At 40.3% G+C, this 144,179-nt stretch overlaps 2 protein-coding genes across 4 annotated transcripts; both read left to right on the top strand.

Moving 5' to 3' along the window:
• The first annotated feature begins 34,440 nt into the window (after window positions 1-34,440).
• Window positions 34,441-108,208, top strand: ACSL4 (acyl-CoA synthetase long chain family member 4). 3 transcript variants are annotated; one of them, XM_052663046.1, is made up of 16 exons: window positions 34,441-34,541; window positions 62,831-62,883; window positions 75,796-76,032; window positions 76,270-76,447; window positions 76,836-76,945; window positions 77,063-77,201; window positions 79,900-80,050; window positions 80,191-80,314; window positions 81,060-81,131; window positions 89,013-89,152; window positions 90,418-90,590; window positions 92,294-92,368; window positions 94,808-94,999; window positions 96,432-96,546; window positions 98,834-98,991; window positions 105,223-108,208. In XM_052663046.1, exons 3-16 carry the CDS (start codon window positions 75,805-75,807, stop codon window positions 105,378-105,380), a joined length of 2,013 nt encoding a protein of 670 aa, XP_052519006.1. In that variant the 5' UTR covers window positions 34,441-34,541; window positions 62,831-62,883; window positions 75,796-75,804; the 3' UTR covers window positions 105,381-108,208. The 3 variants fall into 3 exon arrangements, with proteins under 3 accessions (XP_052519006.1, XP_052519005.1, XP_052519004.1); XM_052663045.1 differs by having other exon boundaries at window positions 75,793-76,032; XM_052663044.1 differs by having other exon boundaries at window positions 75,616-76,032.
• A 17,107-nt stretch (window positions 108,209-125,315) lies between these two features.
• On the top strand, window positions 125,316-125,753 carry KCNE5 (potassium voltage-gated channel subfamily E regulatory subunit 5). Its single transcript, XM_052663872.1, has one exon. The coding sequence runs from the start codon at window positions 125,316-125,318 to the stop codon at window positions 125,751-125,753; it is 438 nt and encodes a 145-aa protein (XP_052519832.1).
• The last annotated feature ends 18,426 nt before the right edge of the window (window positions 125,754-144,179 follow it).

Genomic DNA, 144,179 nt, shown 5'->3' with positions numbered 1-144,179 from the left:
GAATGCCATGTCATTCTCATGCTTAAAAGCCTTATGGCTTCCCATCACTTTTACTTTTTTTTTTGTTTTATTTATTTATTTATTCAGATTTTATTTTATTTATTTATTTACTTTACAATATTGTATTTGTTTTGCCATACCATCAACATGAATCCGCCACGGGTATATAGGTGTTCCAAATCCTGAACCCCCCCTCTCACCTCCCTCTCCCTACCATCCCTCTGGGTTATCCCAGTGCACCAGCCCCAAGCATCCTGTATCCTGCATCAAACCTCCCATCACTTTTAAAACAAACACAAACAAGACTCCTCAATGTAGCCTACCAGGCCCTGCATGACCTGGCATGTGTTCTTATTTCTCCAGCCTCATCATAGACCCCTTCGCTCTCTTCACTTACTATCACATTTGTCTTAAGTTCTTCAAGTCACCAAGTTCCCTCCTGCTATGGGGCCTTTGCATATTTGGATTTGTTTGTTTTCTTTGTTGCTCCTTCCTTTCTTATCTCTTATTCATCCTTTAGATGTCATTTTGAGTGACTCCCTTAGCGTTATCTTCTTTGGTCACCCCCCCACCCTGGCCATCCTCCTCCCTGTAGGTCAATTAGTGTCTTGGTATTGTGTACTAGCATTTGTAGTACTTACTATAGTTCCTTTTTGACACTTGTTAGTATGATTACTTGATTATTATCTGTCTCCCCAGTATATTGTTAGCTCCTGGAGAGCAAGAAATTAACACAGTATTCCTAGGGCCTAGTAGTAGTAGTCCTAGGGCCTAGCACACACTATATGCCTGGCACATAGTAGTAGTAGTAGTGTTAGTTGCTCAGACATGTCTGACTCTTTGTGACCCCACGGACTGTGGCCCACCAGGCTCCTCTGTCCATGGGATTCTCCAGGCAAAAATACTGGAGTAGATTGCTATTCCCTTCTCCAGAGGATCTTCCTGATCCAGGGATTGAACATGGGTCTCCTGCATTGCAGGCAGATTCTTTATAGTCTGAGCTACAGGGAAGATTTTGGCACTTAGTAGACACCTAATAGATACTTGTTGAATGAATAAGTATGTTTAAGTACATTAGGTCAGTACTTTTCCCCTGGAGAACAAACACTGGGCCTTTTTAATTTTTACATTCCTTAGAGCTACTGACTGGATTCCATAGCCATGCCCAATGGTTACCTATGTTTTTAACAGTAGATTCAAGGATGAGAAAAAATAGACCTAGTTAGGGCTCCCACAAATTTAAATACCAGGGAAATAAAAGAGTTTTGCAACTGGAATTTCTGATGTAAACCATTAAAAAAATACCACCTTATTAATGCTGTTAGAATAATTTAATTTTTAATATTTTGTCCATTGTGGTTTTCCCCCCTTTAAGTAGACTTTATTTTTCAGAGCACATTCTTTTAGGTTCATAGCACAATTGAGCTGAAAGGACAGAGAGTTCCCATATACTCTCTGCCTTCAGACACATACTGCCTCCTCTACCATCAACATTCTGAACCAGACTGGTACATTTGTTACAGTCAATGAACCTACAGTGACACGTTATAATCATCCAAAGTGCAGAGTTGTCTTAGGGTTCACTCATGGTATTATATGTTCTATGGGTTTGGTTTAGTCTCTCAGTTGTGTCTGAATCTTTGTGACCCCATGGACTGTAGTCTGCCAGGTTCCTCTGTCCATGCAATTCTTCAGCCAAGAATACTGGAGTGAGTTGCCATTTTCTTCTCCAGGGGAACTTCCCAACCCGGGGATTGAACCCTGGTCTCCTGCATAGCAGGCAGATTCTTTCCTGACTGAGCCACCAGGGATGCCTAATTTTTTCAAAAGGGCTGAGAGGCTGTAAATGATTCCTTCCCTTCAAGTAGTGTCCATGGGAAAATCATCAAAAAAGAATTCAAAGCATGGTCCAAGTCCAAAAGCACTTGGAAACATATTCCACATTGTAAGGCGAGTGCAGAGGAAAAGAGAGCAAGCTGGGCAGTCAGGCAAGAAAAGGGAAATTTATTAGAGGGGAAAGAGAGGGTGACTGGCCCTTAAAGAGAACCAGCGTCCTCTCTTTCTGATGGATTCCTTCTTATACCCCATCAATGAAAAATTCTCTGGGTTTGGACAAGTGTATAATGATATTGTAGTATCACACAGAATATTTTCACTGTCTCGAAAATCCTGTGTTCTGCTTATTCATCCCTCTCTTTCCTGCTTATTCTCTGGTAACCATTGACCTTTAAAAATTTTTTTTAATTAATTTATTATTTATTTTTATTTTTGCCTGTGTTGTGTCTTTGTTGCTGCATGGGCCTTTTCTCTAGTTTCAGTGAGTGGGTACTACTCTTGGTTGCAGTGTGTGGGCTTCTCATTGCAATGGCTTCTCTTGTTGCTGAGTACAGGCACTAGAGCGCTCACGCTTCAGTAGCTGCCGCATGTGCGCTCAGTAAATGCGAGTGCTGTGCTCTAGAGAACAGGCTCCATAGTTGTGGCGCATGGGCTTAGTTGCTCTGCAGCATGTGGGATCTTCCTGAATCAAAGATTGAACCTGTATCTCCTGTATTGGCAGGCAGATTCTTTACCACTGAGCAACCAGAGAAACTCACCACTGACATTTTTATAGTGACTATAGTTTTGTGTTTTCTAGAATGTCATATAGTTAGAATCAAATAGTATATAGCCTTTACAGATTAGCTTCTTTCATATCTTTTCATGACTTGACTTCTTTTTAGCTTTGGGTAATATTTGACTGTCTGGATGTATTACTGCTGCTGCTGCTGCTGCTAAGTCACTTCAGTCGTGTCCGACTCTGTGTGACCCCATAGACGGCAGCCCACCAGGCTCCCCCGTCCCTGGGACTCTCCAGGCAAGAACACTGGAGTGGGTTGCCATTTCCTTCTCCAATGCATGAAACTGAAAAGTGAAAGTGAAGTCCCTCAGTCATGTCTGACTCTTAGCGACCCCATGGACTGCAGCCTACCAAGCTCCTCCATCCATGGGATTTTCCAGGCAAGAGTACTGGAGTGGGGTGCCATTGCCTTCTGTATTACAGTTTATTTATCCATTCTGCTATTGAAGGACATCTTGGTTGCATCCAGGTTTGGGGAATTATAGAATAAAGCTTCTATAAACATTCATGTGCAGGTTTTTTCGTAGACGTAAGTTTTCAGCTCATTTGGATAAATACGAAACAGTGTGAATCCTCAATCATATATTAAGAGCTTATTTCATTTTGTGAGAAACTGCCAAACTAGCTTCCAAAATGACTGTATCATTTTGCATTCCCACCAGCAATAAATGAAAGTTCCTATTGCTCTGAATCCTCACCAGCATTTGTTGTTGTCAGCATTCTGATTTTTGGCCATTCTAATAGATGGGTACTGGTATCTTATTGTTGTTTTAACTTACAGTCACCTAGGCAATGGCATTCTATTCCAGTACTCTTGCCTGGAAAATCCCATGGGCGGAGGAACCTGGTAGGCTGCAGTCCATGGGGTTGCTAAGAGTGACTTCGCTTTCACATTTCACTTTCATGCATTGGAGAAGGAAATGGCAACCCACTCCCGTGTTCTTGCCTGGAGAATCCCAGGGATGGAGGAGCCTGGTAGGCTGCCATCTATGGGATCGCACAGAGTCGGACACGACTGAAGCGACTTAGAAGCAGCAATAATACATGATAGGGACTTCTGCAGTGGCTCAGTGGTAAGGAATCCACCTGCAAGGCAAGAGATGTGGGTTCTATCCCTGGCTCGGGAAGATCCCCTGGAGGAGGAAATGGCAACCCACTTCAATATTCTTGCCTGGGAAATCCCATAGACAGAGGAGCCTAGTGGACCACAGTACGTGGTGTCACAAAGAGTCGGACACGACTGAATGACTAAATAACAACAAATAATATACAATTTGGATAATTTTTTTCATATGCTTATTTGACATCTGTATATCTTTTTTTTTTTTTTGGTGAGGTGTATGTTCAGGTCGGGTGTTAGAAAAGGCAGAGGAACCAGAGATCAGATAGCCAACATCTGCTGGATCATTGAAAGAGAAAGAGAGTTCCAAAAAAACATCTATTTCTGCTTTATTGACTAAGCCAAAGCCTTTGACTGTGTGGATCACAATAAACTGTGGAAAGTTCTGAAAGAGATGGGAATACCAGACCACCTGACCTGCTTCTTGAGAAATCTGTATGCAGGTCAGGAAGCAACCGTTAGACATGACATGGAACAACAGACTGATTCCAAATAGGAAAAGGAGTACATCAAGGCTGTATATTGTCACCCTGCTTATTTAACTTATATGCAGAGTACATCATGAGAAACACTGGGCTGGGAGAAGCACAAGCTGGAATGAAGATTGCGGGGAGAAATATCAATAACCTGAGATATGCAGATGACACCACCCTTATGGCAGAGTGTGAAGAGGAACTAAAGAGCCTCTTGATGAAAGTGAAAGAGGAGAGTGAAAAAGTTGGCTTAAAGCTCAACATTCAAAAAACTAAGATCATGGCATCTGGTCCTATCATTTCATGGGAAATAGATGGGGAAAAAGTGGAAACAGTGGCTGACTTTATTTTTGGGGGTTCCAAAATCATTGCAGATGGTGATTGCAGCCATGAAATTAAAAGACACTTACTCCTTGGAAAGTTATGACCAACCTAATTAGCATATTCAAAAGCAGAGGCATTACTTTGCCAACAAAGGTCCATCTAGTCAAGGCTATGGTTTTTCCAGTAATCATGTATGGATGTGAGAGTTAGACTATAAGAAAAGCTGAGCGCCAAAGAGCTGATGCTTTGAACTGTGGTGTTGGAGAAGACTCTTGAGAGTCCTTTGGACTGCAAGGAGATCCAACCAGTCCATCCTAAAGGAGACCAGTCCTGGGAGTTCATTGGAAGGACTGATGCTGAAGCTGAAACTCCAATACTTTGGCCACCTCATGAGAAGAGTTGACTCATTGAAAAAAACTCTGATGCTGGGAGGGATTCGGGGCAGGAGGAGAAGGGGACCACAGAGGACGAGATGGTTGGATGGCATCACCAACTTACTGGACATGAGTTTGGGTGGACTCCAGAAATTGGTGATGAACAGGGAGGCCTGGCATGCTGCAGTTCATAGGGTCACAAACAGTCAGACATGATTGAGCCACTGTACTGAACTGAACTGATGTTCCTGTCTTTTGTCCATTTTAAAAATTAAATTGTTCATTTTCATATTGTTGAATTTTAGACTTTGTACATTTTGAATGATAGTCCTTTATCAGATATGTTTTTTGCAAATATTTTTTCCCAATCTGTGGCTTGTGTTTACATTATCTTAATGTTGGGAGTTGTGGTGTTCTCCAACACCACAGTTCAAAACCATCAATTCTTCAATGCTCAGCTTTCCTTATAGTCTAACTCTCAACTCTCAATAATGCTTCAGAAATGAAGCATATATTTTTAATGAAGTCTAGCTAATCAATTATTTCTTTCCTGATTTTTGCTTTGGTGTTGTATCTAAGGGGCTTCCCAGTTGGCACTAGTGGTAAAGAACCCACTTGCCAATGCAGGAGACATTAGAGACACAGGTTCATTCCTTGGGTTGGGAAGATATACTGGAGTAGGAAATGGCAGCCCACTCCTGTATTCTTGCCTGGAGAATCCCATGAGCAGAGAAGCCTGATGGGCTTCACTCTATAGGGTCACACAGAGTTGGACATAACTGAAGACACTTAGCATGTACACACACTGTAACTGAAAAATTCATTGCCATACTCAAGGCAATGATATTCTCATATGTTATTTCGTAGGAGGTTTATAGTTTTGCATTTTATATTTAGGTCTGTGATCCATTTTCAGTTAGTTTTTGTGGAGAGTATACCTAGATTTTTTTCTTTTTTTACATATAGATGTCCAATTGTTTGAGCACCGTTTGTTGACAGGATTATCTTTGCTCCATTGTATTGCCTTTGCTCCTTTGTCAAAGAACAGTTGACTATATTTTTGTGGGTCTAATTCGAGGCTCTCTATTCAGTTCCTTTGACCTGTCCATTCTTTCACTAATCCCATTTGGTTATGGTATAGAATTCTTTTTATACATTGCTGGATTTGATTTGCTAATATTTTGTTGATGAATTTTGCTTAAATGTTTCTAAGAGATATTCGGTCTGCAGTTTCCTTTTCTTGTCATGTCTTTGTCCAGTTTTGGTATTAAGGTAATGCTGGCCTCATAGAATGAGTTTGAAAACATTCCCTCTCTATTTTCTGAAAGACATTGCAGAGACATGGCATAATTTCTTTCACAAATGTTTGATTGAACCCACCGGTGAATCTATCTGGCACTAGTGCTTTCTCTTTTAGAAGGTTATTAATCATTGACTCAATTTCTTTAATAGATATTGGCATATTCAGATTGCCTATTTCCTTTTGAGTTTTGGCAGAGTGTGTTTTTGAGGAATTCCATTTCATTCAGGAGGACCATTTCATTCAGGTTAAGAAATATGTGGGTGTGGCAATATTCATAGTATTTCTTTATTATCCTTTTAATGTCTACAGGGTCTTCAGTGATGTTACCTATTTCATTTCTAATATTAACAATCTGTGTCATCTCTCTTTTTTTCCTAATTGCCCTAGCAAGAGGTTTACTGATTTTATTCATCTTTTTAGAAAACAAATTCTTGGTTTCATTGATTTTCTGCATTGATTTCCTGTTTTCAATTTTATGGAATTCCTCTCAAATTTTTATTATTTTCTTTCCTGTGATTGCTTTGGGTTTATTTCGCTTTTTAATTTTAGAGGTTTCTACTGACATATCCTCAAGCTCAGAGGTTCTTCTATCCTCAGTTGTGTCCTAGGATGGACCGCATAGAAGCATGGCTGAGAGGAGCTACCCCGCATCCACGGTCAGGGGCAGCGGCCAGGAGGAGCTACCCCCTGCCCCAGGCCAGGGGCGGTGGCCGGGAGGAGTTACTCCACATTCAAGGTCAGGAGGGGTGGCCCTGAGGAGATACCCCTCGTCCAAGGTAAGGAGCAGTGGCTACACTTTGCTGGACCAGCCATGAAGAGATACCCCATGTCCAAGGTAACAGAGACCCAAGTAAGATGGTAGGTGCTGTGAGAGGGCATCAGAGGGCAGACACACTGAAACTACAATCACAGAAAACTAGCCAATCTGATCACATGGACCACAGCTTTGTCTAACTCAATGAAACTAAGCCATGCCCTGTGGGGCCACTCAAGACGAGCGGGTCATGGTGGAGAGGTCTGACAGAATGTGGTCCACTGGAGAAGAGGAAAGGCAAGCCACTTCAGTATTCTTGCCTTGAGAATCCCATAAACAGTATGAAAAGGCAAAATGGTAGGATACTGAAAAAGGTACTCCCCAAGTCGGTAGGTGCCCAATATGCTACTGGAGATGAGTGGGAAAATAACTCCAGAAAGAATGAAGGGATGGAGTCAAAGCAAAAATACCCAGCTGTGGACGGGACTGGTGATAGAAGCAAGGTCCGATGCTGTAAAGAGCAATATTGCATAGGAACCTGGAATGTCAGGTCCATGAATCAAGGCAAATTGGAAGTGGTCAAACAAGAGATGGCAAGACATTCTAGGAATCAACAAACTAAAATGGACTGGAATGGGTGAATTTAACTCAGATGACCATTATATCTACTACTGTGGGCAGGAATCCCTTAGAAGAAATGGAGTAGCCATCATGGTCAATAAAAGAGTCCAAAATGCAGTACTTGGATGCAGTCTCAAAAACGACAGAATGATCTCTGTTCCTTTCCAAGGCAAACCATTCAATATCACAGTAATCCAAGCCTATGCCCCAACCAGGAACACTGAAGAAGCTGAAGTTGAACGGTTCTATGAAGACCTACAAGACCTTTTAGAACTATCACCCAAAATAGATGTCCTTTTCATTATAGGGGACTGGAATGCAAAAGTAGGACGTCAAGAAACACTTGGAGTAACAGGCAAATTTGGCCTTGGAATGTGGAATGAAGCAGGGCAAAGACCAATAGAGTTTTGCAAAGAGAATGCACTGGTCACAGCAAACACCCTCTTCCAACAACACAAGAGAAGACTCTACACATGGACATCACCAGATGGTCAATACCAAAATCAGACAGATTATATTCTTTGCAACTAAAGATGGAGAAACTCTATACAGTCAACAAAAACAAGACCAGGAGCTGACTGTGGCTCAGATCATGAACTCCTTATTGCCAAATTCAGACTTAAATTGAAGAAAGTGGGGAAAACTGCTAGACCATTCAGGTATGACCTAAATCAAATCCCTTATGATTATACAGTGGAAGTGAGAAATAGATTTAAGGGACTAGGTCTGATAGATAGAGTGCCTGATGAACTATGGAATGAGGTTCATGACATTGTACAGGAGACAGGGATCAAGACCATCCCCATGGAAAAGAAATGCAAGAAAGCAAAATGACTGTCTGGGGAGGCCTTACAAATAGCTGTGAAAAAAAGAGAAGCAAAAAGCAAAGGAGAAAAGGAAAGATATAAGCATCTGAATGCAGAGTTCCAAAGAACAGCAATAAGAGATAAGAAAGCCTTCTTCAGCGATCAATGCAAAGAAATAGAGGAAAAGAACAGAATGGGAAAGAGGAGATCTCTTCAAGAAAATTAGAGATACCAAGGGAACATTTCATGCAAAGATGGGCTCAATAAAGGACAGAAATGGTATGGACCTAACAGAAGCAGAAGATATTAAGAAGAGGTGGCAAGAACACAGAGAACTATACAAAAAAGATCTTCATGACCTGGATAATCACGATAGTGTGATCACTCATCTAGAGCCAGATATCCTGGAATGTGAAGTCAAGTGGGCCTTAGGAAGCATCACTACGAACAAAGCTAGTGGAGGTGATGGAATTCCAGTTGAGCTATTTCAAATCCTGAAAGATGATGCTGTGAAAGTGCTGCACTCAATATGCCAGCACATTTGGAAAACTCAGCAGTGGCCACAGGGCTGGAAAAGGTCAGTTTTCATTCCAATCCCAAAGAAAGGCAATGCCAAAGAATGCTCAAACTACCACACAATTGCACTCATCTCGCATACTAGTAAAGTAATGCTCAAAATTCTCCAAGCCAGGCTTCAGCAATACGTGAACCGTGAACTTCCTGATATTCAAGCTGGTTTTAGAAAAGGCAGAGGAACCAGAGATTAAATTGCCAACATCCGCTGGATCATGGAAAAAGCAAGAGAGTTCCAGAAAAACATCTATTTCTGCTTATTGACTATGTCAAAGCCTTTGACTGGGTGGATCACAATAAACTGTGGAAAATTCTGAGAGAGATGGGAATATCAGACCACCTGACCTGCCTCTTGAGAAACCTATATGCAGGTCAGGAAGCAACAGTTAGAACTGGACATGGAACAACAGACTGGTTCCAAATAGGAAAAGGAGTACATCAAGGCTGTATATTGTCACCCTACTTATTTAACTTATATGCAGAGTGCATCATGAGAAACGCTGGACTGGAAGAAACACAAGCTGGAATGAAGGTTGCTGGGAGAAATATCAATAACCTCAGGTATGCAGATGACACCACCCTTATGGCAGAAAGTGAAGAGGAACTAAAAAGCCTCTTGATGAAAGTGCAAGAGGAGAGTGAAAAAGTTGGCTTAAAGCTCAACATTCAGAAAACAAAGATCATGGCATCTGGTCCCATCACTTCATGGGAAATAGATGGGGAAACAGTGGAAACAGTGTCAGACTTTATTTTTGGGGGTTCCAAAATCACTGCAGATGGTGACTGCTCCTTGGAAGAAAAGTTATGACCAACCTAGATAGTATATTCAAAAGCAGAGACATTACTTTGCCAACTAAGGTCTGTCTAGTCAAGGCTATGGTTTTTCCTGTGGTCATGTATGGATGTGAGAGTTGGACTGTGAAGAAGGCTCAGCGCCAAAGAATTGATGCTTTTGAACTGTGGTGTTGGAGAAGACTCTTGAGAGTCCCTTGGATTGCAAGGAGATCCAACCAGTCCATTCTAAGGGACATCAGTCCTGGGTGTTCAATGGAAGGACTGATGCTGAAGCTGAAACTCCAGTACTTTGGCCACCTCATGTGAAGAGTTGACTCATTGGAAAAGACTGATGCTGGGAGGGATTGGGGGCAGGAGGAGAAGCGGATGACAGAGGATGAGATGGCTACATGGCATCACCCACTCGATTGTCATGAGTTTGAGTAAACTCCAGGAGTTGGTGATATACAGGGAGGCCTGGCTTGCTGCAATTCATGGGGTCACAAAGAGTTGGACTCGACTGAGTGACTGAACTGAACTGAGCTGAATGAGCCTACCAAAGGAATTCATTTAGTATGAATGATGTTAGTATGTTTGATTTCTAGTGTTGCTGTTGTAATCTTTTCTAGAATTTCTGTCTCTCTGCTTATATTATGCATTTGTTCTTGCATATTGCTTGCTTTTTCTTTAGAATCCTTAGCATATCAGTGACAGTTGTTTTAAATTCATGGTCAGAATTCCATATTCCTGACATACCTAGTCTGGTTCTTTTTCTCTTCAAATTGTATTATTTTTACTATTTAGTATAATTTATTTTTTTTTTACTGAAAGAAGACATGATGTACTGAATGAAAAGATCGTCAATAGATAGGCATTTAGTGATATGCTGGTAATGTGTAGGAATAAGGGAAAGTTTTCTGTAGTCCTATGATTAGGTCTCAGTCTTCTATGAAACTGTACTTTTGGGATATAAAATTCACCAGTATTTCTCAGTCCTCCCTCCTCACCTTAAGTCAGACAGGATGGCCAGAGGGACTTGGAGTTGGGTATTTCCCTTCTCCCAAAATCAGGTATTTCTTTTTCATCAGGTGGAAGGCTAGAATATAAGCTGAAACTGAGTATTTCATTTCCTCCAAGTCAGGCTCCAATATAAACCCAAAAGTTTAGGCTCTAGTAAAATAGATTCCCTTGAGGGTAAGTCTTGTTAAGAAGAACAGAATGCTCTGGTCTACTTGAAAGTGGTCACTTTTCCCTTCTTCCTGCCAAAAGCCTGAGGGGATTTTCTTTTTCTCCTCCCTGTAAGAACCTGGTAGGAATTGAGCTGCATGAGTTGCTTGTATATTTTTGAGATTACTTGTTTGTCAGTTGCTTCTCTTGCTATTATTTTCTCCTATTCCGAAGGCTGCCTTTTCACCTTCCTTATAGTTTCCTTTGCTGTGCAGAAGCTTTTAATTTTAATTAGATCCCATTTGTTTCTTTTTGCTTTTATTTCCAGTATTCTGGGAGGTGGTCATAGGAGATCCTGCTGTGATTTGTGTCAGAGAGTGTTTTGCCTATGTTCTCCTCTAGGAGTTTTATAGTTTCTGGTCTTACATTTAGATCGTTAATCCATTTTGAGTTTATTTTTGTGTATGGTGTTAGAAAGTGTTCTAGTTTCATTCTTTTACAGGTGGTTGACCAGTTTTCCCAGCACCATTTGTTAAAGAGATTGTCTTTTCTCCATTGTATATTCTTGCCTCCTTTGTCGAAGATAAGGTGTCCATAGGTGTGTGGATTTATCTCTGGGCTTTCTATTTTGTTCCATTGATCTATATTTCTGTCTTTGTGCCAGTACCATACTGTCTTGATGACTGTGGCTTTGTAGTAGAGCCTGAAATCAGGCAGGTTGATTCCTCCAGTTCCATTCTTCTTTCTCAAGATTGCTTTGGCTATTTGAGGTTTTTTGTATTTCCATATACAAGCAACTCATGCAGCTCAATTCCAGAAAAATAAATGACCCAATCAAAAAATGGGCCAAAGAACTAAACAGACATTTCTCCAAAGAAGACATACAGATGGCTAACAAACACATGAAAAGATGCTCAACATCACTCATTATCAGAGAAATGCAAATCAAAACCACAATGAGGTACCATCCAAACATCTACAAGCAGTAAATGCTGGAGAGAGTGGGAGAAAAGGGAACCCTCTTACACTGTTGGTGGGAATGCAAACTAGTACAGCCACTATGGAGAACAGTGTGGAGATTCCTTAAAAAATTGCAAATAGAACTGCCTTATGACCCAGCAATCCCACTGCTGGGCATACACACCGAGGAAACCAGAACTGAAAGAGACACGTGGACCCCAATGTTCATTGCAGCACTGTTTATAATATCCAGGACATGGAATCAACCTAGATGTCCATCAGCAGATGAATGGATAAGAAAGCAGTGGTACATATACACAATGGAGTATTACTCAGACATTAAAAAGAATACATTTGAATCAGTTCTAATGAGGTGGATGAAACTGGAGCCTATTATACAGAGTGAAGTAAGCCAGAAAGAAAAACACCAATACAGTATACTAACACATATATATGGAGTCTAGAAAAATGGTAATGATGACCCTGTGTGTGAGACAGCAAAAGAGACACAGATGTGTAGAGCGAACTTTTGGACTCTGAGGGAGAGAGAGAGGGTGGGATGATTTGGGAGAATGGCATTGAAACATGTATAATATCATATAAGAAATGAATCACTGGTCTAGGTTCAATGCAGGATACAGGATGCTTGGGGCTGGTGCACTGGGATGACCCAGAGAGATGGTATGGGGAGGGAGGTGGGAGGGGGGTTCAGGATTGGGAACTCATGTACACCTGTGGTGGATTCATGTGAATGTATGGCAAAACCAATACAGTATTGTAAATTAAAATAAAATAAAATAAAATAATAAAATAAATAAATAAAACATATAAAGCAGTTTGAAAAAAAAAAAAAAAGAACCTGGTAGGGCTCCAGGAGATAAAACTCACAAAAGTGTTGGGTCTGCCCTGGAGTTTTTAACTCACGGAATTTTCCACACTAAGCCTCCAGCAGTTCATCATTTACATCTCAGATTTTCCCAGCCCAGTACCCAGTACAGGTTCCACTGGAGGTTTCTGCTTTGATAAACTGTGATTCTCTACATCCGCCTGTCTGTTTCTGCAATTTTCAGAGCAACATTTTACCCTGTGACCTCACTTCTTTTGTGGATCTAAGAAAAACTGTTGATTTTTCAGTTTGTTCAGCTTTTTACTTTTTGTCAGGATGGAATGCTGACTCCCAAGCTCTTTACATGTTAGACAGGAAACCAGAAGTTCCTGTTATGTTTTTAATGCCACCTTTTAGTGTAGATGTTATCTTTGCAATCCTTAGATAAAAACTTTAAAAACAAAAAGTAATTTGATCTGTGTTAAAGAGTGAATTACTTATTGAAATCTTGGTAGGCTAGAATAATATGCACTTTGTTGTACATTAACTGTACAACTGATCAAACAGCTATCATTGCCCCCAGGCAAGAGTTAAGTTTTTTGTAAGAAAAGGACTTCAACTATAGCCCTAAGATTAGGTCTCATTCTTTTTTGAACCTGTACCACTGGGATATATAAAATTCACTGATGGTTAACTCTCAGATGACAGGGACTACACCCTAAGCCACTCTTACCTATGATTACTTGACTCCATCTCTGCATCATCATTACCTTCTCTTGTATTATTTAAAGATGCCACTGTTGGCAGAGTCCCCCATATGTGGAAAAGTAATTGAAGAGGCTCAAAAGTGAGGCAGTTTTCTCTACACTCGTGTGTGTAAGGAGATGGACTGCAAATGAGAATAGACCTTTAGAGCTGTCAAAGGCCACAGAAATAACTATTTTTAGTTGTCTATTTCCATGATAATCTCAGGATGTTATGTAATGTTTCCATTGATATATCTAATATATGACCTCAGTAGTATTTATATTTATTTCCTTGATCATTGGCATATCATCTTGTGAATATTTTCATGGCACACATTCGACTACAGGAGCACTTGGATCTTGTATGAATTATATGCTTATTGAGAAGAAGAGTGAAAGTTTACCCCAAAGACAAGTTTCTAAACCCCTTGCTGGGTTATGTCTTGGCTTAGCTTCCCTGGTGGCTCAGATAGTAAAGAATCTCCCTGCAATGCAGGAGACCCAGGTCCAATCCCTGGGTCAGGAACATCTCTTGGAGAAGGGAATGGCTACCCACTCCAGAATTCTTGCCTGGAGAGTCCCATAGTCAGAGGAGCCTAGCAGGCTAGAGTCCATGGGGTTGCAAAGTGTTGGACATGATTGAGCAAGTAATACTTTCACTATGAAAGATAAAAATGGATTTATGACACAATCTTTTTTTTATAGCCTTAGTGACTGAGGGGAATGTTCAGGATTGTTGTTCATTGCTCAGTCACCTACTTGTGTCTGACTCTTCACCCCATGCACTGCAGCATGCCAGACCTTCTTGTCCCTCAGCATCTCCCGGAGTTTGCCCAAGTTCATGCTCATTGCATCAGTGATGCTATCCAGCCATCTCATCCTCTGACACTCTCTTCTCCTTCTGCCCTCAATATTTCCCAGCATCAGGGATTTTTCCAATGAGTTGTCTGTTCGCATTAGATGACCAAAATACTGGCGCTTCAGCTTCAGCTTCAGTCCTTCCAGTTAATACTCAGGGTTGATCTCCCTTAAGATTAACTGGTTTGATCTCCTTGCTGTCCAAGGGACTTTCAGGAGTCTTCTCCAGCACCACAGTTTGAAGTCATCAATTCTTTGGCATTCTGCCTTCTTTATGGTCCAGCTCTCACAATTGTATGTGACCACTGGGAATACCATAGCCTTGACTATACAGACCTTTGTCGGCAGAGTAATGTCTCTGCTTTTTAACACACTGTCTAGGTTTGTCACTGCTTTCCTGCCAAGAAGCAATCATCTTCTGATTTTATGGCTGCAGTCACTGTCCACAGTGATTTTTGGAGCCCAAGAAGAGAAAACTATCACTACTTCCACATTTTCCCCTTCTATTTGCCATGAAGTAATGGGGCTGGATGCGATGATCTTAGTTTTTTAATATTTGGTCTTAAGCCGGCTCTTTCACTCTCCTCCTTCACCCTCATCAAGAGGCTCTTTAGTTCCTCTCTGCTTTCTGTGATTAGAGTGGTATCATCTCATATCTGAGGTTGTTGATGCTTCTCCCTCCTATCTTGATTCTGGCTTATAACTCATCCCCTTCATGGATCACTGCCTTGCCCTGGCAAAGGAGCCTGCCTACCTCAATGAAGCTATGAGCTATGCCATGCAGGGCCACCCAAGATGGACAGGTCACAGCAGAGAGTTCTGACAAAATGTGATCCACTGGAAGAGGGAATGGCAAACCATCTCAGTATACTTGCCATGAGAACCTCATGAACCATGGTCGTGGTGGTTTAGTTGCTAAGTCGTGTCCGACTCTCTGTAACCCCATGACTGTAGCCTGCCAGGCTCCTCTGCCCAAGGGATTTTCCAGGTAAGAATACTGGAGGGGGTTGGGTAGCCATTTCCTTTTCCAGGGTATCTTCCCCACACAGGGATCAAACCTGGGTCTCCTGCATTGCTGGTGAATTGTTTACCAACTGAGCTACCAGGAAAGCTAAAAAAGACATGTTCAGGATACCAATATCTATAATATAATTGACCATATTATTATGGGATATTAAATGGATATCACCTGAATCTTAGCTGTAAGACAAGGGATTAGGCTTTAGAAATTTGTGCTAAATCTTTTGTCAGTGGATAATATGGTCTAGAAATCTTAGTGTTCATTGAAATTTTTTTCTGTATCTGTTGCAATGCAAAGAAAGTGAATGCTTGTTATTCCACAGTAAGTAAACAGTTCAAAGAAAATGAGGGAAGGAACAAAATAATGTTATATTTATCCAAGAGTTGCAAAAGTCTGGGTTTTCAGCAAAGTAATGGTTTGAAGATGTCTGTTTTTGTGAAAAGAAATACTGGTCATTGAGAGAAGCAAGTGGCTCCCTGTGTGAAGTGTTTATAAAAGGATATGTTTAGAGCTTACCACAGGAGATAAAAAGAATCCTTGTTGACTTAAGAGACTATCTGAGGAAGAGTAACTCTTGGGAATTTACAGAGGATAAGAACTATAGCCCATTAATATGACATTAGATAAGATAGCTCAAAGGACTCTCAGTGAAAACTGTAGTGGAATTCCTTTAACTGTGGGATGGGAATGATGGCTTAGGCCTGGAGAAGTAGCAGTCTTCTATGATGGAGGTAAGCTTAAGAAGCGCGAGTTTTTATTAGAAGTGAGGGCTAGATAACAAGAATTATGTAACACAAATATGCCAGAGTTTTCCATTTGGTGAAATGAGATCACATGAATGCTACTATCCAAATTTCATCAGCTGCAAAGCCCCACCTGCTCTCAGAGGAATTTAATCCCCTTCCAAAGACTCTCCAGTTATTTCTAGCCATCCTCTGCAGAAAGCTTTACCACATGTGCTTGTAACAATACCATTGATATTCTTATAGTCCAGCCTACCAGACAAGGCACCTCATCACTATCTCTGTTGCTGATACCCTTTGGGTAAATAACACTGAGCTTTCAGTCCTTGAGGTATTGAGATTGGGACCCTCACCTAACCTTATATTAACTTTATCAATTTGGCCCTAAACAGCAACATTTGAGCTCAGAATCACAGAAGGTCCTTCATGAAAATGTTTTTTTTTTTTTTCCAGTTTTTGGCTCCATCTTCCATATTGAGCCTTGAATCCAAAGGGCTAGCAGGAGCACCAACACTCCACCTTTCCCTCTGTTCATTGAAACTTTCTCTCCTCTTCTGTGTGCCCCAGCAAAAACCCAACAAACAAAAACCCAACTTATCACTCCTTTGGGCAAAACCAGAAAGCCTCGATGTGCACAGAATTATGCTATTAGATAAAGGAAGTAATAGGGGTAGGTGTCATCTGATTTGTTTCAGAAAAAGTTCTATCACTAGCACCAGCCTAGTCAAGATAATATGTAACACATACGATAAAAACACAGGCTATGTTTCTGTTACATCCTGAGTGGGAATAGGAAGAGCATATCAAGGAAAACAGTGGTATAAAGGAACCACCACTTCAGAAAGAGAATTAAACCTTTAAAGAGTGACTGACTGTCTTTGTCATTCTTTCTTACTGCTCTCTTTCATTTTCTCAGCTTTAATTTCAATATTGAGTCAAACTCTTTTGTTCCTTCGTCTCCTTCATCTTTAGATACAGGAGAGGACAGAGATTAATTAGTATTTATAACTGAACAACCAGGAGTTAAGATGAATTTTCATTATGAAAGCTATGGAAAATGATTGATGACATTAAGTTTGATAGACCTCTTTGCTTTAAGTTAATTCTACTTTATAGCCAAAGCAGAAGGCTTCTGTTCCATAATTCAGTGGAATATCTTTTTAGACAAAGCAGCCTTATAACGAGGACAAGATCACACTTAAACTATGATTATTGAAACAGTAAGGACATGCAAGTACTCCCCCATCCTGTTTTTTGGAGCAGAGGAAGGATTATTGCATGGCCATTCAAGGAGAACCAATGGCTCATATTCAAATGACCCAAACTCCAACAGTAGCCCTGTTAAATTAGTCACATCACTGAAGATTTCCATACCATAAAAAAGAACAAATAGTTGAATAATGATCTCATGTCTTGAAATGGAAGAATTTATAGACTTGATTTGTGAGATATTATTACCCATGAGGGAGATGACGATGAACCTCACTTCAATAGTTATGTTGTGGATTGCCAGACAAAAGTGGAAAGGAAGAAAGTTCTGGAAGCTGTAGGTGAAGACTCAGAAGATTTTAAAGTTTTAAGAAAAATTCTTGAACATCAAGAGTTGCTGACAACATAGAGAAGAATCTCGAACTTGGTAAAATACTATAAGATGTTGTTGTGCTGTTTAGACATTAAGTTGTGTCTGACTCTTTTGCGACCCCATGGGCTGTAGCCCACCAGGCTCCTCTGTCCTTGGGATTTCCCAGGCAAGAATACTGGAGTGAGTTGCCATTTCCTTCTCCAGGGGATCTTGCCTACTCAGGGATCGAACCCACTTCTCCTGCATTGGCAGGCAGATGCTTTACCGCTGAGCCACCAGGGAAGCCCAGTACAGAGGGTGGAAGTGCTATAATGAAAAAGCAAATGATTAGATTGAGTTAGAGCTGTGGTTCTCAACTGGGGAAGGTTTTGCCCGCTAGGGGACATTTGGCCATGTCTGTAGACATATAAAAAATAACCTTTCAAATATTAGTATATCTTTAGAGTTACAAAAAAGTTACAGAGGACAGAGACTTCCTGAATACCTCTAGTTTCTCCTATTAACCACCTGGTGGCATGGATGGTAAAGAATTCACCCGCAATGCAGGAGACCTGGGTTCCATCCCTGGGTTGGGAAGATCCCCTGGAGAAGGGAATGGCTAGCCAAGTCTAATATTCTTGCCTGGAGAATTCCATGGGCAGAGGAGGCCAGCAGGCTACAGTCTATGGGGCAGCAGAGTCAGACACAACTAAGGGACTGTCACGTACTAGTATGATATATTGGTGCTAGATAGCATATTGAAAAGCAGAGACATTACTTTGCCAACAAAGGTCCGTCTAGTCAAGGCTATGATTTTTCCAGTGGTCACGTATGGATGTGAGAGTTGGACTATAAAGAAAGCTGAGCATTGAAGAATTGATGCTTTTGAACTGTGGTGTTGGAGAAGACTGAGGGACTGAACTGAACTGATGATATATTATTACAACCAAAGAAACAATATTGTCATTAACTAAAGTGGATTCTTTATTCAGAAGTCCTTAGTTGTTATCTAACACTTCCTTTCTGTTTCAAGAAGCTACATTGTATTGATTGTCATGTCTCCTTAGCTTTCTCTAAGTGAAGGTTTCTCAGATTTTCCTCCCTTTTGATGATCTTGACAGTTTTGAGGGGTACAGGTCAGGTATTTTATAGAATGTTCCTTAACTGTGATTTGTCTGAAATTATTCTCAAGATTAGACTGCGGTTGTGGCTTTCTAAGGGGAAGAACAATAGAGGTGAAGTGCCATTCTTATCACATCATATCTAAGGTTATCAACATGACTTACCAGAAATGATATAGACCTAACAGAAGCAGAAGATATTAAGAGGAGGTGGCAAGAATACACAGAAGAAGTATACAAAAAAGATCTTCATGACCCAGATAACCATGTGGTGTGATCACTCACCTAGAGCCAGACATCCTGGAATGTGAAATCAAGAGGGCCTTAGGGTATCACCAGGAACAAAGCTAGTGGAGGTGATGGAATTCCAGTTGAGCTATTTCAAATCCTAAAAGATGATGCTGTGAAAGTGCTGCACTTGATATGCCAGCAAATTTCGAAAACTCAGCAGTGGCCACAGGACTGGAAAAGGTCAGTTTTCATTCCAATCCCAAAGAAAGCCAATGCCGAAGAATGCTCAAACTACCGCACAGTTGCATTCATCTCACACACTAGTAAAGTAATGCTCAAAATTCTCCAAGCCAGGCTTCAGCAATACATGAACCGTGAACTTCCTGATGTTTAAGCTCGATTTAGAAAAGGCAGAGGAATCAGAGATCAAATTGCCAACATCTGCTGGATTATCAAAAAAGCAAGAGAGTTCCAGAAAAACATCTACTTCTGCTTTATTGACTATGCCAAAGCCTTTGACTGTGTGGATCATAACAAACTGTGGAAAATTCTGAAAGAGATGGGAACACCAGACCACCTGACCTGCTTGCTGAGAAACCTGTATGCAGGTCAAGAAGCAACAGTTAGAAGTGGACATGGAACAACAGACTGGTTCCAAATATGGAAAGGAGTAATGTCAAGGCTGTGTACTGTCACCCTGCTTATTTAACTTAAATATGCAGAGTACATCATGAGAAATGCTGGACTGGATGAAGCACAAGCTGAAATCAAGATTGCTTGGAGAAATATCAATGACCTCAGATATGCAGTTGACATCACCCTTATGGCAGAAAGTGAAGAAGAACTTGTGAGCCTCTTGATGAAAGTGAAAGAGGAGAGTTAAAAAGTTGGCTTAAATCTCAACTTTCAGAAAACTTGGATCATGGCATCTGGTCCCATCACTTCATGTCAAATAGATGGGGAAACAATAGAAACATGACAGACTTAATTTGGGGGGCTCTGAAATCACTGCAGATGGTGATTGCAGCCATGAAATTAAAAGATGCTTGCTCCTTGGAAGAAAAGCTATGACCAACCTAGACAGCATTTTAAAAAGCAGAGACATTACTTTGCCAACAAAGGTCCGTCTAGTCAAGGCTATGGTTTTCCCATTAGTCATGTATGGATGTGAGAGTTGGACTATAAAGAAAGCTGAGCACCAAAGAATTGATGCTTTTCAACTATGGTATTGGGAGAAGACTCTTGCAAGTCCCTTGGACTGCAAGGAGATCCAACCAGTCCATCCTAAAGGAAATCAGTCCTGAATATTCATTGGCAGGACTGATGCTGAAGCTGAAACTCCAATACTTTGGCCACGTGATGTGAAGAACTGACTCATTGTAAAAGACCCTGATGCTGGGAAAGATTGAAGGTGGGAGGAGAAGGGGATGACAGAGGATGAGATGGTTGGATGGTATCACTGACTGTATGGACATGAGTTTGAGCAAGCTCTGGGAGTTGGTGATGGACAGGGAGACCTGGTGTGCTGCAGTCCATGGGGTCGCAAAGAGTCAGACATGACTGAGCGACTGAACAGAACTGAACTGATCAACATGACTTACCACTAGTGGTGTTAATCTTGACCACCTGTTCAAGACAGTATTTGTGAGGTTTCTCCACTGTAACATTATCTCCCCTCATCCCACCCATCTCATACTCTATCCTGTGGAAGCAAGTCACTCCCTTTTTGTAGCCCTCACTTGCAAGGTGTGTAGTTACACTGCGTTGAATCAAAGGGGCAGTATCTATGTAAATGAGTTAGAATTTTGCACAGGAGATTTGTCTCTTCTCTCATATTGACTTATTCATTGTTCAGTTACATCAGTATGGACTCCTGTATATTTATTACAAACATTTAGATTTTTATAATAATCTGGGTAGAGTGCTTATGGCATCTAGTGGGCAGAGACCAGGGATGCTGGTCCTGTATTACACAAGACAGACCTCCACAACAAAGAGTTGTCTGATCCCAAATATCAATAGCACCATGGTTAAGAAACCCCACTTTTGATTCCTGGATGTTCTATCCTGCTAGAGATTGCATATGGAAATACAGGTCTAAAATCATAATTGAAGTCAATGAATAAAAGTTGTATTTTCAGAGAACTTCATTGGAATACATAAAATGAATGATTCTTTTGGTGTTATAAAGATGTAAATAAAAGGCTTAGTCTCTCTAGGTTGTGCTCAAAATGAGCTGGAAACTTGAAGCAGCTACCCAGACTATTTAAATCCAGAGGTATAGTGACTCAATAGTCCACATAGATAGTGTGCATTGAATGAATTTACCGAATATTTACTTAGCACCGATGTATGAGTTCTGGGAATCAAGAGATGCTTTGCAATGAGCCTGGAGATGGGAAGGTTAAACATGGTATAATGCACAGGACAGGCTCCTCTGTCCATGGAATTCTCTAGGCCAGAATACTGGAGTGGGTAGCCTTTCCCTTCTCCGGGGATCTTCCCAACCCAGGGATCAAACCCAGGTCTCCCACATTGCAGGTGGATTCTTCACCATCTGAGCCACCAGAGAAGCCCAAATAAAGAATTATCCAGCTTCAAATGCCAATAGTGCCAAGGTTGAGAAACTCTGGACTAGAAGGGAAAACAACAATCTTTCAACTTGATCAAATTGATTTCTCACAGAGGGTGGTGTAATTATCTTGGATATCTCTTTTAAAATTGTGTATGTTTCACCAGCCTCTTTGTCCAGATGACTGCTGGTGCTGAAAGCCATTTCAGAGCATAGGTGCGTCTGAATAAAATCAAACTTCTTATGCTGGCCTATAAAACTGAAAAAACCAGGCCCTCCCCACCTTTCTGTCTTCTTTCCATGCTCTTATGCCCTTGGTTCTCTTGATCCATCCAACTGTAGAAGGTGCAAGCCGCATCTGACTTTAAAACCTTTGTACTTCATAATGCTTCTGCCTGGACCACTACTGTCTGAGACTTAAGCATGGCTTGCTTTCTTCATCATTCCCATCTCAACTCAAACATCACCTTCTCAGTAAAGTTTTCTTTTTCTTTCTTTCTTTCTTTTTTTTAATATGGACCATTTTTAAAGTTTGTATTGAATTTGTTACAATATTGCTTCTGTATTATGTTTTGGTATTTTGGCCATGAGGCATGTAGGATCTCAGTTAGCTCCCTGACCATAGATTGAACCCACACCCTCTGCATTGGAAGGCAAAGTCTTAAACCAGCGGACCACCAGGGAAGTCCTTAGGACTCAACACTTCCACTGCCATGGGCCAGGATTTGATTGCAGGTCAGGGAACTAAGATCCCACAACCCGAACAATGTGGCTGAAAAAAAATGAAATTATACATTATGTGACCTTTTATGTCTGGCCTCTTTCACTTGGCATGCTATTTTTAAGGTTCATCCATTATGTATCACATGTCAGTGTTTCACTCATTTTTATGACCAAATAACATTCCATTGTATGGTTATACCATATTTGTTTATCCATTCATAAGATGACGGATCTCTGGGGTGTTTCCACTTTTTGGACTATAATGAATAGTGTTACTTGAACGTAAGTTGTTCCTATATTGTTTGATTACCTGTTTCCAATTATTTGGGGTAAATGCCTAGTGGTGGGATTGCTGGATTACATGGTAATTCTATACTTATCTTTTTGAGGAACTGCTGAATTGTTTTCTACAGCTATACCATTTTGCATTCCCACTAACAGTATGGGAGGGTTTCAATTTCTCCTTTTTTGTTTTCCTTTTTTAAAAAATAGCCTCCTTAGTGAATGTGAAGTGGTACCTCAATGTAGTTTCAATTTACATTCCCTAATGACTAATGAGGCTGAGCATCTTGTCCTGTTTATTGTACGTTTTCCATGCAGATTATTTCTGACTGTGGAGTATTTCTGAACTTTTATAGTTTCTTTTATATAGTGTGATGGACTTCCCTGGTGGCTCAGACAGTAAAGCGTCTGTCTACAATGCGGGAGACCCAGGTTCGATCCCTGGGTTGGGAAGATCCCCTGGAGAAGGAAATGTCAATCCACTCCAGGACTATTGCCTGGAAAATCCCATGGACAGAGGAGCCTGGTAGGTTACAGTCCATGGGGTTGCAAAGAGTCGGACACGACTGAGCGACTTCACTTATATAGTGTAGAAGACAGAAAGATCAGAAGCAAACAAGAACAAGAGAACTAGTGTTATAAAATTATATTTGGCAAATACCCCAAAAGTCTTTCTTGCGTCAACTCCTGAGAATTTCACATTTTCCGTAACACTGGAAAGTTCCCTTCTGATATCAGGTATTACCAGCCTTGAATATTTGCTGATACAGTTAAATGACATTGCAGGAATGTCATAAAAATGACAGACAGGAAATATGGAAGGCATCTATAGATGGGGCAAGCCATCAACTCCATGCCTCCATTGGGTAAGGAAGAGGTTGCAATCTGAAGTGGACCTTTGTAAAGTATATTGACCACATTCAGATAAGCAGGAGAAGGCAATAGCACCCCACTCTAGTACTCTTACCTGGAAAATCCCATGGACGGAGGAGCCTGATGGGCAGCAGTCCATGGGGTCGCTAAGAGTCGGACACGACTGAAGCGGCTTAACAGCAGCAGCAGATAATCAACAAACACATTGGAAGAGTTTGTTTCTTTCCCTTAACGAATTAGATTAGGGAGCAGAAATGATCTTTTCCCTCAAAATTTCCACTTGCTTTCTCAGACACGTTCCACATAAATTGAACAGACCACATTTTCTTGCTATTTAAAAAAAATGTATTCATGATTTAAAAAAAGAAAACTGGGCAAATCAGGGCACTTTAATAAATGTGGTTATGGAAACATAACCTTTCCAATTTGCTTCAAATATCAAATGACCACAGAATGGTCAAATATACATACATACATGAGAGAGAGAGAGAGAGAGAGAGAGAGGAGAGAGAGAGAGACAGAGAGAGAATGAGAGAGTGAGCGAGCGAGCTTATTGTTAGATCATCAAACCTCTGGCAAATTGATATGAGGTAGGCAATGTAGCAAAATAGGAAGGGCTTTGAGCCCAGTCAGGAGATCCATGTTCTGGTCTCTAGTTCTGAAACAACTAGTTTTATAACCTTGGATAAATTAAACTCGTGAAGCCCCAGCTTCCTCATTTGTAAAGAAACGAGTGATTGTACTCTAGATTAGCCTTCAAGTCCATTAGAGCTCTAAAATCCTGCTTGAAAAGTTCATGTGTTATGCTAAATTTCAGAAGCAATACATACTCTTCTTATGTTTGCATGTGTAAAAATTAAAACCGTTGCCTCAGTTCAAACCTGTATCAACAGAAAAAGTTAAAAAGGAAAATAAATAAGGCCTAGGGACACAGGCTTTCAGGTTCCAGAGCCACACTCTTCTTTGTGTACTGGCTAAATGCCTGGGTGCTTTCTACGTGTGATGATCTGTCCTCTACCCTGAGGTTTCTTAATCTACGTTTTGCAATGTGTGTCATAGATGTTTGTTTATCAAACATAACTGACTCACACAGGACATAGTACTCTTTCCTAATCAGTGGCTCAAATATTTCTCATCTCCTGAACTTTTCCAGTCTTAAATTCTGGTCTGAAATGAGGATACTTTGACTTTCACTTCATCTGATGATGCATTTTATTGTTGCAGGAAGATACTGGGTTTCAAAATGTTTTTCCCCACCCCCTTCATTTGTAGGAAAACATTACATGAAATGGTAAGGTGATTCTGTTCTGTCACCCATAGAGTCTCTTTCCAGGCACAAAACCTGGGGAGCTCTGGGTCATTTCATTGCCATTGCCAGGAGAGTACAACTAGCAACTTTAGTCCCTGATGAAGAATCCAGAGCTTATGATCTCTCTGGGAAGGGTTGTGTTACATTTAGGTACAGTATAGCATGAAGTTGTTTGTAATCTTGGGATTAACATAAAGCCAGTGGAAGGGAAAGGGTGAAGCTAGTCATCTCAGATAAGAGAAGCTGACGTGGTCTTTGCATTAGCATTTATTTCCAATTCGGAAGATGTTCTCACATGAAAAACTGTCCTAGATAAGATAAAGGCTCTATCAAAATTTATGATCAGAGAACTCTATCAGAAAACTGATCTGTTCTGCACTATCTTAAGACTCATTTTTCATATATTTATTACCTCTTGGCTATTTCTTTTATGTTCATTTACAGGTGTACATTGCATCAGTGCTTTTCTTGGTTTTCTGTATTTGGTCTTTTAGCCCTAGGTCAGCTTGTGTATTTCCCAAAAAGCAGCAGCTTCTGCAAAATGCTGGCAAACAGGGTGGAGTATGGGGTTGAAGGAGGGAAATGTGATTGAAGCTGAAAGGAACTTTTACAGTTAGTGTGTTCTGTTCAACTAAGCTATCTCTCCCTTGACTTTTTTTCTCCAGTAGAATGTTAAAATATTGTACTCGTGCCTGACTTTTTTCCTCCAGTAGAATGTTAAAATATTGTACTCCTACCAAAAAATTTCCTAAACTCAAATCCTACACAAAAGAAAAGACCTCTCTGTCCTGAACTAAGCTGTATTTATTTTGTTTGTGTCTTATTTCAAGAATCATTATATTTTATTTAATTTAAAATTACCTTTGTGATTTTACAGCAGAAAAGTACATATATTTGTTTTCCTATTGGGGTCTATTGATAAATGGGGCTATCATTACAAATCATTGTTTTCAATTTCTTTTTAAATTCAGAGGAAAATTGTTATGGTGATGTGAGTCAATTACCTTGAAATGCATCATTTGATTCAATAAGTCTATATCTAGGAGTTATTCTAACAAAATAATTAGGAAGACAAATGTATGTCCAAGAATGTTCACAACAACATCATTTATAGTACTGGAAAAATTTAAAAACCAACATAAATGTCTGGCAAAGAATAGGTTATTAGTTAAATAAATTATGACTCTCATATGCTAGAACAGTATGCAATCCTAAACATTATTTTTAAATAATTTTAGCAAATGGGGGAGAGCTCGTGTTATATGTCAAGTGAAAAAAGCACACAGTATTCAATTTTGGAAGAAATATGCATAAGACAAAACTGATAAATATATATCAAAATATTAACAGTGGTTCTCCCAGGGCAGTAGAATTGTGGAATGAAACAGCATTCTTCATACATTTTTGGTGTTTCCTGTATTTTCTATGATGAATAGTCATTACATTCATAGAAAAATACAAATAGTTACCAAACATTTTAATGAAAGCCAATTAAACAACAATGAGATGGCATTGCCTATCAGATTGGCAAGATTTTTAAAGATTGATAATATTCAATGTTTTCAAGAATATAAGAAAAATGTTACTCTTATACACTGTAAATAGGAGTATTAATTCATCTGGCCCTTTTGAAAGACAATTTGACAGTATCTTTTAAAATTTAGAATGCACATACTCTTTGACCCAGAATCATTTCCACTTATAGGGATCTACTGTAGAGATACTTAGACAAATACCCAAAGCTATATGCATTGGGATATTAATTGGCATATTGTGAAAATTAGAGAAAAATCCTGACTGTACATCAGTAGCCCTTTGGCTAACCCATTATGGTATATCCATACTATGGAATACTGTGTAACAGTGAAAAAAGGATGAGGTGTAATTCTTTAGATATCTATCTACACACAAATATAAAGACATGGGATAATGTTTGTGATGTATGATTAAATGCATAAAGGCAATCTGTAGAGCAATATGCATAATCTCATTTTGAAAAAATAAGTATATGAATGTACCTGTGCCCAACAAACATTTGGAATGATATATACCAGATTATTCATAGTTATCTCAGAGATTCTGTTACTTCATACACTTGAACCAAAGAAGTGAACATGCACTTCGTTTGTAAAAATAATAATAATAATAAAGAGACAATCAGTGGAAAATGAGGCTTGCTGTGTGAAAATCTGATTTATTAATAGCCTTTCAGGAATGTATTACAGTGGTATACAGCTACTAAGAGTTTGGCCACCGTAACCTAGGGCCTAATCTGTACCATGGCTCAATAAAGAGACAGAATAGTCTTAGGGAAAGAATTGATTCATAAACTGATCTAGACTTCCATACCTGAATTTTTCCCAGTGGCTACGAAATCAGATTTGTTGAATTCTTTCATAAATACCATTGAAGTGAGCTTCCAGAGAGTTGAGGTTAGCCAGTGATGTTGAAATTTGCCTGCAGAGGTGGATTAGATACATATCATAGCTAAAAATGACTCTTCTAACCTATGAGTTAAATATTAAAAAAAAAATTCTATGTGTTCACCTTCAAGGTATTTGCTTTAAATTTCCTTTCATAAGAGGGATTTTCCCTGGGTCTGATATAGAAGTAGGATGTTCCCAAATGAGACTTTGCTTCTCTTCTAGATAGGTTTATGTGATAATGAGATGGACATTGGAAGTTTTACTTATTCGATCATATGTATATTTCCTCTGGAATAAAAATAGTATCCACCTCATAGGCTCATTGGGAAGGTAAAATGAAATAACACATGCAGTGTTTGTGGCAGTGCCTGGTACATATTAGGTCCATACTAGGTACTCAATAGCTGGTGGCCATCATTATCCAACCACTTTTCTATTTGAATAATAATAACTTGGCCTGAACCAGGTGCTATATATAGTCCGAGTGAAGGAGACAGTTTTCTTATAGTATTTTAGTTTGAAGAAGAATTGCTTTGAATGGAAGTTTGCCAGTTTAAGCAGAGTGAATATCCAGGTATAAAGATGGGGCTTGTCCATTTCATAGAAAGCATTAGCAAAGGCACATTTAGAGGACTGAAAAGAATGGAAGCTGGCTTGTAGGTCAGAGAGTGATTTAGTGAATGAAAGTGAAGATGGTGGTTGTAGACCACCTCAAAAGGGATTTAGCCCTTGGCTTTAAAGAAAGTCACTCAATAAGTAGGATAATCTGGAGAAAGACTGGTGGAGTATAATGGAAGGATATGAGTTTTGGTACTAGCTTTTTTTTCAAATCTGTAAAATGAGGTCTAAGTTGGTAATGAATAGCCCCATTTTCTATATGTTTGTCATCAGTTCAGTTCAGTAGCTCAGTCCTGTCCAACTCTGCAACCCCATGGACTGCAGCACACCAGGTCTCCCTGTCCATCACTAACTCCCGGAGTTTATTCAAACTCCTCTCCATTGAGTTAATGATGCCATCCAACCATCTCATCCTCTGTCATCCCCTTCTCCTCCCACCTTCAATCTTTCCCAGCATCAGGGTCTTTTACAATGAGTCAGTTCTTCACATCACGTGGCCAAAGTACTGGAGTTTCAGCTTCAGCATCAGTCCTGCCAGTGAATATTCAGGACTGATTTCCTTCAGGATGGACTGGTTGGATCTCCTTGCAGTCCGAGGGACTCTCAAGAGTCTTCTCCAACACCACAGTTGAAAAGCATCAGTTCTTTGGTACTCAGCTTTCTTTATAGTCCAACTCTCACATCCATACATGACTAATGGATGGACTTTTGTTGGCAAAGTAATGTCTCTGCTTTTTAAAATGCTGTCTAGGTTGGTCATAGCTTTTCTTCCAAGGAGCAAGCATCTTTTAATTTCACGGCTGCAGTCACCATCTGCAGTGATTTTGGAACCCCCCAAAATAAACTCTGTCACTGTTTCCATTGTTTCCCCATCTATTTCCCATGAAGTGATGGGACCAGATGCCATGATCCAAGTTTTCTGAAAGTTGAGTTTTAAGCCAACTTTTTCACTCTCCTCTTTCACTTTCATCAAGAGGCTCACAAGTTCTTCTTCACTTTCTGCCATAAAGGCGGTGTCATCTGCATATCTGAGGTTACTGATATTTCTCCTGGCAATCTTGATTCCAGTTTGTGTTTCATCCAGTCCAGCATTTCTCATGATGTACTCTGCATATAAATTAAATAAGCAGGGTGACAGTGTACAGCCTTGACATACTCCTTTCCCGATTTGGAACCAGTCTGTTGTTCCATGTCCACTTCTAACTGTTGCTTCTTGACCTGCATACAGATTTCTCAGGAGGCAGGTCAGGTGGTCTGGTATTCCCATCTCTCTCAGAATTTTCCACAGCTTATTGTGATCCACAGAGTCAAAGGCTTTGGCATAGTCAATAAAGCAGAAATAGATGTTTTTCTGGAACTCTCTTGCTTTTTCAACGATCCAGCAGATGTTGGCAATTTGATTTCTGGTTCCTCTGCCTTTTCTAAATCCAGCTTGAACATCTAGAAGTTCATGGTTCACATACTGTTGAAGCCTGGCTTGGAGAATTTTGAGCATTGCTTTACTAGTATGTGAGATGAGTACAGTTGTGCAGTAGTTTGAATATTCTTTAGCATTGCCTTTCTTTGGGAATGGAATGAAAACTGACCTTTTCCCGTTCTGTGGCCACTGCTGAGTTTTCCAAATGTGCTGGCATATTGAGCGCAGCACTTTCACAGCATCATCTTTTAGGATTTGAAATAGCTCAACTGGAATTCCATCACCTCCACTAGCTTTGTTCGTAGTGATGCTTCCTAAGGCCCACTTGACTTCGCATTCCAGGATATCTGGCTCTAGGTGAGTGATCACACCATCATGATTATCTAAGTCATGAAGATCTTTTTTTGTATAGTTCTTCTGTGTATTCTTGTCACCTCTTCTTAATATCTTCTGCTTCTGTTAGGTCCATACCATTTCTGTCCTTTATCGAGCCCATCTTTGCGTGAAATTTTCCCTTGGTATCTCTAATTTTCTTGCTTGCCATGGTTTCTTGCTTCTTGGTTTATGCTTGTCATAAACCAGACATTTTATGATCATCCTTTCATTTAGCCCTCCCTCAGAAAAGCCTGTGGTACCATAATGAATGTGGTATCATTATTATCCTTGACTTACAGATGAGCAGGCTGTTGCTCAGAAGAGGTTATGCAACTTGTCTAGGGGGGTCTAAGTCCAAAGCCCATAGTTTCTCTCCTGCTCCTCTATGTGACCTCCTGACTCCAGTAGTCAATGATTCCCAGTAAAGGACAGTAAAGAGAAAACATTTGTTTAGTTATGTTTGCCCGTGCTGGCCTTCATTGCTGTATGGGTTTTTCTCTAGTTGCAGTGAGTTGGGGTGGGGGGTGGCTATTCTTCTTTGTGGTGCACAGGCTTCTCATTGCAGTGGCTTCTCTTGTGGCAGAGCATGGGCTCTAGGGCTTCAGTAGTTGTGGCTCCTGGGCTCTAGAGCACAGACTATAGTTGTGGTGCATGGGGTTTAGCTGCTGTGTGGCATGTGAGATCCTGCAGGACCAGAGATCAAAACTGTGCCTCCTGCATTGGCAGGCAGATTATTTACCACTGAGCCACCAGGGAAACCCCAAGTAAAGGAAAACCTGGACTCGTGTTTTAAGAATGGGTAAAGAAATCAAATCTTCTGGCATGTGCAAAGGAAAGGAAAATAAAGATTTAAAGCGAGTTAAGATATTGATGACCTTTTGTACACACTGCTATATTCAAAATGGATAACCAACAAGGACCTACTGTATAGCACAGAACTCTACTCAATGTTATGTGGCAACCTGGCTGGGAGGAGGGCTTAGGGGAGAATGGATATATGTATATGTATGGCTGAGTCCCTACACTGTTTACCTGAAATGACCACAATATTCTTAATTGGCTATACCCCAATACAAAATGAAAAGTTTAAACTTTGAAGAAGTAAATAAAATAAAAAGGAAAATTCTAAAAAAAGAAAGAGATATTGATGACCTTTCCCTCTAACATTACTAGGCTAGAATCACTACAGAAAATGGGCAAACTATGAAAAAGGTAACTTTTTGCAGATTTGAGGACTACCACTGCACATTCAATTTGCCTCTGGACTTATGGATAAACATAAATATTTTGTTCCTTTTTTCTTTCTTTTTGGGAAGGTTGAAAAAGCAATTTGCTAGGATACTGCAGAGGATTTTATCTAGAGGGGATAGAATTCATTTTTAAGAAGACAGAGTTAATGAGAGACATAGAAGTCAAATTTCATTAAAACCTTGCTGGGATTTGGTTTGGACTGGATGATCTATACAGATGAATTTGGGAAGAACTGGGTCTTTACTGAGTTTTCCCATCCAGATGAGTTCAATATCTTTCCATTTGTTTTGTCTTTTCAATTAGTTTAAAAGCCAGTGGAATGTACTAAAGTAACAAGAAATTGTGGTCTGATAGATAAAAGAGTTGTTTCTCAAAAAATGATATTAAATCTAGCTACGATGGCAATGGTCATTTTTGAAAGGATTAGCTTAGGTTATTATTTATGTTCACAGTTAGATCAGCTTCTGTCTAGGTTTCTGATTTCACCAGTTGTTTCAGACACGCCACTGAAGACAATATTTGGCTTGGTTATTGGGTCTAAAAAAAATAAGGTCTCATGAATGACAAAGCATAACATCACTTGGCTATGCAAATATTATTATAAAGTCCTGCTGCTTGTAGTGAGACCCAAAAGGAAATTATTATTTTACAAACATGTGAAGTATGTTTAACATGCAAAGGCTTGTTACACAGTCAACGAAGAACAGTTGTTTTCTGCCCCTTCCATAAATAACTAATGCCAAGAGCAGCCTGGCTATCTGTTTCAGCTTCTTGTTACAGGAGAGTAAAATGGGCAAGGTCTAAATATCAGTACCTGCTAACAGAGCTATCCTGTAAGTTGTTTGCCTTCAGTTTAATTTCCATGCTTTCAGTGCTTTTTTATGTTGTATGTTGAATCTGTCAATTGCACTGTACATTTTCCTAACTTTTCTCCATGTTCTTATGTTTCTCTCTTCTGTTTCTAATTGGACTGGTTGTCCTGGGTAAAACTTATTACCTAGGAAGCCTGATGTAGTGCAAGCACCCTGGTCTAGGAATCATAATTGTGATGGGAAATCCAGGCTCTGCTACTGGTTAGTTGTATGTCTAGACAAGTCGTTTAACCTGCATCTGTTTCTCTGTCTGTAAAATAGGGATAATAATCCCATGTCTTCCAAACTAGTAAACAGTGATGCAAATGTTCTCTCTAAAATGTCAGACAGGTGGCTTGGGGGATGTTTTGCTTCTGGCTAGTACACTTCTAGAGGGTTTCTGATGACAAGAAATTAAGCAAAGTTTATTTTGACCTTGAAAAAGTGAAAAAAAGAGCAGCTAGAAACTGTGTGGATATACTTGGTTTCCTTTTTGGAGATCTTCTATCCTCTTCGTCCTGAGTGTGGTTAACTAGAAAGGAAAAGGTGAGAAAAGGCAGATGATAAAGGTAGCCAGAACTGTTAGCATGGATGACTAGCACGTGATAAAGATCTTGAAAACACAACTAGTTTCTTGGTCTGATAAATATCTCTATATCTGTATTTATAGACATGCTTATACATAGGTATGTACATGCACAGATTCATACATACAAACAAAAATTGATAGCTTCAGGCTCTTTCCTTTACACCTTCTAAAGCTGGAGGAACATTAGCAACCTGTGCTGACTCAGTGTTCAGAGAAAATTACCCAATTGAAAAATTCTAGGCTAAATGCCTGCTAGAATCCCATGGACGGAGGAGCCTGGTAGGCTGCAGTCCATGGGGTCTCGAAGAGTCGGACACGACTGACCGACTTCACTTTCACTTTTCACTTTCACGCATTGGAGAAGGAAATGGCAACCCACTCCAGTGTTCTTGCCTGGAGAGTCCCAGGGACAGGGAAGCCTGGTGGGCTGCCATCTCTGGGATCACACAGAGTCGGACACGACTGAAGCGACTTAGCAGCAGTAGCAGCAAAGGAAACTGACAAAAGTGTATACTTTCATTACGAGTTTTTTTTGTTTGTTTGTTTGTTTCATTTTGGTCTGATTTATGTGGTCTACTGGCTCTGTTCTCTGTGTTTTCATTCCATCACTAGACCCTAAGTGTGTTGAAGGCAGGGATGATCATTTGTTTGATTTCGTTTGTGTTTACTATACTTGACAGTCCTCTGTACGCTGTTGGTGCCCAGTGAATTTTATAGATGACAAATGATTACTTATTTCTGGTATTACAACAAGATCTCATAAATAAACATGACAATTAAACTTGTTGTTTGAAGTCCTGAACTTTCTAGGTCAGTCTTGAAAAAAGAAGTTAGATGACTGCCATAGCAATATTCATAGGCGTATTATATATAAGTGGGTGGGCCTGTTGAAAATTGGATGAGTAATCCCACTTCAAAGAAGTAACATATACAGGCTGCAGCTCTCAGCTCTCCAATTGCAGGCTTCCAGCCACCTAGAGTGTCACCATCTGCTTATTAAAGATTCAAATTTCTCAGTCCCACTCAGATCCAGGTATCCATACTTTAACAAGCACCCCGGATGATTCAGATGCACACTAAAGTCTAAGAACAACTCTAGCCTGTAATCTGAGTTGGCCACACACACACACACACACGCAAACACACATGCGTTGTTACCTTCCATAATTATATGGGAAAATGAAAAACAGTGAAATGACATGTCCATGCCTAGCAAGAAAAGGAAGCTAGTTCTCCATATAACATCAGGGAACTGGAAGAATACTGGCATTTTCTTTCTTTGGGTGATAAATTCTTGGCAGTTTGTCGTGGCTTATTTACAATTACGGTCTCTTTTGAAGCCCCGAGACAGTTCGCCAGCATTTTATTTTTAACAGCAATTTCTTGAATCTCTTGGGAAGATTATTTGTAGGACTGGCTCAGAAGCAACGATTAGGGCCAGTTCAGTGCTGCGGTGACATTTCCTTATCGGTTGTGAGCTCTTTTTGCCATGACACCATCGTAGAAACACAAGGCATAAAGTGAAACCCTGTATTCTTGTGATATTTCGTAAGTGGGGATGGCTGTATGGGGTCTTAATGCGGAGAGGCGCGATAGAGAGGCGTTAGGTGGGGCTTGGAGGGGCAGGATGTCTTAGGCAAAGAACGTTAAGATTCCTCTCTAAAGAGTACTGGTCCGAAGATGAGTATCTTGAAAGGGCAGCTGGAATATGACCCGAGGGCAACTTTCATTCTTGGGTGGAGTCCTGGGAAAGCGAGCCGCAGGTACGGGCGTGGGCCCGTGGGGTAGCTCGCGGAAATCAGATAAGCTCCGGAACCTCTCCCAAACAAGCTCCATCACCAGGCGGCGGGTGCGGGAGCTGGACCCTAAGGCAAGCCCGCGAGGAGCCGTTAGCCAACTCGGTTCCCCCGCACCTCCCCCCGCCCCCCGCGTTCTAACGGCCCTCGCCGCCCCTCCTTTCGGCTGACGTCGGGGTGAGCGGAGGCGGGAGCGTGGGTGGGCTGAGCGGGCCGTCGCCCGCGATTCGGCCGGCTGTGCCACACCACCGCGCGCCCCCGCTCCGCCCGCCCCTCCGGGCGCGTCTTTTCCGGGCCCGCGCGGCGCTGCGCCTCGCCCCGCCTCCGTCGGCCCTCCGGGTGCGCGCGCGCTGCTGCGGCTTTTTCTCCGGCGTCCGCGGCGCGCCCCTCCTCGTCCCGGCGCTAGCGGGCACGCGGCTCCTTTCCGCCGGCTTCTGGAGTGCTGAGCCCCCGCCGGCTGCGAACACGCCACAGGCAGCGCCTCGGGTAAGTAGCCGTAACCGGAGAGGCTCCGGCCCCGGCACCCGTACCCCGTTGCTGTGTCCCGGGCCCCCCGCTCTGGCCGCGCCACCATCCCACACCTGAGCCCAGAGGACGTGGGCGGGGGGGGGGGGGGGGGGGCGTTCCTGTTCCCGAAATCCGTTCGCTTTCTTCCAGAGCCTGGGCAATTTACCCGCCCGCCTCCTCCCGGGCTGGCAGGATTTCCCGAGATGCCGGCATCATCTCCTTTGCTGAGGTGTGGGGTCTTCGAGACCCTGGTCTGCTTCTTCATGCCACTAACCGCCTCCTCGAGGGCCAAAAGCTCTTCCTGATCGGGGTGCTAGGCTTTGCCATGACCTTTCCCCAGGGAGCACACCAGGGACTCGCCAGACCTCCAAACGACCTTTAGGACGCCCCCGGACCTCAACTCCATTTTGTCCGTTTCGAGTCGCTCTATGTCTGAGAGCTTGGGACTCTTTCTGGCTCTAGAAGCATCCGCCCTTCGAATTTGAAGGATGCCCTAGGTTCCGATATCCTCTTAGTTTCCTATCTTTAGGTGGGTTAGAAAACGACTGGTTTCTAGCAGAAGCGTGCTCTTATTTTTTCCTGCCCTACCTACCTACATCCCTGCCCTCCGTGGGTGCTGTATATTTAGCATCAGCTTTATTCACTTCCTCTTCCTCTCATTCGAGTGCCCTACAGAAAGAACTGTGGTCGATGTCTATAGCACAGAGAAAAATCGAGGAGAATATGATTCACTGCCTAAGCCCCATTAAGGGGTTACATATTTTAAATAAGACGTCATTTCTCCTCTTCACTCCAGCATCTCCTCTTTCAAAGGCATTTTTTTTTCCACTCTCTTGAAATGACTTTGCTCTAATCGCTCTTTTCACGTTAGAAGAATCAATCATCGCCCTAAGAAACAACGGCGAAATGGCATTTAAATGAGTCCCTCTGAAAAAGTAAGCAGTCTGCTCTATTGGTTAATGGTCTAATCAACGCCTCAGTTAGCTTATTTACAAAATTGAGGGTGTTGAACGAAGGTTCCTTCTAGTATTTTGATTTTAAGACCTGTGAATTCATGCTTAGTATTGTAACGTGTTGCAGCGTAAGGGAGATTTAACCTGATGAAATCCATGTTTCCCAGTAGTTGCTTGTCACATTAGGTTTTCTTTTATATTACTTATAACAAATCCTTTTAATTGCTCTTGATGCATACATTTGTAGGCAGATATCCAAAGACTGTACTGTCAATGAGCCTATCAGTTAAGATTTGCATAGTGTGAGGCCTCTTCCTTGAATTCTAAAATAGCTCATCTTTTAGATTGAAAAGAAGTGTGAAACACCTAAAACTCCTGTAAGAATTAATACCCTCTCTGCCATTTTGGCAGAGGATGAAACACTGAACTGTAACTCTTCTCCCAACGTAGAATAAAATACCTTATTGTTCTGCTAGAAGTAATTTGACACCTAAAAATCCACAGAAGGTGTAATGCAACGATAAACATCTTGAATAAATTCAATTTTTTCCCCTAAGCACCGATTTTAAAAATAAGTGATTCAGAAGAACATTTTTGAGTGTTTTGGGTAGGGGCAGGATGGGTGGAGAAAGGAGAGGCTTGCCCAGTTCCGTGGGAAGAGAAATGACTTGGGACTCTGGAGAGGCTGATGTGCAGTTCCAGTGGTAGCTAAATGTATAACCTTGAACAAGTCACTTTACCTCACTTCATTTTTGCATCTGTAAAAGGGTCTTGATGTTGTCAGAATACTCTGCATAAGTCCCCTAATTTGACAATACATATCTATCACAGTTTGCATTAAGGCTGTGCCGTAAATCATTAGTTAAGTCCTAAGTTATTTAGAACATTTTTCTCAAAGATCTGCTTATGCCAGTTCCAGTCTATATATGCATAATTCTTAATTCATCCATATCAAATGAATTACTCTGTGTGAAAGTCTGTATATTGGGAAGCATTCTACAAAAGTCAGGTATTGTTCTTCTGCTCGCAAGTGATGGGTGTGCATACCGCACTTTATTTTTCTTTAAAGGTTCAAGGCTCTTAAGAAATTTGTATGGGAATGTATACAGACTGCCTTGTAACTGTAATTGGCTAGGCAACTTGAAAAGAATGTGCAAGCACCTCATTCATTCATTTGTTTGTTCCTTCATTCAACTTATCTCATTCCTCCATCTGTCATTTATTCTGTGCCAGACCTCTAGGGTATGATGGTAGAGAAGACAATCCTCTGCCTCCAAGGTTTACTTTTATAGTCCAGGATGCAGACGATGGTGGTGAGGGTTGTGGAGAGATAGTTTCGTGTGTCAGTTTATTTTTATTAACAGTCAAATCAGGGACATAAAATCCTGGGGAAGTTAAGGCTCCACAGGGGAGGAAGAGATAATTGTGTTAACTGTAGCCTGTAGACTCTCTTCTTGGTGTTCCTTTTCTTTTTTTCTTTCCATTCCTTGACTTTCAATTACTGAGACTTTAGCAAAAATGAAAGATTTGGTTTTTTTTCACTCCTGCTGTTGACTGGTTTTATATATTCCTTTCATTTGTTTCTCTTTTAGCTGTTTAAGATAGTTGTACATTCTTATACAATTGTAAAAAACAATACCCTTTAATTTTCTTAGTGGTAACGTCTGGCATCACTGTAGCGTAATATCACAAGGAGATTGAAGCAGGTACAATCCATCCACCTGATTCAGAGTCTCCAGTTTTACATGCACTCACCTGTGTGTGTATACTTAGTTCTGTGGGCTTCTCTATAGGCAATATATATAAGCAATATATAGTGGTAAAGAATCTGCCTGCCAGTGAAGGAGACATGGGTTTGATCCTTGGGTCAGGAAGATCCTCTGGAGAAGAAGATAGCAACCCACTCCAGTATTCTTGCCTGGAAAATCCCATGGACAGAGGAGCCTGGCCAGCTACAGTCCATGGGGTTGCAAAAGAGTTGGGTACAACTTAGCTACTAAAAACAACAGTTTGTCTCTATGCAGTGTTAGCACATGTAACCACCACCACAGTGAAGATACAGAATAGTTCCATCACCCCAAAGGTCTCTGATGTCCTTTTATAGCCATCTATCTCACTCCCTTCCTGACCCCCTGGCAAACCCTAATGTGTTTCCTTTGTCTGATTGGTGTTTTTTCACCCAGTGTGATTGTGTGGAGATTCTTGCAGGGAATATATCTTGTATCAATAGTTCTTTTCATTCTTGAGTCGTATTCCATGCTGTGGATGTATTATAGTTTAATCATTCACCCATTGAAGGATATCTGGTTCTTCCTTGTACTTTGTAACCCGTTATGAATAAAGCTCCTATGAACAGTTATGTACTGGTTTTTGTATGAACATAAAATTTCATTTCTCTAGGATAATTGCCCAAGAGTGCAATTGATGCTTGTATGGATGTTTAGTCTCATAAGGAACTGCCGAACTGCTTTCCAGAGTGACTGTGCTATATATTCCCTCAGCAATGTATGAATGGTTCTCATCTTTGCCAGCACTTGGAGTTGTTACTATTTTTTATTTTTAGCCGTTCCAATAGATATATATACGGTGATATCTTGTCATAGTTTTAATTTGCATTTCCCTAATGGCTATGATGTTGGACATATTTTCATGTGCTTATCTGCTATCTCTGTATTTTCATCAGTGAAATGTATGTTCATGTCTTTTCTCCATTCTCTAGTTGGATTTTTTTTTTTTTTACTGTTCTGAGAGTTCTTTATATAATTCTCAATACTAGTGCTTTGTTGGCCACGTGGTTTGCAAATATCTTCTCCCAGCCTGCAGTTTGCATTTTTGTCCTCTTCATAGGCAAGTTTCACAGAATAAAAGTCTTTAATTTTGATGAGGTCCAGTTTGTCAATTTTCCCTCTTATGGATAGTGTGAAGGAATCTTATGTACTTTTGTTATTTAATTTTATTCCTTGCTGTTCTATATAACATCCAGTATTTCTGTAAGCAGTGTGAACATGTTTTTTTCTTTGAGCATTCCTGGAGCTCAGATGTATTCTTCAAACAAGTGACCTTGATGGCTTAGAGTGTGAATCCATACTTATACATGTTCTCACTGGATTAAAATGGCTGCCATCCTTTTGTGCCTTATAAATATAATTTCTCTCTTACCAGGCAGTCACCGTAACATTAAAATTAATATTTTAAAATTAAGTATATGCGTCATATGCCAAGGAGATTTTTGGTTTCACTTTCTAATTTTAAAGTATTTTGGCAAAACTGTGTAGTTTCTAATCAACATTTCTGGTAAGTACTCCAAAGAAAAAAATTTGAGTTCTCATTTAAATATACTTTGAAAGTCTGCTTCTGCATTTTGAGTAGTGAAGTTGTGAATAGGATAGATTTAGTAGGCTTGTTTTGCTCAGAATAATGAATAGAATGTTGAATTTGTCTGTCTAGACTGTATGTTTTTCTTTTATAGTAGCTACTTAATGTTCATTTTAATTATCTTTGAAAATAAGCATTAGTTTTAAGGTAGCTTACAAGTACCTTATTCTGAAGTACCTGTATTCTTACAAGGTGGCTTATTCTGAAAAATATATGTGCTCATGTTTGAGAACTTACAGGAAAAGCTTAGTGATTGATTTTTAAGAGTATTCATTTCTGTAAGGGGGCACTGAAATTATTAATTGTCCCTTCAGTGTCACAATATTTGCTCAATAAATTTATAGCCAAGATAGTGGATTCCTAGTTGGAAGAGATCAATCATTGGTGTGAGACAATGGTGGGTAAAGTACTACCTGTGACGAAATCCTGCCCACCACCTGTTTTTGTAAATACGTTCCTGTTGGAATACAGGCACATCCATTCATTTATGTGTTGTTTGGCTGCATTCAAAATACAGTGTCAGAGTTGCAACAGAGAACTTAACGGCCCTGAAAGTCAATTTACTCTCTGGTCCTTTACACAAAAAGTTTGCCCAGAGATAAAGCAACCTTATAATAAATTATTGAGTCTTTATGCTTTAAAGGAAATTTAACAAATGTTACCTTGACTTTTAGTACCTTTTAGGTCTATTTCCATGTGGAAATTGTGGTTTGGAAGAGCGTATTCATTTTCTTTATTGTGTCCAAAGGCACTGATCTAGGGGCAGCGTTAAGGAATGGATGGAGAGTTGGAAAAGTTGATTTTTGTCAAGTGTGGGCTATTTCAGTGTGAATGTCAGTTTGCAGGTTTGCTAACTGGTGAGATTCAGAAGGAGGCCTATCTAGTCGCGATATCCTTTGGAGATTGTGTTGTGTGCCAGAGTGGGAATGACAGAGCCAGGTATGGCAGTTCTGTTGCTCCTCCTCCCAAAGTTACTGTGCTCTTTAAATACATAGCAGTTTGAGCCTGTCAAGCTGAACTTAAGACTGTTGGTTTATTATTTTGTGTGCACAGCTTCCTTTTGTAAGTTAGAAGTTCATACTTTAGTTCTTTTAAATGCCCCACCTACAAGTAAGGTTGAAAATGGAAACTGAGTTTGCACTGTTTCACTGTATATTTGGAAAGAGATGGGTCCCTGCCTCACATCATACTCCAAAATAAGTTAAAGATGTATTTTTTTCAATCTATGTATATATTTTAAAAACTTCTGGAAAGCACAACACACCAAACAAAGTTGAAAAGTCATATGACAGGCTGGAGGGAGGAAAATAATTTCTATATATGCCATGGAAGCTTTTATTGACTTCCACTTAACTGACCCACCATATTAAATGATATTCGTTTGTTTTGTAAAACACACTATGAACTGAACACTTGCTATTAGTAGATTGGTATCTGGTACGCCAGGCTTGTGAACCCACCAGTACAACAGATGCTTTTGTTACTCAATTATTATGAATTAAAATAATTAAATTAAAAATATGAAATATTATTTTATTATAATTACTGTGCTTATTGTTTTTGTAAATATAAAATTTATTTTCATATAACTTGATACAATCTGAGTAGTGAGGAATTGAAGTTCTTACTGAAAATTTACATATGAAATGATATGATGTCTGGGATTTTCTTCAAATTATACAGAAGTTGAGGTTCAGAGTGCATAGAGATGTGAAAGAAATAAAATTCAGCAAATACAGATGATAGTTGAAGTTGAGGGATAGGTTTATTGTAACAAAACAAATGGTGTATTTTGAAATGAGTTGATGAAAGCAAGTTGTAAGTTAGGTGTGTGTAAGACAATGATAAAAGATTTGTATAAAAAATATATATAAATCTGAAGGGTGCTCCACTAATAGTTCCTTGCAAGTATCTTTTAAGTTCTTTGAAGTTCTGCATTATCTAAGAATTCAGTTTAAATTTCTTTACAGTCAGTAGGCCTGGAGTTAAAGAAAGGTTTTGGCCTTGTGGCCCTTTATCAAAAACTTGTTGAATGAGTGTACATTTACCACAGATAAAATGAAGATAAAATGAAATGTTTGTCATGAGCATATTTTTTTATGATTGTCCACCTTAGTTGAATTTGTTAATTAGATAAATCTGTTCCAAATAAAATTAGGTTAAAAGGTTTCTACTATGTGATATCTATGCTATGTAAAGAGCTCCTACAGATCAATAAATAAAAGGTACCTGTTAGAAAAAGTGGCAGAGGGTTGTGATTGGCCTTTTACAAAAAAAGAAAAGAAATAATGATTCAAAAAGAAAAGATGCTCAACTTCACTCTAGTAATTAGGGAAATGAAAACCATTTTTTTAATCAAATACATTGGCAAAAACTGTAATATCCACTTTTAGAAAGGAATGGGCACTGTCATACACTTTAATGAGAGTGTGAATTGTGTAGCTTTTTGGTAGAGTGCCACAATCCTCTCATTTTTAAATGTGCATATATTTTTGACCCAGTAATTCTGTAGGAAGCTATTCTGGGTAAGTATCTGCACATTTGTATAAAAATAAATACAAGATTTGAAAGCAGTGAAGCTTGGTAATGGTGAAAACTTGGCAGCAACCTAAATGTCCACAAGAAGGGGAATGACTTAAATAATAACATGCTGTTCTGTGGAATAATATGAAGCTATGAAAGGAAAGAAATCCCTTAGACCTATATAAATGGACATGGGAGTTCCAAAATATGTTGTTAAATGGTGGAGAGAATTATATAACACTCCATATACCATGATTCCACCTATCTAAAAAGACAAAACCTTGCCATGCATATGGATAATACAGAGGTGTGACTGATTGATAGGCACCCTGCATGGTTATCTCTAGGGCAAAAGGGAGTGGTGTTAGAGGAAGGCATTATAGAGATACTTATACTTTTTACCCTATACAATTCTATAATGCATTTGAATATATGATTACCCTTTTGATAGTAGTTTTACAGATTCCTCATATGCAACGTTACAGATTGAAGGATATTTACAATGCAGTTTCTTCATTGTGCTTTATACAATAACATTGTGCTAGAAATGGGGTGAGTGCCTTGTATTTAGAGAGTACTTAGTACTTTAACCAGAGAAGGCAATAGCACCCCACTCCAGTACTCTTGCCTGGAAAATCCAATGGACGGAGGAGCCTGGTGGGCTCCAGTCCATGGGGTCACTAAGAGTCGGGCACGACTGAGCGACTTCACTTTCAGTTTTCACTTTCATGCATTGGAGAAGGAAATGGCAAGCCACTCCAGTGTTCTTGCCTGGAGAATCCCAGGGATGGGGGAGCCTGGTGGGCTGCCGTCTATGGGGTCGCACAGAGTCGGACACGACTGAAGCAACTCAGCAGTAGCAGCAGTAGTACTTTAACAAAGGAAGAACATTATTTTTAAAACCATTTGTATTTTCTGAATGTTCTGCACTGAAAATATAAGTATAAAAAAAGAATAAAAACACTATAATCCCATACCCAGGGAGATCTATTGTCAGCTTTTGGGCACACGTGTGCAAACATATGTATCTTCTTTCTACAAAAGAAGGGTTCTTAGTGTACATACTGATTTGTAACTTGCTTCCTTTAACTGGACTCTATACAGTGAGCATCTTTCATGATCGATAACTGTGAATAAGTGAAAAAGACATACTAGTGGGAAAAAGAACAACCATGTGCCAGGTAAATGCACTGTTCCATTTAAAATAACATTTCTGGGACAAACTGTAATCTTCAAGCAAAGTCATGGCCACCAAAAGTAAATAACCAAGGAATGAAAAAGTTTTCAATGTTAAACCAGTTCAGTTCTGTTTTGAATTTATGCATGTTGGTTAAGTTGTAGTTACTAGTAATGATATATAAGTACAGTATATTAAAAGGTCATTAGGCATCTTTTGGGTGGGGTTTGGTTTTAATGAAGGTTTTAAAACTGAACTTGAACAGTTATTTTGGTTCAAAGAAAAACCAACTGCTCTGACTAATTTTTGGTGAATGTGTGGGCGTAGTTGTGCTCTTTCACAGCTTGTAAAAGTAAAGAAAATCTGGGTGTCTGTGGCAACATGAAACTTTGTCTATGGTATCTCAGTCTACAGTAAAATTGAATATTAGAAGTGTGTTGCAGGACCAAGTTTGATTTGTATAGTATGTATTCTGCTTATATGTCATCGAGAAGCATTTATTAAGCACATCTGCTATAGGCTCATTATAACCACTTCTGGGTTTATACTGTGGGATTTAGAGGTGAAAATACCTTACTTTATGATGAATTCAATAGAGTATTTAACAAAAGAATATTCTACCTTGTAGACAGTGGTGTTAATGTGACGGCCCAGTGTAGCTGCTCGTATTTTCATTACGGCAGTTGAAATAGCATCCCCATTCTCCAAGGCCTTTCTGGAACTGATTTTGCAGCAAGAGGATTTTTTTTTCATAGGCACTGTGAAGTTAGAAGATTTTATAGGGGAGTAAAAATCCCATGGCCAGAGGAGCCTGGCAGGCAACAGTCCATGGGGTCGCAGAGTCAGACACGACTGAGCCACTAAGCGTGCACGCAGAATAGAGTTTTCCCATTTCTCACAGGTGCATGTGTGAATATAATAGAATAGATGAGACTATTAACAGAGGTATTTGAAACATTTATGGTGGCTTCTAGTGATTGTTAGGAAGTTAAGGCAGTGGAAGGCATGGTGAAATACCTGTTTTCTCTTAGGTATTCTCTTTATTACCTTCAACATGTGCCTGAAGCATTCTAATACTGTTAAAAAAAGAAATGACAGGGTTTTGGAGGACCACTCCCCTGGGGGTACCCAGGTGATGTCGTAAAAAAAAAGGTCTGCAAAAATGGGCAGAGCTGCTCCCTCTGAAATAGTGATCATTCGTTTTTCTCAGAATAGATTAGTCATTTCTGCTTTTCAAATGAACTGCAAGCTGAAAACTTCCCACAGACAGGAAACAGAAACTTGGTTGAATGAGCTTAAAGTTCAGTTATGGCTTTGGAAACAGAGGAGAAGACACAACTAGCTAGCACTAGTACCTCATGGGATGCATCCAAGTGAAAGGTGCTCTGTTCTCCATGACTGCTGAAGATGGTAACTCGAGAAGTAGCTTCAAAGAATAGTTGAAAACCCGTAACTTGACTCAGGGCTGGAACTGAGCAGAACTAGCCATAAATAACTGTCAGATGAATGTGTTTCAGACAAATAGAGTAGAAAAGAGAAAAGCAGGCCGGGATAATGGTTCTTATACTTGGAACCACAGAAACCTTCGAGATTTGGTCAATTGCAGGTTAGTCTAGAATGGTCTAAAGCCTATGATAAAATATTTGGGACTCCATCTGTGCATTTCCTTACAGAAGTAGGTTAGAATATCTGTGAAGAAAGTGATTTCCATACTCTGGAAACTAGAAAAGGCAGGGATCAGGCTCACTGTTTGGTGAATTATAGCGACCTGCAGATGGGAAAGTATGTAGTGTTTATTTCCCTCAGTAGAAAGAAATGTCAGTATTAGCATATTCATTCAAATATAGTTACATGTTATACATTTTTAAGCAAAATGACTGAACGTGGAAGGATATTATACAACTCAGATTTTCCACCAGAAATTTTGGGATCCCTTTCCTTCGATTTTGTTTTTAGTGTCAAGTGTAAAGGCCAGGATTTTTATGTAAAAGCAGGTTTTTAATTTATGCCCTTATGTACATTAATTTTAATATTCTCTTGATCACCAGGAGATCGTTGAGAATTAAACTGTTAATAAGGGAGTAGCTTTCTTTAGGAAGTATCCCCCCAAATAATTTACTTCTTACAAGTAATTTTAGAAAAGACAGCTGCAAAATGGAAACCTCCCTGGTGAATCTCCATTCTCTGTTTTTTATTCTTGTTTTGAAATGGAGTTCCCCAACCTCACTATTCCAGTCTTTCTTTTAGGACTGAGTAGAATTGAATCAGGGATGATGATTCTCAACCCTGGAAGTACAAATTGTTCACTGCAGTTGTAAAGACACGTGCACTAGTCCTGCTGGCTGACTTGAATCCTAGCTCAGTAGGGTCCTTTTGCAGTCACTGTAAGTATAAGGAGTCTGCAAAGGAAGACTGTTCTACCTGGCTTTTGGGAGAAGAATATTCCAGTGCTCAGATAGTTACCTAATCTCTGTCTTATGTCAGCGGTACCCTGCATTTGGGCCATTGTTCTTTGGTTATATGAAATGTTTGTGTGGAGTGATTGGCCTATAATTGCAATGATAATACATGTGGTGAAATGGCGGAGTTGTTCCTAACTCAACTTTCAGACCACTGATCTTTTTCTCATAAAGCCCCCAACCCTTAACGATTGTGGGGTGTTTTTTTTTTTTTTTAACTTCTTAGGGAGAACGTGTGTTTCCCTGGTGGCCTAGTGGTAAAGAATCTGCGTGCCAATGCAAGAGACTCCGGTTCGATCGCTGGGTTGGGAAGATCCCCTCGAGGAGGGCATGGCAACTGACTCCAGTATTCTTGCCTGGGAAATCCCATGGATAGAGGAGCCTGGCAGGCTGCAGTCCATGGGGTCACAAAAGTCGGACCTGACTTAGCAGCTAAAAAACACAAGGAGGAAGTGCTTCCTATTAGTCTTGCTTCTAATTGTCCTCAACTGATGAAGACTGTTGTCCACCTCCCTCTCTGCCTTTGATTGAAGGGCCATGTTGCTTAGGGCGTTGCCCACAGGAAAGAGGAGGTGGATGCTATACTAGGGCATGACCAAAGGAGTGGGAGGTGGCTGTGAGCATAGTCTCTAGCCGGAACGTCCCTTGAGTTTTGAAAACTAGGAATCGCAACTCCAGTTTAAAAGACATATTTTAGAAACCAGCTGTAGCCTATCGAATTCCTAAACTAAGAGAATATTGAGAAGCCTTGCAGTGTTTAATCTGATGATATCACAGTCCTCAGTGGAAATCTGCAAAATTGAGTCAAAATTCTTTTTGTCTTCTTCAGATCTGGGATTGTTATGATACACTTACATGCTACTTTAATGACTTTGATGAGATGCACGCAACTCATTTTGATGCAGCTAATTCTGGTTGAAAGAATTACTTTTCAACCCAGACTAGATTTCTTCACTCTTGCATTGTTTCTAGCTGTTGTAACACTAAGGTCATTTTATTTGTCTGATCTCTTCTAGATGTCATAACATTTTGTCATGAGATCATGAGAAATGTTTCTTCTGCTTTGAGAGGAGTGATTAGGAATCTGTTTAGGATGGAAAATCTATTCTTCGATTTGTTGCCTCTACTGCTTACCTCTACCTGCTGCATGAAAGAAAATCAATAATGTCTCAAAGCCTCACAGTTACGGATTTGAGTTACATAAAATTGTTCTGTGGAAGAATTTGTTTTGAGTTTGGTACTTGGCTGGCTCTGAGGCCATGTTTTGCTATTGCTTGACCTTAAATTTTTTTTTTCTTTTTTTTACTGGCACTGCCCCATTGCTGATGAAAGATCAGGATGTTGTCTAGGTGGGCTTGGCACCAGGTGCCAAACCTCAGTACCTTTCTCTTCTATTTTCAGGCATAGCAGCCCTGGAAACCATCAAATTGAGGTGCTGGAAGCATTTTGATAATATCTTTTCTTATTCTTTAAAAATCTGGCCCGTCGCTGTCACACAACCATCAGACCTCAACATGTGTGCTTAACGGAGAACGTTTGTTTTCAGAACCACCTCTGTGTTGACCTTAGTTTTGCTTTTGAAGAAGAGTAAGCAGTGTATTGCCCCATGCAGTACATGAGAAAGCAAACCGCTTTTACTGCTCCTCATATTGTTTGCAGATGTTTGTAGGAGGATTGAATTATAACTTAATTTAAAGATGATATACTTTCGCTTAACAATTCACAAAAATAACTGCAAAGATGTCTTAAAGGTGGATTACATTGCAGATACAGCAGAAATTAATTGCTTTAGAGATAAATGGGTGATTTCTACTAGTAGGAAGCATCAACACTGTTGAAATTGCAGCAAGTTTCTTGGCTGACCTTTTTATGGGGGCACATAATAGCCCTTTCTTAAGCACTGTTCCATTGAGATGGGAAAGACTTCTGCTCTGCTTGAGAGTTCTTAGTACACTGGTGCTTCTTTTTAAATCTTTTTTTTGAAATTCTTGTTTTGGGTCTCATCTTCAGAAATACCTTATTGATGCATTTTCAATACTCAACTAATGAAACTTCCAGGTAACAAAACCTCAGTTGGGTGTGTTTTGCAATGGCACTAACCTACTCCAAATTTTACACTTGCCAGAGTAGTATTATAACCAGAAAGCTGTAACCTGTTTGTAAGAGCTGGGTAGCAGTCTGCAGATGAAATTGATCCAAACCTTTTAGTTTTCTGTTTGTGTACTTCAGCTCTGCATTTTCTTTTCCTTTATTTCTTTTCAGAACCTCACTTTCATCCTTTGGCTTTGCATAATTCTTCTTGCTCCAATATTTAAAGATTTAAAAAAAAATACATTTTGAGCAAGCCAGCTGGTCCCTAAGCAGTAACAGGTTTAACTGGATAATTCTAGAGGGTAGCTATTAGTATTAGCTTTTTATTAATAAAAGGTAAGATGATCATCTGATTGGGCACATAGGGTTGAGGGTTGACTCCTGGGTGATCCTCCTTTCCTGTTACAGGTGTATGTCTGCTCTCTGTGTTAGTCTCATGGCCTCTTTTTAAAAAAAGTTTTTAAAGATTTCTCTGATGTGGATATTTTAAAAGTCTTTATTGGATTTATTACAATATTGCTTCTGTTTTATGTTGTGGTTTTTTGGCCACGAAACATGCAGCTCTTAGCTCCTGGATCAGAGATTGAACCTGCACCCCCTGCATTGAAAGGCAGGTTCTTAATCACTGGACCACCAGGAAATGCCTAGTCTTAGGTCCTCTTAAAATGTTATCTATTGAACACTAAGCTCCAGAAGGAGAGGAGGGCATAGTAAATGTTCACTGGATTTTTCATGAATGAATGCATGTTCATGTACCTTTAGCTGCCTGGAATTTGACAAGTAGAAATACTACAACTAAAAATATTACAAAAGAAAAGGGTTGGGACTTCCCTGGTGATCCAGTGATTGAGAATCTGCGTGCCAATGCAGGAGACATGGGTTTGATCTCTGGTCTGAGAAGATCCCACATGTCACGGGGTAACTAAGCTGGTGTGCAACAACTGCTGAGCCTGCGATCTAGAGCCTTTGAGCCACAACTACTGAAGCCTATGGGCCTAGAGTCTGTAGTCCATGCTCCGCAACAAGAGAAGCCACAGCAGTAAGTCTGTGCACCACAACTAAAGAGCAGTCCCCACTCACTGTAACTAGAGAAAGCCCGAGGGCAGCAATGAAGATCCAGTGCAGACAAAAAGTAAATACATTTTTTTTTGAATTAAAGGTTGTTACTGGCTGTACTTACTTTTAATTCCTTCCCTCAAATGTTCTTATGGTGGTTGGTCTTCAGCAATGATGATTACAAAATCAAAGAAAATAGAGACTCAGCCATTTATTTCCAGCTTCAGTGAGTCTTTGCCTAATAGGGTAACTTCACTTTCATATTATGAAAGGCAATGCATATGTTGTTAAGTCTTTATAGCTTTTGGTTGTCATGCTAGAAGGCATACCTTCTTCAAAGCTTCTATCTATGAAGGAAGTTTGATTCCACAATATTATTCTTTAAATGTAGCAATCTTTTTAACCAAATGGATTTTTTCTTCTAGGTTTAAAAGGCGTGATCTTAATACATGGTTTATTTTTTAAAATAAGTATTTCATGTTGGAATAATGTTAGATTTACAATGAATTTGTGAAGCTAGTTCTGATGTTCTGGATATCTTTCCCCCAACTTCCCCTAAGGTTAACATTTTACATAACAGACAGTGGCACAGTACTTTACAACACAGAATTTGTTTGGATTTCCCTAGTTTTTCTACCAAAGTCTTTATTTTTCTTCCTGTTCCAGGATCCAAAATTGTTATGCATGTTTCTAAGAAACGTGTATGGATCATAAGACAAAACAAAGTAAGAGTAACCCCCTACCCAGAGACATCTATTGAGATTTTTAGTATATATCCTTCCATATGCCCCCAAACTTTTTGAATGCCTCTAAAACACTGGGTCTTAGAAAAGACCCTGATGCTGGAAAAGATTGAGGGCAGGAGGAGAAGGGGATGACAGAGGATGAGATGGTTGGATGGCTTTCCCGACTCCATGGCCATGAGTTTGAGCAAGCTCTGGGAGATAGTGAAGAACATGGAAGCCTGGCATGCTGCAGTCCATGGGGTCGCCAAGTCAGGCACGACTGAGTGACTGAGCAACAATGACAGAACACAGAATGTGCTTTATATACTGCTTTGAAATTGCTTTTTACACTTAGTATAGCATTTACTTTTTTGGTGAACATGTTCCCACGTCTGCTATTTTTTAATATAGTTTAATCTATTCCCTATCCTGAGGGTTTTTTTTTTTTTTTCATTCTATGTGGCTTGCAGAATCTTAATTCCCCAACCAGGGATTGGACACATATCCTCAGCAGTGAAAGCACCGAGTCCTAACCACTGGACTGCCAGCAAATTCCCTATCTTTAGTTATTTTGTTTCCATTTATTTCTTCCATTAGCTCTTCATGATTAAAGAGAAACTGTACGTATTCTCAACCTTTTTCCCCCAACAAACCTGAGAGATAGGACACTCTTATCAGTAACAGTGGCTCACTAAATCAGTGATTCTAAATAGGTGTGTATTTGGTTGAACTGTTTGAAATTGCTATTTGGGGGGTTATGCAACAGTTTTTTGACTATCAGCAATTTTATATGGCTCAACTTAATAGTTTTTTTTTTAAGTTAAAAAGAAAATCTTTATTTGTATTTTAAAAAATTTCCGATAAAAATCATGTTCATTTACTAAGACAAAATATATTCTTTATTTCTACTAAAAGTGGTTTAAGAGGGACTAAAGAAAAACTGCCAAAATCAGTTCATGAAAGTTTATTTTAAAATGTGGGATAATACCACCTAATAGTTTTAAAAATAGCTTTCTAAGTCATTCTGATCCCTTTCCTTCCTTATCACTCCACTCAGAATCCCTGGCATCTCACTCTGAGATTCTCTGCATTTAGAATGATAAGCTGACCCTGAAAAATTTCACCAGGTAAAAATGTTGACAAACCACCTTCTAGGTGTCTCTGATAAAAAAAAATCCTTAAAACCTATGCCTGTGTTAATAATATATGCAGAGAACTTGAAATCTGGTGAATTGCATCTGTCCATCAGTATGCTGAAAATAAACTTCTGAGCATTTAACCTAAGCTCTGCAAGATGCAGGCTAATTGGTGGCTCTGCCTCCTGGTTCCATATCTGTATTGGAAAGCCAGGGGCACTGGCGCCACCCAGTGGTTCCTTGTAGACTAGCAGCTGATGTTGCTCTTAATGCTGCTGCTGCTGCTTAGTCGCTTCAGTCCTGTCCGACTCTGTGCGACCCCATAGACGGCCACCAGGCTCCTCTGGTCCCTGGGATTCTTCAGGCAAGAGTACTGGAGTGGCTTGCCATTGCCTTCTCTGCTCTTAATGCTACTTTTACTTTTTTTTTCTTTCCTGTTTTTCCGTGTTCATGGTCTCACCTTCCTTTGCTTCTCTCCATCTGTGCCAATTGCACTAACGGATTTCATTTAGCCCAGCTGATGAGAATCAGAGCAGTACCCTAACCATATAATTTTGCTACAATATCCTTATATCAGTAAAGGCTTTGGAATATGAGACATGAAATCATAGATGTAAACATCCTGAACAGACTGTTACTTGCTCTGCTTGTGAAATCATTATTCCTACCCAGAATGGCCATAAGCTTTGTATTCTACCAGAATGTGGCATGTCTCATGTTTAATTTCAAACTTCTCAATAGATGAGAGGAAGTATTCCTGTACCTCTCAGATACGAAGAGGCGCACATTTCTGCCTAGAGTGAAAGATTTAAGTGGGAATTCATTCTTTAGTCTCCTTCCTCTTCAGCATGACTTGTTATTTCAGTACAGAACTGTTTTGCAAGCACCTACTGTGTACCTGTACTGTGCTGGGTTCTCGGGATTATAGCAGTGATGGAGACAGACATGACTTTTGTCTTTAAAGAGCTTATAGCCCAGCTGGGGAACAGAAACTTGAACATGTTTAGGTGTTGTGCGATATGAGCACTGGGAAGACAAACAGCAGAGGCACCTGACATAAAGTGGGGAGGTCAAGGAAGGCTTTTTAGAAGTGTCATTTAAACTAAGACCTAAAGGAAGCCAAGAAAAGGGAGAAGAGAATGTTCTTGGCAAAGAGAAAAGCATGTGCTAGATGCAGAGGTGAGAGATTAAGCTTGGTGCTTTTGAGAACCTAAAAGAAGTTCGTGATGGCTGGAGCTGTGAGATCAGCTCATTTCAGCTTCACAGCAGTCCCAGGAGGTAGGAGCATTATTCCCTCCATTTCAGGGTTGTGGCAAATGAGGCGCAGAGGGTACATAACTTGCCTGAGGTCACTCAGCTCTAGTAAGTGGCACCACCAGGAACTGGACCCAGGCCGGTTGGCTCCAGCACTTTGGTTCACAATTGCCCTCATCAGGGCGGTGTGTTGTGTGTACTGGAGCTTCACTGTCCCCCTCCCTTTAGCCTGGTCTTTTTTTTTTTCTGATGGGCCAAATTAAATAAAATCTTTCTTAGTAAGCTGAATATTAGGCTGTCTTGGATACAGCCTCTTCCAAGAACTGAAGCTTATAAACAGGTGAAAAATTCCTTAAGCTTATAGCATCTGGGTTAGCCTGGAATGTCTCCTGTTGGCTTTAGTCTTTTATCACTGGGAATCAAATACCTCACTCGATATGCAGCTCTATGGTTGCTAACCTGTATTTTCCAGAAAATCTTCAATGGCAAGTTATAATCGGTTGTATTTTTCAGAAACGAGTATCAGATTTGTATTCCCTGCAAAGTTAGAATTTTTGTTGGCTCGGTCCGTGGGGTCGCAAAGAGTTGGACATGACTGAGTGCCTAAGCACAAAGTTGGTTTGGCAATAGGTTAATTGCCAAATTAACCTATTTGATTTAGGTTAGTGAAAGGGTAAACACAACTTCTTAAATAGGATTATAGTCTTTAAAAGTCATAAGTTAAAAACCTATTTGTGGAGGTATTTTCTTAAAATGGATCTGATTTATCCTTTATGTACTTAATATACAAGTGTATGCTTTCTAAGATGAGGAATTGACTTCAGTTAGAAATTACCAATTAAAATCTAAGTAGATTTTAGAAGTGGGATTATAAATATTTGGTTGTAGATAAAATATTTAAAGTTATCATAATTTGATATTGTTGAAACACTTGGAATAAAAAGTCACGTGTGTGTTTAATGGCACAAAGCTGATTATTTCATTTACTTGCCCATTTGTATATGACTGTGGGTTCAGTCAGGACTTAGTACATGGAGGTGTCTTTCCAGTTGTGAAGGTTGGCTTCTGCTGATGTAGCCATACATTCTTACCTTGTTCTCTGTGGGACCAGAGTTAGGGTTATTACTGGGTTATCACTAGGGTTGTCTCTCCAAAAAAGGAAAAAGGTTGGGGCGGGGGGGAAACGACTCTGATAAGAATTCTGGTAAGAATCTGGGACAACAGATGACAAGCAGGGAACATACATGAGCAAGCTGAGAAATGTGATTGCCTTTTTTCATCAGTTCATGGGCATGTGAGCTTGGTCACTCAGTTGTGTCCAGCTCTTTGCAATCCCATGGAGCCCACCAGGTTCCAATGTCCATGGAATTTTCCAGGCAAGAATCCTGGAGTGGGTTGCCATTTCCTTCTCCAGGGGATCTCCTGACCCCGGGTTCACACCCTCATCTCTTGCATTGAAGGCAGATTCTTTACCAATTCACACAGGGCTCAAATTTGTGAGCTTAGCTTCAGAAGCACTGGCTCAGCTCAGTTGAGTTAACCAGCAGCGACAGATAGCTTTCCCTTTACTTTGGAGTAAAAACATTAATTTTCACGTAAATTAAAACATTAATTTTCAGGTAAATTGTATATTGCAGCGGGATGTTATGCATAGCCGCTGTGTGCCTTTTATCATTTTGAGCACTGTGAACTCAGTGCCACTAGGCCCTGTCGAGGTTATTGTAGGACACAGTTGGAGCTGTGTGGGCCTTTACAGGAAATGAGATTACTTAATGATACTTTCCTGTTGCCCGAAACATTTTGAAATGAAAACTTTAAGGGAAAGAAATGATTCAACCCTTTCTGCCTTCTAAGGCTTTTTGAAGTCAGCTAGTACATATTAGTAACCTGATATCACAGTTGATTGGAATGTCTGAAGCAAGACAGTCTTAGGTAAGATGAGATCCTCTAATATTCTGAGCCACTGGTCCCAGAGTTCAGGTTGTAAACAAGTGGGTACTGATGGAGAGTTTACTTCTAAAATCCCCTGCCTGTATCATCCCTCCCATCACCGTGTGAAAAGCAAAGAAAGGATACTCATTTGCTGCCTTTTGCCTGTGATGCTTTCACCTGGGGGCAGGCAGGCCTCAATTCCCATTAGGGGGCTGATTGATGTTAATATTATATTAATTAATAATATATTAGTATTAATATACTTGGGCTAGCTGAAAAATATTGTCTTTGTGGGTCAGAAGAATGCCAGTATGACTTTCTCATACCTCTTAAATCTTTTGCCAGTGTCACCTGGCATTGGAGTTCCTGTTTGTTTTAATAGGATAAGTGGGTAGAACTGTGGGCATTAAGGAAATTATTGGTATTTCCATCTGTGCAGAACCCCTTATGATTATCTGGCTTTTTGATATTGCCTATTCACTTGCCAATGGGCTTCCCTGGTGGCTCAGATGATAAAAATCTGTCTGTAGTGGGGGAGACCTGGGTTCAATCCCTGGGTCAGGAAGGTCCCCTGGAGGAGGGAATGGCTACCCCAACTCCAGTATTCTTGCCTGGGAAATCCTGTGGACAGAGGAGCCTGGTAGGCTACAGTGTAGTTACAGCAAGAAAAAAAACCCACTTATTTTGCTTCATAGATCATATTACATGAGCAAAAGAAGTTTCTTTTACTTTGAGTCTAGTTTAAAAACTGAAGTATCTAATCTCTCTACAGTGCAGTTATGTCAGCAAAATAGCATCACTTCACCATGTCAATAGGGCCAAATGCCTTATGGGCCATGTTCATTGTCACTTATCAATAACCACATATAAACAGACACACACTAGAATTAATTGACATTGGTGCTATATTTTTTACTTATGTATTGAATAATAAAAGTAATATGTTCACTGTAGCAGTTTTAGAAAATGTAGGAAAAAATAGGACAAAACTAAAAATCACCTGTAATTCTACAATCCAGAGATGAATATTTCAGCTGGTAGCCTGCATGTATTTGGTTAAGTTTTGTCTTAAACCAATTTCACTTATTAATATCTTGACTTTTTTCATATCCTTAAAAATCTTTGACAACACTGTGTTTGATGACTGTAGTGTTAAATCATGAGGATACATCATTATTTTACCAGTCTCCTTTTGGGTATGTGCTGTTATTTCTAGTTTTCTGTTATTTTTATCACAGCACTGACTATTGTCTATGTTTTTTTGTGTGTGTGCATTTCTATTTCCTTAGGCTAGTCCTGGAGAAGGCAATGGCACCCCACTCCAGTACTCTTGCCTGGCAAATCCCGTGGATGGAGGAGCCTGGAAGGCTGCAGTCCATGGGGTCGCTAAGAGTCGGACACGACTGAGTGACTTCCCTTTCACTTTTCACTTTCATGCATTGGAGAGGGAAATGGCAACCCACTCCAGTGTTCTTGCCTGGAGAATCCTAGGGATGGGTGAGCCTGGTGGGCTGCCGTTTATGGGGTCGCACAGAGTCGGACACGACTGAAGTGACTTAGCAGCAGCAGCAGCAGCAGGCTAGTCCTAGAAGTAGAGAGTGAAATTACTCAGTCATGAGGTATGTATGACTTAAAGCTTCTGAATGCCTATTGCTGAATTACTTTCTATAAAACTTGTACCAATTTACATTTCTGTCAATGGGATATAAAGTGCCTTTCTGTATACATTTGGCAACACTGAACAATTTTTTTATTCTTAATTGGCACTGCTTTTGACAGAACTCCAGTGCATTTTTTTTTCAGCAAATAAAAATTATTTCTGGCAGAAACAAAAGTGGTGCTTGCAATATTATGAACAGTAGTACCGCCAGGAACTGGTGGCCCCAGATACTTTGAGAGTCATCAAAACAGGCCATATTTTAGCTCTGAGTCTGTATTTCTAAAAATAAATTTTCTTTTCTCAAGTGGTTTATCAATCTCATCTTTAATGTAGAAGAAAATGCTAATGTTTTTCTCCTAAAATGATTGCTTCATGAGTACTTATTGTTCATTACCTTAGTGCTCTCTGTGTGTTTATTTATTGAGTCATGTCTTTAAAAACAAAATGTAACCTCTGGCAAAAATTACCCAAGCTTTTGGAAAGTTTTGATTGTTACACAGCAGTACTTTCTGGTCAAGATCTCTTAAAGTAACAAATACTTCTTTCAAGCATTGTTCAGTTCTTCAGTATTTTAATAAAGGCCTTGTAAATTCAGAATTACCCATGTATCAACACACTGCTTGAGTAAACTTGAAAGGAAGAGATGTGGTAAGTCCAATGATTGATATTATGCAATCAATTTGTTCAAAACACTTTTAAATCAGTATTGGAAGATTGTTGTTCCTGAGTCGAGAAGGTAATGGCATCCCACTCCAGTACTCTTGCCTGGAAAATCCCATGGACGGAGGAGCCTGGTAGGCTGCAGTCCCTGGGGTTGCTGCGAGTCGGACACTACTGAGTGACTTCACTTTCACTTTTCACTTTCATGCGTTGGAGAAGGAAATGGCAACCTACTCCAGTGTTCTTGCCTGGAGAATCCCAGGGACAGCGGAGCCTGGTGGGCTGCCGTCTGTGGGGTCGCACAGAGACGGACACAACTGAAGCGACTTAGCAGCAGCAATTTTCAGCTATTAAAACAGTTCTTCCCCAGTGATTGCCTCCTAATAGTCAAGCTATATCTTAGGTGGATCTTACAAATAGGATTCTTGATATTTGTGACTTTAAAATTTTCTTATTTAAATGCAGTTGTTCTATTGAGAGCATTTAAAGAGAATGTGCCTTTCTGTCTTGATACTGTTAATTTCATCCTAGGTAACCAAAAGGTTAGAAATAGTGTAATTTTTTGCTTTCTAATATTCTCACATTTCATCTTAAGAGTAAAACTAATCAACACTGATTAGAAAAATTCTTACATTAGCCATATAGGGAAGCATATAAGAGGCTTTCCTTATGTTCTAGAAAATAGATCCTCTCTTAGCTCCTGTGATCATTTGGAAGGGGAGGGAAGAGAGTTTCTTTTTAGAGACTAATTACTCTCATTTTAAGGAGAAGGAAATGGCAACCCACTCCAGTATTCTTGCCTGGAGAATCCTGTGGACAGAGGAGCCGAGAGAGCTGCTGTCCATAGGGTCGCACAGAGTCGGACACGACTGAAGCGACTTAGCATGAATGTATGCATTGGAGAAGGAAATGGCAACCCACTCCAGTGTTTTTGCCTGGAGAATCCCAGGGACAGAGGAGCCTGGTGGGCTGCCGGCTATGGGTCGCAGAGAGTCAGACACCACTGAAGCGACTTAGCAGCAGCAGACTCTAATTTTAAAGCCTATTTCAGCTTTGGAAGTCTATAACTTTGTAGGTAAGGAATGGTATTTATATGCATATAGTTTATCTTCCTGTTCCAGGTGAGGTCTGGTACTTATGTTGTAGGTAGATACTTGTCATTTTTATACATACACATAATTTACATATGTGTGTGATATGCAAATTGTATGTGTGCATGTATATATATATAAAGCCATGCTAATGATGAAACTGTCTGTGTATATAATTCATATAATTTACCATACTAATTATAAGGGGAAAAGTTATGTAAGAGAATGGGTGATAACAGAATTCTTCACTAGAGTTGAAGTATTTCTCTTAATGTTCAAACTGGACTCTGTCTTTGAGCTTGGGTAAAGACAATGAGTAGAGTATAAATAGACATTGCTTCAAAACTGAGAAAACGAAACAAAGAATTTACTCCAGAATACTGCAGATCTAACTACGTAAAGAAATATTCATTGTTGTCATGGATATGCAATTTATATATTGTTCTAGCGCTGAAAATAATAATTTCTGACTAACGAGTAAAACAAAGGATTTTCTCTTTGGTTAAAATTGATTATCATTGTATCATTGTTCTAAAATATAATGGTAGTTTTTTGTTATAAGTACTTTTCCAAAATAGCTGCTGAAGTTGATAATGTAAAAAAAAATCCTATCTTAAAAATAGTTACTAATGAAGTGAAAGCTGATATTAAATGTGAAGAAAAAAATGACTTAAACCAGCTGTATTCTCTGACAGCTGTTAGTTTCCTTTATCCATTCCAACAGATTTTTAATGCTCTTTCAAGCCAAAATAGATGCAGAGATAATAAGACACAATCCTTGCCCTATATGACCTTCTATTTATGTTTACTTAAGTGATTAAGATAAATTCATAAATGGTATAAGGTGCAGTTAACCTAGCAGTTTGACTTAATAATTCTTCTAGAAATGTATCCTATAGAAGGGCTGGCATAAATATATTGTTAAGGTTGTTTATTGCTATGTTTCTAATGATGAGAAATTAGAAAATCCCAAATACCCATCAATAGGGAAGATTGTTGGAGAAGGCAATGGCACCCCGCTCCAGTGCTCTTGCCTGGAGAATACCATGGATGGAGGAGCCTGGTAGGCTACAGTCCATGGGGCCGCTAAGAGTCGGACACGACTGAGCAACTTTACTTTCACTTTTCACTTTCATGCATTGGAGAAAGAAATGGCAACCCACTTCAATATTCTTGCCTGGAGAATCCCAGGGATGGGGGAGCCTCTTGGGCTGCCGTCTATGGGGTCGCACAGAGTTGGACACGACTGACGTGACTTAGCAGCAGCAGCAGGGAAGATTGGTAAGACTTAATTTTGACATGGCCATACAGTGGAATACCATATAACTGTTAAAAATTTAAAAAGCAATAACAAAGTAGTATTATGTTATATCTATGTATTCTGACATGGAAAGGCATGTAAGAGCTATTTTTTAAAAAGAAAGTTGCAAGCTTGTATAGATAGTATAATTCAGTTTTTAAAAATTGTGTGTGTGTATTAGAATATGCTTAGAAAAAAGTCCCCAAGGGTATTCACCAAACTGCTAAAGCTTTCTAGAGGATCGAATGAAAAAGAGTTTCAGTTGTATTTGATAATTTCTAGTATTTGTTTTTCAAGTAGATTTTTGAGATCATGAGTATTTTATAAACACTTTTTGGTTTTAACTTTTCCATGAAGCAACATTATAGTCTGTGACTAGTCTGTGACTAGTCTAGAGTCTGGAATTACATCCAACTCTTTTCATGATAGATTCTGGGTAGTTTTACTTAGATTATAACATTTCTTTAATAGTTTTAATGTTTACAAATCAAGTGACCCACAATCTTAGGAGCATTTAAAGCTCCTGGACCACTCATACTCAAGTATATTTTTAAAGGGAAAAGATTCTATTTTAGCTCAGACTCTGAGCAGTACCTCTGGTGATCTGACTACCTTATGACTGTCATGTAGGCCTTTTAAATGAGTCATTTTCTTGTTCCTTTAGGATTTTGAAAAATTAATTTTTAAGTAAGCAACTTTTATTTCTGGAAACTTTGGAAGATACTAAATCAAAGAATACACAACATAAAATTAGTAAAGCATGTAAAATTCCCCTTTAATTGTACTATGCAATTATAGCAGTAATATTTGGTGCATGTCTTGCTAATTTTTCTACAAGTATGTGCCTTCTCAAATATGTATGTATATATATAATGATAGACTCATACATACTGTTTGTACCTGTGTTATTTTTTATTTCAACATCTCTGACCTTTAAAATATATGCTAGCATGGCAGCTTTCATCCATTAGTATTTGCCGGTATATAAATTTTGTACACATAGATTTATAAAATACTGTTGCTTAGGGAATTGTTTTGTAAGGGACTTTCCAGGATTTACTTTTAGATTTGGACACAATGTGCGTAGGACTTTGTTAATGTTTCCCACTCTTTCCCGAAACATTCTCTTTTAAACTAAGATTGGTCCTTGAGTCATTAAGGAAAGAATGATTGATCATGCCTGAAACATTTCCATCTGATGCTATCACATTTTTAGTATATGGACTTTACTTTAGAAAAATGTTCCCAAAATATTCATTAGCAGACTAATTTATTTACAGAAAGGGCAAAAACTAAACACATTAATGGTTTGTTATGAAGTCTGTCTCAAAACATGAGGTAGAACAACACTGCCTTCTATTTGTATTACTTTTTCCCTTAGTCACTCTCTTGTTAGCTGCAAGGACACTGTTGTGCTCCCTGATATTTAGTGGGTAAGGCTTTCTCAGAGCTGCCTCATTCCCTAATTGAAAGATGATCAACTCTAGATGCTGTCCTACTCCTTTTGTTCATGCCACCAAGTGACTATAAAGTGGAAACAAACCATGTTATATGCTTCAGTCTGTTTAAAAATCTGCTGTGCTAAGGATTTCCAACTTCCTTATGTTGCAAAAGCTTGCATATCCGTGAAAGTGAAAAGTATGACTCAAATTTGCATTGTAATTTTAGCCAGATCATCCATATTTCTGATCATCTGTAAAGAGAACCTGCGTGTTGATAATCCGTTTAGTTCTTTTATATCAGATTATTTCTTCAGTTTAACAGGATGACTTAAAGAGGAGGATGCTGTTTTGTAGGGAGGAGGCTAGAGAGAGAGAGAGGCGAGTGCCAGTTTTTCTGTTGTGTAGAGAAACTTAATTAGGCTCGGTTAGGAAATGTGATTCGGAGAAGGCAATGGCACCCCACTCCAGGACTCTTGCCTGGAAAATCCCATGGATGGAGGAGCCTGGTGGGCTGCAGTCCATGGGGCTGCTAAGAGTCGGACACGACTGAGCGACTTCTCTTTCACTTTTCACCTTCATGCATTAGAGAAGGAAATGGCAACCCATTCCAGTGTTCTTGCCTGGAGAATCCCAGGGATGGGGGAGCCTGGTGGGCTGCCGTCCATGGGGTCGCACAGAATTGGACACGACTAAAGTGACTTAGCAGCAGTAGCAGCAGCAGCAGCAGGAAATGTGATTTGATTCCCTTTTATCATACTGGGCAGCTGTTGCTTACTTGCTTTTTTTGTGTGTGTGATGAAAGAAATGTCCTTTACTGAGAAAAATTATGTCTGTCTTTTGTATTAAAGAACATCTGAGAGTTACTTTGTCCTGCCCAATTGATTGAGGGCTCTCAGACTGGAAATTAGCCAGAGGTTGGTATGGGCCTCTCATCCAACTGAAAGAGTTCTCTTATACTTTTGAGTATCCTCTCCAGCCTCTCTCTCTGTAGGACCAATGACCAAGTGTCAAGTCTCCTTTGGAAACTTTCACTATGGAAATTATTTTTCAAATTACACAAACTACTGGATAGTTTTGTATCCCGTCCCCACTCTGCACCACCTATAGATGTTCACGTGGTTTTATGAAAGGTTGGTTTTTTGCTGTTTGTTAGTTATCTGAATTAAGCTCTGTGTGGGGGAGGAAATACATGCATTTGTATAAGAAATAGGGAGTTTTTCTTCCTCAACGTTCTCTTTTTGAGCTCTTGGGACTTTGTTTTAACAGGAACATGCAGAGATTTCCCCTCTTGGTGTTAATATCAAGTCCCTCAGGGAGGAAAGGAAGAAAATATTAAATAGTGTGTCTTTTGTTTATAAGTAATCTTAACCACTTGTATTCGCACAGGTACTGATACTATTGTCAGAGCCCCCTTTCCTAGAGTAGATTGTGGGTATTAACTTGAAGTTGAAAAATAATTCTATTAAGCCAAACGAGAGACATACTCAGTTAGGATTGATCTGGGTATAAACCTTTGTTTTCTTCACCCTCCTGATGGTAGTGAAAGAGAAAACCAACTGTTTTGAGTTAATACCAGCTAGTTAGTATGTTGATTAGTTATATGGATGTTTGATTTGCAACTTCCATTGTGGTGTCTAGAGTAAAAATTTTGTTTGAATGTTATTCTTATAATCATATGGAAGTAGTACCGAGTACTACTGGATGGAAAGAAAACTGAAGCATAATATGATGCCCAGTCGTGTTGAAATGTAAGTAAACAGTATCGGTTACTGGAGAGCTTTATTTTACTGTTCCTAGTATTCAGATGGTAACAAGTTTTCTCCTGCATTTTCCAAAATAGACTAACCCTTAATTATAAATGGATCCTAAACCTTCACAGTGTATATATCTTGAAGGATGTCACAAGACTATCTCTTGATTCATTGAAGAAGATAAAAATTATCTCTCATTTCTACTTAGACCAGTGCTGTATTTGAATTTGGAAAGAGCCATGTATTGTTTAAAGAAAATAGTTTGTTTTTAATGAGAAAATAGCTGGGTGCCTGTGGGCATTGACATTGGGGTTAACCAGTCAGATTGACCTACTAGTTTCCTATAGTCAGACTTTGTCTCTGAACTTGGCTTCTATCCTGACTATGGGAGAAGAGGTAGAAATAAAACCATTAACATCATGACTCCTGCTCCCTGTCATTAAAAAAAAAATAATTGTATATATATTATTGAGATATAATTAACATATAACATTGTATAAGTTTAAGATGTACAGTGGGTTGATTTGATATATTTATATATTATACTGATTACTACCTTAGTATTGGCTAACAACTATCACATCATGTTAACTATCATTTCTTTTTTGTGACAAGAACATTTGAAATCTAATCTCTTAGAAATTTTGAAGTATGTAATACACTATTGTTGATCATAATTACTATGCTGTGCATTTTAGATCTCCAGAACTTATTCAGCATTCTAGTTGCAAGTTTGTATCTTTTAACAGCATCTCCCCAATTCCTCCACCACCCAACTCAGCCCCTGATAACCAGCCTTCTAGTCTGTTTCTTTGCGTTTGACCTTTCCGGATTCCATATAAGTGATATAATACACTATTTGTCTTTCTTTGACTTAATCTAACTATAATGTCTCAGGGTCCATCCATGTTGTTGAAAATGGCAGAATTTCCTTCTTTTTCATGACTGAATAATACCTCCATTGTGTGTGTGTGTCTGTGTGTGTGTGCACGCATATCACATGTTCTTTATCCATTCATCCCTTAGCAGACACTTAGGTTTTTTCCATATCTTGGCTAGTGTGAATAATGCTTCACTAAACATGGGAAGGCATTGAAGAGATCTTCAGTATCCTGTTTTCATTTCCTTTGCATATATAAGCAGAAATGGGAATGCTGGACCATGTGATAGTTGTAGTTTAAATTTTTGAGAAACCTCCATACTGTTTTCCATAGTGCGTGCATCAGTTTGCATTCCCACCAACAGTGCGCAAGAGGTCCCGTTTTCTCCACATCCTCACCAACACTCATTATCTCTTGTCTTTTTGGTGACAGCCATTCTAACAGATGTGAGAGGATAACTCCGTGTAGTTTTGATTTGCATTTCCCTGATGATTAGTGATATTGAGTACCTTTTTATGTACCTTATTGACCATTTTCTTTGGGAAAATGTCTGTTCAGTCCTCTGCTTTTTTCTTAATCTGCCCTTTTCCCATAGGGTTTTGACTACTGTTTCTTAGAGCCAGGCTCAGTTACTTTTGTAAGACCCCAATAGTACTAGTTCTAGTCATTTCTTGTTTTTCCTTTGGTACCTGGCTTATCATGAACTAAGGTGCACAGGTAATGTGAAAAAGCAGATGGGTTTCTTTTTAAAAAGGATCTTTTCTTATGTCACCACACACATAAATATTGTCTCTTATTGCAGATTCAAATCCAGAAAGATATACGGGTGCTTCTTAAGAAAAAAAGAAAAAATCTGTAAGTATTTGTCCTTTAAAAATTCTAAATTTGCAATCTTGTCAGCTTTTGGAGAAAGTTCAGTGACCAAACTAATAGACATTTTTCCTCTCTTTATATTGGAAAAGCCCTGCCAATATTTATGTATTAAAAAGGCATTATTTGGAAAAGTAAAATATGAGAACTTTTTACTCTGGACAGCTTCTAAGATTTAAAACATCTGTCACTCATTTATGAATGGGGAAGTGATAATTAAAGTCTAAATATAATCTTTTTTTTTTTTTAACCAAAAAGTGGAGTCACGATTGGAGTTCCAGTTCTGACTCCTGAGGCAATGTGTCTCTGAAAAAGTTATTTAGTTTCCCTTTGCCTCAATTTCTTCATCTGTAAAATGAGCTTAATAGTAAGTGTCCAGTGAATGGTTCATTAATATTGATGAAGTTGAATCTGTAGTAGTGTATACTTTATCCAATAAATTGAAGCTTAATTTTAGTTATCATTTCTTAAAATGATTTAAATATATTTCTAATCTTCAAAAATCTAAGCATCAGTGCTATCCTTCATGTTACACCTACTCTAGACTATAATATAGAATGAAAGAAATAAAACAGAGCACCTAAAATTATAATTTTAGTGTTTGAGCCTTGGACCTTGAAAATTACCTAGTTCAGGAGTTCCCAAACATTTACTTTTAGACAGTACCCTGATCAGTGAAGACTTTTTACTGGTCCATGGTGAAGTAAGGGAAATAAGCCCCACAGGCCATGAGATTTTTAAAGCTGAACTTTTTCCATTTGAAAAATTGCTGCTTATTATAAGTGATATCCTTCTAATTTTGAGGAGTTAGACCCGTTCTGTATTTTATGAAATGATGGTGATAGTACATGATAGGTTTTTGTTTTTTATGATCACGCTTGGCCAAAAAAAAAAAAAAAATTGACAGTTGTGTCATTGCCCTCACCATCATTCTTTGTTTATAAAACTTTTACTTGTCTATGATATCTTAAAATCTGAATCCAACTTTCTCATGTAGATGAGGAAATAGACAAGAGGTAATTTAATTTGTTCCAGGTTGTGCAGCTCGTCAAGCTGCTGAGCCAGGACCAAAGCCCCGTATACAATGCTGTCTCTCTTGTATTTCTGGTCTTCTAAGAATTGCTCTCATTATAATAGATTATGAAACTGAAACAAAAGAAATAGTAGTTTTTATGTGCTCATAATTATTTTTGAATCCAAGTATAAAGAAATTCAAAAGACTTAATGTGCTTGTATAGCGAAGATTGCTACAGTTGACTGATTAGGCTGCATTAGAAAAATCTTGAACATGAACAAAGATTTTCATCAACAGACCAAAATTAGTTGTCTCCGAATTCAGCTACACAGGCAGCGTGCTATCCCATGATTGACAAAGGAGATAAGGTAACAGGTTTAGTGTTTCTTTTGGGAAATAGACCATAGTGCAATTGTATGGGCTGTAGGATTCAGGCTCCTATAGTTATTTATACACAGAGAATCTATTTCCTGTTTCTTTTTCCCTCTCCACCCCCACCTCACATGTCCCACACACATAAAAATTCATTGTAATTGGCCTGCAGCCCACTTAGATGTGTAAGAGAAAGAACTACCAAGGTGAAGAGCAGGAGTTTCCAGAAGCTTTAGCAAGAGTATCTGGCCAGTTCAGGAGTCAACAGACACTTTGGAGAGAGTTCTTCAATTGGCATAGTGCCTTGCCTCTCCCAAAGTACACTTCAAAATAGAAATACCTAATTCCCTTATCTCACTCACGTTCGTGAAGCTTGCATGGGTCAGGTGAACAAATGAACGTGAAGAGAGAACAGAATGGAAAATATTTCTCATCCCTAACATGGAGACATTACCTCTCGGAGTACTTTTCCATGGCTTCTTGTATTTGACTTCGTGTGGCATCCTTCTTTAGTTAAGAATTCTTTAATTTCTCAAATGTCAGGTACACCCATAATTCAGTGTAAATAATTTAACTATGTATTGCATTAATAATAATGTTAATAATAAAAATACATATTGAATTTTTTCATTGTCTTTGGAATATCCATGCCCTTTTCTTTACTAGTGCTAATATTTGAGTTAACTGAATGGCTATAAGATTTCAGTCTTCAACAGATTTATCGTCACTGAACTCTTTTATTAATCTCAGTTATAAGATATATTTTCTACTGAAGAGCAAAGCGAGGTTTTGTTGTTTTATTTTGTTTGTTATTTGCCACAGTACAGTTTCACATTATGGTGGCCTGGTAGCTGAATCATAGTGACTTATTTAGCCATTTTGTAAGAAGTGGTTTAAGACTACCTTGCTGCGTAACTTTTTAACAGCGTGAGTACTGGGAAACAACATTCATAGAGAACCAATCTATTAAACTGGTCCTTCCTCTAGCAAAGGCCAGAGGATAGGGCATGTAGCCAAAAAAGATGTAAGTTGCAAAATTCTCCCTGTAACACAAAGGCTGTGGGAAATAGCACCGCAGGTTAACAGATTTTTTTTTTTTAACCTGGGCTCAGGGTTGGCAGCTCACAGCTGTATTGATTTATTATAATTAGTAGATAAGATGATAGGAGACAGATGTGTAACAAATAGCAAAGCTAATAGTCTATATATTTCTCATTCAGATAACACATTTATAACTGTGAGTTAATTTGTCAGATATGTAATCCGATTGTTTTTAATTAACTTATGTTAAGCTCATAAAGAAAAAAATACCCAGTACACGGAAGACTTTACAGACAAAAAGTCTACACCATGCATGATGGACCGTTTAATGTAGTAGCAGGGTTTTGTCTAGAGGGACCTGTAGCAGATCCCCTTTAGCAGCAGCTGTAGGGATTGGGGTTGTCATTGTTGTTGTCTGCTTCCCTTCTACAGCACTGAACCCTTTATATTTCTCTCTGAACACATAACTCCTAGAACTTAGTTTCTCTCCCATTTTTCATGATGTCTGATAAAGTTGAAGCTGATGTCTGATAACATCATGTCTTGTTGGCAGGTGCCACTTCTAGCATGATATATCCTCAAAATTCCTTATATGTAAGCTTTGGATTAAATTATATCCAACCCACTGTCAACTTTGGAAAGCTTTAAAAAATCAAGTGTTTTTAAAAATAAAAATCAAGTGTGTTTCAATCACTTAAAATGAGGAAGATAAATGTACTTGTACTCAGTGTGAAGTGTGTAGGCACAGCATTGTATGAGGCTCCCACATTTCAACACACGACATCTCCTTATTTCAACATATGTAGATAGGATCCCAATTATATATCCTGTGACCTAGAAAAAGCAATATCTGATGCATGCTGGGCATGTTCTTAACGCATTATGGGAGGGAATGCATGCTCGAGCAAGAAAGGGCATTTTCAACATGGCAGCTGAGGTGCTTTCTTTGCTGGGGAAAGCTGGGAAGAGACTAGCAGGATGGCGACTTCAGAAGTTAATATCCATCCAGGTGATGAAACAAACAGGTTTGGTTCATCTTGTTAGAGATGTTACCAAAGATCAGTCATAGCTGTGAGACTCTTCTAGTCAAACTAGCTAGGCAGGCGTACAGTGTGTGGTATAGAGCGTCTGTCTAGTCATCCTAGGTGTTTGCTTTTCTTTTGCTTTTTTTTTTCAGCTTTCAAATGTATTATAATTACTGTATACTTCAGAAGTTTGACTGTATAAGCTATTTCATATTGATTAGATTGACTTACCAACTTTGAGTCACATGAGACTTACATAGAGCAGATAGATTATATTTCACATGATTATTCAGTCCTACAAACTGTCTGAAAGCAAAAGATCGTACTAGCTACTCTTGCTGCCTTTTATTTTCTTAAAATATTAACATTTAAAAAGTTTTAATATTGAAATGTAAGGTTAATTATGTTGTAATGTAGTACCTATGAAGTTTGATTTCATTAACCAAAGCAACTGTTTTCTTCAATGTGTATATAACCTTTCTCCTATATGTTTTAAAATCACTTGAAACTTTTTAATAGTGTGTGAAAGAAAATAGGAATTTTTAAAAAAGCACTTCACCCCTTTACAAAAGTCTCGTTGATGCAATATCTTTGTCGAAGTATGATCTTTTAAAGTGCAACAGGTATGCATATCTGTTTTAATCTCTTGGAATTTTTATAATTGTTTTCTGATTTAATGTTTAGTGGATATAGGCTTATCCTTTTCAGAAGGCAAATTATCTCTTTATTTGGCATTTAAATTACTCTTAACTGATGTGTGATTTGAGAATGTGATTTCTTAAAGTAGCACTGACAGTTAATCATTGATTATCACATTGCTGTCTCTTACATTTTCATAAGGAAATATATCAAGGACAGATGAAGTATATTTGTCTCTACCACATGTCTCAACTTGGTAGATGCATGGATCCTTGCTTGGTTTAGACTGTTTTCTAAAACTTTTGGAAAAAAAATATCTTGGCATTGACTTTAGTTTATTATATTTTCTCTTTCTTAAATGGGTGTTGTGTCACATGCTACTGGGAAAGATGATGATTTCTTTTAAATTCAGCCTTTAATCAGTATGTCACATTTGTTTACGTTGTGTGCTGGAGCTTCATGTATTACTAATGCTTTTTGTGTTTAACCCAACTGTCTCAGAGTGTTTGAAGTAACTGGAATGAAATACTTCATTAAACTTGGCCTCAAAACAAGAAGCAAATTAAAATTACACCTGATTTTCACTTATACTTCTAGGACGTACTGGGCAGCTTAAGGGCTCCCTGCCCCGCCCCCACTGCTATAAAAATGCCTTAGACTGTAGGACAGATCAGTGCTCAAAGTTGTCATCAGGATTTTTTCATACACAAAGTTTGTCACTCTTACCTATTTAAATTATACCAGTATGACCCAGGTCGCAGACAGTACAGCTAAAAGCATGGACTTTAAAATCCAGTAGACCTGGATCAGAATCCCTAGTTAGCTGTGTTATCTTGGTCAGATGATCTGTCTGAGACTGTTAGATCATCAGTTATAAGTTATATCCCTAGGGTAATTAGTTCAAAGAGTGTTTCTGAAGGATTAAAGGAAATAGTGTATCTAAAGGACTGAGCACAGTCTTAGCCCATAGTACAAGCTCATTAAGTGGTTATTAATCTGATTCTCAGGCTTCCCAGGTGGCTCATTGGTAAAGAATCCCCCTGCCAATGCAGGAGATGCAAGAGACGCAAGTTCGATCCCTGCGTCAGGAAGATCCCCTGGAGGAGGGCATGGCAACCCACTCCAGTATTCTTGCCTGGAGAATCCCATGGACAGAGAAGCCTAGCAGGCTGCAGTCCATGGGGTCACTGAAGAGCTGTACACAACTGAGTGAGCATGCAGTCCGATTCCCAAATGGACTGCTGAACATCAACAGGAATGATTGGCTATCCCCTGACTGAAGCTGACACCCTGCCCTTTCCAGCTGCAACACAAGTGCATCATTTGATTTTAAGGAAGTGCAACTCAGAGTTCATGTCCTCCTGGTGAGACAGCAGTATCCCTCTTCATACATGGCAGGACAGCATTTGTGAAAGGCATCCGTGAAAAGGCACATGATACAAATTCTATAATCCTCTTGCTTTTGTAACAAGTTGTCTTTTTCCTCTGTGGAAAAGGCAGTTTGTCCAGTTTCATGTTTTCTATCAAGCAACTAAACACATGTTCAAGTTAATTACCAGGGATGTTTAAGAGTATACCATTTCCTGGAGTGTTGGCCTAGACAAGTGATTTTTTTAAAAGATGACTAAGATTGGTTGTCTTCTGGCTATTGCCCTTAACATCCATTTTTACTTTATAGTTTCAGAGCAATCCCATCTCCATTCTTATTTCAGTCAACAAGTTTATTGAACACTTCGTACACAGAGGTACAAGTGTAGGAAGATTCAGCAGCGAACAATAAACTCTGCCTCATAGAACCTTTATGTTCTAATGGAGGCCTTGAAAATAAACATGAAAGATAAAGCATATGAAGTAGTAGTATTAAGTACTAAGAGAAATCAAGATGGGCTGTGATTTTGGAGTGACTGGAGAAGGCCTTGGGCTTCCCAGGTGGCTCTGTGGTAAAGAATCTACCTGCAATGTAGGAGACGCAAGAGACCTGAGTTTGATCCCTGGGTCAGGAAGATCCCCTGGAAGAGGGTATGGCAACCCATTCCAGTATTCTTGCCTGGGAAATCCCATGACTGGAGCTTGGTGAGCTATAGTCTATAGCATCACAGAGTCGGACATGACTTAGCATCTGAGCACAGAGAAGGCCTTACTGAGGGGGTGATATTTGAATAAAGGCAAAAAGGAGATGAGAAAATAAGCTGGGCAGGTATCTTGGAAGAACATTCCAGGCAGAGAGAATAGCGTGTACAAGAGCCCTGAGGCAGGGTCATGCTTGTTGTGTCCCAGAAACATCAAGGAACAAGTGGCAGAGTAGCAGAAGGAAACGGACAGAGTCGCAGATGAAGGCAGAAACTTGAGGTGGGGGACAGGTCCCTTCTCATAGATCAGAGTAAGGACTACGTTTGTTTCTGAATGAGTCACATGGGGATTCTTTGAAAGGTTTTGAGCAGAGGAATGACATGATCTAGCTCACAGTTGAACTAGAGCACTCTGGCTGCTGAGTTTAGAATTTGTTATAAAGGTGGAAGCAGGAAGCTTACATTGGCTATTGGAGTTCTCCAGGTGAGAGGAGATAGTGGCTTGAGCCAGGTTGGTATGTGTGGAGATGGTGAGAAGTAGTCAAATTTGGTATCTGTTTTGTGAGTAGAGCTGGTAGGATTTGCTGATGAATTGGCTGTGGAATTGTGAGAAAGAGAGGGGAATGAAAGTGAACCTGATTGAAGGCTTTTGGTTAAAGCAACTGGAGCTGCAGAGACGGGCAAGACTGAGTGGGCTATTTGTGGAAGGATGATCAGCAGCTCAATTTCCTATTAATGCATATGTATTAAATGAATATGTAACTGATATCTAAATGGATCTGTTGAGGAAGCAGTTGGATATACAAACCTAGTGCCTAAGGGAGACTTCCAGGCTTAGCGGAGAAACTTTGGGATCATCACCATATATATGCTATTTAAAGCTATGAGCCTAAATGAGATCACCTTGGGAGTGAGCTTAGATAAAGAAGAGGTTCAAGGACTGAACACTATAGCATTGAGAGGTCTGGGAGATGAGGAAGAAGCAGCAATGAAGATGGAGAAGGAATGGTCAGGGAAGTTGGAAGAAAACCTGAAGAATGGGTTCTCCTGGAAGCCAAGTGAAGAAGTTTCCAGCAAGAAAAGAGGGGTCAACTGGGCTAAAGGCTGGTGGTGAGTCAAGGGCGGGTTGAGGCCTGAGCTTTAACTGACCTTGGGATCTGACAACATGGAAGTCATTGGTGACCTTGAGCAAAGCAATTTTGTGGAACAGGAGGAGGAAACCTGAGCTAAGTGGGGTCAAAAGAAAATGGGAGATAACTGGGTGACAGGGCATAGGGACAACTCTTTAAAGGAGTCTTACAGAGAAGGAGAAGGTTTCCTAGGTGGTGCTAGTGGTAAAGAACCCACCTGCCAATGCAGGAGACTTAGAGACACAGGTTCGATCCCTGGGTTGGGAAGATTCCCCAGAGAAGAGCCTGGCAACCCACTCCGGTATTCTTGCCTGGAGAATCCCATGGACAGAGGAGCCTGGTGGACTATAGTCCAAACAGTTAGACATGACTGAAGTGACTTAGCACACACACACAGAGAAGGAGAAGAAATGGAACCATAGGCAGAGAATAAGGTACGAGAGAGGGAATGGTTTTTAAGATGAAAGAAATCATAGCCTGTTAGGATGTGGGTGGGACTAGTTCAGCAGAGCAGGAGAAATTAACGAGGCAGGAAAAGGAAGAATCAATAGAGCAGCGGGACGCGGGAGCCTGGTAGGCTGCTGTCTATGGGGTCACACAGAGTTGGACACGACTGAAGCGACTTAGTAGCAGCAGCAGTAAGGTCTTTCTAGTCTAGACAGGGGCTTCATGCATGAGTGAAGGGGTTGTCCTTGGCTGGGCGCATCACCAGCCCATCTCTAGTCACAGGAGAGAGGAGAGATGTGGCCACAGATGCAAGTAGTTGCAGACACGCTGGTGGGAGTCTGTGGACGTTCTCTTCAGACGGTTTCAGTTTTCTCAGCCAAATGGTAAGCCAGGTCAGCAGCTGAGGTTGAGGACAGTGAAGGAGACTCAGTGGTCTGAAGAGAGAAAACAAAGCATGAACCCCAGGAGAGCAAGCCTGTGGATGGCCTAGGGCAGGGCAGCATGGCTTCTCTGCAGCTTCAAGGGTCCATTTGAGGGAGCAGCCATGGATCTAAAGGGGGATGTTCAGCTCTGTTGGGTGTTTCTCCAGCCAAATTCAGCTGCATGGGGAAGGGTGCAGATGAGGTGGTGAAATGGATTTAACCAGGTCGTGGTTTAGCCGAGTGAGTACACCGAAGTGGGAGAGGGGCAAGAGGGTTGAGAGTGTATTCCAGGGACCAATACCACACACCCATGGAAGGTTAAGCTGGATCAGACAGAGGACTTTCCCAGCAGTGCCATGAAGTAGATAACAGACACAAGCAGTATTCCCGATGACACATGATGCTGCTGGTACAGAGCTTTTACGTGAGAGGTCATATGTCTTGTCCAGAGTCACATTTAAGAGCAGATACTGAGTTGAGAAGCCAGATCTCCTTTGATTAGGGTGTTTACCACCCAACCTATCATTAAGCTTTCTTCTAATATAATAGCAGGGTGTTTAATCTTGAGTTACCAAATCATTATACACATGTGTCTCTTGTAGTGACATTCTAGTAGCATTGACTCTGAAATAATATGACTTAGATCACAAAAGGGAACCAGCACTTTAAAAGCAGAAAGCTCGAAAGCGTCTGCTCTGCTGCTTGCTGTTTTCTGATACATCCTGCAGTTCTGCCGCCAGCCATTCCCTAGTCCATGAGGACCATCCTCATTTCCCAGTCTTTGTCCTCTCCTTTTGAAAACATCCCCATCCTTTACACCAACCCCAAATACTGTGCCTTTTTTGTGAAACCTTCCTAGATGGTTCTCCTTCCTCCTTCATCTCTCCCCTGCCCCTGCTCCCCAAACTGGGTGTAATCTGATCCCTTTTTGGACTACCTTTTGTTCTTGCTTCTCTGATGGGATCTATCATAGTCTACTATATATGTTTGTGAACTCATCTCCCTGCCCCCTACCATACATATGGACATGCAGGTGTGCATGCAAAGGATTGAGAGCATGTTTTACTCATCTTTGTATTATGTGCTCAAAACATACATAGTAGGTGTTCAAATTTTTTTAAAAAAATTACTTTATCAGCAGACTGTGTGTAATGCTGGAAAATTTTTGAGAAACAAGGATTTTTAAATGATAGGCCAAAGTGGGCAGAGGCTGGCTGGGAGTGGGGGGTGCTTGAAAGAGCACCAAACTTGGGGACAGACCTTGGATACAATTTGCACTGACACTCATTCACTTCCCTTGGAGCTGAAAGATCAGACAGCATCAGTGGCTCAAATACTCAGCTGAAATGGAGGTTCCATGGAGTCCCTTCAGGTGCTTACACAGCTTCCCCAACTGAAGCAACTCTGCTTTTTTCTTTTATCTATACTTGTGTTTCCATGTCCATATAAGATTTTATTCAAATGAGTGACCCATACCCACATCATGCCCCCAGCCTCAGCACCACCAGAAAAAACTAGAAAACTTCTAGACTAAATGATCTCTCTTTACCTCAGTGTTCTTTGAGCCTTGTGGGGTGTGTGTGTGTGTGTGTGTGTGTGTGTGTGTATACTATGAGGATTAAGTAGATGTTTCCCTACGTCTAAGACTTAAGGGAAATCTGTGTAAAAAATTAAGTGTATATAACAACACAGTTGACGAAAAGCATACAGCGCAGTTTAAATCCAGCTAGTTTGTAATATTGTCAAAAGCTGTCTTCTGCTTCTTCAGCCCCATTTTTCAAATGAGAATGAAGTGATACTCCCCACTTAGGGGGATTTTATCAGTCTAAAGACTTGTTTGTCTTCTGGTATTGTCCCTGAGAATTTATGTATTGAAATAAGTATTTATTTTGAATTAATTTCCTTTCAGTACTTATTTATATTATCAGTAAGGAATTATTTTTAAAACTGTGTGTGTAAGTAGACTATCATCTCTGAGTACCCTTTAAGGTTTATAAAGGAGTATTATAAAATATTTGTTATAATAAAGGGGTGCTGGGTTTGATAGGGTTGAGAACTACTAGTCTGTGCTGCATACTTAGATGCTTAGATGTTTAAAAATGATGGCATAATCAAGGATCAGAATGAGTGGTAGACATTTCTAGTGATGTGGGAAATTAGGAAAAGGAGAGATTATCATGGATTTGGGTAGTCATGGAATGTTTGAGGAGGAGAGGATTGTTAGAGGGGATCTTGCATACTGAGGATCAGGCACTATGATAGACCCTTGGTGCGTTCTATCTTGAAAAAAAAAAAAAGGATGACGAGACTTGTCAGAGAGATGGAGAAAGCAATTTTTAGGTATATTGTTGTTTAGTAACTCAATTGTGTCTGGCTCTTTGTGACCCCATGGACTGTAGCTCTCTAGGCTCCTCTGTCCATGGGATTTCCCAGGCAAGAATACTGGAGCAGGTAGTTGTTCCCTTCTCCAGGGGATCTTCCCAACCCAGGGATCAAACCCACATCTGCTGCATTGGCAGGCATATTCTTTCCACTGAGCCACCAGGGAAGCCCTTTTCTAGGTATAGTAAAGCATGAAGTTAAAGTTGCAAGGGCCCCAGGAAATTGTAAGGGTGGTGTCAACCCTTGGTGTTCATGGATGGATTCCAGGGAATCCAGGAATTCCCTGAATTTGAGTATACCATTTTGCATATCTCTCTGAGGAGAACTGGGTTTATAGTTCTCATTGAATTCTGAAAGTGGTCCATCACCCCTAGGAAATTAAGGCCTGCTGATCTAACCAAATCTTATGCTCAGAGGCTTTGCCCAAGGTTACATAGCTAGTCAGTGACAGAGATGGGGCCTGAATCGCGGGTCGTTTCATCTGTAGTTTCTTGCTCATTTCACCATGCTCAGTTGAACAACATGAACAAAAGCAGAGCAGGTTTAAGGATTATGTTACCATTTTATAGTAATTGGCGTAAAAAGGCACAACTGGCTTGGGGTCAGTGGTCGATTTTCATAGGAGTTGCAGAAGGATGCACTTTACTTTGGCTCCTCAAAGTGAGCTAATACTTACTTTAGTTTTTTCTAGTTGAAATATACTGCTACTCACCAAAATAGCTTTCTCAACTGAAGGCAAGCTCCTGGAGAAAGATTATTCTCCACGAGGCTGTTTCTGCAGTTCCTTTCCAATTGGCACTGGTTTTCTGACCTGCAGTGGCCTCCAGTTTCCTGCCAAATCAAATGAAAACTACTTCGCCTGATTTGTCAGATCGTGTACTACTGTGGCCTGTACTGCTGTGGCGAGTGCTCTGTGCCCCAGTCAGGCGAGTGTCCTTACTATTCGCACTCATTCCTCTCCTAGAGTCTTTTCATTCCTCTCTTCATGTGGTTCCCCAGCCCAGAATGACCTCTGTCCTTTTCCTTTGTTTCCAGATCCCCAACATAAGGTCCAGCTTAAGTCTAATCTCCACAAAGCTTCCCTTTGTAACTGTGGACCATTTTGCACTTGCCCTGAACTGCTATCACATTAATTGCTTGCACTGCGCACCACAGGACTTAGGCATTTCTACAGACTCTTCATTGGAAAGAAGGTCGAGTGGTCACTTTGGGAATGGGGTTCCAGGAAGTCCAAGGTGGGACTCAGGGCACCCCCAATCCCTGCTTCAGCCAGAGCAATTCCACTTTAGTGTTTACTCCACTTTAGTGTTTACAGATGGGAAGTTTTCACTCGTGTTTATTTGATGAAATGGGTTAGCTGCGCCTTTCTCCTGCAAACAAAGTTTGAAAAACACTGGATCTATCTTGTGTGCTGATAACTGTTAACTCATAATGAGCAGGAGCCAGGAGACTTACACTGCCTTGGACTTAATACTGCCACTCCCAGGCAACTGGTGCAATTTGAGCACAAAACAGACATGTAGGAAATGATTTGTTGATTATATTAGTCCAATTTGGGGGATAGGCAATAATGAATAGCATTACTAAAAAATTATCTTAATAAAGAACTCTGGGTTGATCATTGAGAAATAAACCAAAATTGGTGGATTTATTTCCCCTCTTTTGAAAAAGTCAAATACTATTTAAAGCTGTTCAGTTTACATATGCATATTGAAGAGAAACCTCAGTATTGGCATTCTCTACTCTCCTAAAATTTAGCCAAACTTAAATATCACATGCATGTGCTTTAGTTGCTATAGTGTTATACAACTGACTTGTAGAGTCACGCGCAGTATACCAGATAACCTACAAAAATTACATCTAAAATTTATGGCCATAATGATTAAAACTGGAAAATACCAGTCTTTCAGACCAGTTATTTCCGCTTTCTCGTATCAAATCAATGATAGAAACTAATAAAAACCTGGGTATTTAAATCAATGGTGCTATCAACTTGTTAATACTCTCTTGTTTTGGTTTTGTTTTCCCTGCTCTCTGCCTGGTTCATTGTCTTCACCTGCAGGTGTACTTTGTTGTCGGCTTCCAAAGATTACTAACTCTTTCTGTATCCTTAAAATTGAACTGCCTTGACTATTCTGCTACTCTTACTGCTGCTCCCATTATTGCCTTCTTCAGCAAAATCAGGCTTTCCGAAGCCAAAGAATAACAAGAAATAAACACCATTTTAGAAGCCTTGCCACCATGAAACTTAAGCAAAGTGTGCTCACCATTATTTTGCTGCCTATCCACCTGTTAATAACAATATACAGTGCCCTTATATTTATTCCATGGTATTTTCTTACCAATGCTAAGAAGAAAAACGCTATGGCAAAGAGAATAAAAGCTAAGCCCACCTCAGACAAACCTGGAAGTCCATATCGTTCTGTCACGCACTTCGACTCGCTAGCTGTCATAGACATCCCCGGAGCAGACACCCTGGATAAATTATTCGATCATGCTGTCTCCAAGTTTGGGAAGAAGGAGAGCCTGGGAACCAGGGAAGTCCTAAGTGAAGAAAATGAAATGCAGCCAAATGGAAAGGTTTTTAAGAAGGTAAAGCATTTTGGGGCTTTCTGTTTTTTTTTTAAGGGGAAGGTACACTTGACTATAAATCAAGTGCATTTAAAACACGCCAACATTTCATTACAGTGCCTGTAACTAATTCTCCAAAGGTGTTCCTAGTGTCTGTATATTCACTTAAGGGCAATTTTGAGTTCTCCCCATTGAACAGTATTTTAATTACTTGTTTGAGTACATGTGCTAATGTTACACCATCTCTCACTCTGACAGTTAATTCTTGGAAATTATAAATGGTTGAACTATCTCGAAGTGAACCGCAGAGTGAATAACTTCGGTAGCGGACTCACTGCACTGGGACTGAAGCCAAAGAGCACCATTGCTATTTTCTGTGAGACCAGGGCTGAATGGATGATTGCGGCACAGACCTGCTTTAAGTACAACTTTCCTCGTAAGTGTCTGGTGGTTTTGGAGGGAGAGAGTGGGCTGTGCTTACACATGAAACTGTCCTCAGATCCTCTTGTCTTCCAAGCAAGTGTTAAGCTAGAAGCTGTTGACCTTGAGAATCTTAACTGATGAATTTGTGCCCAGTTTGTGGCACTTTCAGTATTTTCCAGTTTCTTTAGGTTTAGAGAGTTAGAATCCTGAGAATTTGTAAGACACATTTGTAACTGCCAGGAAGTTTGAGGCAGGGTGGAAGGGTAAGAGCAGAGACTATGAAATCAAATTAGATTATAAAATATATTCATGTCTGTGAGTCTACCATTAAAAGTTGGGTGAAATAATATATCTAAGAAATGTTTATCATTTAATGTTTGTGTTTATTTTTTATTATGTAGTTGTGACTTTATATGCCACCCTTGGCAGAGAAGCTGTAGTTCATGGGTTAAATGAATCTGAGGCTACCTATCTGATTACTAGTGTTGAACTTCTGGAGAGTAAACTTAAGGTAAATATGACATTTTCTTTTAATTTATGGTAGCATTTGACAGCATAGGAAAATATTAAGTAATGAAGTTGATTGCGGGCCCATATTTAATAGCTGGATTTTCTTTCTGTTCAACAGACTGCATTGATAGATATCAACTGTGTTAAACATATCATTTATGTGGACAATAAGGCTATCAATAAAGCAGAATACCCTGAAGGATTTGAGATTCACAGCATGCAATCAGTAGAAGAGTTGGGATCCAAGCCAGAAAACTGTAAGTAAAGCAAACAAATTTATTAATCGATTCAAGGCTTATTATTCCAGTAGATTAAAGAAATAATACAAGTGAAAACTGGTAAGTCCTCTGATTTAAAAAAAAAGGTTTGTATAACTCAATAAAAAATAACTTTAAAAATGTTTAAAAACTATCAAGACCTTATAATATTAAGATTTTCTCTCTCTCCTCAAAAAGGTAACCACTGTTTGAAAATTTACTAAAGTACTGAAAAGTATTCAATGGTTCAGGGCTTCCCTGGTGGCTCAGATGGTAAAGAATCCGTCTGCAATGCAGGAGACCTGGGTTCCATCCTTGGGTTCGGAAGGTCCCTGGAGAAGGGAGTGGCTACCCATTATAGTATTCTGGCCTGGAGAATTCCATGGACAGAGGAGCCTGGCAAACTGCAGTCCATGGGGTTGAAGAGAGTTGGACACAACTAAGCATGCTTGCATTCAATGATTCAGATTTATGGCAGCTGCTGCCTAACTTTCTTTCCTTTCCTTTTTTTTTTTTTTTTTTTTTTTGTTAAAAACCTACTGTAACCTTCTAATCTGAACCTCATGTAAGGGACAGATCTCAGGCCTTCCATTCAGTAAAATTTTCCTTTATTTTTTTAGTGTTAATGCTACTGATTTTAATCATATCTCTGAGGATACAAACCATAAATAAAACCATACTTGGATTTATTCTACCACCGATATAGTAGTTAGTATTCCTTTTGAAATAAGTGTGTCATATCAAAATGTCAGTTGGTCATCAGGTCAGAGAGGGTTGAACAGTTGAAATACTTCATTTAAATTATTTTCTTTCACATGTTTAATGAGAAGATCACAATACTCTGCTAGATGACGAAGCTGAATCTTTTATAACAGGCAGTCAGCATGCCTGCCCTTTGCTCTGAGGAAAAGTATTTTCTTTATTGCACTGGACAGTGAGCATGCCTGTTCCTTGCTCCAGAGGGAGACACTTTTTGTATCTTCCAAGGCTGTTCACTGTGGAATCATCCTTCAAAAGATAGTCCAGAATAAAGTCTCACAAGATGTGCAGAAACTCAACAGACCCATGGAGAGTTGTGTCTCAACACCAGGTTGACACTGCAAGACTGGGATAAAGTTGACTGAGAAGTCCTGATTGGTTGGGATTTGTTGGCATAAAACTATGGGAGGTAGGGGTCCTCATAATTTTGTGTGAGCCATAACATGATATGCCACATATCCCACCTAGTCTACTCATCTCTACCTTCTTTTATTGTATTTTACAAATGCATGCATCCATAAATTATTAGGGGGGAAAAAGTCCTCATAGCAGATAGTTTGAGAAGCATGACTCTAGCAGACAGGTTAGCAAGCTTCAACTTTTAAATGAAGTTGGATTGGAACACAGTCACATCCATTTGTTTAACAACTGCCTATGGTTTCCTTCACTCTCCAGTAACAAACCTGGGTAGCTTTGGCAGAGAGACCATATGACCCTCCAAGTTTAAAATATTTACTCTATGGTCCTTCGCAATGAAAGTTGGCTGATCCCTGCTCAAGACAGCTGACTGTAATCTGTTGGGAAGACCTCTCTATTTCTTTCCCCCAATCATTCAACAAGCAGAGACAGCACTGGGGCTCAGGACACAAGATGATTAAACGTTCCTAGGCAGACGGCAAGAAGAAACAAAGTTTAGAAACTGTTTAGATATTACCTTTGGTGGAAAATGAAGGGCATCTAAGCCCCTCTAAATTGTCTCTTTTTCTTGGTTTCCTAAAATTCCTGTCTGATTTTGATTAAAAAGAATTGAAGTATGATCTGACCCTGATAGGGAAAGAAGCATTAATTCTGGAAGACCCAAAAGAATCCCCAATCCAGACACATACCAAATATTCTAACTACAGGCATGAGTGAGTGAGTGTGTGTGTGTGTGTGTGTAGCAGAGAGAGAAACAATTTCCTGTTACAGTTTTTATGTCACTGCACTTTCAGTAGTTTCAAGAAATGATTTCCTATAGAGATTTCAATAAGCAACCATCAAAACACAGACATCATTTTGGTTTGATGTCCTTTGGATTTTATTTGCTACTTGGAATCTAATTAAAAATATGTTAAATGTATAATGGTTATCTTATTGTTATCTTATGCAACATCCATGGTTCAATTATTTTTTAAAATAAAATTATTTTTCTAAAAACTTGAAAAAAATCAAGTCCAGTTGGTTTTCAATTAGGAGTGTGTATGAGTGTCATCTATGGAGCCTGTGATCCATTCCAGACATACAAAACCAGAATTTTCAGAGCTGGGGTCCAGAGATAGTATTTTACTTAAGTTCCGTAGGTGATTCTTATGCCCACCACTGGTTAAGAACCAAAATTTAGTCCAACCATTTCATTTTAGACATGAGAAAACTGAGTCTTGAGGACCTCACACATAGTACTCTATCGTCCTAATTCTTCAGATCTTAGATATCTTTCCACAACAAAACCCTGTAAACAGCACTGTGGAGAGGGATTAGGCTAAACATTCAGAAAATGGACAAAATTAAGTTTGAAGTTCTCATTGCAGGTAACCAGAATTGGATAACCATTTTCTTGTTGATGATCAATAGGGAATATTTGTTTTAAATAGTTTATCATTACACCAGAATCTAAAAATCTTACCTTTGTTTAACAATTTAACTTTTAAACTAAAGGAAATGTGCTTTTTCATTCATTTAGTGAGCGTTTCTCCAAATAGACCAACTCCTTCGGACTTGGCTATTGTCATGTATACCAGTGGATCTACTGGCCGCCCTAAGGGAGTGATGATGCATCATAGCAATTTGATAGCTGGAATGACTGGCCAGTGTGAGAGAATTCCTGGGCTGGGGTAAGAGAAAATTATTAAGTGTTCTTAGAACTCATGTTTGATATTCTCTAAACTCAGGCTATAGTAAAACAATAATTGATGTTTCTAATTTACAGTGTCTTTTTCAGAATGGCTAAAATCTTTCTCTTACTTTGTTTTAGACCAAAGGATACGTATATTGGCTACCTGCCTTTGGCTCATGTGCTTGAGTTGACAGCAGAGATCTCTTGCTTTACCTATGGCTGTAGGATTGGATATTCTTCTCCACTTACACTCTCTGACCAGGTGACAAGCTTTTCAGTCTATTGACATGATCATATTAAGTTAGTGTTCAGCTGAGAACAGTTTACTAAAACATGAAATAGTTTAGTTCAGCTAAGACTTTTTCCTTGGCTTCAAAAATAGCTCCCATGAGCAGTATGTTGCTACAGAAAATAACCTTGAGCATTTGTTAGCATTGCTTTATCTATATATTTTAAAATTATTTTGAGACTGATAATTACTTTCATTGTCTTCAGTATTTTATCAACCAAAATGTTACCAAAATATTATTTCTATATGATGCTAGTTGATGTTCATAGAGATGACTTTGAGATGTGGCTTTGCGTTTTGGCTGATCAAAGAAAGTTAAAATTTTTTTCAGTTTTGTTTTAGTGTTTGATCTACCTTAGTTTAGGTTTTTCACCTTTTTTTGTTTTTGTTTGAAAGTGATGGTCTGTGCTATGTGTGATATGTTATTAGTAAAAATGCTCAGTTTACCAAAATACCCCATTTTCTTTTATCCTGGATCAGAGTTTCTCCTGTAAGAAAGACTGAAATGTGCTAGGAGAAAGCATCTACAGGACAAAACACTAATGTCCTCATACCTCAGACTTGTAGGTTATGATAGTTGGAACAGATAACTCATAGAGCAGTAGAGAGCAAATTCCATGTGTAAATGTTTGTCTTTGCTCTTCCTAATACTTAAATTATAACCTTTTTTCTGCTAAGGTTTCTTTCCTTGATCCTATTTACTTTTTGTTTACTCTAGTCCAGCAAAATTAAAAAGGGAAGCAAAGGAGACTGTACTGTACTGAAGCCTACACTCATGGCTGCTGTCCCGGTGAGTATAGCATGTCAGTGTCATCCATGGCCTGCACTTGGACTTTAAAAAAAGTAACCCTCTTAAATATTTGTCAACATTTTAAAACAATTTTACTTTGTGGAAATTACAGTAAAATGTGTCCCTTAAAATCTTAGATAAGCATCGGGAAAAGATGAAATGGCAAACTTCTAAAGTGGATGCCTGTAAGGGTTTGCTGATTCTTGAAAATTAAGTGATGAAACTGACCTAGCTCAAATTACCTAGTCTGAGAATTGGTCATAATATTTTAAAGATAGATGACACTCCAAAGATCATTTAGTTTAGTCACTTCATTTAAAAATGAGGCAACTGAGGCCATCCTAGAGAATTGGGGCAGTGTATCCAAGGTTACAGAGCTGGTCCATGGCAGAGCTGAATCTAGAATCCAAGCCTGCTGACCCTTATGGTGGCTAAAGATTAAGGAAACTGTCACATGAGAGAACTCCCAGAGAAAAAAAGTTGAATTCTCAGTTCAGTTCAGTTACTCAGTCGTGTCTGAGACTTTGTGACCCCATGGACTGCAGCACGCCAGGCTTCCCTGTCCCATCACCAACTCCCAGAGCTTGCTCAAACTCCTGTCCATAGAGTAGGTGATGCCATCCAACCATCTTGTCCTCTGTTGTCCCCTTCTCTTCCTGCCTTCAGTCTTTCTCAGCATCAGGGTCTTTTCCAATGAGTCAGCTCATCACATCAGATTGAATTCTAGATATTCAAAATCTTTCTGTGAAATACTGCCTTTAATAAAAATAAGATGTTACATTTTCTAGCCTTGTAATAATAAATTATTAAATATTTAACAATGTTTCTAACTTGTATAGTCAAATATATTCTAGCACTTCAGGCTTTAGAAACTCCAGTGGGAGTATCACTACTGCTTGTATTATGATCAGACTTTACATCTTATCCTATTATCTTTCTAAGAATTATTTTTGCATATGGAAAGCCTGTGATTAGATAATATGTCCAGTCCAAGTTTTTCTAAGAATTACAGATGGAAGATAATTTTTTTTTCCCTTCAAATTACCAAAATAACCAAAGTATTAGATCAGAGTAGCATTTGTTTTTTTATTTAGAGGTGCTGTAGAATTCAGCAAGTTTACAAACTGAAAGGAGAGTCTTCTGATTAAAAGCATAATAAAATGCTGATAATAGGCTTCACAGTACTTAACTATGTTCCAGACACTGTGCTAAGTGGTTTAGATGGATCATCTCACTTAATCCTCCCTAAGACTCTGCTGTTGCTGCTGCTGCTAAGTCACTTCAGTCGTGTCCGACTCTGCTAGGTGGGTCCTTTTATAAAGAAAAAAAAAAAACACTTGCCAAAGGTCACAGAGCCCATAGGTGGTAATTAAAAATTGAACTGTGATGGCAGAGACTTCTTAACCACTGTGGCTGTCTATTTAGGATTGTCTTTGGGAAACAGTATGTTGGGTTTATTACCCAAGATTGGGTTCTTAGGAAACAGTATCAGAGGACATAATTAGGGAGAGGGAAGGACTGAGGAGTCTAGGAAATAATGTCTGAATTTAGGCCTGAAAGATAAACAAGAGTTAGCTGATATGCTGTGTATCTTTTAATTACCTGTTTTTTATTCTTTATTTTGTGTCTTGGGAGGCTAACTCCAGGAGGATTTGCATGTGTTCTGATTGTTGCTGGGGCTTAGCCACTTGTTGGTGCTCATGAGAGATCAGAGGACGGAGAAAGAGGTCTGCCTGTTTACTGACTTTGACTCTTCCCTGCTAAGCTGCCATTTTTGGTAGTTGTTGCCAGTGCTCATTGGACAGTCTCTTTCCTATTGGCTCTAACCAGGTCTTTCCCATGGCAATGGTCCTCCACCAGATTCCAGTAATACTTCTATCCTCTCACTTCTTCAGACCTAGAGATAGTAAACCATCTCCTATGTTACTAGTTCACTGCTGTTTCACCATACCTTATTGGTTCCCCTACCTCCTTCCACTCCTCTTTAAATAAGCCTTTAAAAAACCTTTTTATTGAGAATTGTTTCTGATAGACTCTATTTTCTCAGTTTCTTTCCTGAGTCAGAATAAAAGATACATTTAGTATTGTAATATTCACATACATGATGAGAATTCACAGTAAATCACTACTTATAAGTAATGACTATGGAATGTCATGTAATATTATTAGGTTGAGTTAAAGGACTGAATGTGCTAACAATAAACCCTACCAGTGTGTTGCAACTCTGTTGAGTTCTTTACTCATTAAGGCCTTTCTGTATCTGTGATTGGTATCTAGTGTTGGAAGGAGTGGTGAAAGTAGTTCTCACACATCTGTCTCGCTCCTGTATGCTCTTTTCCACCCAACATATTTTTCTTTTTTAATGACTTATACATGATTTCGCTGTTGGCCATCTGGTGATGGCCATGTGTAGAGTCTTCTCTTGTGTTATTGAAAGAGGGTGTTTGCTGTGACCAGTGCGTTCTCTTGGCAAACTCTATTAGCCTTTGCCCTGCTTCATTCCATATTCCAAGGCCAAATTTGCCTGTTACCCCAGGTGTTTCTTGACTTCCTACTTTTGCATTCCAGTCCCCTATAATGAAAAGGACATCTTTTTGGGGTGTTAGTTCTAAAAGGTCTTGTAGGTCTTCATAGAACCATTCAACTTGAGCTTCTTCAGCATTGGGGCATAGGCTTCAGATTGGGGCATAGGCTTGGATTACTGTGATATTGAATGGTTTGCCTTGGAAACGAACAAAGATCATTCTGTCATTTTTGAGATTGCATCCAAGTACTGCATTTCGGACTCTCTTGTTGACCATGATGGCTCCTCCATTTCTTCTAAGGGATTCCTGCCCACAGTCCAGTTCAGTTCAGTCGCTTAGTCGTGTCCGACTCTTTGCGAACCCGTGAATTGCAGCACGCCAGGCCTCCCTGTCCATCATCAACTCCTGGAGTTCACTCAGACTCATGTCCATTGAGTCAGTGATGCCATCCAACCATCTCATCCTCTGTTGTCCCCTTCTCAAGAGGCAGGTCAGGTGGTCTGGTATTCCCATCTCTCTCAGAATTTTCCACAGTTTATTGTGATCCACACAGTCAAAGGCTTTGGCATAGTCAATAAAGCAGAAATAGATGTTTTTTCTGGAACTCATGTGTTTGCCCTCTGATGCCCTCTCGCAGCATCTACCATCTAACTTGGGTTTCTCTTACCTTGGACATGGGGTATCTCTTCACGGCTGCTCCAGCAAAGTGCAGCTGCTGCTCCTTACCTTGAACTAGGGGTATCTCCTCATGGCCGCCCCTCCTGACCTTGAACGTCGAGTAGCTCCTCTAAGCCCTCCTGTGCCCACTCAGCCGCTGCTGCTTGGACGTGGGGTAGCTCCTCCTGGCCACCGCCCCTGACCTCCGACATGGGGTAGCTCCGCTGGGCATGGGGTAGTTCCTCTCCACTGCCGCCCTGACCTCAGGCATGAGGTAGCTCCTCTTGGCCACTGCCCTGACCTTGGGCGTGGGGTAGCTCCTCCCAGCTGCTGCCCCTGACCTCGGACATGGGGTAGCTCCTCTCGGCTGCCGCTCAGATTATGAACTCCTTATTGCCAAATTCAGGCTCAAATTGAAGAAAGTAGGGAAAACCGCTAGACCATTCAGGTATGACCTAAATCAAATCCCTTATGATTATACAGTGGAAATGAGAAATAGATTTAAGGGCCTAGATCTGATAGATAGAGTGCCTGATGAACTATGGAGTGAGGTTCGTGACGTTGTACAGGAGACAGGGATCAAGACCATCCCCATGGAAAAGAAATGCAGAAAAGCAAAATGGCTATCTGAGGAGGTCATACAAATAGCTGTGAAAAGAAGAGAAGCAAAAAGCCAAGGAGAAAAGGAAAGATATAAGCATCTGAATGCAGACTTCCAAAGAATAGCAAGGAGAGATAAGAAAGCCTTCCTCAGCGATCAGTGCAAAGAGATAGAGGAAAATAGACTAGGAAAGACTAGAGATCTCTTCAAGAATATTCAAGGGAACATCTCCTGCAAAGATGGGCTTGATAAAGGACAGAAATGGTATGGACCTAACAGAAACAGAAGATATTAAGAAGAGATGGCAAGAATACACAGAAGAACTGTACAAAAAAGACCTTCATGACCCAGATAATCACGATAGTGTGATCACTCACCTAGAGCCAGACATCCTGGAATGTGAAGTCAAGTGGGCCTTAGAAAGCATCACTATGAACAAAGCTAGTGGAGGTGATGGAATTCCAGTTGAGCTGTTTCAAATCCTGAAAGATGATGCTGTGAAAGTGCTGCACTCAATATGCCAGCACATTTGGAAAACTCAGCAGTGGCCACAGGACTGGAAAAGGTCAGTACTTATTCCAATCCCAAAGAAAGGCAATGCTAAAGAATGCTCAGACTATGGCACAATTGCACTCATTTCACATGCTAGTAAAGTAATGCTCAAAATTCTCCAAGCCGGGCTACAACAATACATGAACTGAACTTCCAGATGTTCAAGCTGGTTTTAGAAAAGGGAGAGGAACAGAGATCAAATTGCCGACATCTGCTGGATCATCAAAAAAGCAAGAGAGTTCCAGAAAAACATCTATTTCTGCTTTATTGACTATGCCAAAGCCTTTGACTGTGTGGATCACAAGAAACTGTGGAAAATTCTTCAAGAGATGGGAATACCAGACCACCTGACCTGCCTCTTGAGAAACCTATATGCAGGTCAGGAAGCAACAGTTAGAACTGGACATGGAACAACAGACTGGTTCCAAATAGGAAAAGGAGTACATCAAGGCTGTATATTGTCACCCTGCTTATTTAACTTCTGTGCAGAGTACATCATGAGAAATGCTGGGCTGGAAGAAGCACAAGCTGGAACCAACATTGCTGGGAGAAATATCAATAACCTCAGATATGCAGATGAAACCACCCTTATGGCAGAAAGTGAAGAGGAACTAAAAAGCCTCTTGATGAAAGTGAAAGAGGAGAGTGAAAAAGTTGGCTTAAAGCTCAACATTCAGAAAACGAAGATCATGGCATCTGGTTCCATCACTTCATGGGAAATAGATGGGGAAACAGTGGAAACAGTGTCAGACTTTATTTTTTTTTGGCTCCAAAATCACTGCAGATGGTGATTGCAGCCATGAAATTAAAAGACACTTACTCCTTGGAAGGAAAGTTATGACCAACCTAGATAGCATATTAAAAAGCAGAGGCATTACTTTGCCAGCAAAGGTCCGTCTAGTCAAGGCTATAGTTTTTCCAGTGGTCATGTATGGATGTGAGAGTTGGACTGTGAAGAAAGCTGAGCACTGAAGAATTGATGCTTTTGAACTGTGGTGTTGGAGAAGACTCTTGAGAGTCCCTTGGACTGAAAGGAGATCCAACCAGGCCATTCTAAAGGAGATCAGTCCTGGGTGTTCATTGGAAGGACTGACGCTAAAGCTGAAACTCCAATACTTTGGCCACCTCATGCGAAGAGTTGACTGATTGGAAAAGACTCTGATGCTGGGAGGGATTGGGGGCAGGAAGAGAAGGGGATAACCGAGGATGAGATGGCTGGATGGCATCACGACTTGATGGACGTGAGTCTGAGTGAACTCCGGGAGATGGTGATGAACAGCGAGGCCTGGCGTGCTGCGATTCATGGGGTCGCAAAAAGTAGGACATGACTGAATGACTGAACTGAACTGATACATGATTTATTGGTACGATACACATGATACAATTTATATCCCTTGATGGGAGTTTAGATTGAAATATAGCTAAGGTATAATATTATATTAGTTTTAGGTGTACTTGTACTACATGGCTTGTCATTTGCATACCATACACTTTCTTAAAATTAATAGTTATAGGTTGTTAAAACCATTTTAGAGAGTCTTTGGAATTTCTCAGTCACGGATATAAAGAAGGATTCTAGTTTATCCAGTAGTGATTCTTTTTGAGGAAATGGAGAGAAACAACATTGTACCATACTTGAGTTGCCATGCTACCATCCCTCTCCAGCTTTATTGAGATATAATTGACATATAGCATTGTGTCAGTTTTCGAGAAGGCAGTGGCACCCTACTCCTGAACTCTTGCCTGGAAACTCCCATGAATGGAAGAGCCTGGTAGACTGCAGTCCATGGGGTCGCTAGGAGTTGGACACGACTGAAGAGACTTAGCAGCATTGTGTCAGTTTAAGGTCTACAGTGTGATGATTGGATGTACATATGTATTGCAAAATGATTACCACAATGTTAATTAAAACATTTATCACCTCACATAGTTACTATTTGTGTGTTTATGAAGAGAACATTTGAGTTTTTATTTTACCAACTTTCAAGTATACAATACAGTCTTATTGATCATAGTCACCATGGTGTACATTAGATCTCTAGACTTATTCATCTGGAAGTTTATACCCTTTGACCAACATTTTCCCATTTCCCTCACCCCCTAGACAGAGGCAACCACCAATTTATTCTCTGTTGCTATGAGTTCAGCTTTCTTACGTTTCGCATAGAAAGGAGATCATGCGGTAGTTGGCTTTTCTGTCTGACTCATTTCACTGAATATAGTGTAAGGGCTGATTCTGCTCTCATTTGAGAATGACTCTGTTCTAGTATTGAAAGAGTCATCCATAGAGTTATTCATTGTAGCGCAGCTGAATTTACATTACTTGCTATTTTGAATATTTAAATTATGTATAAATATGTATGCTTTATGTAATAATTCTTGTTGATTTGGTCTAAGGAATGCCAAAGCAACATCACCTAGTGATATAGTGATAGTTGGGGCTTTTACTGGTTGGTTGGTTTGTTTTGTTTGTTTTCTGTTTTCTACTTACTAGCTTGGGAGTTAGTATATCCCAGACCTTGAACTACTTCTAATTCTCCACAGAGCTGTGAGCAAGAATCCTTTTTTTTGGTTGTTGTTGTTGCTAACTTAGCTTCTATTAAGATGGAATAGGAATGCCTCATGTATAGGGAAATAATTTTAAGAAACTGTAAAACTCTCTGCCAGTCTGTAAGAGTTACAAGGTGGCAGTAACAACATTAGGATTGTTGGATGTTTTAGTGCTATTTGAGAACACGTCAATATATTTTAAAGAAAAGAAATATTTTAAAGTTATTTTTATGTGACATGTGGACGAATTATTTATACTTTCAGTTCAAGTCAGTTCAGTCGCTCAGTCATGTCTGACTGTGACCCCATGGACTGCAGCACACCAGGCTTCCCTGTCCCTCACCAACTCCTGGAGCTTGCTCAAACTCATGTCCGTTGAGTTGGTGATGCCATCCAACCATCTCATCCTCTGTCGTCCCCATCTCCTCCTGCTTTCAGTCTTTCCCAGCATCAGGGTTTTTTCCAGTGAGTCAGTTCTTCACATCAGGTGGCCAAAGTATTGGAGCTTCAGTTTCAGCATCAGTCCCTCCAATGAATATTCAGGACTGATTTCCTTTAGGATGGACTGGTTTGATCTCCTTGCAGTCCAGGGGACTCTCAAGAGTCTTTTCCAACACCACAGTTCAAAAACATCAATTGAGTCAATAGATTTATTAATTGGCCACACCACATGGCTTCCAGGATCTTAGTTTCCCAACCAGGGATTGAACTCAGGGCCATGGCAGTGAAAGCACTGAGTCCTAACCCTTGGACCTCCAGGGAATTCTTGTAAGAAATTTTAGACAAAGTTAGTGTATAGAAGTGAAGGAACCCCTATACTTGCTCTTAGTGTTTTTGAAATGGTAAACAAGTTAGTGAAATTAATTCTTTAATAAAGTAAATATTTCCATTATGCTAAAGACTTAAGATTTTGTAAATAGAGTATTTTCAACTAAAGGCTATCTCAGTGTTCGTGTAGTTCTTTTCATATTATTTAATATGTTGCTTACCTTTCAGGAAATCATGGATAGAATTTATAAGAATGTTATGAGCAAAGTCCAAGAGATGAATTATATTCAGAAAACTCTGTTCAAGATAGGGTATGATTACAAATTGGAACAGATTAAAAAGGGATATGATGCACCACTTTGCAATCTGTAAGTATATTTCACAGACTCTGTAGTTTGAGCCTTTAAATCTTTTTGTGTTTTAATATCTGGAAGATGAATAAGTATGACAAGTTAATTTAGTTTGAGCATTGCCATCATGATCATAACATTGAATTTCTCTCTTACTTCTAAGCTTTGTTGCTTATATAGCAAGCAGAGGACCTTGAACTCTAATCTTGGCAGTTTAACAAATTTTTGTAATTGGTGTACATATTTAAGATTTAATTATAAAATTTGGTCTCATGAAGAAAAACTAGAGTAGACTTTTTCTCAAGATAGTTGAGAAAAAAGTGATCTAACTAAAGTGATTTTCAATATTTTGTGTGAAGGTTTCTGATTTATTGTATTCATAAAATAGCATATTAAGCATATGAATATAATGGTTACTGTAAATGTAGTGCTGCGGAGTCAAGATGAGGAAGCATTTTTCATTGGAAGGGAAATAGATGACAAAATGTTCCAAAGATAACTTCACGTTTTTTCCTTTGACATCATCCTTTTCTTTCATTTGCTATGCTAAGTCACTTCAGTCGTGTCCAACTCTGTGTGACCCCATAGACGGCAGCCCACCAGGCTCCCCCATCCCTGGGATTCTCCAGGCAAGAACACTGGAGTGGGTTGCCATTTCCTTCTCCAATGCATGAAAGTGACAAGTGAAAGTGAAGTCGCTCAGTCGTATCCGACTCTTAGTGACCCCACGGACTGCAGCCCACCAGGCTCCTCTGTCCATAGGATTTTCCAGGCAAGAGTCCTGGAGTGGGGTGCCATTGCCTTCTTCGTTTCTTTCATTTACTATGTGTCAAAGCAGTTTCCCAACACTGTACAGTTTTCTTTTTGCATTTTTCAGAGTTTTTCTAGCATTTTTTAAGGTGTTACTAGTTGTTGCTTTGATCACCTCTCATTATCATAATGGTCCCGAAATTTAGATGTTCAACCAAAGTTGAGACATCTTTTCCAGAGGCTTTGAATTATGCTGCTTGTTGCATCACCAAGAATAATCTCTGCATACATTAAAATATAGATAGCCAGTGGGAATTTGCTGTGTGACATGGAGAGCTCAACCCAGTGCTCTGTGACAACCTAGAGGGGTAGGATGGGATGGGAGATGGGAGTGAGGCTCAAAAGGGGAGGGGACATATATATACCTGTGGCTGATTGATGTTGATGTATGGCAGAAACCAGCACAATATTGTAAAGCAATTATCTTCCAATAAAAGATTTTTAAAAATCATTTTTTGCCCCTTTTAATCAAGGATACTGTTTAAAAAAGTGAAGGCTCTGCTGGGAGGGAATGTCCGTATGATGCTGTCTGGTGGAGCACCCCTGTCTCCGCAGACACAGCGATTCATGAATGTCTGCTTCTGCTGCCCAGTTGGTCAGGGTTATGGATTAACAGAAACGTGTGGTGCTGGGACAGTTACTGAAGGTAAGTTTTTTTTTTTAATTAAAATTTATTGAAGTATAGTTGCTTTACAATGTTGTGTTTGAATGTAAGCATTTTTAACATGGCAAATAATTATATAAATATAATTGCTGTTGGGAACCATGGTGACTTTATACCTCTTAAGTAATATTGGATTTAGTGCAAATCTACATATTTTAGTTTTAGAAACTTTTGGTTGAGTCACGTGTACCCTTTATTTGTAAGCCTCATAAATATTTATGACACATTGTCATTCCTCAAAGTTCTGTTACCCTGGTCTCGTAATCTGTCTCCAGAGTGATCACTTCCTCAGAGCACTGTGCTCTTGGATTAGGTATCGGTATTTTTTTCCTCCCAGCTTTCTTTTTTTATTAATTGTTATTGGAGTAGAGTTGCTTTATGATGTTGTGTTAGTTTCTGCTTTTCCGCTTTTGTGCTCCTTCTTGAACCTGTGTTCCTATCCTGACTTCTTGTTTGCTTTCTTTTCTATGTTTTCAACAGCCTACAGCAGGGTTTCTCAACTTCAGCACTGTTGAGATTTTGAACCAGATAATTCTTTATTGTTGGGACTTCTCCTGCATGTTGTAGGATGTTTAGCTGCTACATAGCCGCCAGATGATGTGACAATGAATTATATCTTTAGTTGTTGCCAAGTATCCCTGGGTTGTGAAACAATGGAGTAGAGCAGTTCTTTTTTGTTATCTCGCTTTCACTTTAAACTCCTGTCCAAAGTCTATGCCATTGTCCAAAACCATCTGTCCATTGCAAGATTGTGTATGACAGTGTTATTCAGTTCAGTTCAGTTGCTCAGTCGTGTCCGATTCTTTGCGACCCCATGGACTGCAGCACACCAGGCTTCCCTGTCCATCACCAACTCCTAGAGCTTGCCCAAACTCATGTCTGTTGAGTCAGTGATAAAACCATTCAGGGCATTAGCTTTGAAGTCATTGGATTGTTTATTTTTAATATCTTTAAATTTCACTCGATCTCCCCATTTTTTTCATTGGATTGCTCCCTCCCCTGGCTGCCACCTTTGGCATCTCACTTTTTGTTACTTCACCATGTCCTGAAGTAACAGTCTTTCAACTGCTGTGTCTGCCTCTATTATGTCACTTCTGATTCATCCTGTATTCTTCTGTTAGACATGTCCACCTCAAACACTGCTTCATACCTGGTGAACCTAGATTTCAAGCATCTCTAACCTGGCACCATTGTACTTATTCATCATTATTTTCCACCTGTGTATACACCTGGGTTCTTTTCTGCAGACAAGCCAATCTTCTTACTCTGTCTTGTGTTTTCTGTTCCCTTCTCTTGGAATGCCCCTTTTGCTGTCTGGTCCCAGCCTTCTTCTCACATGCAACTCTTCAATTAAATCTTCCCCAGCCATTTCATTGTATGTTGATCTTTGTAGCCTCCAAGGTGCTAGTATGCTCACCTTCAGAACCATGCAGTTTACTATTTAAATGTGCTCCAAATTATTTAATGTCCTTTTCTCTCCAGGTAGTTTGTTTGTAAGCTTGGTGAAGGCAGGGTCTCCTTACCTTTAATGTGTTTTTCTCACAGTGTTTAATGTAATGCTAAGGTACATAATAAGTTGTCCATAAATACTTGATTAATGCACACAATAATCACATACTACAAAAGGACAATATCAGTGAAATGTCATGCACCAATTAATATCCTTGTTACTCTTTCCCTTATAGTTACTGACTATACCACTGGCAGAGTTGGGGCCCCTCTTATTTGCTGTGAAATTAAGCTAAAAGACTGGCAGGAAGGTAAGCATTTTATGACAAACTCTAGTGTTTCTAGATATGCTGAAAATCACCATGAGCCTCTAGACTTCCATTTTTCTTAAAGTGTTAGGTTGTCAGTGGTAGCAAGTGAGTCTTTGCTCTTGCTTGTTTTTTGTGCTTTCTTTTTCTTCAGTAACATCATTAGGTTCCCAATAGAAAAAGAAAATCTCTAGAATCTAGGCATGAAGATTCTGAACTTGGGAATACTTGATGGATGCTAAAGAGGAAAACGTTCTTAATGGGGCATTCCCTGGGTTCAGAGAAGGATATATTATCCTATCCTTTGAATCTAGAGATTGCTAGTGAGTAGATTTGGACTGAGAAATGAAACCCCAGATTTTCAGGGGAGACAGTGACTAATCACACACTCACTCCCCCAACTTCTTAGCTCTTGACCCCAGCAAACATTTTTATAGTTGAGAATCCACTGTCTAGCTTTGTCTAGTTTAATTTTTATAAGTAACTATAGAAGGTGAACCACTTAGAGGAGACCTGTGCTTTACAGACATTAGTGATAATCCTTTTCTATAAATCAGCTGAAGGCAAAAGTAAGGCAGTCTTCCTGTGATGAAATTGTGAAAAAACATTAAGCATATTCATTAACTGCAAAATAATTAACAACCTAGCCATGCCAGATGAAGAGTAATTAAAAAGTTTAAGATTTCCTTCTATTTTTAATTTACTGTATTTGGTATATAATATGCAAATTGAAGACATACCGCATGTTATTTTGGTACCTTTATATATTGTAATATGATTGTTGCTGTAGTGACATTCAGCATCTCTTATTATATTACATAATTGCCTTTTCTTTGTAGTGGATGGGATAGTTAAGTTTTAGTCTCTAAGCAAGTTTGATGGATATAGTACAATATTATTGTCTGTTAAAAAAAAAATCAAAGCTTAACATTTAAAAAGGGAGTATTCACCTTAGGATGGAGCCGTAGACTGAAATTTTAAAGGACCAGTTATTTTGTTGTACATATCCCTTAGGTTGTTCAAACCCAAGAAAATGAATGTGCTTTGTCTGATGTAAATTTGAAGTTTCTAAAAGTGTTCCTTCTATGTGACTTTTTAATTATGTGCATTATTGTTGGTGCTCTATGAGCAAACAACCATTTCTTTTTAAATACCATGTTGAAAAGCCAGTTTCATTCCCAGGTGTTTAACATCTTGGAAATAAGACTTCATTCTCCCATGGTAGTGCCTTTCCAGCTTTAAAATGAAAATTTGAAAAAATATAGGGGCTGTGTGTCTATGTATATTGGGCATCAGCATCAAAATTGCTGTATTCAGTGGGTTATTTATTAAGCAGTGGAATCAGAGAAACAAGGTATATTATAAAACTTGGTAAGAATAATTTTGCCTTTAATTTTTATTTTCTGATTTTTCTGGTACTGGGCTTTAATGTCAGTTTTGTGGGGAGTGGGTCCATGTTTGGAGTTTTCCTTGCTATGAAAGAATCTTTGCTTTATATAATATGAATGATGTTCATGCTTTACATACAGTGAGTTTTGTCATATTAAAATATTGAATTGTTTTAAATTAATGAGTAGCTAACAGTTGGAACTGCTTTAAATTCTTTTATGACCTAAAATCTAACCAGCATCTCAGTTGATCAATTCGAATTTTTGTGTATTTTCCTTACAGTAAGCTTTGTTCAGTAATAAACAAGTAATGAGTGTGATAAAATGTTTCATTACTCATTGTCAGTGATTTTGGTGTTTTCACTTTTAAAGCTATGACTGGCCAGAGGCAAAGTGAAGAAAATAACGTTTCCCTCTCACTTCATAGCTTCTCTGGTGGCTCAGGTGATAAAGAGGCTGCCTGCACTGCAGGAGACCCAGGTTCGATCCCTGGGTCAAGAAGATCCCCTGGAGAAGGGAATGGCTACCCACTCCAGTATTCTTGCCTGGAGAACTCCATGGACAGAGGAGTCTGGCGGGCTACAGTCCCTGGGGTTGCAAAGAGCTGGGCATGACTGAGCAACTAACACTTTCTTACTTCATGGTGTTGCCTTTGAGAGCACTTACTCTCAAACTGCTCTCTTTGATGAAAACAATATATTTGAAACACATTTGATATCAACATATTAATAATTTATAACAGCTTCAAATATTATCCTACTTGGGGGTGATTTTATTTTAGTATATGTCTGTGAACCCTAATGCTGTCTGTGAGGCTTTAATGATGTTCTGAGTGTGAAATTTTATGGTCCTGGGAAGGTTTCAAATGGATTGGTACTTCTGCAGTCACAGTCACCCTCTATCCTCACACAAATCTCAGTAAATATTAACTACTATGCTCCTGTAGAGTGAAGTAAAATTTGACCAGCAAAAAATATTAGCAAAGGCTCTTTAAGAATTAATGCAAGTAAATTTTGTTTTGAAACAGTAACTAAATAGCTTTTATAACCTCCAGGCGGTTATACAATTCATGACAAGCCAAACCCCAGAGGTGAAATCGTAATTGGTGGAAAGAATATCTCCATGGGATATTTTAAAAATGAGGAGAAAACAGCTGAGGATTATTCTGTGGATGAAAATGGCCAAAGGTGGTTTTGCACTGGTGATATTGGAGAATTCCATCCTGATGGGTGTTTACAGATTATCGGTGAGTGTGTTCTCTTTTTGTGCTTTTCTGTAGTTTTTGCAGCTTCAACAACTATGAAAGGTAATATTGGTCAAGTCATTAATAACATTGATGATGGTTCCATTGGTTTAAACTTCAGACATGTTATTTAATTAATGTCTGTGCTTCCCCATCTGTGAAATAGGGACAGCAACACTGACCTGGCAGGGGTTTTGTTAGGATGAAATGAGTTTGTATAAAATGCTTAGAGCAGGGCAGTGCCTTCACCTTAGTAAGTGGTAGTAGAAGCAACATTAGAGTGGGCAGACATAAATTTGAAGTTTCTGAAAGTGTTCCTCCTATGTGACTTTTAAATTATGTGCATTATTGTAGGTGCTCTATGAGCAAACCACCATTTCTTTTTAAATACCATGTTGAAAAGCAGGAAAATAGCAGTTGGTGATGAGAAAACAAAAATTGCTCAGAAGAGGGATTTTTGGTTGTTTCTTTGTGGGTTTTTTTCCTTTTTTTTGGTCAACTACATTTGGTTACATATAAGCATGTACTGCAACATACCCTATTCTACCTATTCTAGGGCTTCCTCACCATTTACCTCCCCACCCAAGAGGCATTGTGGATACGTTATTTTCCCTAGTGCCCACTTATATGACTCTAACTAGCCTAGACTCTTAGAACAAACTTTTTGGCCAACACATCTCAGTTCTCAATGTTAATCTATTCTGAGATTGTCAGTTGGCTTGGCACTGCCTTTATGGAGCCTACTAGAATAGACTTTGAAGTTCAAAACTACTCCAAAATAGCCCTTACACTACTCACTTTAATCAGCCAAAAGTTAAAAATTTGACTAGCTAATACCGATCACAGTGTTGGGTCTCATTCAGGCTCTTTTCAAGCCATAAAATTTCCTCAGTCATATCTCTAACGGTCCATTTAAATCTGTCTCTGGACCCATATGTGACCTGAATAGAATTAGAGATTTCCTGAGAAAAGCTGGTTCTTCACCTAGAAGTTTGATCTGCCAGGGAAATTTCCTGGAAGCATGGCTTGATTTAGAACCAGTAACAACCTCATTGCCTTTTCCCCCTTGATCCTTAATTGTGCTAGAATCAAAGGTTGGCTCTGTTGGCATGTAGAATGGGTTCTAAGCCTATGGGTAGGGATATAAGACAACCTGATGATTAGCCACGCTGTGCCATCCTGTGCCAGCATGTTATTAGAGCACAGTCATTTTAACAATAAAAAATTGAAAAACTTTTGGTGTGGGATGTAACATTTTAGCCAGTACTTCTTTAAATAGGCATTTTCTTTTTAACTGATGTGTGTGAGCGGGCATTCTATATAACAAGATTTTAGAAGTATCTTTATAACTAAAGGTTAAGGCAATGGGATGGAAAGGAAATCAGAATTGTACATACCTGTACTGTGGGTAAGCTAACATGCTTCATGCTTACAGACCGTAAGAAAGATCTGGTGAAGTTACAAGCAGGAGAATATGTGTCTCTCGGGAAAGTAGAAGCTGCACTGAAGAACTGTCCACTTATTGATAACATCTGTGCTTTTGCCAAAAGGTAATTTTAAAGTCGCATTTGTTTCATATACTTACAGTTACAGGATAATTGGGAAAATATTGATACAATCATAAGGGAAACGTTAAACTTTCAGAGTTGGGGAATGTTATACATTTTATGAAAGTTCTTGAATTCAACAGCTTAAAGGTCATTTGAGATAATCCAGACATTTTAACCATTTATGGACCACCTACAATGTCTTGCTATGCCACAACAGTTATTTGGTTTAACATCCATAACAACTGAAACTTAGCATAAGTAATTTTCCTAGGAAGGTAACACAGCTAGTATAAGTTTTCTAAATAAAAAGCCTGAGAGACTGAACCATTTTCTTTCTTTATATGTTAAGATGGTTTATTTTTCTGGACTTTATTACTCCCTTTAAAAAATTTAATTGTAGAAAACACAAAACCTAAATTTACCATCTTAACCATTCTTAATATAGTTCACTAGGGTTAAGTATACTTACATTGTTGTACAACCAATCTCCAGAACTTTTCATCGTGCAAAAGTGAAACTCAATGTCCATTAAACAACTCCACGTTTCCTCCTTCCCCCATCTTCCCCACCCCTGTCCACCAACATTCTCCTTTCTGTTTCTGTGAATTTGACTACTCTAGATGCCTTAAATAAATAAAATCATACAATGCTTGTCTTTTTGTGACTGGCTAGAATATTATTCAGCCTTAATAAGGAAGGAAATTCTGATACATACTACAGTATAGATGAACCCTGAGGGAAATTCTAAGTGAAATAATCCAGTTACAAAAAGATAAGCACCATATGATTCTGTTTATTCAAGGTATCTAGAGCAGTCAAATGGCAGAATCTCTTTCTTTCTCATGGCTCAGTAATATTCCATTGTACATATACACCACATCTTTATCCGTTCATCCACTGATAGACACTTGTTTCTGTATCTTGGCTATTAGGGACTAATGCACGCAATCCATTACATGGACTATGCAGCTGTGGACATGGACCAGCTATCTCTTTGCTATCCTGTTTTCATTTCCTTTGGACTGATACCAAGAAGTTAGATTACTGGATCACATGACAGTTCCATTTCTAATTTTTTGAGGAGCCTCCATACTGTTTTCTATAGTGCCTGCACCAATTTGCATTCCCATCAACAGTGCACAAGTGTTCCTTTTTCTTCACATCCTCCCCCAAACTTGTTATTTCTTGGCTTTTTGATAATAGCCATTTTAATAGGTATGAGGTGATATCTTATTATGGTTTTGATTTGCATTTCCCTGGTATTGAGCACCTTTTCATGTACCTGTTTGGCCATCTGTATGTCTTCTTTGGAGAACTGTCTATTCAGATCCCCATACCTATTTTAACTGAATATTTTTTGCTATTGAGTTATATGAGTTCTTTATATATTTTGGATATTAGCCCTGTATCAGATATGATTTTTCAAATACTTTTCTCCCATTTTGTAGGTGGCCTTTTCATTTCGTTGATGGCTTCCTTTGCTATGCAGAAGCTTTTTATATGCTCCTACTTGTTTGTTTTTTGATTTTTTTGCCTTTGCTTTTGGTGTCTAACTTAAAAAGTCATTACCACACCTATGTCAAAGAGCTTCCACCTTTGTTTTCCTCTAGGAGTTTTATGGTTTCAGGTCTTTGCCCATTTTTTAATAGAATTATTTTTTTGTTGTTATTGAGTTGTATGAATTCTTTATACATGCTAAATATTAACCCCTTATCAGATATATCATTTGCAAATAGTTTGTCCAGTTCCATAGATTGCCTTTTTATACTCTGTTGTAACCTTTGATACACAAAAAGTTTTTTATTTTTCTTGTACTCTTCATCTATTTTTTCTTTTGTTGCCTGTGCTTTTGGTATCATATCTAAGAAAGCATTGCCAAATCCAATGTCATAAATCTTTCCCCTTGTTTTCTTCTAGGTGTTTTATTATTTTAGCTCCTACATGTTTAGGTCTTTGATCTATTTTGAGTTAATTTTCCTATGTGCTATAAGATACAGATCCAGCTTCATTCCTTTATAGGTAGATATCCAATTCTTTCAACACTATTCCCCATTGAGTGGTCATGGTGCTCTTGTTGAAAATCATTTAACCGTATATGCAAGGATTTATTCTGGACTGTATTCTATTCTATTGGTCTATCTATATGTCTGTGTTTATGGCAGTACTATGGGTTTTATTACTTCTTAATGAACTTGTAACAAGAGAAATATATATTTGGACTTATGTGTATTATTTTCGTTGAATCTATGTTTTAATTTCTGTTCTGCTTTATTATCTAAATTTTTAGTGACCAGTCCTATGTGATAAGTTTTGTGGTTCCTAATCAGCAAAAGTTGACACTTTTGGCACAACAGAAAGGGGTAGAAGGAACTTGGGTTGATATCTGCAATAACCCTGCCATGGAAGCTGAAATACTGAAAGAGATTAGAGAAGCTGCAAATACCAGTAAGTAAGAAATTGTTTGTCTGCTGAAGTCCTCAAAAGTTATTTAATGAAGTCCTATGCATTAGGCTTTTCAAGATGTCTATTTGTTTTGATAATAAAATACAAGTTAAAAAAAAAACTCTTATATATAATGAATTTTCTTATTGAAAGGATCTTTAAATGTTATATGGTGAAGTAACCTATCTAGTTCTTTATTGCATGTCACAGCATCCCTGCTAAGTGGTCATCTAGCCCGTGTTTGGAATGGTCTGTCTTTGTTCTCATTGGGCGTCCCTGATAGCTCAGTTGGTAAAGAATCTGCCTGCAATGCAGGAGACCCAGTTCGATTCCTGGGTTGGGAAGATCCCTTGAAGAAGAGAAAGGCTACCCACTCCAGTATTCTGGCCTGGAGAATTCCATGGACTATATAGTCCGTGGGGTCGCAAAGAGTCGGACACGACTGAGCAACTTTCACATGTGCCCTGGTGTGAATCTTTTATCATTTACTATTATGTATACTTACTTGGTGTGGTCCCTTTTAATCTAGAGATCTCTGCTCTTTGTTTCTGGAAAATATCCATTTACCTTTTGTTGTGTGTTTGCTTTTCTTTCATAGTCTTTCCCCCCTTTAAGTTTCGGATTCACGTTTTTATCTGGGACTACTTTTATATGACTGTTGACCTTCTGCATTCATCCTCTTATTTTCTTATCTATTTTTTCTTTTGTATTCTGTCTGGTCCATTTTGTTTTATATTCTGGCAGATCCCTCAACTTTATCATTGTGTCAGTGTGTTGAATTTCCAGCTTCTAATATCAGGATTGAGATTTTCAAGAGCTCTTTCCTGCTTTCTCAGTGTCCTTTCAGTAGCATCCAGTTGCTTTTTCCTGGGTGCAGTCATCCTCTGAGGATAACTTTTACGACGTTTTCTTCTTCTGTTAGTGTTCCTGTTTCCTCCAGGTTCCACTTTCTGCTTGCTTTGGTTAGCCTCACATACATCTGCTGACCTTTGCCCATTCATATTTGAGAACAAGGTACTAAAAAGCTGTTTGGAAAACTTACTGGGCTTCACTGAAAGGTTACTCAAATGTTAACGTCTTGGGTAATACTGTTGCTGCAAAGACTTCTCCACTGTCTTCCCTGGAGTGATATTAACCCGAGTGTCAGTATTCTGGCAGCCACAAAAGGGACTCGGGGCTGGGGTACGTAGATCTTCTCCTCACTGAATTCTTAGGTTTTCAGCTTTATTCCCTCCCTCTACTGTACCTGGTTTCCTTGAGTCCAGAGTCTCTAGTTCAGTTGGGGCTTCCCAGGTGACACTAGTGATAAACAACCCATTTGCCAATGCAGGAGACTTAAGAAATGCAGGTTTGATCCATGGGTTGGGAAGATCCGATGGAGGAAGGCATGGCAACCCCCTCCTATATTCTTGCCTGGAGAATCCCATGGACAGAGGAGCCTGGGGGGCTACAATCCATAGGGTCACAAAGAATTGGACATGACTGAAGCAACTTAGCACACATGCACACCTATCTCCAGCCTGGTTGGGGACGAGCAGAGTAAGAGAGAACTGTCCTCTGAGGAGGCGGGGGTCAGCCCTCCTGTTTTCAGTGTGCCTCTCATCTCTTTCTTTGGCCCCTGTAGCTTCTGTCTATGGGCTTGGGAAGTCGGTTTGCCTCTGTCAGTGTCCTTCAATGTCAGCAGTTAGCTTTTTAGCCCATTTGCTTTTGGTCTTATAAGATTTTCTTGAGTCCTCTCACCCACTGTCCTCTTTCTCGTGATTCCGTTTTTTTTCCTGTGAGGTTAATACCTTTTTAATATAAAAATTATTTTCAAACTGTTTATTTTCCAGGGGAACCTGTATAAACTGTGTACTCTGCATGCTTAATTGGAAGCTGTTAACCTAGTTTAACCTGTTACCTTCCCTCCAAAAAATGAAAATATCATTTTTCTGAGGACAAGTTTCCTATATTCATTCTAAACTACTGGACAATACAGAAAATTTAAAGGAGGAAGCAAAAATCACTTGATAGTAGTTACCTTTGGATGGTGACATTACATTCTGGTATATATACTTAATGTATCAATGTCATCTACTTTCTTCTAAGTCAGTAGATATAGAATTGCATTACCATTTTTTTTTAGCTAAATAGTATTCCAGGGTAGGAGTGTCTACTTGTTAGACTTTTTCCCTCTACTGTTAAACAAATAGACCCCCACCTGTTCTCGCCTCCCAGTCAATTTATTTTTTATGTAATTATTTTATTAGTATGAATCCTTAGCCATTGAATTTCTTTTTTTAAAATAATTTTATTTATTTCTTTTTGCCTGCGCTGGGTCTTTATTGCTGTGTGTGGGCTTTGTCTAGTTACAGCAAGTGGGGTCTTCTCCCTGCAGTGGCTTCTCTCGTTGCAGTGCACAGGCTCTCGGCAATGGGCTTCAGTAGCTGCAGTCCCTGGTCTCTAGAGCACAGGCTCAATAGTTGTGGTGCCTGGGCTTAGTTGCTCTGAGGCATGTGGGATCTTTCCAGACCAGGGAGTGCACTTGTGTCTCCTGCATTGCCAGATGGATTCTTTACCACTGAGCCACCAGGGAAGCCCTAGAAATGAAATTTCTGAGTTAGGGAAAATTCTATTTTAAAGGCTTATGGTTTACCTTAGACTTCCCAGGTGGCGTTAGTGGTAAAGAGTCTGCCTGTCAGTGCAGGAGACATGAGACGAAGGTTCTGTGTCAGGAAGATTCCCTGGAGCAGGGCATGACAATCCACTCCAGTATTCTTGCCTGGAGAATCCCATGGACAGAGGAGCCTGGCAGGCTGTACTCCATAGGATCGCACAGAGTCAGAAGCAACTTAGCACACATACCTGGTTTACCTTATGTTGCGAAATAACTCCCTCTTCCCCCAGAAAAATTGGACTAGTTTATACTCCTGTTAGAGATACATGAGCACACCTATTTCCCTAGCTAGGGTACTCTTATTTTTTTAGATTACCTACTTAAGTTCCACTTTGGTTTAAATAAAGAGTTTGCAACGTTTGTTAGCAAGTTGAAGTTAAAAAACTATTTCCCCTAAGAAGAACATTCTTCTAGTTAACTCTGGTCACTGTAAAGTTTTGGATAACAGTTATTAACATAATCTAAAAAGTATGTTACTTTATAAGCATAAAGACAGTGGCTTAATTTTTTCTTAAAGTTGGTTTTGTTATAGTATTATTGACATATCACACTTTTTATGTTAATATCACCAGGCTTCCAGAATTTTCTTTGACACAAATCCTCATTTTTTTCTTTAAATGTAGTATTTTAAAAACAATTTCAGTCAATAGGAGAGGCTGTTAGTCACTCTCAAAGTACTAATGGACTAGAATGTGACTTGAATAATTCATCATTGAATATTTAACTGTGTGAAAGCAATAATGGGGGAAGTTTTTCAGGCTGAAAAATGGAATAAAATTCTAGGACCTAATACATCTACATAACTTTCCTATGTTTGGAATAGACATGAAACTGAACAGTTCATGATTTGGTTAATGAACAGTAATCATGAGTTAAGTCTGTATAAGTCATGAGCTTGTCTGTGCCACAAAAGATTTATTTTACTAATCTTTTGCTTCAGATTATAATTTCAGAAAGTGAAAGTGTTACTCTCTCAATTGTGTCTGATTCTTTGTGGCCCCATGGACTGTAGCCCACCAGGCTCCTCTGTCCATGGGATTCTCCAGGCAAGAATACTGGAGTGGGTAACCATTCCCTTCTCCAGGGGATCTTTCCAACCCAGGGATAGAACCTGGGTCTCCCATTCTTTAACTTTTGAGTCACCAAAGAAGCCCTAATTTCAGAGACTAAGGCAAAAAAGTATGAAATAGTTTTGATTGGTCTCAGCTAAATCTGCCTGAAATCATGCATTGTTCACAGCAGGCCTCTTCATGTTTTAAATATAAGTGCAAGGTATTGATAAGAATGCAAAATAATTGTTTTGGGGTGATTTGACAATTAATCACTGGCTAAAAAACCTGACATTTGCTGCCCCCTGCAGGTCACATTTCATAATGTCCTAGGTAATTCTGATAAAATGCCATGATTAAAATTGTCTTTTTCTCTTCCCCTAATCTTTTTCACTTGTTGGCAACTTTTACTTTTTATAGGAAACTGTGTGATTGCCTGTTGTTCTCTATAACTTGTGGTACTAGATAATATTTAGGCATTTCCAAAACTTGGAAACCTCTGATGCAGCATTTAAAATATATATATGCTTTATTTGCTTGTGTGCAATTGAAATAATATGCCTGTTTTGTCTCATTGTTGTCAGTGTTTCTGGAGTAGGACCTAGGTAAGTAGGGAAAGTAATACAAAAAAAAAGGTTCTGGCGCCTGATCAATACTTGAGTTATTCCCTTGAAATTCAAATTTGGCCTTATTTCAGGGACCTCTGTGTAACTGAGCTGTAATGTATCATCAGCGTAAATACAGTTAATTTGAACAAGTTTTGATAGTGTTAGTTGCTCAGTCATGTCCGACTCTTTGCGACCCCATCGCCTATAGCCTGCCAGGCTCCTCTGTCCATGGAATTCTCAAGGCAAGAATACTGGAGAGTGTTGCCATGCCCTCCTCCAGGGGATCTTCCTGACCCAGGGATCAAATCTGGATCTCCTGCATTGCAGGTGGATTCTTTACCATCTTAGCAACCAGGGAAGCCACCAGGGAAACAAGTTTCATATCCTTTTATTTACCTTTTTAGGCATCACTTTTAGGAAGTTGGTTTCAAGTAGTTCAAAAGATTACTTTTCATACTCAGCTTTATATTTTTCTCTTATTTTAATGAGAAACTCACTAATTCAACCAAGCTTTCATAAAACTTAGACTAGCCTTATAACAAAAGCTTCATTGAATTTGAGTTCCTTGTGCCTATCACTAAAACCAAGTTATCCCTAAAGTTACCTAAGGCTGTTTGTAGTAGTTTGAAAGCATGTGGATGTTTGTGTCTTCAAAACTGCTGTTTTAAATAATAGCATATAAAATAAAGCTCATCTGTAGATTAACATCACTGTTAGTAGTGAGCCTTCAGAATCTTAAAGAAGACGTTGTATTAATACAAGTAACTTGACTGACTATAACTTACTGAGATTTAAAATCATTGAGTACTATATTGATTGCTTCTCTTTATTTTCACCATTTTCTTATATTTCTTTCAAGTGTTGTCTAACTCAAACCCATTATGTGCTACATCAGTTCTTATATCGTTTAAAAGTATGAAATTCACAACCCCCTTTTGATTATTTGAATTATAATAAAGTTTCTGAAGAACAGTTATCTAGAGGCTAATTTTCTGTGGAATGAGTGAATAAATATGTATGTGCTTCTTGAGGGCTCAATGTAGCCTGTGAATGGCAGTGAATAGAACAAAGCCCCTGCTTTCATGAAGCTTACATTTTAATAAGTGAGACACCTATACAATGTATGGGGTGGTGATAAGTATTTTGAAGAAAAGATAGCATAAGGGGATACAGAGAGACAAAGGGACTTCTGTTTTGTTAGGAGTGGTCAGGGAAGTCCTCTCTGAGGAGGTGACATTTGAACACACACTTGGATGAAGTAAGGAAGCGAGCTGTGCAGCTACAATAGGGAAGGCCATTCCAGGCAGAGGGGGCAGCAGATAGACTCTAAATAGGAGGGTGTCTACACCCTGTGTGTGTGTGTGTGTGTGTGTGTGTGTGTGTGTGTGTCCTCAGTCATGTCTGACTCTTTGCAACCCCATGGACGTGTGTGTGTGTGTGTGTGTATGTGTGTGTGTGTGTGTGTGTGTACTCAGTCATGTCTGACTCTTTGCAACCCCATGGACTGTAGCCCGCCAGGCTCCTCTGTCCATGCGATTCTCCAGGCAAGAATACTGGAGTGGGTCACCATGCCCTTGTCTGGGGAATCTTCCTGAGCCAGGGATAGAACCTGCGTCTCCTGCATTGGCAGACAGATTCTTTACCACTACATCGCCTGGGGACATATATATTAGGGAAAAAAACTGCATAGACCAAAACCATACAACTGAAACAATTGATGTGTACTTTGAGAAGTATAAAATGAAATTATAAGGTGGTGGTATTATTAATTAACTATAACATACCATTAAGTAAGTTTATCTCATCACCTGCATCATCTAAATCCTGCAAAATTCATGTTTTATTAATTGTTTCTTTCTCGTGCTCTTCCCCCTCTCCTTTCCTCCCTTTCCTCTCCCTGCCCCTACACTTCTCACTTCAGTGAAACTGGAGCGATTTGAAATTCCAATCAAGGTTCGCTTAAGCCCAGAGCCGTGGACCCCTGAAACTGGTTTGGTCACTGATGCTTTCAAACTGAAAAGGAAGGAACTGAAGAACCATTACCTCAAAGACATTGAGCGAATGTATGGGGGCAAATAAAATGCTGATCTTGTATTTACAGTTGTGCAGAAGGTGGCTTGGTGGTTTTTTGGTTCTAGAGTTTTAAGCCTCGCATCATTGAACTGTCTGTTAGAATGTAAAGTGTATCGTTCTAAAGACATAGTAACAAAAAATCAAAACCAAAAGAGATTAAGTCCACTTTAATTAGTTTCCATAGTTCTAGTGAAGCTGAAATTGAAAAGTTATTTCCCTGTAATTGTGTTATTAATTTTAGAACAAACCTTCTGTTTTTAAAAATTAGCCTAAGATTATACTCATGGGGTCGCAAAGAGTTGGACACGACTGAGCGACTGAACTGAACTGATACTTGTTTCATTAAAGAAAAAAATTTAATGTTGAACAAAATAAATTAGAGCTGGAGTAGAATGTAGTTTGAGGAAATTTGCAACTTCCAACGTCTACTGTCTTCCTAGTTCAGAAGATGCTTAAATATTAAGCATGACCAAAAAATGTATTAACACTACTCAAAGCAGAAGTGCTGCAGGGCTTTAAAATTCTCTTCCATTTGTCTTGATTTGTAATGTAATATACGGAATCAAATAAAAACATTGGAAACCATTTTAGGATTCATAATTGTTGTGTAGGTTAGACGTAGAATCATTAGAATATTGTGAATAATTACAGTGCCTGAAGTTAGAATAAAAACATATAAATGCACCAAAAAATATCTAGTAATACATTTAAAGGGAAATTGAACTGTTGTTTGAAACTTGGAGATTGAAAATCAGTAACTGTAATTATTTGAATGGCTTAAGTATAAAAGTACATCTTCAAAATGCTGAAAATTGCCTTTCTCTGTTCAAAATAAGACTGAAACCAAGAGTTAAAATGATAGAAATTTAATCAAATTTTAGTGGGAGCATTTTCTCTGTTAGAAAAGGTGATGAAATCCTGAGTATTTCTTATCCTGACCCTTGCATAGCATTGAACCTGGGAAAGGATTTAGACTCTGAATTTATCTTTAATAACAGGGATTGATTTTAAAGTATATTAAATCACACTCATAATTTAAGGTCTGTTTGCTGTTGCCGATTTGATTCTTGATCAATTGGTATTTCTAAAAGCATTGCATTTTGCTTTAATTTTAGCAAAGCAGATTATGATAAATGAATTCCCTGCTATCTTGTTTGAATCTATGAATGATTAATTAATTTGGATGAATTTGGGGAAGTTAAAGGGAAGAACACACTGTTACTACTTTTTTTCCTGTTTGTAAGAAGAGTTTAGAAACTGGAAATGCTGGATTTGGGAGAAGGGAAGTTACTCAATAAGGGACTGATATTTGTGCAGTAACTTTGTGTGTGGGCTTCTTGTTGAATCTTTAATTGAAATCTGGGATTATATATCCCTGAAATATAGTCACACTTGAACCATAGTTACTGTAAAAAAAAAAAAAAAAACCACAAAACTTCTTAATACTGTTATTCTTTGCACTTTTTTCTTAATCATTTTATATATATACATATATATATGCCTATATATATATATGTTGCTTATATTGCTTTGTACAGTTGTGGGCCACCACTGCAACAAAACACATTCTTTTTGCTCTAGAATATTTATAAAGAAAATATTTAAATGTTATGTATATGGTGGTAAAAAGGAAAAATCATCTGGTGTTATTATAAGCAAGAATGAAGGTTTTTGTAAAGAATGTTCAGTGTCTGCAATGTAAAATTTGAAGCAAGGCCCCCTGAAGTTATGTGTATGTGAGTATTCTCATTCTTCCCAAATTGCCTTTGAAGCGTGAAAAACCATTCTTACCAAGTAGACTACTATTCAGCTTCTGCTGTTCCTGGCCCACTGTTGACCCTCTAAGGATGATGTACTTAGACTTTTTCAGTATGTGACCCCCCCTTTTGGAATGGTGATTTTAAATGTGCGAGTGCATGCATACATACTCAGATATTTGCACCCCCACCCACTCCCATCTCCCAAAAGCTAGAACACTGCCAACTAATCTGTTGTATGGGTCCTTTAGAAACACGTAATTAACACTTAAGGATGGGTGCTGCTAATTCTTTGTGAAAATCCAAATATTGTTAAGGGACCAGGGAGATGCCACTACCCCCCAATTTTTCATCAAAAAATACACTTGTTTATGTAAACAGATCTTTCCATATTCATAGTGACTTTTCAAGTATTTGAGCCTAAAGATTTTGATCCTACATTTTTATACTGGTTTAAATCGTTCACTGTTATTATTACATGTCAGCCATCAAATAAAGTTGTACTTTAAAAATTTCCTACAAGTATGTACATTTCTAAGATGAACACCTGTGATTTTTGCTTTAATTACATGAAAGGATCTTGCCTCCAAAATTTCCTACAAGTATGTACATTTCTAAGTCAAACACCTGTGACTTTTGCTTTAATTATGTGAAAGTATCTTGCCTCCTTGATATTTGTATTGATTCTTTTTTTTTCTGGAGTGGAGGTATAATTGTATCACTTTTTGGAACTGAGATACAGATGAATGATTCAAACAGTCAGAAGTTAAGAATGATGTTTCTGTGGTCATAAAAGATTGATTAATAATCTTTGCCTATATTTTCCTGATGGCATGTTACAGATGTTTCTGGAATAGCAAGATGAAAACAGATTAAAGATTGTGGGGTATTTGGGATTTGGAGAGAAATATTTTAATTTTCAAATGTAGTTACAAATTAGAATGTATTCATATTTGTATTTTCTGTTAAAATGCACGATTGCAGGATTGTTACTTAGATTTTCGTGTTTTCCTTGAATGAAAGCTTTGTTCTCGTTTTTAAGTTTGCACTCGAATCTTAAGAAATAAATCCACCCATGTTATCAAGTCAATTCGTGCTTAATTATGTGCCAGGATAAAATCTGCAAATTTGAGGAATGTTAACCAAACTTTTAAACACGTATTTCAAAAGTATTCATCTTTAGGTTTATAGAATTGCATTAGCAGATAACCTGGTTTGTACAAATCACATCCATTAGTTTGGAGGATTGAACCCAAAGCTGTTACTTTCATACAGTTAATAGAGTAAAATTCCTTTGTAGCACTGATACTGTGGGACAAAACATAGTCATGTTGTGTGGATTGTTAGCATGTGCTAATAAATAATTGTTACCTTCAGGCTAATTAAAATTTAGGGAGAAATTAAGTTACCTGAGTTATATGAGGGTGTATATAAAATGGTATTAGAGACCGGGAACCATTGCCTGAGTCTATTTCCTGGCTTTGCCACTCACTAGGTGTGTGACTGGGCAAGTTCATTAACATCTCTCCCCTGCATTTCTCCTTCCTGAAAAATGAGGTTGATTGATAATAGGATGGTTGTGAGGGTAAAATGAGTTAAATTGTTTAAAACATAGTAAGCATATGTTACCAGCACCAACAAAAACATATGTTAGCTGTTATCATCATTGTTGTATCCAGGTAACATTCATCAGTCAAGTTATTTAACATATTGGCTGGCACACTCAGGGACTCAAAGAACTGCTAGCGCCTGAAGACTTGGTAGAGAGAGTTCTGGATTTAGAGGTGAGGAGACCTGGGCTCACTCTGTCACTAGTTTTGTAGCCATGGACAAATCTCATAACACTCCCTTAGCTTTAGTTTCTTTTTCCTATATCAAAGAAAGAAAGGGGGAAGACTGGACTTAAAAAAAAAAGCCCTTTGTAAATAGAGAAAAATGAATGACAGAAGAAATAAGGAGTGTAATTGACCCTAAGTCCCATCACATCTAGCTTTCTTATTGTGATTTTGCTATCCCAAGGTGATTTTTTGTTTTTTTAAGATGCCCTCAGTCCCAAGTTTCCTATATGGATATGAGGCTGTAGATGATGCCATGCTACTAGGTACCAAGAGTTTCTGTCACTCCTATGTTCTCTCCTTAAAAAGCATGGCTGTGCACACACAATTCAACTGTGCTTTCTATTTTTTTAAACATGATCCACGATGCTGTGACCATACACTTCTGTGTATCGTGCTCGTGCTCAGTCCCTCAGTTGTGTCTGACTCTGTGATCCCATGGACTGTAGCCCACCAGGCTTCTCTATCCATAGGACTTTTCAGGCAGGAATACTGGAGTGGGTTGCCATTTCCCTCTCCAGGGGATCTTCCCAACCCAGCAATCAAACTTGCATCTCCTGCCTTGGCAGACCGTTTCTTTATACTGAGCCACCTGGGAAGCCCCTGCTTCTGTGTATATGAAACAATATTTTATGACAATGTTTATGTGGAAAAAAACAATGAGATGACCAGTGATGCTATTTCATCTATTTAAATGCTGGTTGTCACCCTCTACACTGATTTCATGATCCCACAAGATAGTGCTGTCTGATGGGACTCGTGAGTTTGGAAATGTTTTGTATCTCTGCTATCCATTATAGTACCACTAGTCACGTGTGGCCATCAAGCATTGGAGATGTGGTTAGTGTGACTGAGGAACTGAGTTTTTCATTTCATCTCCATGCTGGGTAGCACAGCTCTAGAGAGTCTGCAAGCCACTCTTTGGAAAGCACAGGTTCAAAGTCAGCTATCATATGAAGTCCATGAAAGAAAGCTATCCCTTACCCTCATCCTCCCACCTCCTCTACCTCAGAGACAACCACACTGTTAGATCTCCCAGTCAGTGCTAGTATTTTCTTCTTAGATGAGAAGGCAAGGATTACCTTTGAAAACTAGAGAAAAGAGCAAATTGGAGTAAATTGGTTCTGTAAGATAAAAAAATTTTCACAAAAAAACTTGAAAACTCCCATTAAAAAGAGCAGAGAGCTGCAGAAAAAGTAATTATAGAAAACAAAGCCCAGCTCTTACTATAAATATGATGGCTAAAATGGAAAATTGAAAGAACTGGTAGAGGAACTTACTCAGAAAGTAGAATTTTTGGAGGGGCCAAAATATTGTGGTAAAATAATATATAATGAAATGTTGCTTTAACCATTTTTGAGTGTGCAATTAGGTGGTATTATATTCACAACAATGTTGTGCCACTATCACTACTACCTAATTCCAAACAGTTTTTTAAAGATGAAAAATAGGAACAAAAAGGTAAGGGTATTAAAGAGTCAGTCCAGGTGATTCATCATTTGAACAACAGAACTTCAAGAGAGAGAGAACCAAAAAAAGGGGGGATTTCAAGTATTCAAGAAAATTACCCAGAACAACATGGGCAGAGTTTGTTAAAAAAGCTTTGCTGTAAGGTGATGTTGGCTGAACCATTTGGGAAACCCCATGTCAGCACTATTCATAATGACCCACAAATTGGAAACAACTATAATGGCTATCAACAGGAGAATAGATAAATTGTGGTATATTCATACAAGGAAATGCTACATAGCAAGCAAAAAGAATAAACTGCTACATGCAAAGATATGGGTGAATTATATTCACAGATAATTATGCTATACGAAAGAAGCTTTCACAGTACATTATGATTCTATTTATATGAAGTTTATATGAAGAATGGCCACAACAGTGATAGAACCCAGAATAATGGTTTTCTCTGAAGAAAGTGGTGGTATTGCCTAGAAAGGGGCATGAGGGAATCTTCTGGCATCCTGAAAATGCCCTATATCTTGTTTACACGAGCAGCCTGAGTAGGATCAGACATGTCTGGCCTGAGGAGGCAAGATTGATAGGAGAAGTTGAAGGTTGGGTGTGTTGCAGAAGAGGATGAACCAATTAGGCTGATCTCAAGCTGATCAGTTTTGGGAACAAATGTGTTTAAGGGTGTGGGAAAACCTGAAAGGCTCATCTGATGAGTAACATCTTTGTGAGCTTGAATAGGAGAAAGCAGACCTAGGCAGCTGTGAAATAGGGCACAGACAACTTGGGTGAACTTAAATTACCTGGAGTATGTCAGTATATTTCACTGTTTGCATCTGCTTTCGGTCTCAGTTGGGCTTAGTTTTGGGGAGACTTGACCTCATGTACCTGAAGTTCATTTGCTATGCTCTTCCCGCAATTACTACCATAGATCAGACCTTCACTGCTTCTCATCTCGATCACCTGTGCATGCCTGAGCGCTTAGTCGCTCAGTCTTCTCTGACTGTTTGCTACGCTCTGGACTGTAGCCCGCCAGGCCCCTCTGTCCATGGGCTTCTCCGAGCAAGAATAAAAGTGGGTAGCCATTCCCTTCTCCAGGGGATCTTCCCAACCCAGGGATTGAGCCTGATATTCCTACATTGCAGGCAGATTCTTTACCGTCTGAGTCACCAAAACAGCTATACTAACCTCCCAACTAGTCTCTTCAGTTCAGTTCAGTCGCTCAGTCGTGTCCGACTCTTTGCGACCCCATGAATCGCAGCACGCCAGGCCTCACTGTCCATCACCAACTCCCGGAGTTCACTCAGACACGCGTCCATCGAGTCAGTGATGCCATCCAGCCATCTCATCCTCTGTTGTCCCCTTCTTCTCCTGCCCCCAACCCCTCCGAGCATCAAAGTCTTTTCCAATGAGTCAACTCTTCGCATGAGGTGGCCAAAGTACTGGAGTTTCAGCTTTAGCGTTATTCCTTCCAAAGAAATCCCAGGGCTGATCTCCTTCAGAATGGACTGGTTGGATCTCCTTGCAGTCCAAAGGGTTCTCAGGAGTCTTCTCCAACACCACAGTTCAAAAGCATCAATTCTTTGGCACTCAGCCTTCTTCACAGTCCAACACTCACATCCATACATGACTACAGGAAAAACCATAGCCTTGACTAGAAGGACCTTAGTCGGCGAAGTAATGTCTCTGCTTTTGAATATTCTATCTAGGTTGCTCATAACTTTTCTTCCAAGGAGTAAGCGTCTTTTAATTTCATGGCTGCAGTCACCATCTGCAGTGATTTTGGAGCCCCCAAAAATAAAGTCTGACACTGTTTCCACTGTTTCTCCATCTATTTCCCATGAAGTGATGGGACCGGATGCCATGATCTTCGTTTTCTGAATGTTGAGCTTTAGGCCAACTTTTTCACTCTCCTCTTTCACTTTCATCAAGAGGCTTTTTAGTTTCTCTTCACTTTCTGCCATAAGGGTGGTGTCATCTGCATATCTGAAGTTATTGATATTTCTCCCAGCAATCTTGATTCCAGCTTGTGTTTCTTCCAGTCCAGTGTTTCTCATGATGTACTCTGCATAGAAGTTAAATAAGCAGGGTGACAATAGACAGCCTTGATGTACTCCTTTTCCTATTTGGAACCAGTCTGTTGTTCCATGTCCAGTTCTAACTGTTGCTTCCTGACCTGCATACAGATTTCTCAAGAGGCAGGTCAGGTGATCTGGTATTCCTATCTCTTTCAGAATTTTCCACAGTTGATTGTGATCCACACAGTCAAAGGCTTTGGCATAGTCAATAAAGCAGAAATAGATGTTTTTCTGGAACTCTCTTGGTTTTTCCATGATCCAGCGGATGTTGGCAATTTAATCTCTGGTTCCTCTGCCTTTTCTAAAACCAGTTTGAACATCAGGAAGTTCACGGTTCACGTATTGCTGAAGCCTGGCTTGGAGAATTTTGAGCATTACTTTACTAGCGTGTGAGATGAGTGCAATTGTGCCGTAGTTTGAGCATTCTTTGGCATTGCCTTTCTTTGGGACTGGAATGAAAACTGACCTTTTCCAGTCCTGTGGCCACTGCTGAGTTTTCCAAATGTGCTGGCATATTGAGTGCAGCACTTTCACAGCATCATCTTTCAGGATTTGAAATAGTTCTACTGGAATTCCATCACCTCCCCTAGCTTCGTTCGTAGTGATGCTTTCTAAGGCCCACTTGACTTCACATTCCAAGATGTCTGGTTCTAGATGAGTGATCACACCATCGTGATTATCCGGGTCGTGAAGATCCTTTTTGTACAGTTCTTCTGTGTATTCTTGCCATCTCTTCTTAATATCTTCTGCTTCTGTTAGGTCCATACCATTTCTGTCCTTTATTGAGCCCATGTTTGCATGAAATGTTCCCTTGATATCTCTAATTTTCTTGAAGAGATCTCTAGTCTTTCCCATTCTGTTGTTTTCCTCGATTTCTTTGCAGTGATGGTGAGAGAATTAACTTTTCTCAGGGAGTCCAAGGGAAGGAAAGGATGCAGACTCTTCTGTTTCATTTCAGCAGGAGTCTTTGTTTTCTCAGCAAGACACCCCTTGGGCTCTCTTTGCTTGTGAATTCTTCCCTTTTGCTTATGATATAAACAATAGCTCCCTCGACCCTATCTCCTGGGGTTGTGGGATATCTTGGTTGACCTTTGGTTGTGTTCTGAGAAGAAAAACTCCAAACTGGCCTGGAGCTGTGGGGCTTCAGCATCCTGTTTCTAGGAAGAAGGCCAATTACTTCATTCTCTTACAGCTTTGGGACTTTCTCAAGTTTTAAAAGATGGCTTCGGCACTGAATGATTCTTAGATAACAAAGCTATTTGTATTTTAAGACCGTCTTAAGTTCCAATAAGATTTCTCTGGTCTTGAAACATGGCGCTGAAGAAGTATTTCGGAGCCCTCTCTTGTATAGCACTGCTTGATGCTCTAGGGGAGACGATGTTCTTGTGCCGTCAGCATGCAATAGCAGACTATGCGGGTGAATTAGAAGTTGAACTGTGAACTGAAGACAGTCAGTATGGAGGAATTTGGAAGAAGCAGAGAATCCTTTTAGGCTTCAGTTGTCCAGGAAGCCTTCCTTGGAGGCTCCAGTCTAAAACCTAATGCTGAAGAGGCAAAAGTGACTCTTGCCAACTTCTAGTTAATAACAAAGACTGCGTATTCATCTGCAGCAGCATCCCTTCTGTGCCCATCAGCCTACAAGGATGAGGTGAGATGAGAGCAACAACAATGCCATGGGTTATAACTTGAGATTCTCAACCAGAGATGCTAGGTATGCCTGAGATATTGGTGCCCTCTGCCCCTGGAGTGGCCAGAGCTCCCTGGCAGGCTACTTTCTTACCCATTTATCCTAGGGGTCATATATGTTATCTATGTGTGCTATGTGAAGAAAACAATTGGAAAGCACTGTTTTAGACAGATCCCTCCTCTGAGAAAACTCTGGTGACTCATGGTCACAATGCTTTGTTTTCATGTCATAGTTCCAGGCAGACTGTTGGCTCTGGGAAGGTAGACAGACTGTGTCTGTCTTGTTCACTGCTATATCTCTAGTGTCTGCCGCTGTGCCTGGCACATAGTACATTCTCAGAAAATATTTCAGGCAAGTCAAAATCGCAGTGAGCTACAACCTCACACCTGTTAGGATGGCTATTACCAGGAAGACAAGAAATAACAAGTGTTGGTGAGGATGTGGAGAAAAGGGAACCCTCGTGCACTGTTGGTAGGAATGTAAATTGGTGCAGCCACTATGGAAAATAGTATGGAGGTTCCTCAAACAATTAAAAATAATATCGAGGTTCCTATCATATGATTGAGCAATTCCACTTCTGGGTGTTTATCTGGAGAAAATGAAAATACTAACTTGAAAAGATATATGCATCCCCATGTTCACTGCAGTATTATTTACACCCAAGATATGGAAACAAACTAAGTGTCCTCTGATGGATGAATGAAAAAAGAAAATGTGGTGTATATGTACAATGGAATAAATCAAATAAGTCAGAGAAAAAGAAATACTGCATGATCTCATTTATGTGTGAAATCTAAAAAAAGAGAAAAACAAGTTCATAGATACAAAAAACATTGGTGGTTGTTGGGAGGTATGTGGGAGAAAGCGGTGAAGAGGGTCAAAGTTACAAATTTCCAGGTATAAAATAAATATGTCCTGGGGATGTAATGTACAGCCTGGTGAGTATAGTTAATAATACTGTACTGCATATTCATAAGTTGCTAAGGAAGTAGATATTACTCTCATCACAAGAAAAAAATTTGTAACTGTGTGTGGTGACGGATGTTCATTCACCTTATTGTGGTGATCATGTTACGGTATAGTCAAATATTGAAGCATTATGTTGTACACTTATAACTAATAAATGTTATATGTCAATTATACCTCAATATAAAAAAGAAAATATTTCATGAACAAATGAGAAAGTCTAGACCATGAAGGATGAGTAAAATTGGGACAACATAGAAGGCTTAAGAGTTTGCAGGGAAAAGAATATGAATAGAATCAGATGTGGTCATGATGTGGGCCAGGCACAATTTGGAGAGCAACAGAGGGGCCCAGAAATGTTCATGTTTTGAGGCAGTGGGAACTTACAAAGCTCCAGCATGCCTATGTTGGGTGAATAAAGAACCAGTGAAGCACTATTTCCCCCAAAGTCAGAATTAAAATAAACACCAGTTGACACAACTGGTCTTGATTTTTCTTTTAGTATCTAATTTCAAGTCAAGCTTTGCTTATCCATTGTGGGAACCAATTTCTCACTTGGTCTAGGTCCCAAACCCAATAATTCTTAAATGTTCCCACAGCATCTTCCAGCTCAGAGGCCCTCACTGAAGCCCCTGGCACACCCGAGACAAGGATGCTGTGCCAGCCCTTCATGATGCAGGGGCGAGGGGAGGTGAATGCTGTTGTTTTCCTTACCCACATGTTGCAGACATTGCTTTCCATGTGGAGGAAGGGTTTGAATGACTACTTCCTATTCAAGACATCCCAAATGTCACATCCGCAGGGACGGCTGCTATGAGCTCTCTGAGGATGAGCTAAATGCCCCTCCTCTGGGCCCCACAGCACCATATGCTTATCTTTTTATGATGAAGTAACCATGTCTGAGGGCTTCCCAGGTGGATCAGTGGTAAAGAATCTGCCTGCCAGTGCAGGAGACATGGGTTTGATCCCTGATCTGGGAAGATCCCCCCTGGAGGAGGACATGGCAACCAACTCCAGTATTCTTGCCTGGAGAATCCCATGGACAGAGGAGCTTGGCGGTCTACAGTCCATGGGGTTGCACAACTGAGCATGCCTATAACCACGGCTGACATTCTTAAACATTTAATATGCTCAAAGCACTATTCTCAGTGCTTTCTCAGCATTGTCTTATTCAATCCTGCCACAAAACCCTACAGTGAGCACTTCTATTATTATCTCCATTTTACAAAAAACGAATCTGGGACACAGAGAAGTTAAGTGACTTTGCTCAAGGTAACAGAGCTGGTAGGTGGCCAACCCAGAACGAAAATGCAAGTTTGCCTTATTTGTCTCTAATAGGACTTTTACCACACAGTGTTGTAAGGGTTTGGGTAACCCCCACACCGTAGAACGTTAGCTTCATTATGGGAGGAAGCGAGGCTCATCTGGATCCTCCACTCCTAACCCAGGGCCTGGCACAGAAACCGGCAATAAACCTGTGAACAGAAAAACGAAGAAAAACAAAAACCCAAGCCGTCCACCAGATGGCGCTGTGGCAGTCCAAGAGAAAAGTGCCCCCGGCTTCTTCCTTTCCAACTCCTTTCCCACAGAATACCTCAAGTCTGCACATTTGTTTTCTTTCCTTTTCCAGAGAAGACTGAGTGGGCGGGAGAAACATTTTTCAAGATAATGTTTAGGCATGAATGACACAAATTTGACAATTTAATTTGTGACCTTATGTTTTGGCCCTAAAGGGAAGGTCGACCCTACTCCATTCTCTTATATTCACACACTTCTTTCAGAGATCTCAAAATGGTTTTCAGATTCTTGTCATCATTAAAAAGGTAGAAAGAAAATCCGAATTGCCCCAAACATTGAAGGAGGCTGTGTACTGGAGTGGAAAGATTTCCTGACTAGGAGGTAGGATTCTGATGGCTCTGTGTGTGTGTGTGTGTGTGTGTGTGTGTGTGTGCTCCATCATGTCTGATTCTTTGTGACCCCACAGACTGTAGCCCACTAGGCTCCTCTGTCTATGGAATTCTCCAGGCAAGAATACTGGAGCAGGTTGCCATTTCCTTCTCCAGGGGATATTCCCAACCCAGAGATCGAACCCTGGTCTCTTGTGTCTCCTGCACTAGCAGGTGGATTCTTAACCACTGAGGCACCTGGGGACTTCAGTCAAGTCTTTCTCCTCTCTGGACTTCCATGTTCTCAGCTGAAAAATAAAGGGGTTGGGAGTGAACAGAGAAGTTCTTTTTTTTTCCTGTTAGCCTCTGGACAAAGGACATTAGACAGCAGCATTGTAGCACAGTGGTAGTACATTACGGGCGCCTTCCCCTGTGGCTCAGTGGTAAAAAGTTTGCCTGCAATACAGGAGCCTCAGGAGATGTAGTTTCAATCCCTGGGTTGGGGAGATCCCCCGGAGGAGGAAATGGCAACCCACTCCAGTATTCTTGCCTGGAGAATCCTATGTGCAGAGGAGTCTGACAGGCTACAGTCCATGAGGTGGAAAAGAGTTGGACACAACTGAAGTGACATGGCATGCATGCAGCGCATTACAGACCCAGGTTCAAGTCGTGGCCACCTACAAGCTTGTGACTCTGAGCAAGTTAACCTCTCTGGGCCTCAGTTTCCTCAACTGTATAATGGGAATGATATTGTACCTCCCTCACAGGGTTCCTGTAAGGATTAAGTCAGATAATGCATATAAAGTGTTTAACACAGTGCTGGGCACATGTAAACTTTCAGTAAAAGCTATTATCGCACAGAGTTGACTCACATTCTAGCAACTCCATCTAGAGACTGGATATACATTTAGTAGTCAGCAAAATGGGTGACGGGGGGGAGACTTTAAGTAATAAACCACAAACAGGCCTGGCCCTATTCTAAGAGTAAATGCATGTCATGGGTACAAGACAAAGCTAAGTATGGGATTGAAGCAAAGAGATGGAAGAGTAACCACAAACAATTGGAATCCTCATACATTATTGGTGGGAGTGTAAAAAAATACAACCACCTTGGGAAAAGGTCTGGCCGTTTCTTATAAAACTAAATCACATCTTCCCTGTGACCCAGCATTTTTCTCCCTCTGTACTTACCCAAGAAAAAGGAAAATATATGTTTACAAAAAGACTTGTATGAGAATATTCATAGCCACCTTACTCTTAATAGACAGAAACTGAAAACAATTCAAGTGTCCATCAGTAGGAGAAAGGATAAATGGATAACTGATACACAAACTGTGGTATTGTCACACAATGGAGTGCTATTCAGCAATAAAAAGGAATAAATGACAGATACATGGTTGGATGATTCTCAGAAACCTCAAGCTGAGTCAAAGAAGTCTTTTCTTAGCAGGTATCTTTTCAAAGAAGTCTTATACAAAAGAGTTCATGCTATATGATTCCATTCATATGAAGTTCTGTAATAGGTAAAACTAATCAATGATGGAAAAAAAATCAAAGCAGTGGTTACCTCTAAGAGTGAAGGGAGAGGACTGCTAGGGAAGGGACAAGAGGAAGCTTAATCTTGAGTGGAAATAATCTTCTACATCTTAGTAGGGAGCTAAGTTACACAGTTACATTTGTCAAAACTCAGCAAATGTACAATTAATGTAGATATATTTTACCTCAAAAGTAAAACAAAAGAATAACAAGCAAATATTGAACCCTATCCCCTGGAGTAGGAAATGGCTACCCACTCCATTGCATGGGAAATCTGATGGACAAAGGAGCCTGGCAGGCTACAGTCCAGGGTGTCTCAAAGAGTCAGACATGACTGAGCACACGCGCGCGCACACACACACACACACACACACACACATCTGGAAAGTGTTTAGGAGTAAAATGTACTGATACCTGCAACTTAAGAAAGAAAGGGCACTGGATAGACAGACAGATGGATAGATAAGGGATGGATAAAGCCAGTATCAGAAAACTTTATGGTAGGATCTGGTTAATAAGTTACAAGATGCTGCTGGAAAATTCTTTCAACTTAGCTGTATGTTTGAAATTTGCATAATATTCTCTTTTTTTGGGGAAAAAATGCATCCACAAAGTTCCATATCCTGAATGGAGCCAATTTCTTTCAAACTTATAAGGCTTCATTGGAGGAAGGCAGACCTCAGACCCAGGTAAATATTTCCTGATCACCTACTGTATGCCAGACACTGTTCCAGGCTAGACAAAGAATACGAAGAGAAAGAACACAGCCCTTGCCCTCAAAAGGATTGTTGGGACCATCTGACAAGCACACATATTACTGGTATCCTATGCTGTGGAGTTGCTAAGGACGGAGAGATGTTATCTAGTTGAAAACGTGTCTTAAAAGCTCTCCCCACCGAAAAGAAATGATCATTATGTCAGGTGATAGAGGAAGATTTAGCTCATGTTACAGTAGTAATCATTTTGCAATACAAATGTACCAGATAAACATATTTGACACCTTAGACTTACACAGTGTTATATACTAACTACATCTCAATCAAAATAAGTTATAAAAAAAAGAGAAGAGATTTCTGGTATTGGAGACATGTTGGGTAGTTATTGCTACAAATATGACTGGAAGGCATCTTCAAGCCAGAGCACAGAGAGTTTTGATGGCCACACTAAGGTGATAATTTGTCAAGCCAATGCGGCCCATTCAAGAATTTTGAGCCAGCAAGTGGCATCCTTAGAAAACTGCTGGGAGAGAGGGGCAGCTGCAGTAGATATCATTGCTTTAGAGGAGTCAGTAGGCGAGGGATATTTCACGTACTTGCTGTGAACACAGGGAGCAGTGGAGGCACCAGCAGGGAGGAAAGAGATTCAAAATGACTCAGGACAGCTGTGAACCCCAAGGAGATGAGATCTTCGTTTCGTCTTCTGGGAACTAGGAAGCTCTGTAGTCTGTGCCTCTCTTCTACTTCTCTGCCCCATGATGTGGCTCTGTGAGGCTATATTGGTTGTTTATAGTCAGCATCTAAAACCTACTCCAGTATTCTTGCCTGGAGAATCCCAAGGAGAGAGGAGCCTGGCAGGCTATAGTCCATGGGGTCACAAGAGTCAGACACAACTTAGCGATGAAACCATTCTGATTGTTTACTTATCCATCAGTACCCAAGACATAGTGCTGTTAAATATTTTTAATAACAACCCTACCCTCCTCATAGGGTTGTTGTGAGGTTAATTAATAGCACATGCTAGGCATTTGAGACTTGAGAGTCCCTTGGACTGCAAGGAGATCAAACCAGTCAATCCTAAAATAAGTCAACCTTGAATATTCATTGGCAGGATTGATGCTGAAGTTGAAGCTCCAATACTTTGGCCTCCTGATGCAAAGAGCCGACTCATTGAAAAAGACCCTGATGCTGGGAAAGATTGAGGGCAGGAGAAGGGGGCGACAGAGGATGAGATGGTTGGATGGCATCACTGACTCAATGGACATGAATTTGAGCAAACTCTGGAAGATGGTGAAGGACAGGGAAGCATGGCGTGCTGTAGTCCATGGGGTCTCAAAGAGCCAAACACAACTGAGTGACTGAACAACATCAACAGGCATTTGATAAATGAGATCAGGGGCTCCCTGATCATGCTCCCATATGTGGCCTGGATATAGGGTAACCTCAGCACAAGCCCATCTCCAAGAAATCTCCAAAGTAGGCACATGAAGCCCCTGAGGTTCATTTGAACCCATAAATATTGATTTTATCAAAGCACAATCCCTCTACCCCCAATACTGCACACAATCCCATGAAGCAACTGAGAAATCCCAGTGCGATCCAGGAACTGTCTCATTTATTCTCCTCCCTCTTTTGAATTAAGGGGAATCTTCCTTTTTTTAAACAAGTCTTTGGACTCTAATGCTTAGGTCCAGACTCAAAATTCTCTCCCAATCAGAATTCTGGCTATCCTGCATGCCCACCTCTCATCCCATTCCAGATCCTGGCACTCCCTGATTTGGCCCAGTTCACAAAGAAGTGTCTGTGAACCGTCAAAGCCACAGCCAGCTCACGGGTGTGACTTGTTTGCTGAGGTGTCTCTAGGATCCAGCACAGTGCCTTGAACAGTGTAACATGCAACAAGTATTCATTGAAGAAATGAATGAATGAATGATTCTTTCTCGGTCTGTAGTTGGTGCTTCATGAAGCCTTCTTTCCTCCCCTCCCTTGGAGCCCATTGTAGCTTTGCCAGCCTCCTGGACTCCAACAGTGCTTACCATCTGTGCCCGTCCTTTGGCAACTAGCCAAACTCAACTCAGTTCAATTCAACCAACTTCCATGGAGCTGCGCTATTGGCAGGAAACATTCACAGTTTCAAGGAATGGTGAAAGCGTTTCCTAGCCCATGGCGCCTCAATTGTACTTTTAAAACAACCCTGGCATGGAACAGAACCTTTTCCAAGACATTTTTGAAAGTCTAAACACATGATTATAAATTCCTTCCCTTTGTCAACACACTTGATTACCAGTCAGGAAATAAGTGAATTCTGGACAATGGATAAACAGATGATTATGTGACAGGTATGGAACAAGTGTAGAGGGGATGGAAAGCTAGGGAGGAATGAGATTCAATCCTTGTCTGCTGGATTCACAATTTCATTAAATGTAGGGGGTTGGAGGGGGTTGGCATCTCAGCCATTCAGGGCTGGGGTTGTAGGGCTGTCCAGCAGCCAGCCCCTTGAGTGAAAAGAAAGCCAGAGTCTCCCCCACACACACCTGTTGTTTTTTTCGGAGGGTTGGGCCTTTTTAAATTTTATGACTAGTCTCCATTCCTGTTTCCACCCCCTTCTATACATCTCTTGCTCCCTATGCCAGTCTTCTGTAAATGTGTAACTTGCTTTCTCTCTGGTAATTATTTCCTTTAAAGGAATTATAATTAGCCTTGTATGTATTCATGAAAACATTATCTTTAATAGCAAGAACCTGGAAATTAACCAGAAATCTTACAATAAGAGCTCATTTAAATACATCATAGAAGGTCCATAGTCCAGAATACTGTGTAGATAATAAAATGATGTTATAAAAATTAGTTATTGACATGAAGAAAAATCCCCAGTATCTTGTTAAGTGAAAAAGGCTACAAAATAATGATGTATGTATGGTGTGTGCCTGTATGTGTGTATGTTCATGTGCGACATTTGTGCGCTCTTGGGGATTCTTTTTCTTGGTGTTTTTCTGTGTTTTCCAAATTTTGTGCATTGAATACTGTAGTCTGAGTTGGGGCACTTTCAGGCAGGGTGTGTTGTAAGGACTCTGAGAGCACAAATAGGGGTATCAAGCAAGACTCCCTTTTGTCAGTGTATTTTGAGGAAGATGAAAGACCCAGAGTATTGGAGAGGAACACCAGGAATATGCTATTTTGCAAGTACAAAGGTGGTGTCTATTGGTGATGAGGACTTCAGACCCATCAAAGAAGACTGGACTCCATTAAACAAGCAGTGGAGAACAATTTTGGGTTTCTGAACACAGGGGTGAATGGATGGAAGTGGTGTTGGCGGAGAATTATTTCAGTCATAGCAAGGTGGACTGGGTTGTAGGCAGGGTGATCTGACATAAGACTCTCAGTTTGCATATTTGACCTGAGGTAATGAGAGCTTGGATTAAGCTTGTGGTGATAAAACCAGAAAGGAAGGAGCGGATGGATCTAAAAAATGTTACCAAGAAAGAATCAGAGCTAGAGATTCAGATTTGGCTAAATAAATACCATGTGGTCGGTGAGACCATGTAAGGAGACACTTTCCAAGGAAATAGATGTTAAGAGAATGGCTGAGGGCTGAGTCTTTGGGAATTCCAACAGCTAATGGGAGGAGGAAAGAACAGGAGCCAGCAAAAGAGACAGAGAATGATGCATCAGAGAGATAAGAAGAGAAACTTGAGAACACAATACCACCAGAGCCAAGGGTAGGACAGGAAGAAGTGGGCGGTTGATGGTATCAAATTCACCCTTGAGGTCAAAGATGCAAACTGAGCAGAGACCCTTAAATTCGGCCCTGAGGGTGTTGGTGAACTTACTTACAGAGAGTAGTTTTGGCCAAAAGTGCTGGACTCTAGAAGGTTCCAGGAATGGAAAGGAAAGGGAGGGGTGAGAAAATGGAGGCAGCTCAGGGATACCGCCCATGTGACAAGAGGCGTGTGTTATGACATAGAACAAGGTCAAACTTTATTATTCTAGTCCTGCTGCTTAACCATTTGAATCTACTGGCTTATAAAGCTGTTGAAAGTAAAAGTTTCTATGACTGTATACATGCTACAGTGAAGAGGCTTCTTCCTCCCACTCCCCACCCCCAAAAAACCCTAGATATTATGGTCATGTTTTAACAGATCAGAGAGGTTTTTTAGCTTAACAGTTCTGTCATTAGGTTGGTAGTGCTTGAGAATTTCCTAGCTGTGTCCTCCTAGCATTAGTCATACCAATTCACTTGAACAGTTCTTCCCTGAGTCCCTCTGAAGTGAGGACATTGAGGCAAGGTGATTAGGAGGGATGCAGAGGTCAGGGTCACGTGGAATGTCTCTAAGAGGTATGTAGAGGCTGCGAAGCAAGGTTCTGTTTGAGACCCTGGATATGGTTTGGTACCACCTTGACTCCAACATACAGAAGGCTACAACCTTGCAGTGGCTGGCCCACTAGTTGAAGGGTGGCTGAAGCAGAGACATCAGAAAAGCATCTCTTTTTAAACCCATGGTCCTTGAAGATCAAATGGCCCCTGGACTGAATGGTCTTAAACAGGCAGCTTGCTTTGCATGGGGTGCATACAGGCATATAGCTTTTTTAAAAATTCCTTTTACTCTTACCTAGCAATCATATACAGGACCTGACCAACAATACTTCATTTTTTTTCCTGCTTTCTGTTTAGAAATCAATCCTTTGAGCAGTTTCTCTTTGTGAATCCCAGTCTGTTTCCAGTTGGACATACTATGAACTTATCTCTGTCTTAGTGCCTTGATTCCCCCTAAAAGAAGACTGTTGTTGTTGTTTAGTTGCTAAGTCACATCCAACTCTTTGTGACCCCATAGACTGTAGCCTGCCAGGCTTCTCTGTCCATGGGATTTTCCAGGCAAGAATACTGGAGTGAGTTGCCATTTCCTTCTCTAGGGGAACTTCCAGACTCAGGGATTGAACCCATCGGGAGGCAGATTCTTTACCACTGAGCCACCAGGGAATACTCTATGAGGAAAAAAAAAAGACTGCTGCATGACCCAGCAGGGCCAAGACTTGTTACCAAGCCCCACAGAGGCACAGAGCTGGATATCAGGCTAATTGGGTGTGGAGGTCAGCATATTCTCTAGAATTGGCACTTTTCAGATCCTGAGATGTCTAGAGTGTAGCCTTTTAAATGTCCCTGCTCCTTTTAATGGAAGAACTTGGTTGCATTTCTGGGAAGATGACTTGCTGCCCAAGGGAAAACAGGGTCACATAATCGATGCTACACTCACATGCTAAGATGTGGAGACCCCTCTAAAAATGTGATAGATCAGAGGAGGGGTACTTCCCAGGAGGCTAGTATATTATCAGAAGCCTGGGGCATCCTATTCCACTTGAGTTGCCTAATTTGTCCTGAGCATCTTCTGAATAAGATGCTCACCTCCTCCGTCCAGGGGAAGCAATGATGGCTGGGAAGCTAGGCCAGGGTCCTTGTCTACATCAGTAATCACCAGCTCTGAGAGGCGGACCAGCGGTCTCTGCTGCCACGTCTGTGAGAGCTGATGGAACCCCCGCACAGGGCCGGCCTTGCAGGGGGTGGGCAGATGCTGTAACTGGGCCAAAACTCAGGGCAGGTGGCCAGAACTTAGAAGGAATTCTCTTCCGCCGCAGCCTGGGGTCCAGGCTTGGCCCCAGTGAGCCGCCCGGCCAGCCTTGGCCACCCGGGGGCCCCGCGCATTCCGCGCCCCCGCCCCCTCCGCCCCTCTCTTGGCCTCGTCCCCTCCCTCGTCCCCTTTCCTCCCCACACCAGCTGTCCCCTGTCCCCCGGGCGGCGAGACAGCCTAGGAAGAGGCGGCCTCGGGCCGAGGGGGCGTGGTGGGGAAGGGGAGGAGGTGCGGGGCTGAGGGAATAAGGAGGCCCGGGCGGCGGGGCCCCCCAGCCACTCCGCCGCCCGCCCGGAGGAGCCGGGTACCGCCGCCGCTCGCCCGCCCGCATCCCCTCGGCCTGGCCCGGGGGCAAGGTCAACAGCGATCTGGAGCCGCCGTGTCACTCCCCGACAGCCATGAACTGCAGCGAGAGTCAGCGTCTGCGGACCCTGCTGAGCCGCCTGCTGCTGGAGCTGCATCACCGGGGCAACGCCAGTGGCTTGGGCGCCGGCCCCGGCCCGAGCATGGGCATGGGGGTCGTGCCCGACCCCTTCGTGGGCCGCGAGGTGACCAGCGCCAAGGGCGACGATGCCTATCTCTACATCCTGCTCATCATGGTCTTCTACGCCTGCCTGGCCGGCGGCCTCATCTTGGCCTACACCCGCTCCCGCAAGCTCGTCGAGGCCAAGGACGAGCAGTCCCAGGCCTGCGCTCAGCACGAGTGGCTCCCGGGAGAGGCCCCCGCCACCGCCGACGCCGAGACAGTGGCCGGCTCGCCCGCCGAGGGCCGCCGCCAGCTCGCCCCCTGCGGGCTGCCCGCTCCGGCCCTGGCCCGGGGCACCGAGGGGGTCTAGAACCGCCACCCAGCTCGCTGGCTCGCCCGGTCCCTCCTCAGCTCGCTCGTCTCGCCGTGTCCTCTCCTCCCCTTCCAGGACTTGCCTCCCCTGAGGCTCAGAAGACGTTGAGGCCAGGAGACCTCGTCTGGAAGGCCGTGAAAGAAGCATTACCCTCCAGGCCGGCCTCTCGCTCCTCTCCCACCACCCCAGACCCCCACCCCCACCCCGCACATCCCACCACCCTAAACTGCCTCTGCTCGCCTGTCTTCAGACAGCCCCGACACCAAGCTCTAGCCCCCTGGGCACTGAATCCAACACGTCCAACACTTGGCACTGAACTGAAGCAGTGAAGTCTACCTGAACTCTGGGCCGTCTAACTGGCAGCTGCTCCAGGGGCTCAGACTCTGCAGAGCCAATGCGCTTGCCACCACTGCCAGGCCGGCCACTGCGGCGGCTCCAGCTTCCTGTTGCTTTAGGGACAGAGGCAAAGAAAATGAAGAGACCTCAAGATGTCTTTTCCCTCCCTCCTCCTTCAGCAGGGAGCTAAGCAAGACACTAGGACCAGTCTGTGGTGTAGAACGGACTTGATGGGGACTGGTAGCGGAGGGGGCTTAGGGGTGGGGAAGACGTCTGAGTCCCAACTGTATGGTTTTCTTGCTTCCACTTGTCATCCCAAAGGTAACTTGTCTACTTTTGAGCAGCTTTGCCATCTTCTGCTGTGGATAAACATTGCTGGGTGTATTACTCCAGTACTTCTCCATGCCTCTCTTAACTTGATTCAGTTATTAGGGGAGCTATCTGCTTCCTCCATGGAACAGGAGGCTCAGTTGCCTCCTGTTCTGTAACCTGGGGAATGTCAGAGGCAGGTAATAAAGGTCTTTTAAAAATGGCTTAAGACTCTTTTCTCAAAGATCCCAGCGTTGAGACTCAGCACTATATACAGAATGAATTATTTTTGCTTTTTGGAAATAATGTTTAGATTTGGGAGTTGGGTTGTTGTGATATCCAGTTCCAATGCCATAGATGTCACTGTGGGTGAAGAAAAAGCTTATATATGGCTAAATGGGTTGTGTTTTTTTTTTTTTTCAAATGTTTCCAAGTTATAATGGCTTTATTCTCCTTTTCCCTTAATTCTGAAACACTTTCAAATATCACAGTGCTAAATAAGGATTTTTCACTTGCCTTTTGCAGTTTTTTGGCATAGACTTTTTTTTTTTTGCATAGACTTTAAATGAAAGCAACATCTCATACCCATCTCTATTAGCTATTATCAAAGTTAATTTTTAGAAGCCACATTTGTAACTCTCTCAAAGAAGTGGCTTATTTAAAAGAGAAAAAGCCACCAAAGAGTGTAAATCTTAAGTCAGAGAGGAGATGCTTAAACTATCTTAACCAATGATGGGTAAAGTTAGAGGTGTATGTTTATTGATTTATTCTCCTCTGAAGGTCATCAGAAACTTGCTTGCTTAGGGCTTAAATGCTTATACCTGATGATGACTGTTTGAGCCTCATCAAACAAACATGAAGTCACCTGAGCATTAAGTCAACTTGCTTCAGACAGTTGGTTTCTCAGTAGTAGCAGGACAAAGATATTATGGATTACTTAAATGCACTGAAAATACACAAGCCTCATTCAAGGCATTGGTTTTGACCTTGTAGCCCATATGGTATTTTACTGGAGCTATTAATAAGTTAGATGAACTTACTTTCATTCCCAGGATACACTCCTTGAAGATATACTGGCCTTGCCCCACTGGCTCCTCTCCAGTCCTAGTTCCAGCCCTAGGAACTTGCAGGTGGGGGCCAGGGATTGGGCAGTGGTCCAAGACAATGAGAGAAGAGATGATGCTGTGAGAGTCATCTCAGGGCCAGGCAGGGGGGCCTGAATTGGATATGGAGGGAGGACACAGATATCCATCCATGCCAGGGGCATGGCAGGGGAGGGGGAGCAGTGGCAGCCCTCAGCCTTGTATAAGCTGGCCAGAAAGTTCCTTCAGATTTTTCTGTAACATCTTATGGAAAAATCAGAATGAACTTTTTGGCCAACCCAGTATTTTGGGTACAAAAACATCCCTCACTAATCTGGCATAACTGGGGACATGAGGTTGTTTGATAATGAAGCATCAACACTGCTCTAAGTGTTGAAATTTTGTAAACATCTGTACTATTTTTTCAAAGACATTAAAAATATAAGGGAGCAGTTAGGATAATGTCCATAAAAAGCATGAATGTGCCAGCTGTGGGAAACAAACCGCATTGCCAAACTATTCCTGCTTTTAAACACATTTTAACCTTTTGTTTTTCAATTTCATTTTCTTTTAATTTTTTTAAATTAATTTATTTTTAATTGAAGGATAATTGCTTTACAGTATTGTGTTGGTTTCTGCCAAATAGCAACATGAATCAGCCTTAGGTATACCTATGTTCCCTCCCTCTTGAACCTCCCTCCCATCTCCCTCCCCATCCCACCCTCCTAGATTGTTACAGAGCCCCTGTTTGAGCTCCCTGAGTCATACAGCAAATTCCCATTGGCTATCTGTTTTACATATGGTAAAATATGGTTCCATGTTACTCTCTCCATACCTTCCACCCTCTCCTCACCACCCCCAAGTCCATAAGTCTTCTGTTCTCTGTCTGTGTCTCCATTGCTGCCCTGCAATTAACATTTTAACCTTTTCAGGATGATGAGGGTCCTCATTAAGTTCATGTGAGATTAGCCAAAGAGCTTTCCCAGTGAGAAAAACGAGCTGGATGGGGGAGAGTGATCTGCTTGACTGGCCAGCCACTTTTCCCAAGCACTTTCAGGAGTGCAACTGTGTCCCAGATAATGAAGTTTCCCACATGTCTGGACACTCGACTTTCTACCACTTCTGGGGGTGTTAACAGCATAGAAGTGCTCACACTGTGGTCAATAAGAGCTAGAAGAAAGAAGGCCTTAAGGGACCTGGCCAACCTGTAGTTCTAATAATGTATTCCTGAATAGCACTAGCTGACTGTACAAACTGGGAAATTTTTTCACCTTCTCCTTAATGTGATTCTAATCAATTAGAGTGATTTTTTTTTTCAATCTACCCCCCAACAGCAGGCTCTTTCTTCTGTGTGAGTAGGTCCCATTTCAGTTCAGGTTCAGATCTTTGCTCTATAATAATAATGAAGAATGCTTCCTTACTTGTAACTTGAGGCTTTCAACCCAGTGGGGCTGGGAGATGTTTTGAGTTCCAGTGTCTGGAAGTGCTCATTGACAGTGCAAAAATAAACAGGAGCTTTCCTCCCGTTACAGACATAATCCTGTGTTGTCAGTTCACTTTTCTAGAGAGATATAAACGGGGTCTTTCATTTGTCTGCAGTCACCATCTTCTTTACAATTTGCCATCTCCTTTAGAAACCAAAGATCCGCACACAATTTGTATCAATAAGAGGAAAGGGACTGGGCTGCTTTCCAAACAATCTTGCCTGACAGCTAAAGCAAGGACAAGAATCTGGGAGAACTGGGGTCCAGCCCCAGATTTGCCACTTAACAGGCTTTGTTTCTCAGGGTTAGCTTCTTAACCTCTCTGGGCCTGTCTCCCGCAGCTGCAGGGAACTGAGGATCAAGTGAAATAGCATAGGGGAAAGAAGTACAGCAACTAGAGAATAAGATGTTACATTTATATTTTCCTTTTCCTTCTTTGGGGGCGTGCCCTTGGGAAGGTGTGTGGGGAAAGTGAGGAACAGAAAATTCTCTGCTGCGTTGTTGTTGTTTAGTCACTCAGTCGTGTCCGACTCTTTTGTGACCCCATGGACTGTAGCCCGCCAGGCTCCTCTGTCCATGGGATTTCCCAGGAAAGAACGCTGGAGTGGATTGCCATTTCCTTCTCCAGGGATCTTCCTGACCCAGAGACTGAACCAGAGATTGAACCTGTGTCTCCTGATTTGGCAGATGGATTCTCTACCACTGAGCCACCAGGGAAGCTCTCTCTACTGTGTGGTTCACTTTTATTGTTCAAAGAAGAGAATTGCAGTTACTTGGCCACTAGCTCCCAGATTTTTCAGCCTTTCCCTCCAATCTTGGAATCTTGGATAACTAGAAATCTGTGCAAAACGGTCTCACATTCCTGCTCCTATTTATCAGTAGGCCTACAAGTGCCCTTAAAAAAAATAATACATACTGTATTTTCAGGGATTCACCAGGACTGATGTCTAGACTTTGAAGACACAGGTCAGGGATTAAGAGAGGACATAAGAGAAGAGAATGAAGGGACATAATCACAGGCTGTGGGCTTCATGAGGGACTTAGGAGGAAGAGCAATCTAGAATGTTATGTGAAGGCAAGGGAGCATGAATGAAGACCACCAATCGTGCATAGATTAGACTGGTTAATAGCCAAGCCTTGTTGAAGAACCATCAGAATGGCTTTGGGAGAAGAAGTTGGATGGAAAGTCACTTTTTAGCTCTTTTTGTCACTTAACCTACCCTGCAGCCTATCTAGGAAGACAAATAATGTGATTAAGGCAAGTCTTCTTTGCTAGATCTCAGCATGGGACCAGGTGACCAGTCCCTCATCAGCTGTTTTTTTTTTTAATTGAGTAAAAGATTCTTTATATTCTATAGTGCTTCATAGTTTTCAAAAGTTGCAAACATAATTTCATATAATCCCACAAATACCCACATTTCCCCCATCTTGCCCCCTCCCCCTTCCCTCTCCCCTCTGATAACCGCTAGTTTTTTCTCTATATCTATGAGTCTCATCAGCTGTGTTTTGAGGCAGGCAGGGTCTTGGTACTGCTGTGGCCTGGGCCTCTTCCTCTGAAGAGAGTGTAGTCAGAGCAATGGGGGAATAGTTCAGATACATTTTTTTTAGGAAAATTGTGGTAAGTCACCTACAGCATAAAATTTAACATCTTTGCCACTTTCAAAAGTATATAGTTCTGTAGTGTTAAGTACATTCATATTGTTTCCATCACAGTGCCCTTGAAGTCAGAGAAGAAGGCAAGCAGCTAAATTATGTAGAAGAAGCAGGGCTTAATCATTGCTTCATATGATTCACCCTTTAGGGTATTCACACTTTATAATAGACCATTCAGGGCAATGTAAAGGTGAAATCTGAGGGAAGAATCTCGAGTTGTGAATTTCAATGGACTCTGAAAGGAGAGCTATCCAAAAATGTCCACGCAGGATGGGGAAGGTGTTTGGGGGAGAGGTAAACAAAGGAGAAGCCCCAGTAAGATGGTAGGAGGGGCGAAATCACATTTAGAATCGAACCCCATATCTGCCAGAAATGCTCAGAGGGCTCAAACAAACCTTGGACCGGGACCCAGAGACCCCACACAGACTGAGACAGGACTGTGTTGACTGTCTCCTGTGGAGGTGCAGGTCAGCAGTGGACTGCCACAGGGGCAGGAGCCCTGGGTGCAGCAGACCTGGGTATGGTGTAAGGCCTCTTGGAAGAGGTCGCCCAGACTTGCTCATAACTGTCCAGGAGTCTCCGGCAGAGGCGCAGGTCAGTGGTGGCCTGCTGCAGGACTGGGGGCACCGAGTGTAGCAGTACCTGCATGGGACCTTTAGAAGGAGGTCGCCATTATCTTCATAACCTCCACCACAGTCTGGCCCAGGCAAATAAGAAGGAGGAAACATAGCCCCAGCCATCAAGAGAAAACTGGATTAAAGATTTACTGAACATGGCTCCGCCCATCAGAACAAGACCCAGTTTCCCGCTCAGTCAGTCTCTCCCATCAGGAAGCTTACATAAGTCTCTTAACCTTTTCTATCAGAGGTCAGGCAGACTGAAAACCACAATCACAGAAAACTAACCAATCTGATCACATGGACCAAAGCCTTGTCTAACTCAATAAAACTATGAGCCATGCCGTGTAGGGCCACCCAAGACAGATGGGACATGGTGGAGAGTTCTGACAAAATGTGGTCCACTGTAGAAGGGAATGGCAAACCACTTCAGTATTTTTGCCTTGAGAACCCCATGAACAGCATGAAAAGGCAAAAAGATAGGACAATGAAAGATGAACTCCCCAGGTCGGTAGGTGCCCAATATGCTACTGCAGATCAGTGGAGAAATAACTCCAGAAAGAATGAAGAGACGGAGCCAAAGCAAAAGCAACACCCAGTTATGGATGAGACTGGTGATGGAAGTCAAGTCTGAAGTAAAGAGCAATATTGCATAGGAAGCTGGAATGTTAGGTCCATGAATCAAGGCAAATTGGAAGTGGTCAAACAGGAGATGGCAAGAGTGAACATAGACATTTTAGGAATCAGCAAACTAAAATGGACTGGAATAGGTGAATTTAACTCAGATGACCATTATATCAACTACTGTGGGCAAGAATCCCTCAGAAGAAATGAAGTAGCCATCATAGTAAAAAAAAAAGGCCAAAATGCAGTACTTGGATGCAATTGCAAAAATGACAGAATGATCTCTGTTCGTTTCCAAGGCAAATCATTCAGTATCACAGTAATCCAAGTCTATGCCCTGATCAGTAATGCCGAAGAAGCTGAAGTTGAATGGTTCCATAAAGACCTATGAGACCTTCTAGAACTAACACCCAAAAAAGATGTCCTTTTCATTATAGGGGACTGGAATGCAAAAGTAGGGAGTCAAGAAATATCTGCAGTAACAGGCAAATTTGGCCTTGGAGTACAGAATAAAGCAGGACAAAGGCTAATAGAGTTTTGCAAAGAGAATGCACTGGTCACAGCAAACACCCTCTCCCAACAACACAAGAGAAGACTCTACACATGGACATCACCAGATGGTCAACACTGAAATCAGACTTATTATATTCTTTGCAGCCAAAGATGGAGAAGCTCTATACAGTCAGCAAAAACAAGACTGGGAGCTGACTGTGGCTCATATCATGAACTCCTTATTGCCAAATTCAGACTTAAATTGAATAAAGTAGGAAAACCACTAAACAATTCAGGTATAACCTAAATCAAATCCCTTATGATTATACAATGGAAATGACAAATAGATTCAAGGTATTAGATCTGACAGACAGAGTGCCTGAAGAACTATGGACAGAGGTTCAGGACATTGTACAGGAGGCAGGGATCAAGACCATCCCCAAGAAAAAGAAATGCAAAAAGGCAAAATGGTTGTCTGAGGAGGCCTTACAAATAGCTGTGAATAGAAGGGAAGTGAAAGGCAAAGGAGAAAAGGAAAGATATACCCATCTGAATGCAGAGTTCCAAAGAATAGCAAGGAAAGGTAAGAAAGCCTTCCTCAGTGATCAATGCAAAGAAATAGAGGAAAACAATAGAATGGGAAAGACTAGAGACTTCTTCAAGAAAATCAGAGATACCAAGGGAATATTTCATGCAAAGACGGGCACAATAAAGGACAGAAATGGTATGGACCTAACAGAAGCAGAAGATATTAAGAAAAGGTGTCAAGAATATACAGAAGAACTATGCAAAAAAGATCTTCACAACTCAGATAATCACGATGGTGTGATCACCAACCTAGAGCCAGACATCCTGGAATGCTAAGTCAAGAGGGCCTTAGGAAACCGCTATGAACAAAGCTAGTGGAGGTGGTGAAATTCCAGGTGAGCTATTTCAAATCCTAAAAGATGATGCTGTGAAAGTGCTTCACTCAATATGCCAGCAAATTTGGAAAACTCAGCAGTGGCCACAGGACTGGAAAAGGTCAACTTTCATTCCAATCCCCAAGAAAGGCAATGCCAAAGAATGCTCCAACTACTGCACAATTGCACTCATCTCACGCACTAGAAAAATACTGCTCAAAATTCTCCAAGCCAGGCTTCAGCAATATGTAAACCATGAACTTCCAGATGTTCAAGCTGGATTTAGAGAAGGCGGAGAGGAACAGGATATCAAATTGCCAGCATCCGTTGGATCATCGTAAAAGGAAAAGAGTTCCAGAAAAACATCTATTTCTGCTTTATTGACTATGCCAAAGCCTTTGACTGTGTGGATCACAATAAACTGTGGAAAATTCTTCAAGACATGGGAATACTAGACCACCTGACCTGCCTCTTAAGAAATCTGTGTGCAGGTCAGGAAACAACAGTTAGAACTGGACATGGAACAACAGACTGGTTCCAAATAGGGAAAGGAGTATATCAAGGCTATATATTGTCACCCTGCTTATTTAGCTTATATGCAGAGTACATCATGAGAAATGCTGGGCTGGAAGAAGCACAAGCTGGAATCAAGATTGCTGGGGGAAATAATCAGTAACCTCACATATACAGATGACACCACCCTTATGGCAGAAAGCAAAGAATGAAAGAGCCTCTTGATGAAAGTGAAAGAGGAGAGTGAAAAAGTTGGCTTAAAACTCAACACTCAGAAAACTAAGATCATGGCATCTGGTGCCATCACTTCATGGCAGATAGATAGGGAAACAGTGGAAACAGTGACAGACTTTATTTTTAGGGTCTCCAAAATCACAGCAGATGGTGACTGCAGCCATGAAATTAAAAGTTGCTTGCTCCTTGGAAGAAAAGTTAGGACAAACCTACACAGCATATTAAGAAACAGAGATATTGCCGACAAAGGTCCATCTAGTCAAAACTATGGTTTTTCCAGTAGTCATGTGTGGATGTGAGAGGCGGACTATAAAGAAAGCTGAGTGCCAAAGAATTGGTGCTTTTGAACTGTGGTGCTGGAGAAGACTGCCGGGGGCCAGCGTGAGGAACTCCGCCCATGGCAAGGGTCATGAGGAAGGAGGCTTGGCATATGCAAAGGCGTGATCAAGCCTCAGGAAACCCCCTGTTCCCGAGCATCAACCCCCAAACCAGAGTCTGTTTTATGCTCTCACCTACACCTCTGACTTTACGGGGGGTTCTCCCCCATAACCGTTTCTCTCGGAGTAGGAGTAAACGTGCAGCTCCAAGGCAATAAAAATTCCTGGGTGTGACAAGAGTGTTTCAGCTTACGGACTCCTCTGAAGGTTATCTAGCCCACCTGTATAGGTTCATCCGGCCACATGTGATTGTTTACAGCCTCCCAACCTGAGAGGCACGAGATGTTTTAGACTTACTAAAGGCATATTCTTTTGGGGAGTTGGAAATTATTAGTATAGTGGGTTGGTTAGGAATTATATTGGTGAAGGGTTTTTCATTTGTTGCTGTCAATAATTGCTGCTAATTCCCTCCCCTGGGTGGGACAAGGATGTCTCAGGTCAAACCTCTCTGCTGACAGACTAGCTTGTGTGACAGGATTATCCATACTCCTGCCACATGATTGTTTACTACCTCTTAACCATAAACAGCACAGAGAGTTTTGGAGTATTTTGAGAGTCTTAATTAGCATAGGGCTTTTTCTTCTTATTGAGTCAATAATTGCCGCCAGGCCTCCATATCCTTAGGCACCTGGGAATATATTAATCAATGTATTTGGAATATAGAAAAGGAAATATAGTAGTTTTTAAGGTTAGCAATACTAGACTTTTTGAGTTAATGAATTTTCTCTTTTGTAATAGATCACTGTACTTTGTTATAAATCACTGTGTCCTTGCTATGTGAAAATGTAACTTTATCACTATCTTAAGACTAAATAGATCTTAAGGGGAACATTGTTGAAAGGATTTTCATTTGTTGGGCTGATGTTTCCTGCTAAATCTCCATATTCCCTGCCCTTATAATGAATATAACTAACATATAGGAGAAATAAGTATTAACCTTTAAGATTAATCATGTTAACCTTGGGTTAAATAAATTCCTTTCTTGATTGTAACTCACTACACCCTCACCCTATAGGAATGTAACTTTATTTGGAGGGTGGTGCCTAGTTTAAGAAAAAACACCCTTGGAAGAAATAAGTTTTTTGGTTATCAGAAAGAAAGGATCATAAAATGTCAGCAGGTCTCACTCATGGCCAGAAGATGATGTAATATCCCTAAGACCTTTTTTTATACATTTATGTGAAGCACCTGATTTTGATAAAGGTCAAGACTGCTGACCCCCGTGTGACTCTGTATTCATCCCTATGTGTAACAAAAGGTATATAAGCAAACCCCAAAATAAAGAAATCAGATCAGTTTCCGGAAAGACTGATACCCCCATGTCGTTCTTTCTTGCTCCCTGTTTTTCTGGCTGAATTCCCATCTGGAGCATGGATGCTATTCCATGTAAACCAAGTTATTCAGCCTCTTTTTCTCCACTAATTTTCCTACTACACTATCCGTTTCTAATCTCTCTATGTATCTGTAATTAAATATGTATTTTTCCAAGGATGCCAACTCCGTCCCCACCTTCGAATCACCCTGGATCCACCGGGGCTGGACCCCAGCAAAAGGCTCTTGAGAGTCCCTTGGACTGCAAGGAGATCCAACCAGTCCATCCTAAAGGAAATCAGTCCTGAATATTCATTGGCAGGACTGATGCTGAAGCTGAAACTCTTAATATTTGGCCACCTGATGCAAAGAACTGACTCATTTGAAAACCCTGATGCTGGGGAAGATTGAAGGCGGGAGGAGAAGGGGATGCTAGAGGATAAGATGGTTGGATGGCATCACCAACTTGATGGACATGAGTTTGAGTAAGCTCCAGGAGCTGGCAATGGACAGGGAGGCCTGATGTCCTGCAGTCCATGGGGTCGCAAAGAGTCAGACACAACTGAGCGACTGAACTGAACTGTACTGAACCTGCCACAGCTTCTCAAGTCACATCCTTGTCTGCCTGCCAGATGCTGTTAGGACCCTGTGGAGGACCATGGTGGCCATGAATGACAGGATTTAGCATGAATGTGCTGAATTTCTGCATACCTGACTCATGGACATCCACTCATGAAAATATTTCAGGTCCCTAGAAGGACAAGGGGCCTTCCCTTGGCTCTTTCAACTATCTAGATATGCTCTAGCAGGGGTTGCATCTTGAGTGGGCCTGGAAGAGAACGAATGGAGAGAAGAGGGCACATTAATTTTGCTCCTCTTCTTGTGGGGCCACTCCTCTGGGGATACTTGTGATCGGGACTAGTTCTTAGTAAAACTATGGGATTGATATTTATCTCATTTCCCCTTGTCCTGTTCCAGTCTTCCCTTGGCCATTCCTAGTCTTCCAAAACTGTTTCTTCCCTATTGCCAGAGTCTGCTAAAGCTGAAATTCCAGTACTTTGGCCACCTCATGCGAAGAGTTGACTCATTGGAAAAGACTCTGATGCTGGGAGGGACTGGGGGCAGGAGGAAAAGGGAACGGCAGAGGATGAGATGGCTGGATGGCATCTCCAACTTGATGGACGTGAGTCTGAGTGAACTCCGGGAGATGGTGATGGACAGGGAGGCCTGGCATGCTGCGATTCATGGGGTCGCAAAGAGTTGGACATGACTGAGCCACTGAACTGAACTGAACTGAATGATCTTATTCATTTACATCTAATCTGCTGCTCATCCCAGTGATGATCCTAAGAGTGTATCTTTTCAAAAAATTTATTTTTAATTGGAGGATAATTGCTTTACAATAGTGTTGATTTCAGCCATACATCAACATTAATCAGTCATAGGTCAAGGAGTGTATCTTTAATGGTGGCTTTTAGACACTGGATCAAGGAGAAAGATGTCAAGAGGGACTTGTCCTAGGACACCCAAATCTGATTTGAGTAAGACCGCTCCGACAGTCACATCGTTTTGGTAAGCTCGAGAACAGAAGTTTGGCTCTTTCTTTATCCTCATTCCTTCTAGGGGGTGTTCAGAAGACTTGAAAGTGAAGCCGCTCAGTCGTGTCTGACTCTTTGTGACCTCATGGACTGTAGCCTACCGGGCTCCTCTGTCCATGGGATTTTCCAGGCAAGAGTGCTGGAGTAGGGTGCCATTACCTTCTTCAGAGGATCTTCCTGACACAGGGATCTAAGCCAGGTCTACCTGCACTGCAGGCAGACGCTTTATCCTCTGAGCCGCCAGGGAAGCTTAACTTTAGCCATGTAGGAGGGCACCTGCATTTCCAGGTGAGTCTCTTGGGGTTGGGGGGAAGGGTGGGATGGGTGTGGGGATAGGAGTAACTGGAACAAGCAGAAAGGTGAGAAACCCTTTGCCTACTTTTCAGTTAGGTCTCTATACATTGGGAGGCTAATTTAACAAATAGGACACCAGAGAGGAATGGCTAAGGTGAGTGAGAAAAGAAATATTAGGATAGATACCTTCAGAACTGTAAGGATGGAATTCCTATTGTTTGTCTGTCACTGCCCTATACATCTGTGCCAAACCAAGGCCATGACCAGCTAACAAGCCCTGCTAAGAGGAGGCTGCTCTGCAATCAGCTGGGTTAGTCTCCATCCCAGCTCGAAGTAACTGGTACCATCTCTCAGAGACTAGGATTTCCCTCCAGCAAGTCCAGGGTGCTGGTCAGTTCAAAAGCCCCCACCTTTTGACTTTCTCTGTCATCCAGGAAAGTAGGATGGTGTGGTGCATAGGGCATGGACTCTAGAGCCAGGCTGCCTAGGGCCACATTGATGGTCTGCCTTTCATCAGCTAGGTAATGTCAGGAACAGGACTTCACTCTCTCGAAGCTTTGTTTCTCCATCTGTAAAATGGATGGAAGAATAATGCCTACCTCCCTGAGCTGCTGTGAAGATTGAATGCTTAACATAGTACCCGGTTCTGGGTAAAGGTTCAGTAATCGTAGCTTCCAATCTTGCCCGGATTACATGCAGGGTTGGCACCTACACCACAGACCAATGAAACAACTTTGTCATTGGTCACTGATGACCTGCATGTTGCTGAATCAAGTACTCAATACTGAGTCCTCATTTTCTATGATACTGGGCAGCATTTAATGCAATCGATCACTCCTTCCTTGAATCTTTTTTCCTTAACTTCCAAAACACCTTAGTCTCCTGTTTTGCCTCCTTCTTCACCAGCCCCTTTCCTTCTTAGTCTTTCTTTTCCTGGTTTCTCATCCTCTCCTCAACCTCTCAACGTTGAGTTGCCTAGGGCTCCATTCTGGGACTTCTTCTCTTTTTCATCTATTCTGTCCCCCTTGGTGATGTCTACTAGTCCCAACATGCAAAATATCATCTTCATATATGAATACCATCTTTATAATGACGATTCCAATATATATACATATTTATCCCTGAAATCCCCTACTTTGAACTCCAGGGTTTAATATCTGACTGCCTATTTAACATCTCTATCTAGGTATCTATACCTGTCTCAAAGTTTACATGCCCAAATCAGAGGTTTTGAATCCCTTCCCCTAAAATTTACTCCTCCACCTGAGAATGAAAGTTTCCTGCCATCTGGGAATGGGTCTGACATTTCCGTTTAGGTGTCACTGTTGGTTAGAAGCTGTTCACAGATAGGCCATGTTATTCTCCTGTCAGACAGATATAATCTCATAGAACACCATATTAGACAGGACATGTTTCTGTGACCATGATGGAATGAGACAAAATAAGAATGTTTAATAATGTTATTTAAGTACTGACAAAAATAAGGTTACTGTGAAACTCACAAAGCACCAGACAGCATCCTTTCCCAGCCAATCTGAGTGACTGCTGCTTCTCTATCCATCACTGCTTTAGTCTTGCTCTAGCTTTCATTATTTTTGGATAAGATTTACTCAATTATAGACTCACCCTCACTGCCTAATAGCATCCAACTCAGAGTGAACACTTGCTTCCTTGGACCTTCCCTAAAAAAACCTAACATAAGCTCCAACCCAATAATAAGTCCTTTCTAACACTTCTTAGTTAGCTACTCATGGTTTGCCATGCTATGAATTCTTCATTTCTGCCATGAGTAATAAAGTCAGCCTGTTCAAATGAAGGTTTGTTCCTGGTGATTGTCAGTTGGAGGGCATTACCACATTAATCTCTGCCCCTATTTTTTGTAAATGGTTAAGCAAAAACAAGAATCACATTGATTCTACTCTTTCCCTCACCCTTCCACAGTTAATTTAGAAGCCAAGACCTTTGAACTCTACTTCCAAAAGGGATTGTACATAGGACCTCTTCTCAAGATCTGCTCTTCTACTACCCTAGTCTACACCCCCATCATTTCTTCCCTGAACTAATATTACATTTTCTAACTGGTCCTCTTGTTTTTACCCTTAGTTCTCTACACAATAGCCAGAACAATATTAAAGCATAGAGAAGAGTATGTTCTGTCTCTACTTAAGGCCCTCCATTGGTTGACCCATCCAATTAAAATACAATGTTAATGCTTTACCATGGTCTATAAGACCACATGCAAACCAACCCTTGCCAACCTCATCTTATGATACTCTTGACTTCCTCATTAAACTCAGGTTACACTAGTCTTCTTGTTGTTCTTTAAATACCTCAAGCTCATTCCTGCTTCAGAGCTTTTGCATGCTCTGTTTCCTGGAATATTCTTCCTCCACGTCTTCTCAAAAAAGCAAGAGAGTTCCAGAAAAACAGCTACTTTTGCTTTATTGAGTATGCCAAAGCCTTTGACTGTGTGCATCACAACAAACTCTTGAAAATTCTTCAAGACATGGGAATACCAGACCACCTGACCTGCCTCTTAAGAAATCTGTATGCAAGTCAGGAAGAAACACTTAGAACCGGACATGGAACAACAGACTGGTTTCAAATCGGGAAAGGAGTACGTCAAGGCTGTATATTGTCACCCTGCTTATTTAGCTTATATGCAGAGTACGTCATGAGAAATGCTGGGTTGGAAGAAGCACAAGCTGGAATCAAGATTGCTGGGGGAAATAATCAGTAACCTCACATATGCAGATGACACCACCCTTATGGCAGAAAGCAAAGAAGAATGAAAGAGCCTCTTGATGAAAGTGAAAGAGGAGAGTGAAAAAGTTGGCTTAAAACTCAACACTCAGAAAACTAAGATCATGGCATCTGGTCCCATCACTTCATGTCAAATAGATGGGGAAACAATGGAAACAGTGACAGACTTTATTTTTTTGCGTTCCAAAATCACTGCAGAATGGTGACTGCAGCCATGAAATTAAAAGATGCTTGCTCCTTGGAAGAAAAGCTATGACCAACCTAGACAGCATTTTAAAAAGCAGAGACATTACTTTGCCAACAAACGTCCACATAGTCAAAGCTATGGTTTTTCCAGCAATCATGTATGGATTGAGAGGTGGACTATAAAGAAAGCTGAGTGCCAAAGAATCGATGCTTTTGAACTGTGGTGTTGGAGAAGACTCTTGAGAGTCCCTTGGACTGTGAGGAGATCCAACCAGTCCTTCCTAAAGGAAATCAGTCCTGAATATTCATTGGAAAGACTGATGCTGAAGCTGAAACTCTTAATACTTTGGCCATCTGATGCGAAGAACTGACTCATTTGAAAAGATCTTGATGCTGGGAAAGACTGAAGGCAGGAGAAGAAGGGGACGACAGAGGATGAGATGGTTGGATGGCATCACCGACTCAATGGACATGAGTTTGAGTAAACTCCGGGAGTTGGTGATAGACAGGGAGGTGTGGTGTGCTACGGTCCATGGGGTCACAAAGAGTTGGACATGACTGAGCGACTGAACTGACTGACTGACTGACATCTTCTTAAGGCTGTTTTCTTCTTATCATTCAATCTCACTTCAAACCTCACTTCCCCAGAGGCCTTCCTTGATCATCCTGTCTGTAGTTGCTCCTTTTTATCTGCTCCACTCTATTCTCTATTCCATTATCTTATTTATTTTAAATTCACACAACAAAGCACTGTCTAAAAATACTATAGTTTACTGTCAATCTCTCCCATGTAGACTGCAAGTCCCATGAAAGCAGGGATATTTTAGGCCAATTAAAATTCCTTAAATTTATTTTTTTTATGTCATTGAGGTATAATTAACATGAAAAAGTGCACAAATTTAAAATACATAACATGGTTGATTTTGACATATGTATACATCTATGAAATCATCATCAGAGTCACATTAATGAACATACCCTTCACCACCAAAAGTTTCCTTGTGATCCTTTGTGTCCTCTTCCTTCTGGTCCAAATAATCAGTCAACGATGTGCTTTTCATTGCTATTGATCAATTTGCATTTTCTGGAATTCTATATACATGTAGTCCTACAGTATGCACTTTTTTCCTCAGCAAACTGATTTTGAGATTCACCCGTGTTGTTCCATATTTCAAGAGTTTGTTTCTCCTTATTACTGAGTAGTTATAGAAATGTACCACAGTTGGCTTATCCATTCACCTGTTGAAGGACATCTGGGTTGTTTCCAGTTTTTCACAATGATGAACAAAGACTTCTATTAACATGGGTGTGCAAGTCTTTATGTGGATCTATGTTGAAGGCAGGGATTTTGTGCATCTGGTTCTTTGCAAGTCTCCCATGCCCAGGCACCTGTATATTATTTATATAGCATGTGTTTGTTAAATGCCTGTTCAGTGAATAAGTGAGCCCTCCTTTTTAGCCCAGGTTTGCGGATGTTTCCTTTCTGTGTCTACCCTAGAGTCCTTTACCACCATAACTTTTGTTCTCCTCTTGCCTTTCCAATTTGCAGCCCTGGGTGACCCCTTGAGTGGAAGGTGAGTGTTTCCACTCTTGGCCTGTGGGAGAAACCCTGCTCATCGTGTTTGCTGCCAATGCATGCTCTCTACCCTAAGCTGGCCCCTCTGGCTGTTCAACAATCCATTCATTCCTCGCTTGCTGACTCCCTATCACATTCCCTACAGCAGCTGCTCCAAACTTCCTGTGCTTTCCTCAAGCCCCCAGCCCCAGCCCTCCCCCTCATTCTCAGGAGATGACTTCACCTCCTTCATTAGTGAGAAGACTGAGGCCAACTGACAGGAGCTTCTTCGGCTTCCATCAGAGCCATCTTTACATCGCCATCTCAAACGCTTCCAGCTCTCAGGAAGATGTGTCCCTTCACCTCGCCAAGGTTAAGCTCTCTGCCAGTGTGCTTGATCTGAGTTCCAGCTTTAATGATATTAATAATAACAGCAGCAAAACAAAAGTATTTAGCTCTGGATATGGACCATGCACTTGGATAAGTACTGATAAAACGACTGATGTTCACTGAAAAACTGTGTTTTTAACATGTATCCTTTCCTTTTTCTCTCTAAGTTGAAAAGTGCATTTTGAAAACAAAAGCATTGTATTTACTGTGTTATCTAACTTAATCTTCACAGACAGCTTGTAGCATAGTACCATTTTAAAAAAATTAGTAAGACTGGTGATCAGAAGGGTTATGTGACTTACTTTGGGTCTTAGAGCTAGTAAGTGGTGAAATTAAGATTTAAGCTAAGATCTAAATTTTGTTCTTCTTTCCTCTCCCTGTCACTTTCCCTCTTGCTGTCTCTCTTTTTCCTTGAAGTTCAGAGAGTTCTTCTCATCCTACTCCTCAGGTCATGGCCAATTATCAACCTTGGGCAAAATATAAAGTAACTATAGGAAAAGTAAAATATAGGGGAAAAGAGACACACTAAAGGAAGGCATGAAGGATCTTGCCAGACTAAGGAGTTTGAACTTAATCCTGTAGGCAGTGATTCCCCAACTTCAGGCAGCCCTCTGTGGGGTGCTTGTTAATAGCACAGATTTCCAGGCTCTACCTTCAGACCTACTAGATCAGTACCTCTGAAGGTAGGCTAAAGTGGGAGCGTAAAAGACCAGTGAGCAGGCTATGAGAGTATTCCAGAGGAAATGACAGTGGCCTGGACTATGGTGGTGGCTATGGAGGTGGACCCTTTGAATCATTTTAAAGTGTACAATTCAGTGATATTTAGTACATTCATTCACATGGTGTGTAATGGCCAGCACTATCACTTTCAAAACATTTTCATCACCCAGATTGGAGAATTTGAAAAGGTCCAACTGGCAAGGCTGTGTAATGGATGGAATAAAGATGGTAAGTGAGATGGATGGGTCAAGTTCCTTAGGCTTGGTTGGCATGCTGATCAGGATAATGGTGATCTGTAACAGAAGTGAGTGAATAGAAAGTGAGACTGTGCACAAGTAGAAATGAAGGAAATATGAAGGCAATTTTAGACATGTTGAATTTCTTAGAGACCTTCGGGGCAGATATGAAGCAACTAGTTGGAATGGATCTGGAGCACACAAGTGAAAGTTCAGGCCTGGGGGTTCAGACTATACAACAGCAAACACATGAGGCTCACTACTTGTTAGAGACTGGTCCAAGTCCTCTTATATACATGATCTCAATGGATCCTCAAAGAAATAGAGGAAAACAACAGATTGGGAAAGACTAGAGATCTCTTCAAGAAAATTAGAGATACCAAGGGAACATTTCATGCAAAGATGGGCTCGATAAAGGACAGAAATGGTATGGACCTAACAGAAGCAGAAGATATTAAGAAGAGGTGGCAAGAATACATGGAAGAACTGTACAAAAAAGATCTTCATGACCCAGATAGTCATGATGATGTGATCACTAATCTAGAACCAGACATCTTGGAATGTGAAGTCAAGTGGGCCTTAGAAAGCATCACTACAAACAAAGCTAGTGGAGGTGATGGAATTCCAGTTGAGCTGTTTCAAATCCTGAAAGATGATGCTGTGAAAGTGCTGAACTCAATATGCCAG

The sequence above is a fragment of the Budorcas taxicolor genome, chromosome X (assembly GCF_023091745.1).
Source record: "Budorcas taxicolor isolate Tak-1 chromosome X, Takin1.1, whole genome shotgun sequence".
Taxonomy (NCBI): Eukaryota; Metazoa; Chordata; class Mammalia; order Artiodactyla; family Bovidae; genus Budorcas; species Budorcas taxicolor.
This window is presented reverse-complemented; position numbering and strand designations above follow the sequence as displayed.

Coding starts and splice junctions, on each gene's coding strand:
- ACSL4 (XM_052663044.1), top strand. CDS start 75,682: ATGAAACTTAAGCAAAGTGTGCTCACCATTATTTTGCTGCCTATCCAC. Junction 80,051..80,190: donor GAGAGAATTCCTGGGCTGGG/GTAAGAGAAAAT, acceptor ACTTTGTTTTAG/ACCAAAGGATACGTATATTG. Junction 89,153..90,417: donor GATGCACCACTTTGCAATCT/GTAAGTATATTT, acceptor CTTTTAATCAAG/GATACTGTTTAAAAAAGTGA.
- KCNE5 (XM_052663872.1), top strand. CDS start 125,316: ATGAACTGCAGCGAGAGTCAGCGTCTGCGGACCCTGCTGAGCCGCCTG.